The 144,179-nt window shown below is 30.4% G+C and overlaps 2 protein-coding genes across 5 annotated transcripts; both read right to left on the minus strand.

The window, feature by feature from the left end:
• Nucleotides 1–17,056: 17,056 nt before the first annotated feature.
• Nucleotides 17,057–27,392, minus strand: LOC136974148 (acyl-coenzyme A diphosphatase NUDT19-like). 2 transcript variants are annotated; one of them, XM_067268951.1, is made up of 4 exons: nucleotides 27,298–27,392; nucleotides 21,356–22,083; nucleotides 18,850–19,057; nucleotides 17,057–17,577 (listed from the first exon to the last, which is right to left on the minus strand). In XM_067268951.1, exons 2-4 carry the CDS (start codon nucleotides 22,076–22,078, stop codon nucleotides 17,357–17,359), a joined length of 1,152 nt encoding a protein of 383 aa, XP_067125052.1. In that variant the 5' UTR covers nucleotides 22,079–22,083; nucleotides 27,298–27,392; the 3' UTR covers nucleotides 17,057–17,356. The 2 variants fall into 2 exon arrangements, with proteins under 2 accessions (XP_067125052.1, XP_067125051.1); XM_067268950.1 differs by lacking the exon at nucleotides 27,298–27,392 and adding an exon at nucleotides 22,325–22,529.
• An 8,841-nt stretch (nucleotides 27,393–36,233) lies between these two features.
• LOC136974144 (cytochrome b5-like) lies at nucleotides 36,234–58,807 on the minus strand. Of its 3 annotated transcripts, none has more exons than XM_067268944.1 (7): nucleotides 58,605–58,807; nucleotides 53,552–53,588; nucleotides 45,084–45,175; nucleotides 41,651–41,674; nucleotides 39,861–39,895; nucleotides 38,871–38,990; nucleotides 36,234–36,689 (listed from the first exon to the last, which is right to left on the minus strand). In XM_067268944.1, the coding sequence occupies exons 1-6, from the start codon at nucleotides 58,725–58,727 to the stop codon at nucleotides 38,906–38,908; spliced, it is 396 nt and encodes a 131-aa protein (XP_067125045.1). In that variant the 5' UTR covers nucleotides 58,728–58,807; the 3' UTR covers nucleotides 36,234–36,689; nucleotides 38,871–38,905. The 3 variants fall into 3 exon arrangements, with proteins under 3 accessions (XP_067125045.1, XP_067125046.1, XP_067125047.1); XM_067268945.1 differs by lacking the exon at nucleotides 36,234–36,689 and adding an exon at nucleotides 52,284–52,523 and having other exon boundaries at nucleotides 38,415–38,990; nucleotides 58,605–58,653; XM_067268946.1 differs by lacking the exon at nucleotides 36,234–36,689 and having other exon boundaries at nucleotides 38,447–39,027.
• Nucleotides 58,808–144,179: the final 85,372 nt, after the last annotated feature.

The following is a 144,179-nucleotide window of genomic DNA, read 5'->3' on the forward strand; positions in this document are numbered from 1 at the left end:
AATTATATGCAGGAAAATAAATAAATTTTTTATGTGCAATTTCAGTTGTATGAAATAATAATAAGTAGACATTTTTTCAATTGTTATTAGTTAAATTGCAGTAGTTCTTAATGTTTTGAGCTAGGGACAATCACAATTTTCAATGCTCTTGTATGCGTAAATAAAAAGTGGTATTACAGATCTGAACTTTTCTTATATTCAAAAGAATATATAAATTATATTAAAAGTAAAGAAACAATTAGAATTTTTGGTTTATGTTACCTATGGTTCCAAGATGGTGGCTCGTCTCTTGATTCCAGCAAGGAAACAGTGGGGACGCACATTCTAACCTAACCTAATCTATTCTAATAAATTACCATAATTATTACCAACAAAATTATTAGAATAGGTTAGGTTAGGTTAGGTTAGAATATGCATTCCCACTGTTTCCTTGCTGGAATCAAGAGACGAGTTGCCATCTTGGAACCATAGGTAACATTAACCGAATTTTTAGATTATTTTTTGAAATTTTGCAGTATCTCCAATGAGAAGTTGGCTGCATACTCAGCATTGATCAGGGGAGGTTGAGATGAAAATACAAAAAAAATTTAGAGATTTTTGTGAGATCCTGGGGGTGGTAGTTACTTAGTTAAATTAATACGTAGTTAATTTTGAAGTGGAAAAAACCCATTTTCTTTTCTCGCCACCTGGCATTTCCGTTGACCTCTGATCCAATAGCTAAAAGACGATCAAATATCCTTACAACATCAACAATTTTTAACAATGTTTTGAATAAGTTTCAAGAATAAATCCAAACAAATGGTTATTAATGAGGAAAACGTCAAAATCGGTTAAATTATGAGGTAAGAATAGTCACAATACCTCATTGATGACATCTAAGAACTTCGAATTTGTTTGCCTTATATGGTAAAAAGAGTTAGAACACCTAGCAAAAGTATCAACAACCCTCCCGAATCGCAAAATTGTTACGGCCCGAATCAGCCGGACCAGTGAAACGTCTCGATCTTAGACCAAATTAAATCAAAATCATCTGATTCTATTCCCACACTCAGGGAGAATAAAAAGGGCTCACACCTGAACATCGGGGCGATCGTCCAAAGAATCGACCCCTTGTCCATTGCCATCCAGAATCTCAAAGGAAGAAGACACCTCTCACTCTACCAGCACTACGTTAAAAGAGGTATTATGTTTGACCATTTTATTGTAAACTCTCTCTTTCTGTCTTTAGTTTGGAAGTAGATAGATAATCACTTGGAAAATTGGGTCTACCAACCTGTTTAACCAAACAACTATTAAGTTTTCAAATTCTGACTGTATTCTTTTGTAATCCTTTGTTTTTATATTAAACTTGTTAAGTTATCTAAATGATTGTTTTATCTCGTGTATCACCGACACCTTACTGACGACCCTTCCCACTCAGACCAATGCCATCCACTGACACCTGAGCAGTCCTCAACAGATTGACGCCAATCAAAGGGGTTGACAGTAACAACCTGTAACCCCCTGGCTTCTCACGTTTTTCTTAGGAAAAAACTCAAAATTTTGGGATTTTAATCTCCAAAGAAGGAAATACAATTCTGCAGAACTTGATTTTTGCTAAATTAATAATGGTAATATGATATGAGACAACTTTACACAATGTGGAACAAATGCAACTATGTTATTAAAACATAAAAAACTTTTTGTGGACATGCACCTTTATTCTTTCCAACAAGGAAAACAACAATTGACAATGATACTGTTAGTTCAAATGTTGAAAGAGCAGTTTGCTGGATCATTTTTACAGTCCATTAACTATTTTTAACCATTAACAAAGGCAGAGTGTCTGCCTTTGTTAATACATTTTAAATTACATAATTTTCTAGATAAGAGCTTGATAATAATTTGCACATTGATTTTTCTTTATCGGTTTCTGAATTTGTAATGAGAGGGATGTTTTTAAGCATATAAAGAATTTTTACATACATGAAAGGGATTTTTGTTTCCTACAACCCGACAACATTGCACACCGGTTGGAAGCCATTGATACTTTGGATATTTTTAAACAATGATTTTAAAATTACACTCAATATCATTATAAAAATATTTTAAATTCTAAGTCTAGCTGTCATGCAGCTAAGATATTTGTGTAATTAATAAAAAATAATCACGAACAATTAAGCTGAGAATGTTGCGCAGTTTATAATGACGAATACAAAATGTTAGCCTATTGACGAAGAGGGAAACATTGCTGGAAGGTAGCATTTCTTTACAATGCAATCACCGAGGAGAAAGCTACTTCAAGAATAAAGACTAGATTTTTCAATTCAGAAATTGTAATTTCTACACTTAACGGACTAAACATTTCTAGGCATGCTTTTTCATGCTTGAAGGCTGGGACAATAAGTCAATGAGTGTAAATTACTCAATGCATATCATTTTGTTGATACAGAATTACATTTTAACACATTTTGCACGTTTTATTAATATACGTTTTAAAAACACGTCCGATTTAACGCATTTTCGGCTCCCAATTAATTCGTTAAATCGAGGTTCACTGTAACTTTTCGATTAAATTAAAGTATTTTATTCAAATTACGAATTTCTTTCAAATCCGAATTACTTTAAATCATTATAACACGATGAGAAACACGTGTGGAAACGAAAATAGTTTACTCGGGGTTCGTTCCGATTTATAAATAAAATATCGCTCGCTAACTGCATGTTTTACTATGTATAGTTGCTCAGATGTAGTTCGTCGAAGTCAAACACTTCGGAAACACATAAAAGAAAACAAAAGAACAACAGCTGAATATTTAGGTGCAATAATTTCTCTTTGTTTTAAAGTAAAATGGTCGAATAGATAAAACTACCGGTCGTGGGTTCGCACTTGCCAACGAGCTGGACCACGTGGAGTTTTCCAACTTTTCAACACGTGTATAACACCTAAAATAAGGACGTAGAAAGTCCTCCCGGGAGGCATTCCGTCTTGGCAGATCGCCCAAGTGTTGCGTTGCCTTATCCCATCAATCTAATCCAATACTTATTAAAAATAATATTGTGATGATATGTACGATGCAAAATCACCATATTTTAAAATTTAAGTGCCTAAAATCGGAAATGATATTCTAATTTAAAAATTTATCCGAATACAAATTATAATTTAGAAAGGAAGTCCGACCTTATTTTAAGATTGGCCGAATAAGAATCAACACACAGTTAAAGCAAAGAATGATCTCTTGTCTTCTTTATCCTGGTATGATAACACTGCAAAGATCGTATTTTTAACATTAAGTGAATACTTTATTGTTGAAAGTAGAGACGAGTTATGATTTCTATCTGATGATATCTATTTATCGCGAATACTCAATTCAATATTGATTTATTTGTGAATATATTGCGTATAATGTTAATAAAAAAAAGTTATTCATTTGAAATTTAAAATTAATATATTTATAATGATCCAATTACAGTAACGTATTATTTTATATCAGTGATATTTATAATAAAAATATTTTACTTTCCAATATGAAGCAGCCATATTAATCATATAACATTCAACAGTTTTACAAAATTATAGGTAAAATGCAATGTTAATTTATTACAGATTTTGTATTTTTTTAGTACAGTACAGTGTTTTTTTGTTAACTGAGCCGTATCGGGACTAGAACACTTCGGTCCAATTATGCGGCTGCTGCTCAATTATGCGAAGTTTATGAGTAAATGTATATAAATAAAACAAGACCTATCGTTTATTAAGTAACAAAAATACTTAAATGACACATTAGAAAAAAAAACAAAAAAATACGCTAAAAACACTTTGAAGTTAATGTATTAATTAAATACGCATAATTAACAATTTCTAATAATTAATGATGGTGAGAGAATTTACGGCGTATATCCTTCCGTGTCTTCTTGATTGATTATAAATGAACAAAATCAGCACAGATATCAAATGCAGATAAAGGACTGGCTTCATTTCTTGGTGCATGTATTCCAACAGTAAATTTCTTGGAATCCTGATTGGTCAATAGCTCAGGTTCAAATATGTCAGCGTGTCTACCAGTGGCCGAGTGAATTAAACTACTGAACACTGGTAAAGCGGTAGCAAGTTTGCTCCTCCAACAGGCTGCTCGCGTGGAATTTTCTTCACGTGTCTAACATCTAAATAGGGACCTGTATTCCATTGAAAGCACCTTGGCAAACTGCCCATGTGTTGTGTTGCCTAATCCCATCAATCCAATCCAAATGTATCAGCCTCATAACATTTCCAAAATATCTTCATTTACACTATCGGCTGTATTTGGTATCCCCCGGGATCTCGGGAAGCATTTCCTCCTCCGCAGATCGTCCATTTGTTGCGTTGTCGTATCACATCCAATCAACTAAGCTAAAAACTACAATAAACAAAGCAGTTACGAATGGTCATAATGGTTTTTTTTTCTACAACTACTTGTACTACTTGTAAGAGATTAATCTTTCACAGACTTCCTTGACTGTTGAAGATGATATCAGATTTTCTTCAATACACCAAGATTATAGTTTATCAATTGTCCGCAGTATAATGTATTCAAATATTTTATTATTCCCATATCCGTTAGCTGCTGGTTGAAGGTTGGTGTTGGAGGTTGAAATTCCAGATGAATATTTTTCAGTCTAAATAAGTGTGTTACACAGTTACGAAGAAGCAACAGAATTTTCCTCGACTATAGTTGTAGTTCCACGTCCCAACTCATTAACCATTCCCCAAAAAATTCAGAAATCATCCATTTTTGTTAGCATAGTACAGAGCTGGAAAACTGCATATTTTAATTTCTTAAAGTAACGAAGATCATCGCTTTTCCCACTAACTAAAAGTTACAACACTTCCTGGAATATTTGAATAGCTTGGCACAGTAATAGGATCCATTGCTTACTTTAAACTTAATAGTATTGTATGTTTGCAGTTAAAGAAATCGTCCAGTGTGGTATGATCAAACAGGCCTGTTTCATCAGCATTGTAATAATAGACAGTATTTACAGAGGTTTTTTGTAATTTTGTGAATTTTTATTGTTTAGCACTTAAAACATCAGAAGTTTAATTAAAGATAGCACTTGTCCTTGTAGACAAGTACTTTCTTTAATTAAATGTATGCTTAGATTTCTGTCGAGATAATCAACCATCTGTTGCTAGGAAATTCGTTGTCATCCAGCATTTTAGCTACACATTTACTACACATCACGACCTGAGGAAAACGCGTCGTCGGAGAATGGCACCGGCGCTTAAGTTGAATTTTAAGGTATAATCCGTATTTCCATTTAATAACGTACGGCACGTATCAAATAATTTTCGTCTTTGCGTTAGAAATGTAGAAATTATAGCGATTTTTAAATGTCTAGTTACTTTCCACCCACTCTGTAGTTATCTCCGCTAACAGACGATGACGATGCTCGTGTTCGTTAGTACGTCACAAAGCGCGCCACAATCAAGCAGACATTGTCCCGATTAAAATGGTGTCCTAAATAGGTGAAACAAGTTCTGGTTATTTTCTTAGTCTCGTTTTTGTCCCTTTAAGATTTGCCCCAAATAAACGAATGCACCGATTAACCGATGGTCTCATTAAACGTAATCTACTGTACTTCAATTGAAACAGTTTGAAAAAATAATGAGTATTTTCCTGAATGATTCGCAAGAGTTACAAAACATTTCTCTTTAACATATGTTTGAGATAACATTTCGTAATAGACTTTTATTGCTCGAGTAGTAAAACACGAACATTATTTACAATCAAGTAGACATTGCCAACATACGTTTTCATCTGGTAAACAATTCTAAAGAAGTTTTTATCGCTATAAATGAACACAATTCATTGTACTGTACAAGACGATAAAGTAGTTGAAATACAGTAAATCGTCATATACTCGTTCGCGTTATCAAAACTTCAAGTCCACAGATTAAAAAGAAAAAAAAATCACAATTTACTTACATAATTAGATAACAGTTTCATATTTTATCTTTAAACTTATATTATAAATATCGATATTAGAGGCCATCTATAAATTACGTAACTCAGTTACGGATGGGTGGATATGCAGGTAACCGTTACGATGCGTTATAAAGGGGTGAGAGTGCTTACAAAGACGTTATGTAATGATAGGATCTTCGAATCCACTGGTGTTGTTTGTTATATGTGTAAGGATTAAGATTCCGGTAGTTTTTTGCCAACAGATTTAGCTATAATTTGCCAAAAAACGAACACGAAAGAAAGTGTGGCATAGCAAACAGTAGTGTTTATATCACTGCTTTGTACGTTATAAATGTAATTAATATAATAATAACTTAGCGTCCGGTATCCCGTGTTGTGTATTATTCCTTAGTACAATTGAGAATATGAGTTACGTAATTTTGGAAGTATGTGCGCTAGCGTTACGGAGCATTGCAAGGGGTGGGATGGAAAATGAAGAGTATAACGTAGCGTTACTTAATGTATGGACGATCCTTTACCTAAATAAAATTCAATTATAAAATTTTGTATATTAAAATCATCAAAAGACAAAAACTCCAAAGTAGTACTGCTTACAAATTTACGTTATGCATTCAAATTTCATTCTTTTCTAACTTATTTTTTAAACGTGACATAGCAGAAATATATAAAACAGTTTCGTCATTAATAATTCATGATTATTAACAGATATCAGCATTTTTTAATAACTATAAATTAACGCTAGTTATATAAATTATCATTATTATTTTTTTGCAGAAAATTTAACTATTTAACATAAATTTTAAAAGAAAAATTTATTTCAATCTGATATAAAAAATAAAGTTAATTTTCAACTTTTCTATATACCAGTATATAAATTTATTAGTGCAATGACTATTTGGATGAACTCAAGTGTTTAAAATTTTAATTTATAATTTTGTTTATATAAAGTGTATATTACTTTCTAATGTATAACACCATTTTTATAAATTTTTACCATTCAAAAATGACTCAATATGAAATTCTAACAATACATTTGCTTTTATTATTTTTTAAATTGGAGCATTTCAAATGAATAAACTAATTAAAACAATGAATGGAATTAGTCCACCCGAGAAACACTTTTGTGATTTTTATTTATCCTCACATAATTTCTGGATAATTTATACTTCAATATTTAATTTCAAGACACTGTATTTGTATCTAAGTATATTAAATATTCATTAAAAAAATTAAGGGTTTAAATAATATATATTCTCCACAATCAAATTCTTGTATAGACTAATTTAAAAACTTTTTAAATTAATTTATATCGCTTTCTAATTTATATAATAGGTATATATTTCATCCATATTTATATATAAATAATTCTTTTCAAATTGTAAGAATGGAAAGCAATTACTGAGAAAAATAAAACGTGACATCCTCGCTTCAAACAAGTTTTCTTTCAATTAACTTTTATGTAAGAAAGTCAAACAAAACAGGAAAAAAAAAACATTTCTAGGAAAAAAATTATGCGAAAATAGGATAAAACTATTTCGAAATTAAACTGTAAACAGTGTAAGTAACTTTATTATTGTTATTATGTACAGGTAAAAATTTTAATGTAAATAAAAACAGGTAGAAGTTACTTTTAGGTAATTTATTATATACGATTACATAGACCATTTAACTAAAATTAACTCCGACTTGAAAACCTTCAATTATTGATAAAATCATTAGGAAATTTCGAAAATAAATTAAAAAACTTAATTTATTTTCGTAAATTATGATCGAAAACATGCTTTAATTATAAATATATTAAAAATTCTTCGATCTTTGCTTATAGTAACCATATGTCACTTTGACCTTAAGATCGATCAAAGTCCGAAATTGATCAATTACTTACTTTTTCTAATTCTTTTTCAATGGCCGTTGCTCTTATGACTAGGGGTCCTCTCACTGCATATTGCATCTTCTTAATGTTAGGATTGATCGTATCTAGAGTTAAAGTTTTCAGAGACATTTTGAAGCAGACGAACTCTGATATGCCCAATGCACTTTTCGTTAGAGGTATTGCGCGTGACCAAAACAACATGGCGGACAGATGTTGCTAGGTAACAATACAACACACTAATACAGTTTAAATGCACAAATAGTTAATTATACGTAAAATGATAAGGGGGAGGAATTGAACTATCGAAGATCTATATTAGTTGCTATATTTAGAAACAAAAGAATCATTCTATTACGGCGTGACATCTTATATTATGCCATCTGACGGATTTTAACATCTAAAAAATAATAATAATTTTAGCAAAAAATAAATTAAATGTTTATTGTTTAAAAATTCGATTAAAAATTAATTTAGTAAAAAATTAAATAATAATAAAGATTACGAGTTAAATATAATGCCGATATTTTTTAAAAAAATATTTATTTGTATTAATTGTTTATGGATACTAATGTTTTATAAATAATATATTTTATACTCCTCGGAGTATAAATAAAATTAAAATGGAACTATGACACATGCATCTGTGTTTTCAACAACGAAAATGTTATACAAGTCACGCTAGGCTGGGTCGAGTCGATTCAACTCGATTGAATTGTTGCCAGAAGTTATATAAATTTTGATAGATCGGAGCTGGCTTCATTCATTCCCCGATTGAGCAATGTTTTATTACATTTTGAATGAAGACTTAAAATAATAATTTAAAATATTATAACTTTTATAACATAAAATTATAAAAAGTCGAAATAAAACTAAAAATTTTTAGACGCTCTTTTATAGCCATTTATAATATTTTATTCGGGTTAAATTATTCGGCATGTGACATTGTGACAAAAACTATGCGAATTAAAATTATACAAGAATAATTTTCAAAGTTTCTTTTATTTTTTTAATATTATAATAAATATTTAGTTTAAATTAAATTGAAATTATTAATGAATTTTATAAAAAGTGCGAGAATCAAAAGTTAAAACTTTCGGCTTTTCTGCACTGCGGACATTAAGAAGGCCCTTTTTAAATCTCAAGCCCATCGTCAAGTTCTGCCAGGCCCATAATAGAATAGCCGGATAGTGAGAGACGAGGCCCCATATTTGGAATGGTCTGAGGCCCTGACAAATTCTCGTGGTTATCCGCCCGTAATCGATCACGGGCCCTCTACTGCGGTAGGCTGAGGCCTCGTAATAGGCATAAGATTTTCAGAAATTATTGCTTATATAAACGAAATCTTTCTTATTTAGTAAAGTAATTGAAAATATACGTCTTATACGGCACATGAAAATTTCGGGTATCCTCGGAATCGTCAATATAATTACAATCTTATTGTTAAGTTTAAGTGTTTATAAATCAATAGGATCCATATTATCATACAAGGAAAAAAAATTAGAAATTTTATATCTTTAAGAATATAAAATAATTTACGTTTGCTAAATAACAAGAGAAAGTGTCACGGTATATTAACATCAAACCTGATTATTATCCTTTCAAAGAATTTAAAATGGCATTTAATGGAGAATTACGCTATACTAAACTAAGAACAGACACTAGAATTTTACAGAAATCAATACTTGACATTATTTAATATTTCTCTATAAAATCTTAAAAAATTGTAACGTTTTCTTATCAATAATTGAACACTTTATTAATAACGTTTAAAAATATATAATAATAATAATTAATATAAATAAAAAGTAATTAATTATTTTATGCACGTAATTTTTTAAAGTTTCGGTTATTTGTTATTTTTTAATTTTATTTTTAATTTTTTATGACTGTGGTAATTAAGAAGGCCTTTTACAATACCCATTGTGGGTTCGCCAGTTCCACAATCAAGGAAAGACTATCAGGGCCGCCGAGGCCTAGGGATAGAGTGGGCCCTATTGTCCTTTTTTTTGAGGAAATAAGTAAAATCTCTCTTTATTAATAAAAAAAACAGTCTTAAAGATTTTATTTTCTGTTAGTAAAAATAACGTTAATTTTATAGGGGTAGGAACCACTTTTCGCTCCAAAATTTTCTGCGATCCCGGGAAAATATCCTCATTTTTACCCTTTTGACGACCTAATAACCTTATTTTTAATATAATTATTCACCACGCTAAAAATTTTACGTGGAAAAAGAAGACGTGTCCGGATAAAAGAGGACATACAGTAACCATTTTTTTCCCCGAAAATTCCTCGAAATTTCGACTGCCGGGATTCGTTTCCGGATTTTCTTTAGTAGTAGGAAATTACTTAAATTGCTTGTCCATGCTACAATTAATTTAAAAGTTTGTATTTTTACTTATAAATATTTCGTAAATTATATTATATAATAAATATTGATATCCTTAAATTCATCTTCAACATATAGAACTAGACTTTAAAAAAAATGGTTACTGTATGTCCTCTTTTATCCGGACACGTCTTCTTTTTCCACGTAAAATTTTTAGCGTGGTGAATAATTATATTAAAAATAAGGTTATTAGGTCGTTATATATATATTACTTTTTATCGACAGGTATTTTATTTCTTTCTTTAAACAGAATAAATATTATAAATGAACGTTTAAAGTAATATTTTATTGATTTTAATTTTCTCAAAAAAATTCTAATTTATTATAACCTTAATTCGAAAAGTTTTAAATTATTTATTTGTATATTTATAATCCTCAAGAATCTTCTAGCTCTGAAACTAAAAATACTATCACGTGCGCTCTCAAAAAATTTTTAAAAATAATTTAGTGACATTATAGCCGTTGCCAAAGCACTCCTCTAGGAAATTGGCAAGTACAATAATATTGAAGCTGATTTGTAAACACTAACACATTAAAAAGCTGAAAGAATAGCGTTTATCAGTATATTAACTTATTCAGTAATAAAATATAATAAAAATTATTAATTTAATATTAACTATAAAATAATTAAAATTATAATTTTACTAAACTTTGAATAAAAGAAAACAAAATCAATGAATTTTCCTCACCTGTGGTTAAAACGATTATTGATCAAAGGGGTTGTTTTCACACGGTTGTGATAAGCATTGTAGCCTTGTATACTAATTAATTAATTAATGGAGATTTATTTTCTTTAATTAAATATAGTGTAGTGGTAACATCCGGGATGCTTTAATACCGACCACGAATTTCGAGTTAGGAAATTACAAATATCTAAGTGATTTATTACATTTTATGTAAGATATTTTTAAAAACGTGCCTCGAATTCCACGTGTTTTTATAGTACCAGAAATTATTATAAGGGAAAATTAGTAAATTAAAATACAAAATATATACTAATATAATAGAAATATTTGATACCGAGTCTAAACAAATCAAGCAATTATTATTAATAACCGCCATTTGTAGTCAGTTGCAATATGTAGATTATATCGGACACAGGTTGACCAAATCAGTAAAACCAAACACTGGTAGTTGGTCGCGGGTTTGCGCCCGGCCAGTGGAGTTTTCCGAGGGGTGTACTATAGATTACTATCTACGGAATTTCAGGACTTTGATTATATATTGGAACTCAGGGGACCGAGACGAGTTCAACGGTACCCTATTTTTGGACCGGAGACGAAAAATAGAAAAGTTATCAAACTTTTTCACTTACCATACTTTTTTAATGCTCTCATGAAGACGGCACCATAGTTGCTAGTACTGCCATCTTGCGGTAAAGTCTGCAAACCATGACGTCGGACTACGGTCATCTCCCGGAGGGTTAAAGACGCGATACGAGAGCGGAGAGAGCGACGCGACTTCCGATCATCGCGCGATCGCCATTTCGGTTTTTTTTTAAACTCTTTCCGCCCTGTGGGCACTAAGAAGGCCTCTTTTAGTAGGCCCATTATGGGTTCGGCCAAGCCCACAATGGGGCGACCGGGTGGTGAGGGACGGGGCCCGACATATCCGAACGGACCATCCCCCGAAAAATTCCTGGGGATTATTTGACCCCTTCGGATTCGATCCCGGGTCCCCCAGAGCGGTAGGTTGCCACCTTGACCGCTCGGCCATCCGGCCACTCGCCATTTCGGTTAATGTTACTTATGGCAGCGAACATGGCGCCCGACTAACCTCTCGTATGGGCGCCACCACACGCCGCCATGTGCTAAACTAGTGATCGATTCACGGTAGTTCTTGAACAAAGTAAAAAAAGGGGAGAAACGTCTACTAAAGGCAATTTTAACGGCAAGCGACGGGACTCCCGATTGCGATAGCGAGGCCGACTTAGCGGAGAGCGACGCGACTCCCTATCATCGCGCGATCGCCGAAAAAAGTATGATAACTTTTTTATTTTTCGTCTCCGGTCCAAAAGTAGGGTATCGTTGAACTCGTCTCGGTCCCCTCAGTTCAGATATATACTCAAAGTCCCAAGATTCCATAGATTGTAATCTATAGTATCCCCTTTCCGAGTTTTCTTCGCCTTTGTAACACATAAACAGGGGCCAGTTTCCTTTGGAAAGTCTTCCTCCTTCGGCAGATCCCAAGTGTCGAGTTTGCCGTATACAAACAAAGCAGTAAAAGGTGTCAGTGTCACTCTGAAGAACTCGGACTTAAAATATTAATAGATGTTCTAGTTTGACCGTTCTTTTAAAACTTGGCCATCAATATTGTGAGCCAAGCCCAATCTATAATGGACACGAGAAAAATCCTCTTAATTAATAGCCGTAGAAAGAATAGAGTTTTTAAGAAAGTGCTACCGCAAAGGACATTAAGAATTCATTTTGGTCTCGAATCTCAGAATGAAATGGGGATTCTTCATTTTTTGAATTTTATAATAGAATTGTAAGTGAACAGAATTCTTCCGATCTCTGAAAATAAATGGCGATGGAATTTCAGTTCTAATAATATATGTCTGTGGGCAGTGGAGTCGCTGAGTCGTTAGTTTTGGAGCGATGTACGACAAAAATAGCCGACTTAGTAAACAAAATTCTCAATTAATATTTACACGTTCATCTGTATTTGAAATAAGATATTTATAAAAAGTAAAGCAGAATTCCTCGAAACGTAACCCAAATTATTTTTAAACTGGCCCACTTGTAGTAGCCTAGTGCCCTATAAATATCGCTATCTGCTTCTCGTAGCCCAATCTTGCAATTCCGAAACCCATGAGAGAGAAAAAAAAGTGTAGTCCATGGGTTATGTAGTACCCGAAAATGAGGAACTGTAAAAGCAAAGCCATTATTAACCAGATTACAGTTGTTCGTGGTCTATTGTTCTCTTATAGCATGGAGGATCGAAATTCCTCCATGCTATAATAGAAGTACTTGAAGAGAACTACAATTCAATATAAAAGTCTGCAAGGAAAATGTATCCATCACATTATCTCAGAATTACAACTCTAGTTCATTTCGTTTCAGAGAAATTTAGATTGATTTAAGACAACACAACACTTGAGAGCCATCTGGAATGTCTTTCTATGGACAAACCGCTTCCTCTAAGTCTCACACTTGTGAAGAAAACTCGGAAAACTCCACGTTTCCAGATCGTTGACGAGGTGCGAACCCGCGACCAACTAGCAAATTTATGAAAAGGCCCATTAACGGCCGAGTATGCATTCGTCCATTAATTAATGAACCTTTTGATAAATTAATAGAGATATTTAGGAAATGAGAGTTTAAGTGATTAAATAGTAGGAATTTTTCTTTAATAAGTGCTCTGAATTTTCATTAACACACAGAAAACTTTACCAAAACGGCAATTAAAAATTAAAGCCCTATTCATTTAAAAAAAAATATATGTAATGGATTTGAAATATACACACATTTTTTTCTTATTATATAATTTTAACAATTTTAAATATGAAAGGAATCTAATAAAATTCTTTAGTAAATACAGTATAATTTAGTACAATATACAATAGTACAATATATTAAAGGAATCTTTTGCTCTTCTGGTTGTTTTACGGCCATTTCTTTATTATTCTGACGAGAACAAAAACAATGTAAATTGTGTTAGGATTTCTTATGTATATGTATATTTGTTCATGTTATATATATATATATATATTATATAAATATGTAATGATAAAAACAAAATTTCATAGATTTCATTACAATAAATAATTAAAAGGTAAGTATTATGTGAATTTTTGATAAATGAAAATTATCATCTCCCTACAAATTTTCCAGATTTTGATGATTAATTCTGTAGAATTATCCATTGAATTTTTGTAAATGCTTATGTTATAAACATTCAGAGACACTAGATTTTGTAGGAAACACTGAAGTGACTTTAAAAAATAGTTTTATTTTCACGAATAAAAACTTTCTAAAATAAAAAGAAAAGAAATATTTTACAATATTTATATGTATTGTAGTATATACATTATTATAGTGCATATAAAACACATTATTTAACATAATTTTTATAAAAATATAACAAATACAATATTCAAATTTTGGATTTATAAAATTTCTATTTTTAATAAATTAATCAATAGCATAACTACTACAAAATACTATCAAATATTTACTGAAAAGACTTGAATGTTCATAAAACTGAAAACGGTACTTATAAAAAAACAAATTGTTTTATTTCTTATTCTGTGTTAAGAGAAAAAGTTAGTTTTTTTTTTTGTAAGTAGGCCTAAGATTGTAGTTATGCTATTAATTACATTATTTTTTAGGTAATTATTATGATTATATTTTTCGTTACTTTTAATTCAAAATAATAAATTAAAAGAAAACCAATTCAAGTAGTAATAGTGCTAAAATATATACAATAAGATAAAATAAGCAATTAACAGATGCATAAATAACGAAATAACTGAACTATACAATAACTATAAATTAGAATTTCTAATGTTCCGTAACGATCGACACTTGACGCGAGCCGCCAAAGGAGGCCAAAAATGTTTCGTTTGTATTTAATTCAAATACACATTACTTGCTGGAAGTATGTGTGTATGGTATGTAGTTTTAATAACTGAACTACTTAAAGAGAAGTTATAAATGCAAAAAAGTAATAATAGATGTTTGTTTACTATATAGATAAATGCATTATCTAAAGAAATTACTTGAAATCAATATGTAACTTTTCAGAAAATATTTTCAGATCACAAGCTGAACAGGTACCAAATGTAAAGTGACAACACAGAACAGAAAAATTTTATTTAGACTACAGGTATCTCTTGATTAACAAGGTTAATTAATCCCTCAATGCTACCACGTATACGAAAACCATATTAATCAATTACGGTATCTATGTTTAGTAAAGACAAAACTTGACAAAACTGCATTAAATAAAACTTTTCCACGTATATTAAGAGATTGCTGCAATTAATTTCACGCATTAATCAAATCCCGCATCGAGCAAGGGATACCTGTATACGTTTGTGAACATTGATTTTTGTGTAGTTATTACGTTTTATTCTTGAAAATAATGAATTTTGAATTTAAATTTCATTTTTCCTCAAGAAATTAATTTATGATAAAATTTTATATGTTAAGAAAAATCCTAAGATATAGATTTACAACATAAAGCAAGAAGAAATATGCAAAATGTTAAAGACTTAAAAGAAAATTCTTAAAGGCAAACAATAAACCGACATGTTTCAGTAATGTTATATGTTTTTGATGATGTGAAAATTGAAAGGCACATACGTGAAAGAGAAATTAATTTAATACACAAAATAAATAGAATATATACGAATATCAGAACTGATACAACAACAGTATCACAAGACTGCAAAAATAACAATTTAGATTGACTAAAACTAAAATAATAGCTAAGTAAATAAATGCCATTAATTTAAAACATATTTATCATCAAGAATATTTTTTGCACATAATAAAATTTAAAATAGGTACTGAAGTTAAATCAATAATAGCAATTAACAAAGTGAAGATAATGGTAATGATGATATCAAATGAAAATTATCCGAAACAAAATGTTTAAACGTTATATCACAATGTTAATGAGTTTAACTATACACAAGTGAATCAGAATCAAATTTCAACAAAAAATTCTTTAAACTAAAATATTAGAAAGTTCTCTAATGCAGCGTTCCGCAACCAGTGCGCCGATGTGGTGTTCTGCAACTCAATGTCAAAGGTGTGACGTGAACTTTTACAGTTGTCAAGTTTTATTTATATATTTTTATCACAGCTGTTGTGTTTCTTATGCTTGTATTTCATTCTCTGTTGCAGCACTGATGAAATAAGACGATGTTTGTTTATTCTTTATTATAAATAAGAAGAATGATGATGATAATAATAATAATAATAGGTTAGTGGCATTATGTAATTCTATTACTAGTATCATATCACATGTTTTTGAGGGGAATAACATTTTGGTGTGCAGTGTTGGGTCGTGGGTGTGCCGCAAGTAGAAAAAGGTTGCGGAACACTGCTCTAATGTACAGAATAAACACAAATATTTGAGTTTCCTTATTGCTGATAGCCAGCAAACTATAATATATGACATCCAAATACAGAAAATGATATATTTTACGTTGCCACTGTCAAATACTATATATTCACAATCTGACAACACAAAAATGTTTAATATTAATTTTCAACAAAATTAATTTGTATTTTAGTAATAATCATATATTTATATTAACACACTGATATAAAAATAAAATATGTTAATTAACAGCAATATTTAGAGAATAAGAAAATATATCTTAGTGCAATTATTTACTGTAAAACAAATCACTGATTTATTTATAAACAAAAGAAATGTGATATGGAATAATTTAGTAAACGTGTATGTAGAATTCTTCAATTAATTAAATTTTCAAATATTGATACAGTGGAGAGTCGGAAATCGGAATCAATTGGGGACTGGGGTTGTTCGGATTAGTGATTTGTTCTGATAACCAATTATGTACGAAAAAATACATTAACCTGTCCGATGTTCAAATTTTTCTCCGTTGCGTATCGCTTCCTGTTGAATTTTTCTCCGTTGCGTGTCGCTTCGTGTTGAATTTTCGTCGATTTTAAGCCTAACGAAAATTTTTATAATAATCATCGAGGCTATCGTATCGTTAAAAATTATTTCTGCATTTTGTACAAACAAAATAAATATATTAAAGAATATAAAAAACATGAAAATTATACTTTAGAAGTAAATCTAGTATCAAAAACGTTCGATTCAGCACGACACAGTCCGACTGAAAATCGTTCCGATTACCGGCGATTCCGATTACCGGGGTTCCGATTAACGACTCTCTACTGTATACTGTTGCATAAGATATTTATACAGCTTTTTTCATTATTAGGACAGAATAATACATTGAAATTAAACTGCATAAAAATGGAAAGAAGTTCTGATTAATGTACAGTACATGAGGTTAACTAAATTATAATAAAAATATGTAATGAAATTGTTTAAATAAAATTTTATATTTTAAAATAAGATATTCATTTTTGGGGATACTTTTGTTATCAAACAAATAATTATTACTTATTATGTTTTGAAAAAACATCATTAAAATTTAAGATATTAAAGAAACGACTGAATAACAGGTTGCTTATATGGATATTTTGAAGATGGAACATGACCACAAGTGGGAGTCGTATTACTTTGGACGTAACATGTTATTCCATTAATTTCTAAACGATTTAAATTACGAGATTTACTTCTTAATTCGTCGATAGTAAATGGATATTCTGGATTTGCAAAATCACCTTCGAGAGGCGGATTCTCGGGATAAAGATCATCTCCTGAAATTAAAAGTAAAAATAATATAAATATTTTTTAGTATATGATAAGTTTTTAAGTATAACAGATTGCAAGTAGTGATTTAATCATAATTTTTAATTGTACAGTAATTATAAATTACAGTTTTTATACACCAATTTGGATTTAATTGTTGAAGATCAATATGTGAAGTTTTCTATCAGATATAGTGTATATTAATAATAAAATTATTAAGAAACAGTTGTATTATAAGTTATTATTTTAAAAATATAAGTTTATACAATGCTTAAATAATAACTTTGTAATAAATTGAATTTTACTCTAAAGAGTAATATAGAGTTATTCTCGTAACTTTATAAGTCCAAACATTTCTTTCTTTATACCATTAATTCTAATGTACCAAAAACTAGAACAAAACTAGAAAAACTAGAAACAAATCCTTTAAAACTAGAAACTATAAAAACTATAAACAAATCCTTTTGTTCTATTTACAATTTTATAATTTCTAATTGGATTTGAGAAAATTAAAGAAAATTTTATTAATAGAATGAAAATTTTATGAAAATACAGTAGACCCCCTCCTATAACACGGGTTCATATAACACGGATTCATACAACACGATGGAAAAATTGCAATCGTGTTCGTATAACATGCTAAAAGAGGCTTGTATAACATGGTAAAAGAATGAGACAAATTGTCGTGGCTGACAGGATTGGTCAAATCTTGACCAATAGTCGGCATTGCACAAACCGTTGAGTTTAAACAAACAGCACACCTACTAAAAAACAATTATTATTTAACGGCCATAAAAATTATATTTCTGTTAATGATGTCTCCAAAGTTCAGCGAATTTTTCCCAGAAAGAATAACTTATCAGGAAACATGCGTCCGCCGTTTGACGAGCTGCTCCACGACGAAAACAAGCTTGGAGCAATGGAGTCTTTGAACGGTGCACACTCGGTAAGTAATCCTACAATTTTTTGTTTATAGCATAGTTTATACAGATTATTCCCAAAAAATTAGACATGTTTTGGAAATGTTCGAGTCAAATTAGTCTACAATTGATTAATTTTATGGAAGAAATCCTTTCAAACGGCTGTACTCCCTGAACTGCACAAATGCCAGGCTGTGAATGGCACATGTATTTGTAAAATCTGAGTGACTCGTACAACATGGAACATATCTACCATGTTATAGGGGGGTCTACTGTAATTCCAAAATAAAAATTTGACAATAAGATTTATTTATTATATACTACTACTACTACTACTACTACTACACAAAATTTATTTACCAGGAAGAAATGAAATTGCACCATCCGTAGAAGAAGCAACAACTGGCAACCAACGTTCTATTCCTCTGCATTCTCTTTTTTTTGAAAACTGATCTAATTCCTGTATTTTTTTAAAATTCAAAAACCTCGATAATTCATAAACTTGAGGTGGTGCTAAGAAAACTGATCCATTTCTATTTTCTTCTAAAATTTCTTCAGGTGTACTCCACTAAATATAGAAGAAAATTTTCTAAGACTTAAAATTAATAGTAAAAAAAAAATTATTCTGTAAGTACATGATAATTGATTTTACAAGAAAAATGCTTTTGTAATTTATTAAAAAACAGTATACAGTTAGGTGTTTCTTATTGTAATTGCAAATATTATTGTCAGTTGTTTGATATCAGAACAAACATGCCCTAAAATCATATAAATTAAATAATAATACAAAACTTTATTGTAATCAGAAATTACCTTATAGAGAATTTGCATTAAAAAAGCTTCTTACTAACAGAAGTCTAATATTCAATTGTCAAACTTCAAACTTTTCACTACAGTTAATAATTAAATATGAACTATTCTGTTATTATGTCTGACATTAACTGAGCTATAATCGTTCTTTATTCACTGAAAATTATTCATATACTGAAAACTCTTAGTTTCTGTAGGATGATTGCCATTAATTTTAATATACTTTTCCTAAAATCCTCAGCAATTTGTCCTTTTTGTTCTTCAAAGACATGCTAATTCAGCTTTGCCGTTTTAGCAGTCTTCTCTCAAGTATTTGATAATTCAAATTTATCTCAAAAACTATCAATGTGAATAAAATCTATGCTCCAGGCAGCTAGATTTGTTTTGGATGTTTTTCATAATATAGAAAATTCATTGTATTCTACTCTTCCAAATAAATAATTATTATTATTATAGCTTTAAAGGTTTTATACATAATGCTTACAAAAAAAGCAATTTAAGTAGGTCTATTGTGATTGTATATCAATAACTTTATAAAAAATTAAACTTATTCAGGAGAAAAATACTTTTCTATTTCTAACTCTTGGAAGTAGTACAATATGAACAGTATGACATTATTCTATTAATAAAAGTACCATTAAAACATTCCCAGAATGCTATCACAATACCACTATCTAGAATATCTGGATAGACTACAAGTATTAATGTCTATTAGTGGATTCTTCTTATAATTTTTTACCTTGGACAATAAGCTGCTTAAGGCACACCTTGATATTCATAATGCATCACAGTCCTGACATGATCAGAATGTCAATCAAACTTGAAAACTGATATTGTTATTGTATAATTCAAAACCGTGTCTTCTTTTCTTTGATTAATTTGTTATCACTACTAGGTGCATATACAGTGCATATACAGACACTTGGCAATTTATCATCAACTTTTATTCGGGAATTTGTTATTTGCCGAGATGCGTTTCGGGCCTTAGCCCCTCTTCGATCGGCTACATAATAAAAACAGAAATACAAGTTCTTTATATCATATGTAATTGCCATAATATAAAACTATGTGATACAAAGAACTTATATTTCTGTTTTTATTATGTAGCCGACCGAAGAGGGGCTAAGGCCCGAAACCTAAAAGTAAATAAAATGGCTGGGAGTGTTGGTTTGTTCCTGTAATCCAGTTACTTAGAGGTTGGGACTAGTGGATGGCTTGAGGTGGGGAGTACACCTGAATGTTGTACTATGTCGATCAGATGTCTGCACTAAGGACAATGTCAATATGATGACCAAATGGGGACGTAGGGCCACCAGGTTGCCTAAAGGAGGAGTGAACTGGCCCAGGGGAGAAATGCAGCAGACAAAAGCTCCTATATTGTATAGTAATGGAACAAAAAACTATCAAAAACAAGTAAAAACAAGCTTGTTTATGAAAATTTGATCACTATTGATTTTATAGCATGTCAAATGAAAATCTGACCAGATTTTGACAGAATTTTGAACATATAGAGATTTCGACTTGCTGGGAGTTTGCTTAAGGATTTTCACTTGTCGAAGTATTGATCAGATCCCAGATATGTCGTCATCTAATTTATATAAAATAGATTATATATATTGTACAAAAATGCAAATAATTTAAATACATTGTTTATAATACTTTTTCAATATTAAAAATTTTGATTATTGTAAGAATATATGTGTTGAATTATCACTCCAAAATATTTACTATTTCATATTTGCATTTATCACTGTTGATAATCTTTACACAGTTTGCAAAATAAAAACAAAGTACTAGAAATAATTTCGATTTCATTTTGACACTAATCTAGTGTAACTTTTCAGTTTTCTATTAATGTTATGAAATGAATTTTTGCTAATGCTATTACAAATGTAGAATTATCATAGTCAGATAATTATAGAAGTATATAATTATTATTCATTTAATTTTACATAAGCAATACATTGTTTCTTATACATGAAATAATATAATCCAATAAATAAATGAATATTGGATATTATACTGTTAAAATATATTTTCATCTTAAAATATTTACCTTTATTTCTGTAACTTCAGACTGATCTGCCCAAGCTGCTGGTATTTTGGAAAGGCAGCAAACATAGAATATAGTATCATATCGACGATGTCCAACATTTGGAGTTAACCAATTCCACCATTCCTGTAAACACCAAATATTTGGACAAACTTTATTTTCCAAGCAAAGATCTATAAAGAAACTTGCATTATTATGGACTTTATCTCTCCACATTTTTAAGTCTAAGTCTTTTGCGGTATACACAGCCGGTTCCTTATTTTCGTCTCCGGACGACGTTAAAAGCAAAATTCCAGTTTCTTCGAATGTCTCTCGAATAGCTGCTATACGCATTGTTAAATCAATAGGAAAATGGTCATTTTTCGAAATATTAGCTTTACTAAGCGTAACCGAATTCTCAAACATAGGCGGTCTCGGTCCCGTTATGGAAGAGGAAACTTGCATAAGTTTTTCGTTACTAATACCGGCGTTATTAAACACGGTCCACCATTTTGTCGAAAAATCGGATAACTCTACCATTCCACCCGGAAACACGTACGCATTTGCCATAAAAGAACTGAGCCCACTTCTCTTTAGCATCAGTAAACGATAATCAAATTTCGAGGGATTAAAGTTCCTGGTATGTGCCATCAGCATATTATTCAAATCTTTGCCCATCGTTTCCTGCAGTGATGGTTTGGCGGCAAAAATAACACTCGAAGCCTCTCTCCAAGAATACGAAGTCATCGTTGCTAGGAAAAACAAAATTATTATTAGGGCAGTAGTAAAACTAATATAGGAATTAATTAAACATTTCATATGCTGTGTTTATAAATAAACTAAACAATTGATTAATTTTATAAAAATATCATAGATAATCTAACCATAAACAAGTGACTGAGTAACTGAATTTGATATTGTTTCACTGTATGTTTGCAAATAAATGTGTACTTTTCAATATCAATTACAATTCATAGAATATAAAATACCTACACATGAACACATTTTCCATTTTGAACGTGCTAATTCGTTTGTTAAATAACATAGATATATTTTCATGGGCCGATCGAATGTATTTTGTAAACAACATACTACTAATTAATGAAATTTTATCAATTATAATAAACGAAAATCATCATTACAAAGTGATAACAGAGAAATTATATTTGCAACGTGTGTCCAATTCTAAACAACACAGCTGATGTCAGTGTTGCCACTTTTATTACATTCTTATATATATATATATATACAAGAATATATTTTCATACTTCATTCTTCTTTAGTTATTTTTAAAAATAATAATTATTTACACAAATAATAATTACATAAATATATATTTTTTCATTAAATTTAATTATGGAAATAATGATATATTTTTTCCTTTCCCTCCCGTGGGCACCGAAAGACCTTCTTATCAAGCCCATTTATAAGTTGGGCCGGGTCTATAATAAAGAGGTAAGATGATGAGAGATGGGGAGTATAATATCCGGGATCGACCAACTCTCAAAAAAATTCATGGAGTTTATCGACCAGGGATCCGGATTCCTTCTCGGGTCCCTCAGAAGCGTAGGCTGACACCTTAACCGCTCGGCCACCTTGCCCAGATATCATTTTGAAAAATGAATAGAAATTTAAATTATTATCTGATTGAATTAAAAAATTTAGAGGAATTTATCATGGGCGGTCGGTTTCGTCCCCATTCTTCACCATCTGGTGGGGAAATGTTTAGGTTAACAATTGAATGCACGGAGATAATTATGACTACAGTATTTTTAATTGTATAATTTCGTCGAATGGTAATTTTTTGTAAATCAATTAAAGACGCAGTCTGCCCAAAAAATCTTTGGTAACCACCATTTATTAACTTCACGTGTTCCAGAATATAAACCTTTGACGACCGGACCTTACTTTTTTTTACCAGCGCATTTTTCCAGTCGATATAAAGGCCCGAAAATCCCCGAATGGAAAGGATGAAAGAACATGAAGATGTCTATAAGATCCGCCGGTTCCAATTTTAACTTTATAATTTTAATTGAATATTTTTCTGTTTTTTTTTTAAAGGAATGCTTTTCAACTTAACAGCCAAGCAGCCTAAAAAGGAAGGTCCGGTCGTCAAAGGCATAATTATTACTGTATTAATTTTATATCAATTCCTCAATATATCTTCTTCAAACATTATTGTATAATTTTTCTATAGTGCCAACAACTTACTTTTATACAAGGAGAATTAATGGAAGGAAAAAATTAGTTAGCAAAAAATACAAAAGTGAATAGATCTCAATAAATGTTAAATATAGAAAAACTTAAACACTCGGTTAGATAGGTCACTCGGTGTTATAAACCCTTACGTAAGATAACCCTTGTAGATATATAAATCAAATACTATAATTTAACAGACATTAAAACGAAAACCATATAGTTTGGTTACTTATCCTACCATTGTCACGTTTATCACAATATTAGATGATATGAAATGGCATAATTTCATTGTTAAAGTAGACACCAATTGAAAATATATCTTTAAAAAAATTTAAGATTATATTTTTTCCTAATGTAAACTCTAAAAAAAAACTGTACCATTTACAGTCGGACGGAAATCTGCCAACGAATCAAATTTCACGAAAAACAGAATAAACATTTAAACTCGGCACCTTCGAAAACCGTTAGCCATGCCCGAATCCACGACTAATGAACTGCAAGAGTTCCATTCGGCTACTGGAGGACACTCATTACACTTAAGAAAGTACCGTTCAGAAATATAAAAAAAATCGATTTGTTAGATGTGGAAAATGAAATACTTATGGACTGTTTACAGGCTAAAACACTGGATTCCACGAAGGCAAGTGCTATGTATTGTACTACCTGTCGCATTAAAGATATAGCTCATCTATTTTGTGCTGTATTATTGTCACAGCAATGAAGTGAATATAATATATATATAGTTTTAAATTATATCCTTTTTTGCATGAATTATATTTAGTTTATTATTTTGTTAAACTTTTACCAATAGATGGCGCTATGTATAAATTAAAAAATGGAATGTAGATAAAAATTAATTGATTTATAAAAATCCAATCGATATTTTGGAGTGGGATGTACGACATTATATAAGATAAAAATACGTCAACGTAAATGCCGAGTTTCCTAACAATTGAGCAAACGGCCTAAAATTGTATAGCGAACAAACAAACAAACAAACATACTCATTTATATATGTATATATATAAAGGTGTAAAAGAAGCACTGGTTCATCTGTTGATCTATTAAACAAAAACATAAAATTTTAGGTTTAATGTAGTATTAAAAATAAATATGAAGTGCTATGGAAGGTCAAAATTTGACCGATTACAGTAATTTCATTACGTTATATTCTATATAGCTGGGAAAGTAATTATGAAATAAAAATTCATATATAACGGTTTAAATTTCCCAATAGAAAAATTCAACGCTGATGTTAGCACACAAAATATTCGGTATACCACAGGCTGTAAGGCGCCAGCTTACCGCTCAGGGGACCCGGACAAACTAATTTCCAATAACTTTTTAGGGAGATCTGTCCCTACAAGAAACGCCCAGTTCCTTACCGCCAGATCACTCCTACTGCGGACCTGACAGATCCACAATGGATATGATAAAAAAGTAGTCTCTTAGTGCCCACAGGGAGGAAAAAAAAGAGAATAAAATGCCAAAATTTTTTTATAAATACAATTTTAAGATTTGATTATAGAAAAAATCCAACAACGAGTTGCTTAACTTTCCCGGCAAAATTTGGTGGCACCATCTGTTATGATATTTTATTAAGTGTTTATATTTTTAACTATTATAAAATGGCAAAAAGCTTAATTTTGAGAGTAGAAATGGGTTTTATAAAAAATTATAAATGATAATAACGAGTAAAATCGCCATTAAGTCTGACCTTACTGCAGACACACACGACCCCCTTTATCTCCCGGACCCGGACAGCCGGGATGGTCGAGCGGTCAAGGTGGCAGCCTACCGCTCTGGAGGACCCGGCATCGAATTCGGACGGGTCGGAAATCCCCAGGAATTTTTCGGGGGGTGGTCCGTTCGGATATGTCGGGCCCCGTCCCTCACCACTCGGCCGCACCCATAATGGGCAGTATATTAGTTTGATGCAAGTATCTTTTATGAACACGATAAAGTGGAGTGTTTTTGCAATTATAAAACACACTTGAATCACAACATGCAATTTATCTTAATTACACGTCAAAGAAACAAGTTTTTCCTCTTTTACATTGTTTCAAACTACTGATTAAATAAGTTTTGTAATGTAAAGCTTATCAATACCCGTCATCCATTGTAAAAGTTATTTTTAGCATACACTTTTCCGTTTATATTATATTAAAATAAGCTATATATAAGTATATTATTACTCGTTTTATTTTCCCTCATTCTGATATTAGCTTCATATACAGTATATAAAATAATCATTGACTTCATTGTTTATTATTAATTAAATATTGTTCCATCGTTGCATTTCCTTCATTAAATCCTTTAAGGGGTAAGGGGTGCATCATCATCATTATCTTTCCCAGCTCGACACTTAATTTCGTTTATTATGCCTTTAAAGTTTTGTATGACACTGAAGTAGTCCATAATTTTTTCTATACTTAAGCTAAATTAACATATCAAGTCTAAAGGCCACAAGTAAGGACAATACACGAGACCCTCATCCTCTGTTTATATACTATAGTTATCACTTGTTCTTTAGTAAATATCATTGTTACTTTATGTCTAAGTAAACAATCATTAAACTCCTTTGACTTTATGGATGTATCCTAAGTTTTCAGCTCTTTCTCTATTTTATTATTATTATTATTATTTTATTATTTTTAAAATAAACTTTTAATGGGTCGATTTTATAGATTCGAGAGTGATTTACTTTTCATTGACCCAAATGTCTAATCAAGTTTAGTGTTTTTGTCTTGTTTGAAACTAGTTACTCGGCATCAACCAAAGAAAAAATTTTAATTTATCTTCGATTTTCGTTTCCGGGTATTTCAATTGTTTTTTATTATAATTTTAAAGAAAAATACTCAGATTTATTCACTCGTGAAACGTTTAATTCTATAAAAAATAGATCAAATTTTGATGGTATTCACAACTAATCTAGTGATTTGGTTAACATTTTTAATTATTTTTTTTAAAATATTAATTATAGAACAATGAAGTGAGAGGACTATTTTATATAGAAACCTAATTTTTAACAAATTTACCAACGTATAACAATGGAATAAATGTAGGACTTTCTCGTTATTTATTATTACTTTTTATTAAAAAAATAATAATGTAGTTATTAAACTAATTTCAGACATAACTTTCTTGAAGCTTTATATAATAAATAACGTCATTCGTTAAAAAAAGAACAAAACTTTATTTATTTTATAGGTAGGCCCGTCTATATTGTTTAAGGTGTCATCCAACCTCTTTGAGGGAGCCGGGTTCGAATCTGAGCGTGCAACTTCCCAGGAAGTTTTCACGAATGATCTGTTCCGGATATGTTACCACGTGACTGCCTCTATTGTGGTCCCTAATGGGTAGTGTCCAACAGTGATCGAATGTATAAAACACTAGACACTGGTAGTCGCGAGTTGGCACAATAGACACAATATTCTAATCGATAATCAATATTTTACTACAGTGTACCAGATATTTTCTAAATTAACTTTTGGTATAGAAAATGGGTCATATTTATAATTTTAAATTATATAAAAACTATAATTAAAATAAAATAAAAAAAATATATATATATAAATTTTACTGTTTAAATAAAATTTGCTGTATTCATTTAAATATACAGTAATTATGTCATTAATTAATTAATTAAGAATATTGCGCATGAAATTAAGAAACTTTTAATTAGAGTTAATTATATAATATTTTTCTAGTTTTTATGTATGTTTATATATATATATATGTCTATAAAGATTAAGATTTATATATACCTTATTTATTTCCTTTAAAAATATATAAACACCAGCTTCCTCTCTGCACGTTGTCTTCGAAACAAAACGAGTTTATTACAGCCGCAGCCTATTTATTAAGTTGGTAACATTGCACAATATCTCTGAAGTCATGCAAAAAACGAGGTTGACATCATTGAGGCTACACTTAAACAGATTCTTTTAACGTTAGGAATAAAATGTTTACAAATATTTATCATCTCATAAGCCTACTACTTTATTCACACTTCTTGACCTTCACAAAACTGAATTTACTTTGGTTTTACATAAGTTTACGTATCAATTGAATAAGTTTATATTGCTATCAGAATAACTTTATTGTAAATAAACCCATTCTTTAATGAAAAATATGGTTTCTGTTAGATTTACTCGGGCTTTATTATAATTATGGTGTAGAACCTAATCAAGGGCGTAGACCGAAGAAAGAAAGAGGATAAGAAAGGGTAGATGTTGATGGAATAAAGCAACACAACACATGGAAGATCTGCCAAGATTTGGGGAGGAATTTTATGGAAAACTACTCTCTACTTACGTGAAGAAAATACAAAAAACTCCACGTGACCAGGCACCAACTACAAGTGTTCAATTGTTTTATCCACAGACGTTATTAAAAAAAAAAAAAATTAATTTAAGGAAATCTAAATTCGTTTTTCCAAGATGAGTACTGTAATTACAATTTAATACATCCTGTACGTGTAATGTACATTAATTTAAAACAATATTTAATTTAATCACTTATACTGTATATATGACACTAAATTAGTCTCTTGCTTATACACGGTATATCCTTTTAATTACATTGCGAATGTAATTTAATTAATATACATTAAAGTGTAGTTAAGTACTGTAATTACAGGAATGAGTGTACGTATTAACGTATTTGACAGCTCATGCGGTTGCGGTACCTAGAGCCAACTTAATCCTAAGCGCCTACATAATTGATCATACGGAAAATAGTTTCAAAAATTAATTCCTTAATTCCTCTAAACCTTAATAAAAAATAAACAAATAAATAAAACTGTTATAATTTACTTGTATAATCCATTTTATGAGAGGTTCTAACTTTTTTCTAAGTTAAATTTCACTTGGAAATATCAAAATCTCGACGTTTATTGAAGATAATCCTGATATACACCTTTCAATATTACCTGAACTGAGATAATATTGACAGGTCTACCTTCTTGTCTACCAATAGTGGTACTGTACATAGAAAGAATGGGTGACTCTCTAGCAAAAGAAGTGCCTGTTTGAATTGAATTGTTGCCAAAATTCCGTAAAGAATACAGTAGTTTGTGCTTGTATTAATAATTCCAAGTTGGCACAAAACATACGCCGAATGAGACATTCCTTTCTGTATCTAAAGCGAAAAGAAAACACATATCACAGGAATCTTAAGTCATACTCATAAAATATGACTTAAGATTGCAAAAATGCCCATAGAGAAAAATGGGTACATAAAAATTCTCGTATTCACAATATACAGGTATAATACAGTAATAAAATCTAAATTATGTGCAAGTTAGAAGTAAAGTTGAAAAACGTTGACATGAATTAGGCGTTTTTAAAAGAAATGATAACAATCTGTGTGTGTCTCTGTGTGTGGATGGCGATTGTAGCCACTCGTTATCAGTTGTTCCTTGGTATATTTCATTTGTCTCTGCTCTTTGCGGTCTCCTGAATAAAATTTGTTTATTAGGGCCAAGTAGTCCTTTGTAGTGGTCACTTGGTGTACCAAAATAGTTTTGTTAAAATTCAAATAATAATAATAATAATCCTTGTAGTTAAGATGTAAAGGACCTGGTTGAATGTTTTGCTACTATGATTCCATATAGGGATTCTCATTTCCCGGTGTTTTTCTTGTCTCGGGATCTCGTTTGATAAACCCTAATTCCATACAATCGCGGCATCCCGGAACTAATAGGAATGGGGGATTCAATGGAGTTACGACATTTAATAGTAATAATAATAACTTTTTTGAGAATATTTATTTTGTTTATATTATTATTATTTTTGTTTCTGAATAAATTTTGTTGATAAAAAAAGATTCACTTTTATTTCCTATATTTTTCCTTACAAACATTTACACTCAAGAACGTTAAAACCCTCTTCATCTTTGGATTTGTTTGTTTATGACAACGTGACACGTGGGCCATCTGTCGAGGGGAGATGCCTCCTGGAGGACTTCTTATGGGAAACTCAGTGCCTTTCAGCTTCGTGGGGCCCCGGCAAACTTGAATTAAGAACCCCCGTGTACAGTGTTGACTTCAGACACTTTTCTTGGAGGGAATTTTCTGAAGAAATATTTTCTTACGAAAGATTACTTCGGGGTCTTCCTATCATGGAGTCCCAGGAAATTGCTCTTTTAGGATAATGTGTCACAGGGGAAAATGCCACCTATTTAGGTGTTACAACGTTGAAGAAAACCCTGAAAACTTTATTTATTTGTAACGTTATTGAATTTATTATCGTTCCAATTTGTCTCGAAAACCGATCTAACCATTTAAAAATCCAGTAACTTTCCCGCAAACAAGTTAAAATTGTTTGTGATGCCATTTATAATGAGATTTTAATTTAAAATCTTTTTATATTATTAATTATGATATAATCGCAAACAGCTTAATTTTGAGAGTAAAGGCGAGTTCTATAAACAAAACTGTAAATACTAATAACGAGTAAAATCTTCATCCACTGGAGATACCCGATCCTCTACATCTCCCCACCCCCTTGACCTTTAGTCACCAAAATTTAATAGCATACCTAATACATCAGAAATTTTCGACAAAAGGCACAGGAGTTATTAAGCTAAAATACAGATAAAATTTGCTATCTCCTCGCATCCTTTCCATGGTTATTTAATTGTGTTCCTGTGGTTGGAAAGGATGCGAGAACACAGCAAATTTAGTGTTCGACTTGTGTTATTTTTAAATGTCTTTCATCAATAGATTAAAATTTACAAAATTAATTATTTTCATAAATTTCGATTTCTTAAAATATAAGAAAATAAACTTTATTTAATTCAAATTTCATGCTTCAACCTTCGAAATATAAATTAAATAAATGAAAGGTAAAATAGGACAAATTTGTCATTATATTCTCTTTTCCTGCAAATTAACTTGTAAATAATACGTTGATGTGTGTTCAATGTCACACACTGAACACAACACCGGTCGTGGGTTCGGGCCTTCACGAACAGATAGACCACGTGGTTTTCTTCGCGTGTCTAAATAGGGACCAGTATCCCACGAAAGTCCTCCAGAGAGGCACGCTTCCCTTGAAAGATCGCCCATGTGTTGCGTATATTCCACCGAAACAAATCCAAACCCTCACCCCCTCGATAGCCCTGTCCCAAATTAATAACTAAAATTTTCTTATTTTATGAGAAATTACGAAATCAATAACGCCTTAAGTACATTATTTGCTGAGGTAAGAGATAGGAGGAAAAATTGAATAAAATCATTTTCTTTTTCCTCTTTGCATTAATTAAGATTACAACATCCCAATTTCGAATTTATAACGAAAACTTTGTAAGTCTGATCACTTATGTCTTAGATAAATTCATTTGTTTTTGTATAGGTGAGATCCGAAGGGCAGTCTTCATCATTTACTACACATTTACATATTGGTGAATATAACTTTTTGGGGCCTTGGGCTTCAGATTTTTCTGGGCCCCTTTTTAAAATAGTATTTTTATCCATTGTAGCTTGTCTCCGAGTACTTACTGTAAGCAGTTTTAACCAAAGGAGGTCATACCGACTGATTTCCCTTTGACCTTGTTTAATAAATTCCTTCTGAAGTCCACCATAAAATAGAATAGAAACAGGAATCTTATTTGTCTTTCAAATAACTATATTATTAATACTCCTTTATTAATAAATAGCAGCCTCAAAGATTTTATGTTTTGTTAGTAAAAACATACCATTACAATTCCCTAAATTTTCCCGAATCCGGGGAAAAATTCCCAGCTCCCCCCTCTCGATCGCCTCGTAAATGAGACATAATACTGTATATTCGAGGGCTGTATGTTGTAACACAGCACTGTAATTAATCATAACAACTACCAGTAACTGTTCAATAATAAGCTTGTAAAAGTACTGTACATTAAAAAATTAATACAATTAATGTTAATAGTTTAATAATTTCATTATTTATCATTCACTTATATAAATTAGTCGAAAAATCTTTAGTTTTATTAAATTTAATATACTTATATATATATATATATATATATATATAAATTTCACTTTAAAACTGATTATTAATTATAATTAAAAGAAGAAAAGGGAAATTTTTAAAACGACAATTATGTTGAAATACATGCTTAATGAGTAAAGATTTGCTATCTTAAGATCTTACCTTTGTGTTTGCTATCAAAATATGTTCCTTTCTTGAATATTTTATTATAATGAAACTTGTTCAGGTGTCCTTGCCATAGAGGAAAATATAATATTTAACTGTCACTTGTAAAAGCGAATTGCTAAATATAGTGAAGTAAAAAATAAATATATAAATAAAATATACTGTTTCCTAGATAAAAGATATGTATTGTATAAGTATCGTATGTTTATATATATATATATATATATATATAAAATTTTTGTAAATTATACAGTATTCGGAAGATTAGGAACCGTGTAAAGATAAAACACATGGTTTCCTTTTATTCTATTACAAAAATCCATTAGAGAATGCTTGATTAATGAGGCATTTATAATGTTTCCTTTCTTACGAGTTTCTTCTATATAAAGATTTAACGAGATGCAATATTTATATTCTGTATTATTATTTTTATTTTTGACCCTTTCCGCCCTGTGCGCTCTAAGAGGACCCTTTTTCCAAGCCCAATTATGGGTTCGGCCAGGCCACAGAATGGTGAGAAACGGGACTTGACGTATCAAGACCATTCCCAAAATATCCCCTGGGGAATTTCGAACGTAGGAATTTGATTCCGGATCCTAAGTGTGGTAGGATAACGCCTTAATGGCGCATAAATTTTTACTCGGCGACATTTTTTTTACGTCTCAGATGTTTTTGTTTGAATTAAAAATTATTCCGAAAAATCTTTCGTATAAAGTACAAGAGATGGCTACTTAGTTCTTCAAGCCGTAGTAAGAGGGCGCTATAGCAAAGGGACAGTCATAGTTGCCAACCTTACGGGAAAAAACAATCGTATCTACAACTTTGAATTATCGTAATTCGCTTAAAATCACGATGTAAGAAACCGCGATAGATGATACCACTCTACATTCAAGGACGTCGAAGGATTGGTTGAGATTACTCGAATATCCACCAGACGTCGTGACGGTCTAAAAGTCCATTGTTTACCATTGATAAAGCGAGGTTGAGGCCGAAGTTTTCAACGCGAAAACGTGTACGTCGGACGTTCAGCGCAGCCTTTATGCGAGTCTAGAAGTTTGACAATGGCATTTGGAAAATCAGTGGAATCGTGCTCGACATTCCAAAGGCCATTATCAAACTTCTAGGCTTACAGGAAAGCGGCGCCGAAAGTCCGACGTACACGTTTTCGCCTTGAAAACTTCGGCCTCAAACCTCGATATTACCACTAAAAGCAATCTCTAATTGAACTTTGTGTTAAATTTCATTAATTTTATTGAAATTATATAAAATAATGTAAAAGTAATAGAATACGCGTATAAATTTTTAAAAAAATCTTTCATTAAACGGACATTTTTATACTCTAAAAAAGGTTAAAAAAAATTTGTTACTTTAGTATTAAATGCAATTTAAACTCAAACACGATTGGTTTTTAATTTCGTGCCCGTTCAAGTTGTGACGTAGTACAACCTCTTAATGACGGACATCGACCGGGAGTGACGAGTTTCTCCGTGTTTCGAGGTGTTTAATGTTTCTTAACGTTGTAAACTAGACAATGAGAATAAATGTCTTTCATTCGCGTCGAAAATGTTAAAATGCTCGTTAATTAAAGGTGTCCGTTATTTAGAAGTGTCCTTTACGAACGGTTTTATCCTGTATGCACTCGACAGCAGTTTTAGGTTTGGTATGTAGTTATTTCTGCGACAAATTTTAGTACTGCATAATTCTTAATAGCGAATCATTCGAACATCAACAACTCGACAATAGAGAGGTTGCGGTCGAAGTTCAAAGATTAAACTTGTACGGCAAGCAGAAGTACACGTTTGACGTTTGAACTCCAAGTAAAACACTTTGCGCCACACGTTTACGTCGCGTACTGACTCATGGGATAAGACGGCCGGATGGCCGAGTGGTAAAGGTGGCAGCCTGCCGCTCTGGGGGACCCGGGATCGAATCCGAACGGGTCGAATAATCCCCAGGAATTTTTCGGGGGGTGATCCGTTCGGATATGTCGGTCCCCGTCCCTCATCACCCGGTCGCCCCATTGTGGGCCTGGCCGAACCCATAATGGGCCTACTAAAAGAGGCCCTCTTAGTGCCCACAGGGCGGAAAGAGTTTAAAAAAAAAAAAAAAAAAAAAAAAAAAAAAGACTCATGGGATATTGTTGGAAAATGGCAGAACACGTTTAACATATTTTAGTATGTTATAATTTTAACCCCAAACACAAAAATGAAGTAGTTTAGTTCGAAGTTTTACTCGCCATGCTAGACGTAGCGAACGCCATTCTAGAATTTCCAGACGACGGCGCTCGACGTCCGACGTTCACGTTTTGGGCTAAAAACGTCGGCCGCAACCTCATTATATATATATATATATATATTATATGATGAACTTGGAGAATAGTTCTGCTTAGGGTCCAATAGGCAAAATATTTTAGAGTCCATTTCTAATGTGTTTATATTACGTGTTCTTTGTACGGCACTCATGAAGAAACATTATCTTCATTTTTTTCAATCTTATAATTGCAAATTAATACGGAGATATAAACTACTATCTTCAGTGACTAGGACCAAATTGAAATTCCCATAATTTATATAGTATGGCCGACGATACCGGATCTCCATAGTAGTAGGCTGCCACCTCGACCCTCGGCCATTAGGTCTTCACGACCTTTTTGAGCCAGGCTCCCCCGAAACGGTTCGGTTTGTTTGTTTACGGCAACGCGATACGTGGACGATCTGCCAAAGGAGTCCTCTTGGGGACTTTCTAAGGGAAAACGGACCCTTAGAAATTTAATAATGCGAATAAACCCGGAAAAAGGTCAAAGCCTACACAATCTGAAACATACTACATACTTTATATTTAGTTCTAATCAATAGGTCAATGTAATATTAATATCTAATACCATCACATACCTGGTTCTTAAAATACCAGTTTCTTACTTATAAATTCGGTTTTTTAAGTACATCAAATGTTTGTCTCGTTCAAAATTAACTAGAACTGTCACATCATGCAAAGTAAATAATAATGTGATATGTAATTCAGGACAGATTCATTGAAGATAATAAATAATTTAAAAAAAATCATTATGTAACCTATTTTACTTCATATCATAGATATTAAATATCAGTATTGGAATCATATAATTTTAGAGTTTATTCACCAGTATATTCTTAATACGTACACAGTATTTTTGTTCCTACACGACTCCTATTTTTTGTTATATATATCGAATTCGGGCCAGAACTCTCCAGAAATTTTTCACGTCCGGATATATAGGGGCCCATCACAGGCCCTCCCCATTATAGGCGCCTCTCAGGAGGGTTTTTTTTTACTTTCCACAGCTTGTGGACACTAAGAGAGTAGTTTTTTTTAGGTTCATCGTGGGTACATCAAGAGGGCGAATTGAACTTATGAAAAGCAAAGGTATCAAAATTTCATTTACGAAACACGAGTTGTCCGAAAGTCAAGGATAGACCCCTTTACTCATATCGAATTTTTGGAAACGGCTACATATAACAATATCTATGAGTAATTACGCAAACTAGATGATATCGAATGATTCGCTTGTACAGTACTTCTACATTATCAACAGGGGCAAGAAGAAAAAAAAAAAAAAAAAAAAAAAAAAAGCGGGTCCAGAACTTCCTGCGATTCAACAAGTAAACAGAAAAACGACATACGAACCTGCGAGTTCGGTGGTTTTATCCAACAGGATATTGGAAGTATTAAAAAAATGTATTTCCTTTGATAATTCGGTAAATCTTTGTTATAAAATACACGTGATTAAAGACTCGACGATAAATGCAAATTGATAACTCGAAGAAAATTGTTAAACAGCAAGCAACATGACTAAAATAACAACTAACTATAAAACCGTACGGATATTCAATTTTTACATAACTAAAATATTCCTAGAGTAGATTTTTTGCTGGTTTAATAGCATTAGATAAAATACAAAGCTTTGCAACCAATCGATTAATTAATATCTGATATAGTTTATTGGATCACTGATTTTGAAATAGATAATCAGGAAGAGATAATGTTCAATGACACACAGAAATATTCGCTTACAAAAACGAGTTCCAAGTGTAGAGAATAACTGAGTATCTTACTCACTATCACGTGCGGACGTATACACCTACTTAGAATACAGGCCTACACCAATAAAGCAGAGAACTGTCAAGGTAAATCCACTAACTGTTGGTTAATTTTAATATTTCGATTATACAATTTTAATAATTTTTAAATATATTCGAATATCGATTATTCCAGATGGGTGCTGGTACAGGTGGAAATTTTCTATGGGCCATATTCTGGTTTCTAATTTTGATATTCATTTCGTTTTTTGTGGCATTTTTTTGTGTTTGGTGGTATATATTATTTAGTGTGTTTACGCCGTGTATCTCTGGCTTAAATACTGTTACGGAGTTTCTTATGAAAGGAGTGAATTTCCCACACACCTGTTCGGATAATATGGTGAGAAGAAGATCTTACAGTAGCATCTAAGGATAAAGGAACAAATTTCCCGATTTTAGGAAGATAAGTCGTGTGTTATATGAATTATTTCATCAAATAATAATAAATTTTTGATTAACATCAAATTAATCTTTATTGGCTTTCATATGTTGTTAACACAGTATTTATTATTATTATTATTATTATTTGACAATTTTATAAAATATAATCGGTTTGAAGTACATTGGCCAGATTACAAGAATTGAAAAATAAAAATACATTATATTCAAGTGATAAAATAACAAAAATTATCATTTTTATACAATAATATAGAATTTTTAAGCACTTAAGAAAATTACTGTATAACAGTTAAATTTGAGGTAATAAATTGATAGGAAACAACATTAAATTACATTATTTCTTCTTAATTTTAAATATCAACCATTTATTTCTATGAAATAACAAAAGTTTACAAATTTAAAATTTAACATACTTTTATACTGAATAAATCATTTCAATTCCTGCTTAATTAAGCATTCACATTTCGATTTATATATTTTATATTTTTTTCATTTGTGTTGTAGCTACAAAAAGTGAAGACAAAATTTAAATATAAAACTTTCATTCAAAATTAAATTTGTAATAATTTTCTTTAATTTCCTATCAGCAGATAAATTGCAATTTAAAAAATAAATATCTGATAAAAATTATTACAAAATATATATTTTTAAATCTCTTATAAAATGAATAAATTTTTTAAAATTACATGAATTGTCTTTTTTTTTTTTCTTTTCCTTTCATTTATATAAACAGTTATAAATACTTAAATATAAAGAAATATAGATAAAATGCTTTATCATAAAAATCACACAGTATAGTTTTTTTTAAATTTACATTGTATTACATGTTATATAAATTGCAGTAAAGGAACAATGTTATTTTTATTTATAATTTAATGTACTATTAATGCTTTTATACATAGTAATTAACTTATATATGTATAAGGTTATTAAGAAACTTGGAACAAATTGCTTGGAATGATAGAAATGATTGCCTTTTTTTTTTTTAAATAAGTATATTATGTGAGTATTCAAAGTTGTTTTAATATTCAAATATAAAAGAAAAACATTAAGAAAAGAAACTTACTACACACACACACACATATATATATATATATTTAACAATTTTAAATTTAAATTTCACTATAAATATAGATTCTGCAAAGTTACGTACAAAAAAGTCTGAGTCTAGTAAATAAACTATTTTCTTATTATTATTTAATGACAGTTCAAAAAATAATTATATTTAAATCAAGTAGAGATAATCGCATCTGCAGTATGCAATTTCGACCAACTAGGGATAAAATTTTGTCTCTAAAGTGAATTACGAGTTCAAATATACTGGTGTAATTGTATATCAATACAATCACAAAAATAATGTGATTGTATTTAAACATTTCTTAAAATAATAAAATTTTACATTATGCAAAATAATTTGGTTTTGAGGTGTTTCTTGAAACAGCTGAGATATCAATAAAATACAAATGTTCATAAAATTTTCAAAAACATTTCACAATAAAAGTAAATTTTGACTATAATACTAGATGATAAAGTTGAAATATCCTCAGATAGTGTGATCTAAGCAGATACAAGACTAAGCATCAATTGATGCAGAGTAATACAATTGACAAAGCAAGCATTGAAGAATGGACATTAGCTTCAATACATTTTTACAGATATGTTATTTAATTTATTTATAATTAAATAATGTATCTCTAAAAATATAATATAGAAAAGTTTGTTTGTTCGTTTATACTGTACTTACAAAGATTTGCATTTCTGATATGTTGATTTGGTATATACTTAATGTTTCCTGCCAAGCTATTTATTTTAACTGCACTAAATCAGACTGGAAAAAATAATGCCTATATATATATATATATATATATGTCTGTGTGTATGTGTGTGTGTGTGTGTGTGTATGTATACAAGAATGTCAAAAGAAGGATAAAAATTACACAAAACACACAGTTATCAATTAAAAACAGTATATACATGCCTATGTAAAGAAATAACAGAACTGATATTTTTAATTTTTTTAAAAATTTACCTATATAAATATATAATTAGATAATTTAAATGTAAGATGCATTATAAAACAAATTAAATATGTTTATATCTGATATTTTTATATTATTTAAAGAATTTTCAAATTCTCAAATTTTTATTGTACTGATTTTGAGTGCAGTTTAGAAAAAGCATATTTAATAACAATTAGATATAAATTTGCTTTCTTTCTTCATAGCCTTTTATTAATAGCATAGAATTAATATTTATTATCAAGTTTTATAAAATATAAATTTCATTATAAGAAAAAATATTTAGCATATGCTTAATAAGAATGAAGTTTTTGTTCACACTTATTATCTTTATCAGTTATATAAGTTATATATTCAAAAGTGTTTTTGAAGAAAAATTTTAGCATTTTTAGTTTTAACTATAATTGAATAAAAATAATTAACGAATAAATTATTTATTGTACAAAAAATCATTTCCATCTTCCAAATCAATTGTTTCAAATTGTTCGTAATCGTATTACATTAAAATCAAATATTACAATACATGTTAAAATATTAAATATGAAGGTACAAATTTTCAAAATTATATTTTAAAAACCTGACCATTTTACAGAAAAGATTCCTTAGAAAAACTGAACTGTAAATGTATGTTACAAAACATATTTATTTTATTTGATGGAATACTTACATGTTTCATTCAAGCAGAGTAAAGAGCAATGGCATTTATACACCTGTTCTTTTAATGCGATATACCACAGCTATACCCACAATAACTGCTATTGCTGCCATTGTCCATATCGCCCAGGAACTGAGGAATGGAGTCATTAAGTTACAGCAGTACACACCTAATAGATAATATTCAATTTCATTTATCATTAAAAGAAATTTAAATTTAATTTCTACCAGAATCTTTTTTTTTCATGAATATATTAATATTTTATGCCAGATTATGTAGATAAATGAGAAATAAAACCAAAAAAGCTACTATTATTGAAAAATTTTTATATAGTTGATATAAGATTAAATGAATATAAAATTAGTAATAGAGTCCCACAAACTCAACTTAATGTGGACTGAGAAGGTGACAAGTTACTGAAAATGATGAGTTTTATATAGTGTAGCAATGGTGCTAGTCTAATAGTCTAATTAGCAGAATTTTTTAAAGTTATTATATGTGCAAATTCATATACATATTAACTACAAACCAATAGTGACTATTTCTATTTGTAGTTAAATTTTAATTAAATAAAATATCAAAATAGCCAATATTTTTGAGTTAGTGTCATTCCTGTAAAATCATCTGTTATTTTCTGGTAGGCTAATAGGTAATACACCTATTAGCCTACCAGAAATAAGTCATGCCAAGGAAGATGACTAGAAATGCAATTAATTTGTCTTTGTAGTGACATAAGAAAAGGAAAAGAAACTAAGAACATTAAATGCATTTTACTGTATGTCTTTTTATGATGATTTCTTTCATTGTCAATTAAGTAGTATCTGTCATTATCTTAACAAAATTTTGGATTTAAAAAAAAAATCCATATAATGAATTTCATTTACTTTTCACATTCCCCATGATCAAGTTACATTTGCTCACAATTGTTAGTGCCTTATAATTATTCAGTACAAAATAAATAATATGAATAATTTGACACACACATAAAATTATAAAACTTACTTATAACTTCCTCCTTCTTTTTCATTAGATGATTCCTGGAAAGTACAAATTTACCATCAATAGGAAATTTAATTATATTTCAACTCCTATTATAATTATTATTATTAAAACTTTGTCATCATTGTAATAAAAACATTTTTGTTTCTTTTAAAATATAATAAATGTTAAAAATTAAAAAAAAATTTTCAGAGTATAAAAAATATGTTTTGAAAAATAGTTTTAATAGTTAAAAATTTTAGTTATTAGAAATAAACATCTTATATTTTAATAAAATTTCTTTTTAAAATTTTAGCAATTTTAAAAAGAAGGCATTTTATTATATACAAGTAATTTTTTCTATTATTAATCCACAACTATAAGACTATATGACTTCATAAAGGGATAAAGAGCAGTTAAAATGTTTTCAAAGTTGTTTCCTTTCTGATTTTTTCCAAAATTAATGAGTATAAATTGAAGTTGAGTAATTCATAAAGTTGAACTAATTACAAATATTCTTTTTCAATATTTTAAAATATATTTCATCCTGGACTCTAGTAATTAGTATAAAACTTTCTAAAAGTTAATTTAATCAAGTAACCAATACATATTTAATAATGAGTAAGATTAGTGAAATGCCAATGTTTTTGACCTGTAACCACCATTAAGGATACATTAGTTACTTTGTTGCATAATTCAGCTTTAGTTTTCTGCTTCAAATTGGTTAGTTCACATAATGTGGAGGGCAGACTTTAAACTTTTATCTTAACTTGACTCTTTATAAATCAAACTCAGTAATGTTACTTTAAAAAGAAAAAAAAAACTGTTCCCTAGCAACATCCCTCAGAATATTATGTATAAAATTTAAGAATATCTAAAAAATTATTTAATTCAATTTTTAAAATAATGTTTTGCTTTTTATAGTTATTTAGGGCTCATATCCATTGATATAACTGATTCACAAGAGCATTTAATATCCAAAAGCCAATGAATATAATGTATTAAAGATAAAAACATGTGTACACTAAAGCCCTTTAAAATGAATGATACACAGTTTCTGATTCTTTACTTCTATTTATTTCATTGTTTTTTCACATGAAAAACAATAAAATATAATTTTATTTTTAAAGTAATAAGTTTTTTTTGAACATTAAAAAAATTTACTCTGACTTGAAAATTTTAAGATGCAACTTAATTTTACGAAAAAAAATTACTTAACTTCTGTAAAAAGGCAAAGGAATAAGTTAAAATAACAGTAATCTTTACTAATATTCTTAACAGTAAGTAGTAATTCTTCTATTTTTATAAAAAAATAATATTTTTTGAAATTTGTAGATAGAATTTTGATTCTGATACAGTATATATTTTCTACTTTCACAATAACAATAAAATGCTATTAGAACATTTCTGGGCATTTGAGTAAAACAAAAAAGTATGAAAAAGAAAATAGTAATCTAGTAAGTATAAGTTTGTATTAAATAGAGGTGTTTTCTAATAGGGTCAATGTTACTCCTAAATGCATTTTAATTTCTTATTGAAGAAATCTAAATACAGTATTTAGAAAAAAAAATTTACGTTTGGAAATTATTTAGAATGATCTTCCAGAAAATACACCTAAATAACATTGAACAACCAGCAATGTTTTATTTTGCATAATTTGTTTATATTTTGGTAAATTTATATAGCATATTTTAAAGTTAAATGAAAATTGTCTTCTATTAAAGTTAAATAATAAGGAACTTTATATGTTTCATGAAACATATAATGTAGTTTTAAACATAAATTTATTTAAATAATATAAATGCAATTATTACCTTGGTAGTTTTAACTTGATCTTCCTGCAATTAAAAAAAAAAAAAAATTAAAATTCAATAATAATAAAACTTCATTTCTTCAATATTTAAAAACAATTTTTTAATATAATTATTTAAACCTATTTTAATTTCTTTTATTAAATACAACATTCAAAAATAATCATTAGTTAATAATCATAATATATTACTTAATGGTTATCAATGCATCACTGAATAATATATTTTTCCACATATTAAGTAGAGAGAAGAGAGAATTTTGTTTAGCTTATGCAGTAGCAAAGAAAAATAAAATATTTATAAAGATAACCTAAGATTAGCAGAGAATTTGAGAGACATGCAACTTATTTCATTAAAAGCAAAAATTTAATCTGCAGTAGATAAAATTGGGGTTTTTATAGAAATTCTCCTACATCGGGAGACTTACTAGTTGATGTCCATGTTCATTTGATATTACATTCCATAATTTTTGCATCATTTCTTGAATTATAGAACCCTTATAACAATAACCAGAAATAAAAGAAAATAATAAAAGCAAGGATACAAAATATAACTCAATAGCTACTGAATTTTTTTAGGCTATAATTCTATAAATTCATGTATTGATTATTATTATAAATTGTTTGCATCTTTATTTTATATCAAGGGTTAGGACTATAATGTTAGTTAACTAGAGTGTATTGTGCTTCTGATCTCTCACTGAGATCAAAATAATTCATATTAAATAAATTTTTAGTGCATGCATATATTATTTTTAAAATCAATACATTTTATATACATTCTTAATAAAATACTAATAATTCTTTAAATTTAAAGGTCACAAATCTTATGATCTACTTAGATAGTTAAAATTCAAAAAATGATAAAATGAAACTTATTAACAATAAAAAATGTAATGTTTACAAAACTAGTATTTATAATTAACAAATTTCCATTAATGTTTAATTAACATTAACATTTAAGTGATACAACAATACATGTAAAAAATTTCTTAGTTCTAACAATTATTATTTTAAACAGCACCAGTAAGAGAATTTAACTTATATCCCATAAAAATGCTCCTTACAATCACGACTTTTCTCAACCCAATCTCACCTTATCACACACTGTTGATTGGGTATTACTCTTTAGCTCTGTTTTTGCTGTCTTAAGCACCAAATGTGATGTCACATTTGTAATGTCATTATGAGCTCATCTACATACTTATTTTTTAACAATTGTTTTACTAAGAATGTTTTCTTTATAATATCTAACAACCTATTGCCAATACTATGTAGATTAAATTACCTAAGACAACAATTTAATGACCATTTTCTTTTAATTTGCCCATTTAGACAGATGAATTATTATTCATTAATAATAATTCTTGTATAACTGTAACAGATGAATTATTATTCATTAATAATAATTCATCTGTATAAATGAAACAGAGAATAAAAAATTAAAGTAAAAATGCAAGCAATTTTAAGCTATTGTACTACAAACAAATAATATAACAATTAGTGTTTAACATTTTACAGCACTGGTTAAGACTTAATAACTGCACATTATCAGCCACAAGTTGAGATTGATAAGTATAATGATATTTTAATCTGCATTTGATTACAGTTAAGTAATTACTTATATTTTAATTTTGGAACATGCTAATTCTGATAACATTACATGAATGATAACAATATTAATCTAAAATAACATCCAGCAGAGAGAAATAAATATTAATCAATCACTAATCACCTTATGACTACTGTGGAACATTTATTTAGTGATACACATATGTTTTCAGCCTAATTAATAGGCCAACTTCAGATAATATTGTTTGGAACACTGAATTATCAAGTGATCTGACTAGATCATCATCAAGATGGAACGAAACATTCTATTCATCATCATCAAGATGGAGCATTTAAATATATTTAAATATAACAGTGAAATATAACACAGTATATAAAATAAATAAGCATACCATAAAATAAATAATAAATTTACTAAATAGAAATTCATAGTTTCCTTCCATCCCACAATATATTTTGCTTATTATATTTTATTTATTCTTATTTTATGGTGTGCTTATTTATTTTGAAGTAAATAGATATATTTAAATACAGCCATGAAATGTAATATTTAAGTGTTAGAACATTCCATATTGATGATATTCAATAATTCAGCATTCCAAACAATCTCATCTGAAGATGACCTATAAATTAGGCTGAAAATTTTTGAGTATCTTTAAATGTTTCTCAGCAGTTATAAGATGATTAATGATTAATTACTATGATAACAATATCTGCAATTAATAAGAGGATTCTACTATACATAAAAAACACAGGAAAAATTACTATTTATTTTAAATCAGTAATTCAGTTTTTCATTATGGACTTCATTCTACCTATGTTACATTTCAAATATTAACATCTGTAAGCCTGATAGTTATCTTAATTAACTTAAAGCCAAATAATTGCCAGATTAGATTAGCCTATATTACTGCTACCTATTAATAATTAAATGCTAGGTAATTTGGCATAGAGGTAAGGATTAGGTGCCATGTTTCATATCTTTAATAAGAAATGGCACCTAATATCTACCTCTGAGACATATTACCTACCATTTAATTAATAATAGGTAGCAGTAATATAACCTGATCTAATGTCTAGCAATCATTTAGCTTTAATCTTACATTTCAGTTTTCATATTACTATTTTAATCATAACAAAAGGAAAAAATTTCAGGACAAACAATAATTGTCAGTTAGTTACATGTTATTAAAATTTTCAAAATTCAGACTAGCATTCCTAATCATGTCAAGAAAGAAGTAAAATAAAAAGACATAAAATGACAAATCAACAAAAATCAAAATGTGAGAATTTCTACAAGTATTAAGTACATATTAGACAAATTTCATTTAGTATGAATATAAAAATTTTATTACTAAATTTCTCTAAATGAAGAATTTCCAAAAAGTTAAAATTGGGAATTAAAAAAAATCTGTTATAAATGTTTTCTTTTCTTTGTATTTCTAATACTGTGTAAGTAAATAATGTAAAATACAAATTTCAAAATATTAATTTTATATTTGTTATCCTGTATCTAGGAACATTTATCAAGCTAAATTTTTATTTAATTGAATAATGTGATTATCTACATGTTATCACTCAAGTATGTTCTAAAATAATTAACTTTTATATTCAAAGTGTGTTCATTTATTTTTTATTTCTCTTTATGTCCTAATAAGTTTAAATTTTATTTTGATCCATTCTTGGAATATATTTCGGAAAAAATATTAATACATATTATTATTTTTAAAATGCTAATTAACTTTACAAACCATTTTTTCTAAAATATTTCAATAAATTCTTATTTTAAACATACTACAAATTAGAATTTCTCTAAAATAATATTTAATATAACATTCAGTACTAACAAAATTTTTTAAACTTACCTCACATAAAACACCTATTTTGTATTGCTTCATAAGTTCTCTGGCATCAGTAGAATGACCAACATCTTCAAAATTTTCAGTGGCATCTTTACCTAAAAAGATAAATATAACAAATGTTGAATAATTTTAGTAGAGACTCAATTATTTGCAGTGAAATAGATAATATGTTAAATAACTTTTTGTAATTTCTATTTCAAATTTTAGTTGCTTATAATTATTAATTATATAATTAATTATATTTATAATTTCTAAAATTCCGTTATGCATAAAAAGTGGAAAAAAATTGTAAAATTTTCTGAAGACATACTGAATCAACTACATTTCACAATTTAGATCTAAAGCCTACAGATGGATTAGGGTAGTATGGATTAGGGATATATAGTATGGATAGTATACATAGTATGGATAGTATGGATAGATATATATAGTATACATAGTATGGATTAGGGATCCCAGGATCCTGTTTGAGAAACCCTAGTATGGATATATCTATATTAGTAAGACGAATTGTGGGAATGTGCAAAAAAGAAGCTGTGAAAACATTCATGAAAGATAAAAGAATTTTTCCTATTTTCAATAAAAACACATATATTTACTTATTTTAAGTACCAAATATCTGACAAAAATATGCTGATGTGTAGTTTCATATTATCATCCGCAGTACAAAATATTAATACATGTATATACGGTGTAAGAGTATGAATGTAATGTATTCTTAATGAATTATCCCAGCTTGAGAAATTAAATGAAATAGATGGCGACACAAACACATTCATGGAAATTCTCTCTCATTTTATTTTTTTGGGTTCAGATTTCAAAACATTGAGATTTGCAAAAAACTGGAGTGTCAAATTTGACAAAATTACAATACTTTCCCATATTATGTTATAACAGCAGGGAAAGTAAAAGTTAATTAGATCTACATGTAAATTTTTTCTATTATAATATAGTAATTTCATTTTTTTATCTCCAGAGGAATTAGCTGTATTTTTACCTGCCAATTTTATTTTAAACCGTATTGTCGTCATATATTTTCACAGCTGACATTTCAAGGCTTATTTGTAAAAAATTTTGTTTGATTTCTGTGCAATTATTTTTTTTTGGTGTCCCATGAAATATGGAAAATCAAAAGCAGATTTTCAGCATATTTTGCTTTTTTATTACCAAAAATGGTAAAAATGCTGTTCAACCAAGAAAAAAATTATGTGATGTATATGGAGATGATGTGTTGACAGAATGACAGTGCCAAAACTGGTTCACAAAATTTTATTCTGGCAATTTTGATATTGAAGATTCACCACATTCTGGAAGGCTAATTGAAGCTAATGAAGACAAAATAAAGATACTGATTGAAACAAACTGCCAAACAACCACACGAGAAATCGCTAAGAGATTAAATTTGTTGAATTGAACTGTTTATGATCACTTGAAACAACTTGGTTTTGTTTCAAAGCTTGACATATGGGTTCCACATGTTCGTAAAGAAAGAGATGCTTTCTGTTTGGTGGGATTTTAAGGAAATTTTGTTTTTGAGCTTTTACCAGACAATTCCACAATTGATTTGAAAGTGTACTGCCATCAATTGGACAAACTGAGTAATACCATCAAACAGAAAAGGCCAGAATCAATCAACAGAAATTGTGTACTGTTTCACCTGATAATGCCAGATCTCACGTAAGTTTGGTAACTTGTCAGAAACTGCTACAGCTTGGATGGGATATGCTATCACACCCACCATATTTGCCAGATTGGCACCCTTGGATTATCACTTGTTCTGGTCTTTACAAAATTTTTAAAATGGTAAAACATTTACTTCAAATGAGGTTGTCAAAAATCACTTGGATCAGTTTTTTGTAAGCTCAAAACTTTTATGAACATGGAATCAAGCTACTACCAGAAAGATGGCAACAGGTATTTGACCAAATTTGTCAATATATAATTCAATAAAATATTTATATATTATAAGAAAATTGAATCCCCCACGAAAAGAAAGAACGAAATTACTTTCCGAACAACACAATAAATATTTTGTCTTGTTATTGTTATTCATAATGTAATATAGTGTCAAATATATTGTCTTTTATCTGTATTATGCAATTACATAAATTGTAATTTTTAGAAAAATGGTCATAGTTTGGTCTAGTGACCATTATCATATTTTAGGCATCCCATATCCTGAGGCTATGAAATGTGGATGGATCTATGAACCAATGGGGGAGAGAGGATTCAGGTGATGAAAGAGAAGAGGGCTTTTCATCATTGTGGACTGGACTGTGTTATGTATGTAAACCTCCAAGGGATAACCCACACCGAATTGCCCCTTGACCTAGTTAGGCAACCCGCACCTCTGACCTTTGTCATGTTCCTTTGTCTTCGGTTAGTCGTGCATTAACTCTAGTGGCACTTAGACCTGGAGGCACAACATTATGTTGTATTATCACACAGTTACGTTTCTATTATAATAAAATTGATTATATACATTAACAAGTAACCGTTTATTTTACGAACACAACAATTGGTGACGAGGATAAAATTGGCAGAGAGGACAAAAAGGATATAAAAATGAGTGAACTTACAGAATTAATTTCAACTCTGTTTATCAAGAAACTACAGAGTCAGTCAATGGAGATAAAACCAGAACTATCAGTTCAACGAATTCTCCAAACACACGCCTTAACCTTTGAAACTTACGACAAAATGTCCGAGACCTTTGAAAACTTTTCCCAATGACTGGATAACTTTCTCAAAATCAAAGGACTAACCAGAACAGATGACATTACTGAAGAAGCTAAGGTAATGATATTAATCAATTGTCTTGGACCGAAACATTATCAGCTACTGACCAACCTAACAGCACCAGAAATACCCTCTAGGCAAACCTTTGCTGAATTAATGAAGTTGCTACAAAATCATCTAACACCCAAACAAAATATCCTAACAGAACAGCATAAATTTTTGTCCAGAGTACAACATAATGGTGAGTCCATTTCAAATTATGTGTATTCGTTAAAACAACTCTTGAAAAGCACAGATTTCAAGTCTAGTTGTAACAATGTGGACTGTATAAAATCCGTCATAGATCTAATGTTAAGAGTACAATTCATACGTGGTTTACGAGACGCCGAAATCCATGAGAAAATTCTACAACAAACTGACCTAACCTTCAAACAGATGCTAGAAATTGCATTAGCCATAGACGCTTCCAAAATTAAAAACGACAAAGTATATAAAAGTAACCACCTTGTTCACAAAATTACCAAAAATACTCAAATAAAATGACACTCACACTTCAAACACAACTGTCAAATTGGAACAGAAGCAGAATAGAAGTCGCAGTGGAAACCCGCTTAACCTCCACAAACTCCATTTAGAAGGAGTATGCTTATACTGCAGAAAAAACAACCATAAATCAGTAAACCATAGGGTCAAAGACCAGCTGAAATGTGAACGATGCCATAAAAAGGGCCACATGGGAGAAATTTGCATATCAACCTTAAGGAAACAAATGTCAACAATCAATAGGAATCATAATGTCCACAATATTAATCACCAACGTGTAATTGACTTTGATATAAACAGCATTCTAGATGTATTTGTTAATATAACGGAAACTGATTACAGACTCCTCACAGAAATCTATGTTAACGGTACAAAAGTCCATTTTGAATGTGACACTGGCAGTCACATCACCCTCATCAGTATTGACGAATTCAATTGCTTACAATTGAACGCACTCAGCAAAAATGGGAATAACTTTTTGAAGTTACACAGGAGATATTTTCAAACCACTAGGAGTAGCAAAAGTAAAAACTAAGTATGGTGGTAACTACAGTTTAGAGGTCTTGTATGTCATTCCCTTCCAAAAAAAATGCAATAGTAGGAAGAAACTGGATTTGGAGCTTAAAGATTGACATCAATGAACTCAGCCACACAACTAAGGTCAACAAAGCAGAAACACCCATTTCAAAAATCATAGAGCAGTATTCAAATGTATTCACTCCCACAGTTGGCCAAATACCTAATTATATTTGCTCATTAAAACTGAGAGATGATGCCAAACCAATGTTCTTTAAACAATGCCCAGTCCCATATGCCTTGAAGGAAGAAGTGAATATGGAACTAGATAAATTAGAAAGTGAGTATATCATCGAAAAAGTGAATAATTCAGAGTGGGGAATACCCATAGTCATTATTCCAAAACCCAATGGGACAGTACAAATTTGTGCCGACTATAATGTCACAGTCAACAAGCAGTTGCACGACTCATGCCACCCAATTCCATGCATTGAAGATATTTTCAATAAATTACAAAATGGATCTTATTTTTGCATATTAGATATCCACAAAGCTTACCTTCATATATCAGTTGATGATGACAGTGCAAAAATACAAACAAACAATCTCAACACACTGTGTAACCTATCTAGCAAAACGATTATTTATTGGAATTAAATCTGCACCAAACAAGTTCCATAAATTTATCAACCAATTCACCCAAAATCTTGAAGGAGTGGTAGCTTATTTTGATGACATAATAATTCAAGGAAAAACTTATAAAGAATGCATGAACTGTTTACTAAATGTCTTAGACAGGTTGAGAGCTAATGACTTACACGTAAACATCAGTAAGTGCAAATTCTTTGAAAGAAAAGTACAATATTTAGGACATATAATTAGCGAAGAAGGACTCCAAAAGTCTCCAGACAAAATAAAAGCCATCCAGGATGCACCTTGCCCGAGAAATGTTCTTATAAAACATATGGTTATTCCAGGAATAAAGAATCATGGTAATTGTAAGTGTCACTGGTTTACTCTTGTTGAAAAATTTTGTACTAAAACATTATCATGTGTACTGTAAAAATTACAGCTGAAAAATAAACCACATAGGGGAACACTGAATGGCTTGACTGTACAACACATGCATATCAATGCATTTTCTGTACAGTCAAGCATATCAGTTAATATCACGTGATTTATTTTTATCCTATTTTTCTCACAGAAACTGAAGTTTGTGTTATTTGGCTCAGCCGTCCATCATATGCCGTCAGACAATCAAAATTCTTATGTATAGTAAATTATAACAAATATATAAACCAGTGATTCTCAAACTTTTTTGATCCACCGCCTCCTTTGTTCCATCAAGTTATACCCAACGCCCCCTGTGTGAGAAAGGATTGGAAAAATTCTTAGGAAAACTTTTCTACGAATCTCACACTTTGTGCCCTTACTGTACATTGTTCTCGACATCTGGAAACCATTAAATGCAATGTTTCCTCTTATCCGTTTGACAGAGGAAAGGGAACTTTTACCTTTGACCACCGTTCAGTACCCTGCCTCCAGTGCCCTCCTAGATTTACTCACCGCCCACAAGGGGGCGTTATCGCCCACTTTGAGAAATGCTGATATAAACCAATAAAATAAAAACACAAATTTTTTACATATATCCACATTTTTATTTTATTTATTGTTTGATGTAATATTGCTTTATGGTTTATATATTTATAAGTATAGTACCATTAAAAAGTGGAATATAATTCAAATATTTGGATATTTTAAAATTGGGAAATCTGGCAGATTTAATTTCAAGGTATCTGTTTTCTGTTTGGAAGAAATCACATTATCTTTATTTTCTAGTATTGTTCCATAATAATTATGCAATATTTTCTTTTTGAAATTGGTAGAATTTACAACATGCATTGCTTTTAATTTGTATTTCTGCCATTTTCTATACATTGTTTGCTTGTAATCAATCAAGATGCCATTTATGACAGAGACTTACAGTATTTAATCCTGGGATGCAGAATTTTTTAAAACAGTAACTCGAGAGTTGCAAAACCACAGAATTATATTTTTATCTGAATACAAAAGACAGGAAACTTGTAATCTGACTTTAAGTTAGAACTAAACTGGAGCTCATAAACTCTTTAATTTAACCTACAAAATACAGCATTAAAGTGTAACAGTGTATAATCATAAAAATATCATAACAATTGAGAGCTAGAATAAGTTGTAAAGTAATTGAATTAATGCGATGCCATGTTTTCAATGCAACTGTATGGGAAATACAAAAGTTTTATTTTAGTTCTAAAAAGTTTTTTAAATTTTCATATTATCTGCACAAACACAGAGCACAAAACCAACACCAGATCTATGAAAAGAAAACATTTACTAATATTTTTGTTTATATGAAAATAGATGACATCAGGTAAAAACGATAGAACAAAAGAGCTAAAACAAAAATTAAACATTTTTTTACATGTTCCAATTGATTACGTAATTAGAATACATTATGTTTAAAATTTATGTTATTTTTATTTTTTTTTGGTCACATTTGTAGCACATATGTTTTATTAGAACATTTTCAATAGCATTTTTACATATTATTAATATTTAATAATAATGTATTGTAATAAAAAGTATGAAATAATTGTAAAAATATAATTTTGTACTTTTTATTTATACATTAAAATGTTTTACCTGATGATGTCTATTTTATATAGACGAGAACATTAGTAAATTTTTTCTTTTCATAGTGCTGGTGTTGGTTTTGTGCTCTGTGTTTATATAATCCCAGTTTTGGAGAGATATCTGCACAAACATACAGTAATTGAAAATACGCCTAATAATTGAAAATATCATTCTAAATATAAGCTAATTCTCAAGTATTAAATTTCTTTATCATTCCTTATCAGGAAACCAACATTACATATGAAAAGAAGTGAAAAAATTCTCTCTTTTTTCATATGAAATGTTGGTATCCTGAATAAGCAATAATAAAGAATAATTTTTGCTTAGCTAATATGGAGCCATCTGTATGGAACTTTAAAAATATTTAGTTTCTCCAAATAAATTTTAATAAGTTGATAAAATTTTAAAAATATTGTTCTGGTTTAATTTTTTAGAAAAGATTAAATTCATATATAAAATTTTATAATTTATTATTCAAAATAATTTCTTTTCTAAAGTTTTTCTTTTAAAGTGTTTTTAGAAAGCAGAAGTAAAAACCGGAAAAGAGACTATAGTAAAATTTTACCAGAATGGAAATTTCTAAGAACAGTTTAGACATTTTATTGAAACCAAGAAGCCTCAAAAGAAATGTAAAGAATGCCTACATGTTTTTATTGTTAGTTCAACTAACAGCAGTTGTGGGTGTATTTGCTTGTTATTCGGTTTCATTGATGTATATTTGTATATCTTTACCTTGCTGGGGTTGCGATGGTCGACTGAGATGCCTTGTGTGGATGTTGTGGGCCGTGGGCGCGGATGCGTCCCCAGTCGGCACCGTAATAGCCATTGATGGTTATGTCTTAGGCTTATATATACTGGAAGAGGAGATCGGAATGAAGGTCTGGATAGCGTAACTGGCAGCGCGTCTGTATGGTAAGTGGGAATTGCGGGTTTGAATCCCGCTTCGGGCCAATTCTTTTCTTCCAGTTTATTCTAAAGTAATTAAAATATTATTACTACTAGTTTTAACAAGAGATGGCACCTAATGCCTAGCTCTAGTACCAAATTTATTTCTGTAATCAGTTATCCAAAATTTAACAATACATTTATAGAATTGCCTTTTTTCATTTTTATTTAAATACTATTAATTTATTAATAAATTAGCAACTTTAGTTTCATAAAAATATTTATCTTTACACAGGAAATCCTCATTAGATCAAACTCAGATAGTTTGAAATCCCATTAGTTCATAACTGTACTGTTGTCCCAGGCAGGGGCATAGAGATTTACATGTTAAAGAATTCGGTTAGTTTGAAATATGGCTACTTCAAAATTTGAAGTGAAAATTCTGTCCAAACTGCAGTGTGTGTACATTAGCTCATTCATTTAGATCGACATGCCTCCACGTTGTAAGAGAACAATAGACCAAGAACAACTCTATTCTGGTCAATATGGCTTGACTTTTACAGTAATACATTTCCAGATGTCGCCTTACACATGGACTATCCTTTTTTCTCTTATCTCATAAAATACAGCGGTTTTTCAGAATTGCAAGACTGGGTTATGAATAGCAGATTGAGATATTTGTATGCTCTAGGCTAGTACATTTGGGAGACTTACTATTTTTTGGGTCACTTTAAAAAATAATTTGGGCTATATTTTGAGGAATTCTGCTTTACTTTTTATAAAACCTATCTGGCAACCTGTGAGGTTCTCAGTGGACACATGCTGTTTACTGTTTATCTGCAGTTTATTTATGTTATTATTATGAATTATTAATTAAGAAAAATATTAATAGCATTCTATATGTAGTTTTACTCAGTTTCCTTAATAAATCACATCAATTACATGACATTTGCCATATTGTACAGAAACATTAATCTTGAATAATTTGAAACTGAATAATTCAATATTGTGATTATTTTGTCCCTTTAACAAGAATTTCATGTATTGTGAATTTTTGAGATAAATGCAAGCTATGTTAGTTTAACAAAATTTGATTTAAATGTTATATTTATTACCTGCTAATTCTAGAAGAACTTCCTCTCCTCCAGGATGCTAAATTAAAAAAAATAATAATAATTATTAAACAAAATAAAGAAATTTAAAGATAATTTCAATACTAAACTTAAGGTATTTTTAAACTGACATTTTTGATAAAAAATTAAACAACATATATATGTTAGAAAAACATTTAAATTTATTTCCTGCAAATTACATTTTCAATCATCAATTTACTCAAAATAGATATATTACATATTATTCATTTTAATTGTCATATCTCAAAAACTGGGTAATTGTAAATATACCATTCACCAAACCATCACCAGTTCATGTCATGAAAACAGAAAAATTCTTACAAATGTTTTCATCTATGTGAAATAGACATTTTCAGGTCTCAGCGATATTGAACAAACAGCTAGTAAAATAGAATGTTTTTTCAAAAAATTTAAATTATCCTTAATGCGAGTTTCTGTTGGTGAAATCTATCATAATAATTTATGTGAAATTAATTGATTATTTGGATATGGTTTAAATATTTTACATATTTTAAAATTATATCCCAAACATCACATAAATTTTGATGCAACATATCTGAATTATGTAATCAATCTGAACGTTTGAAAAAACATTCTATTTTACTAGCTGTTTGTTCAATATCATTGAGACCTGAAGATGTCTATTTCACATAGATGAAAACGTTCGTAAGAATTTTTTACAAAGCTTATATTCTATAATTGTGATTCTCAGTCTATTTTAACACAAAAACCTAAAAAATAAAATCCATCAATGAGTTGTATAACTTCCTGGCAAAAACATTAAAATTGTGTTTTGTTGCAATGTTGTGAGGAGAAGTTTCGTCCACTTGAAGCCTGCCACAATTTTTAGATTCGCTGTATAGGTAGAAAGAGCTGTTGATGTTCTGGCATGTTCACACATTGCACGCAAACACCTCAGATGGTTTAGGCCATAGAAATTTTTAAAGCTAACTTTGTGTCATCTCATATAAATTTTGAGTAGGAAATGGTGTTGCTGATGAGCCAGGCAGGCTCTGCTTGACACGACGGTATAGTCATTAGTGGATTGACCGTTATGCGCAAGACAACATGCGCTCAGCTTTAAGTTTATATTTATAGTTTGAATGGTCATTTGAATTACATTCTTTTAAAAACATTTATAAATTTATGTTTGTTCCAAAGGACGTTCCATTGGGTAACCATTCTGTCACACATGAAGGACTCAGGAGGAGTTATAAAACATTTGTGCAGAGATTGTTTCTTTGTTTATACACACTGAAAATTGGTTCTGTGTTTGTTATAACAAATTTATTATTAAAACTACAGAATAAAGGTGCTAATCTAACATTTGTTAAAATATTTAGAATGTTACTCAGTAATTATGAAGTCCTACTTTCTTTCAAAAACTTCCTAATGTGGATACACCATTTTTCTGCCATGGTCCTCAATTGTGGTCAGAAATAAAACTTTTAGATATAAGAAACTAATTTAAAAAAAAAGGATAAATTAGAATAATGAAAAATTAGAATATTAAAAAATTACAAAGAAAAATTACAACAAAGTAAAATTACAATATTGTAATTTTTCCGTGTAATTTTTTAATATTCTAATCTTGGAAAAATTTCAACATTGAATAATTTAAATTGGAAAAATTACATATTGTCTTTGTAGTGCAATATTTCAGGTTATACTTTGTGTCATGACTAATAGATTTCAGCTTTACTCAATTTTAATAAAAAATAATAAACTTTTAAAGATAAGACTCTCAGAATGGTTTGATAACAGATAATACAATACCTATGTAAAATAGTACCTCGCCATACAAGTAATCGCATACTTAAAAAGTTATTGGCTAGAATCAGCTTGGAGATGGAGTCGAACCTGCAACCTTCACTTACCTTGTGATGCACTGACCAGTTACGCTACCAGAACCTTCGTGTAACTCTTTACTTCGAGACATATTTAAACCTTAGATTTAACCATAGTTATTGGCTAATTTTGGAATTTCAATGACTAATTCTAACAAAGATAGGAAGTTTGGATATATTCTTTTGAAGGAGACTGTTCTGAATTTGTGTATCTAGAAAGATCAGGATTTGCTGAATAATTCCATGTTTCACCCATGGTACGAAGATCTTTTAAATAGTTCTTTCTGAAAAGCCAAATACAAAGAAACTATGTCTGACAAAAGATTTTTTACCTAACTGAGATGGAACAAGAAGTTTTTCTTTACTGATTCACTTTAGTTTAGTTTTCAGAATTCTTCTTGTAACTGGTATAAATGTAATTATTTTGATTTAGACTATATAATAAAAGTTTGTGAAGAGTAATTAGTGACTTAGAAAAGAAATAGTATGTTGATGTTAGCAAACACACACATAGGTAAATTTCAGAGACTGTTTTATGTTTGGTAACTTTTTGTTTATGATTTGTATAATTTTTTATTGTTGTTACTAAACTTTACAAACATTCAAAGATTAAATTACACTAAACCAACTCCTGTGCAGAAATATGCAATCCCTATAATTCTTGCTAAATGTGATTTGATGGTTTGTGCACAAATTGGATCTGGAAAAACAGCTGCATTTCTTTTACCTATCATCCAAACTATGTTTGAATCTAATGACCTTCCAAATCCTAATAATTAAACTTTACAAAGTTCCCTTGTAACAGGATTTAATTGCTTAATACTTTTTCAATAAAGACTTGATTTGATTATTTATTTTAAATAAAGTACACTCTAATGGCTCCAAGTTTGAATAATCCCCTTCTAAGAAAGATGCTGCACAAAGTTTGTGTAATATTTTAAAACAAATTCTGAAAGGCAAATTCTAATTAAACTGTAGGTTTGTAATATTTTTATTGAAAGACATGAAAGTTTATCCATTGAAGCTATTGCATATATACTTTATCATTCTTACTTTTAGTCTGTTGTGTATTTAGTGCCTCTTTAGTTTACTGCAAATTATTTCAAATACATGTACCATAATTATTACAATATTTTTAAAACATTGTTAATATTTCAATGTTTTTTCCTAAATATTTAAAACTAATTTGTGTTAAATACTTTGATAAATATTCACTAATACATTTCAATCTCACAAATAAAATTGTTTACAAATTTCTGAACAAAAACAAGATTTGTTTTTTTAGACATATTAGAAATTGATTTACAGAGCAAGGTAGCTTACTCATCTATTTTAATAAATAGTAATGAATACATCTTTGAAATGCTAGCAATTTAAATTTATCCAGAACAAACATTTTCGCCACATTTAACAACCTTGGGTTGTCTCTAATTGAGTAATCAAAGGCGGCCCAAGAAACTTTAAATACGGTGAAAACATTTGTTCCAAATAAATTTGAATTGCTGGAATTTCAAAGATGTATTCATTACTGTGTATTACTTATGTGTCTGGTTAACTACATATCACTGTAATTAATCGGATTAATTAAGTGTTATATTAAGAATTAACTGTTAAGTAATTTGATATTTTGGCCCAATTAATTACGGCGACCGTTTGGTTTATTATTAATACATCAGGCATTTGGATGTTTACAAATATATTAACTATGTATTTTTAATAAATACAAACATTCACGTTTAAAGAAACTAGAGAATTAAATTTCTGTTGATAATGTTCAAAATTTAATGAATTAAAATTATTATTGTTTAAATGGAAAGTTATTTAATGTAATTATAATATTTTAATAGTAATAATAATTTTAATTTTTCAAAACAATACATCTATATAAAAAAATATAAACACACTGATACAAGACACAGATATTATATCAAATGAAAACATGTTTACATTATACAGTACCATGCCAAATTAATAAACCCATTGACTAAAATCATACATCTTGTACTATTTTCTTCATTATTTTTTGCAATATTGTTCAAGGAATGAGTATTTTTCCATGTTATTCTTATTCTCTATTACATCTCAAACACTTCTAATACATTTTTTATACGGCAACACTGTAAATGTGAAAAGAAAATCAACTTTACAAAAAGGGAACCGAAAGAGATTCTTATGATATAGCATCGTAGACTGTTGACGAGAACACAAATAAAACAAATGTATAGAGAGTATTCCTTGTCATATAGAAGCAATACTGGCTGTTATTTTTAATTTTTATTTCATAAGATGTAACATACATAAATATTTTAAAGAATTAAAAGCTATTGGCTTTTTTCAGTAACATATCATACAAGGAGCAGTTTTTGATATAGGTTTTATTGGAGGAAATGCATTTCCTCCAATAAGGACTGAAGAGGAATAATGAAGAACTGAATTAAGACCCAAAATGCATTTCCTCCAATAAAATCTACATCAACAACTGCTCCTTGTATGATATGTTACTGAATAAAAGCTAATAGCTTTTAATTCTTTATTTAAAATCCACAACAAAACTAGTAATGGAACATTTAATTAAATAAATATTTTAAACAAATTTTATCAAACAATTTGTATTGAAATATTCCATCGAATGCTAACAAATCGACATTTCGGGTAACATTGCAGACGCGAACAACACCGTCAGGACCTTAACAGGGCCATAGAGAATGCCCACGAGTGCAAAAAAAGTCAAAGGAACCACTGCACGCGATCGGCCAGACGGCCCCGAAATTGGCCTACGTGCGGTACGAATCCCGACAGATTCAGAACGGCTATATCTTGCCAATAGTCACGTTTATGGGTACGGTTCCTTTGACTTTTTTTCTCCTACGGGCACGCTCCACGGCTCCGTCGAGGTCCCAGCGGCATCGTTCAAATCTGCAATTGTATCACTTTTTGCACGGGTCTAATAATTCGGCAAAATACTGTATAAACTGGCAGCAGATGATATTTAATTTAAATTTCTGTAGTTCCAACACAGAATCAATTATTTAATGTCAATTATGTTAATTCAACAGATATATTTTCATGTATGATTTATGAATTAACACAGCAATTACGAAAGGACATTAAATGTAAAAAACATTTTAATCATTTTTTTCCCCTTTAATCAACATGTAAAATGTAAGTAGTTATACAATAATTCTTACCTCGCATAGAAACTTAGTCACGTCATACACATTATTGTGTATAACTAACCAAATTGATTGGCGATTATTCTTTTCCGAGACTTCTTTCAGCGTATAAATAGTGTCTTTACTTTCATCGGACATTTTCCCGCAGACGAAGTAAAACCCAACGACGTCACACTTCTAATAGCAGACCGCTCGCGCTCGAGATAAATCTCCTCCGTACGCATGCGTAACAGACGATTATATTCCATCAAATTTATAAAAATATTTATATTATATATAATAACAATCAGATTATTAACGGTATATATTTTTCCGATATTAAATAAACAAAGATATACAATTAAAACTTCGTATTAGTTACAAAACTATATATTTGGTTTAATTAATAATTTAAACTCGTTAAGGATATACTGTAAATATGTATAATATTATTATATATTAAACATACACGAATATTAATAAATAATATATATGTAGATTTTAATGCCTTAGCGCCAGAGGTTTGGCTATCAAAGGAGGCCTTAAAAAACACGTGTTATAAATTATTTATTTAAATATTAAGAAAAACAATACAGTTTTTAAAGCTTTTCCCCCTTTTTTTTCATGTATTGGACCGCTCAGGAAAGATTTATTTATAATAATACGTAAATATATTTAATGAAAGGAAAACTTGAAAGCGCAAGATGTATTGTGTTACTTATTTCTTTCCCTCAGAGAACAATGGAAGAAATTTGTTTTACTTTAAGGGAAGTATCTACGAGGAAAAAAAAATCATTTTTAAATTTGTAGAAAAGAAGGGAAAAGCTGCTGAAAGAACAGGGAAGGAAATAATAAGAACAATTACTTTCCTACATATGAAACACACAAAAAAACCATTCCACCCTTTCTGCGCTACTACATAAAACACTTTAATTATTATTTTAATCTAAATATATAAATATTAAATATAAATTACGTGTTTATTAATAATTAAATAACATTATCGAGACAGAATTTAATTTGTAGTCTATCGAAATACGTTATTTGTTAGAGAAATTATTACGTTTAGAAATCAAATTACGATACTAAACCCGTTACAAGGAGGAAAAAAATGCGTAACCTAACTGAATAAAATTGTGTCAATATACGAAAATACGATTGCAACGTTTAATAATTATTTAGTGTTGCATATAAACAACTTTTTGTCTCGAAATCTAGAACAGTAGCCAACGACTGTACTATAAAATTTTCTAGATAAAAAGATATGTACTAAAGTCCTACAACTTTATTACAATATTTTGTATATAAATCATAAAATATTAAAAATTTATTTACAGTAAAATACAGCATAGAATAGATGTTAAGTGAACTGTAACTTAATTAAAATAATTATTCCAGGCATTTTACTTTCAGAAATTAGGCCAACTGAAATCTATAGGTCATGGTTTTATTGCATTAATATTTATAACAAGATCTTTTAATTTTTACACCTAAAATGAGTAGATCTATTATTTTTTTTTTAAAGAGTGTTGACATACTTTTATATATAATGACATTTTCTTTCCATGATTTTATTGATTTTATTAAAAATTATAGTTTTATAAATGTCCTCTCATAGCGTTACAAAACATATTTTTAACTTATTTTCCTCCCCGCTGCTGAAATGAAGCAAGAAGACTGAAAAAAAACCAACAAAATACCATAGGAAAATTTATGATCTCCTGCCTAGCTTTGTGAAATATTAAATTATTTTCCTAGAATTTAGGAATATTAAAATAGTCTTCAGCGAAATATGTCAACGTATGGCCGTTTATATTGTATGTTTAGGCCTATATTTTGCAGACTATAATCAAGGTCAGATATGCGGGGGATGAATACCCTTTATTACTTTCCCGGCTGTTATATACACGTATAACAGAGAGAAAGAAAGTATGGTGATTAATCAAAAAATGACCCCCCTCAGATTTTTATATTTTTGGACTCAGGACACCTTGAAAAGTCGAGAAATGCTAAAAAAAAAGAAAGTTCGGGTTTTTGTATGGATGTTAGCGTGTGTGGGTATGTGTGTGGGGGCACGATTTTGTTCGTATACGTCCTTTGAAGCTTAATAACTCTTGTGATTTTTGTCGAAACTTTCTGAAATTTTGCAGGGAGGTCTTTTTTTTTTTTTTTCTTTAACTCTTTCCGCCCTGTGAGCACTAAGAGGGCCTCTTTTAGTAGGCCCATTATGGGTTCGGCCAGGCCCACAATGGGGTGACCGGGTGGTGAGGGACGGGGCCCGACATATCCGAACGGACCACCCCCCGAAAAATTCCTGGGGATTATTCGACCCGTTCGGATTCGATTCCGGGTCCCCCAGAGCGGTAGGATGCCACCTTGACCGCTCGGTTATTCGGCCTGCAGGGAGGTCTGTTTGTTAGGGGGATTGATGCTGTTAAATTTTGGTGATCAAAGGTCGAGGGGGTGGAAAAATAAAGAGGGTCGTGTTTCATATCTCCTGTAAAAGTCAGACTTAATGACGATTTTACTCGTTATTAGCATTTACAAAAATTTTTTAAAATAAAATCCATCCATACTCTAAAAATTAAGCTTTTTGCCATTTTATAATAATTAAAAATATCATAACAGATGGCGTCACCAAATGTTGCCTGGAAAGTTAAGCAACTCGTTGCTGAATTTTTTCCGACAGAGCAATTTTTTAAGGCTATCGTGGGTTCGGCTAGGACCACAATGGAGCGCGGAGTGGTGAGGAACGGGGTGGAATATCCGGCAGAAATAGACCACTCCCCCGAAATAAACCCGGGATTATCACTCGAATTTCTAAAAGGCTGATCCTGGGTTTAATTAAATTTCTTATAATTTTAATCTGTGTAAAATTTGCAAAAGTTAGTAAACCTCATTCTGTTTCCTTTAAGTGTAAGGTTATTGCTGAAGACTATTAATTTTCCTGAAATATAAAAATAATTAAGTTATTTTTATATTTCTCTGGAACATGCAAGAAGATATCGTATATTCCCCGGTGAGTTTCTTTATGTGACCGTCTTGCCCATCTGTTAACGGACTGGAAACCAAGTTAAAAATAATGTAACACGAATTATGTTCTATAAAAAAATTCTTATAAATATAATTTTGCTCTGTTATTATTATTATTACTATTATTATCATTAAAAATCAGTTAAAATTAAATTAAATTAAATTTTATTTGCTCTGATAATCAAACGATTCGTGACGTCTAGCCTATTCTGTAAATATAAAAGAAATTAATGAACGATATTTGTCCATTAGCCCATGCAACTTCCTGGTATGTTGACCAAAACTTGGCTTTGTTTTGTGAGAGCGCTGATCCGAAGTTGAATCACAGTTTGAAGCTTCTCTCATAATATGCGATGCTTTTTTTTAATAGCTTGTGTGGAGTCGCTGGTTAGAGAATTACAGGAAATTTGTCGAGGTTGTTTCATAGTGTTTTTTTCCTATTCTCTAATTATATTTTTAACGTTAAATTATCAGAAAAACTCATTCACACGCAATGCAAATTCTAAGAAAATACGTTAATAAATGACAATAAATCGTTATTATAAGCAATTTTTGCCATCTTTAAACATTTATAAACGATCAGAAACTTTATACTTTGTTAGAAAGAATTATTATTAATAATAAACGTAATATATTTTAAACATTTTATCGACGAGGCTATTTTTGTAAAGTAATTTTTCCTCTGAAAATCCCATAGAAGGAAACATTACTTAGATCTGTATCTGAATTTATAAATTATTAATAATTAAAAACTGAATTAAATTTAGAAAAGTTTTCGTATTTCTGATTGTGATATTTATCAGAATTTCTTAAAAATAGTGAGATAAATTGTCGAATATGGAAACTGTAGTTTTACATTAGCGAATTTAGAAATATGGCACCCCTAAGCCCACTATACTCCAAGGTCTACATAAGAAGGTCAGGACACGCGTACTGGAGCCGCCATTTTGGGACTTTTTGAGTCGCATGTTTAAAACAAACTTGTACGAGTAGTCAGCATAATTTAGTTTAATTAAACTAATTTATGCAATTTTAGTTAAATTAATGCCGTATAAAACTGACTGCTCGTACAAGTTTGTTTTAAACATGCGACTCAAAAAGTCCCAAAATGGCGGCTTCAGTAGTCGTGTCCTGACCTTCTTATATAGACCTTGTACTCAGGAGTTCTCCAAATTAATTGTGTCCAAGTTAACGGGATGTCCAGGTTAAAGATATAACACGCATACTATTGCTAAAGAATTCTCCTACGTATGATAAAAATGTATCAGTCTGGACTTTCTCAATTCATCTCTAATCTCAACACTTTCACAACACTAGTTGACAATGTAAGAATGCGTAACGTTCAAGTTCTGTAATATGTACGAGTGCCGACTGATGGTTTGGTGCTTTCTGTTTCGCTACAACTGGTTCCACATCATCTGATGCATCACTTTATACAATATTTTTGAGAATACTCTTTTAATCATCATCGAAGCACCCATGAACTTTTAACACATCATCGATATATTGTAATTGTATTAGATTTCCGGATTTTAAAGATTAAGTGATCTTGTAATGTAATCTTCTGTGATGCGACTTTCTGTGTGGAAATAACTACACAAACGCCATGATCTTATTCTTGAATTCGTTTTCCTCCAAAATCCCCTTCCTTTACAATAACCACCACGTAGTGTCATATATCGGCCAAGTAAGCATGATTTAATCTATCGTTACGTGTTATTTAGTGTCCAATTTGAAGTCGCCAGCAGCAAGCGCAAGGACATAACAGGGCATAAGAGGTGTCTAAGATAGGAGATAGCGAGGTGTCCAGGTAATAATACATTATAACGCCTATACTTTCGTCCGGTACAAGGGAAAAGTGGAACACCTAAATAAGACCAATTTCCCATAAAAGTCCTCCCATGAGGCATCCCCCTCCACAGATCGTCCAATTGTCACGTTGCCATATACGAATAAAACCAAACCAAAGCACATTTCTATAAGATTTTGACTATGTTTTGGGTCTGAAATTCCTCATCATCATGGGTCATGAAATTCCTCACAGAAAATAAAGATTTTCTATTTCTTTCTTTAAAATAGAAAATATTTTAAAGAAAGAAATAGAAAATCTTTATTTTCTGTTCGTTTTTCTGATGTACAGTGTAGATCTATTGACTTTTTAACTATCTTTACCGTCCTTTGTACTTATCATTTAGATTTTTACAATTTTCATAAGAGTTTCTAATCAGCCAATCGCTCCCTTTTATCTTATTTTTATCTTCAGATAATTATAATTCTTTGTTAAATCAATGAAAGACTACAGTTAAAAAATTGAAGACAAAATGGCGGAATTTAATATTTATCTACAGAATACAATATGTGTAAGATGAATTTATGGGGCTGTCCATAAATTCCATTGGGATGGTAGTTCAAAAATATAAAACTAACCTTACGTAATTTATATGGGGATCAAAGAAAATACTGTAGATATAGTAGACTGATTAGAAACTATCTTCAAAGTTGTATCAATAAAAATCTGAATGATATCTATGAAGGACGGTATAGTTCAAAAGTCGATGTACATCATTAAAAACAACTCAATTGAAGTTTAATAACTCCTGTGCTTTTGGTCGAAAACTTCTGAAATCTTGCAGGGAAACTTGTTTATTAGGGGAATTAATGATATTAAATATTTTTGTTTTTGGTGATTAACCCATTAATTCAATAAAATTATGCTTCTTATATATGTTTATTACTTATGTTTATATTATTTTTATAGCAGTGAATAATAAACTACGAGAAAAATACGAGAAAGTTCTGCCGTAAATCACTGAATCTTCCAACTCTGCATGAGGGCTTTTAGGGGAACTAAAGCTGAAGTATCATTCACTCGTGGATTGTATACCTACTCCAGTGTAAACACTATTAAAATTAATTTATTCTTACAAAATACTTTTATAAAATTATTATTCAAAAAAGTAAAAAAGGGTAAAACAAATCTCAGAAGGAGCAAATGATCCGCTTGACAACTCCACGTGGACACCATTTTGTTATATAGCCAAGTAAATAAACTTACACGTGTAACATTTAAATAGTAAAGAACTTTAAGGTAATTATGTAAACACGATTTTGTTAATTTAAATCAGGCGATACCTAGTTTATATTTACAATTTATAAATGAAAATTAGATTTTTAGGTTAACGTTACCTATGGTTTCAAAATGGCGGCTCGTCTTTGATTCCAGCAAATAGAAGAAAGGAAACAGTGGGGACGCACGTTCTAACCTAACTTAACCTATTCTAATAAATTACCATAATTATTACCAACAAAATTATCAGAATAGGTTAGGTTAGGTTAGGTTAGAACGTGCGCCCCCACTGTTTCCTTTCTTCTATTTGCTGGAATCACTGACGAGCCGCCATTTTGGAACATTAACCGAATTTTATTATTATTTAACGATAGAAAATTAATTAATTACTTCATTTTTATGTAGATAAATGAAAAATCAACGTAGAACAATAGATCTAAGATGGCAGAAGTGGAAATATTAGCAGTCAGGGAGATTCTCAGATTAGACAAGAAGAAATAAGTGAGGAGTTTGGAGTTAAAACTTTTGTTGACAAAAATGAAGATAAAGAGAAAAGCTGGATAGAATAAATGGGAAAAAAGACTGTTTACGATTAGTCTGGATTACATAACGATAACTTATAGGCTTATTTAGAAATATATATATATATGAAAAAGAAAATGGAGAGAGAAATTTACGGTCTTACAGATGATTCATTGTTTAATCCATAAAAAGAACAAGAAGAATTTCTTATAGAAAACACTTATGCAATTTCTGTATTAACGTAGCGAACACAAGCAAATTAAATATACATTTTAAATAACATATACAGTAATTAATATATTATATATCCATAATTATTTATTGTAAATGTAAATACAATATATCGATTTCAAGTTAAAAAATTTTATGTTGGCTACCGTATAAAGCACACTGTTACAATCTTTATTTCTATTTAAGCGAAGGATTACAGAAAATAAGAACAAGAGATAGAGTCAACTTTTTTTAAATTCAAGTTTAGTAAAATGAGAGAAAATTAAGAGATGCAAATATTAAGAGAAAGAATTGCAAAAAGAAAAGACATTCGCTATTCACTCAAAGCTTTTCTATTAACGTAGCTAGTGATTTAGAGATTAAGAGTCATTATGGAACAAATTGGAATCAACTTTTTAATATTTCACGAAGTTTACAAATCTGACAAATTACATCAGATTAATTACTTTCCCGGCTGTTATATACAACAGGGGGAAAGTGTGGCGATCGGTGACAGAATGACCCCCAAGATTTTTACATTTTTACACTCAGGACAGCTTCAAACGTCGAAAAATGCAAAAAGATTCGGGGATATTTTCTGTATGTATTGATATTAGTGAGTGTTTGTGGGGGGCACATTAATGTTCATCTACTTTGAAGCTTAATAACTCCCGCGCTTTTGATCGAAATTTTCTGAAATTTTGCAGGGGGGGTTTGTGTATTAGGTGAATTATTGCTATTAAATTTTGGTGGTTAAATGTCGAGAGGGTGGCGAAATACAGAAGATGCACGTGTCGTATCTCTCACGGAGGATTATAAACAAATTAATAAACAAAGCTAATTATAAACAAAATAAAAATATTTACATAGAAAATATCTGTATTAGTTATTTAATTATAAAAGAATAAAGAATAATTTATTATTAACTATTAACAGATGGCGACACTTGTCTATATATGGCGACAATTCTAATCACTAAAATTTACTAACAACATATTTAGTATATTTACTATAAACATATTTAGTTAATGTAGTAGTTGCAATGGTTATGATCATATTTTTTTACTTGATAATATGGAATTTACTTTAGTTGTTTTTCACTTAACATATGCATTATATACTTAACGTGTATTGTGCAAAAGAAGGGTATTGCGAAAGATAAAAGGAAAGTTTATAAGACGGTAGTCAAGCCTGTGATGATTTACGGTACTCAGGAAAAAAGAAGGGATATGTCAGAAAATAGGTTGAAATGATAGGGTTACATTACGAAGAGGGACAACAATTATGAGTTAGAGTTGAGGAGAAAAGGAATAGCGATAGAAAAAGGAAAAGATTTGCTGAAGAGGAAATAAAGGAAAGAAAGGAATGAAGCTCAGAACCTAGGAGAATCGCTAAGGAATCATCCTTAAATTACGTAAGGCATTTATATATTTTTCAACTATATTCCCATCTCCTGTAATTCCCCATACCGTTGTCACACGTATTCACTCCCCAAATTGCTTAAAGCATTTCTCAATCAATTTCATTAATTTTACTAAGAAATAATACACAATATTAATAACGTACTGTACAAAGAAGTTACGTAAACAGAACGGTTCGCTATTCAACACGTCAGAAATAAAAAATGAATCGTCCTATTATCCAAGAGTTTAAACTTAGCATTATTGTAAAACACACCTATGTAACGCATCGTAAAGATTACCCGCATATTACGAAATTTACGGACAATCCCTAAGAACAGAAGTTTTTATTTCCAGAAGCTGTCTTAAATAAACTGAATACATTTTTTAAAACATTAAATTTTTCAATAAATATAAAGAAAATCCAGCAACGAGTTGCGTGACTTTTCCGGCAAAAAAACACTATAATTCTGTAACGCCATCTATTATCAGATTTTGTTACAAAAAACTTATTATATTATTAATTATTATAAAACGGCAGAAAGCTTAATTTTGAAGGTGTAGATGAATGCATGGTCTAATTTTCATTTATCCAACTCCACTCTCGAGATTAACAAAGGACAAACAACGGTGGGAACGTATAGGATTGCAAAAGTTCAGCCTAATAAATTTTACTTTACAGATGTTTTAATATACTAAAAACTAATTTAAATTGGTTAAATTATTTTAAAATATTATTGAATTTTTATTTCATTAACTTCAATTTTTTTTTGTCCATTTTTAGAAATAATGGTAGACTGAAAGTCGTGGATCTTGACGTGTCTCTGCTTAAATCAAAAGTTAATTAAATTAACGGATAAATTTATTTCTAGAGTTAATAAAATGATTAATTTAGTAAATTTAAAGTCGATACGATGAGAAGAATGTCACTAATTTCTTGACTAATCTTATTAACTGGTCTTGTTATGGAGTGAGAGTTTTGAGTTGAATATCAATTATCTGGCAGCAATCAGATTTGTGAGGCATGAAGTAAGCTATTAATTAACCATCTGTGAATTTTTACGGCTTATTTGAGTGCAGAGTTGTGATCTTTATCTTATCTTGTATACAAACTAATACTCTTTCATAATAATCGGTCGAATGCCCGAGCGGTTATGGTGGCAATCTACTACTCTAAGGAACTACGTAAACAGGGATAAATATCACTTCCGGACATTCCTATCTTGGCAAACTTTTACTTAAGTTACCAAGATTGTTTTACTGAAGTGAAGTGGCCAGTTGCCACCAAGATGGAGTTTGAATGTCTCTGAAAGTATTATGAAAAATATTCAAATATTTGTCCACGTTATATAGTTATTGTGCAGTTGATGCATATATTATTTAGTAAGTAAACAGCATGTACATAAAGCCTACATTTAGGTATTATTAATCGAACATTGCACATTTCATTAGTTAAAAAGAAATTGTTGGAAGACTTCAGGGACTTATGACTTAAGAGAGCAATGCTGGGAAGTTTAATATGCGAGCAGTGGCTGGGTTTTGGGGCGTATGACGAACAAGATGGCCATTCGTCTGCCCCCTCGACGCCCGATTCATTGGCTCAAGAATAAATTATTTAGCCTGTTTCAGACGTCTCAAGGTAATGTGGTGGTGCTCCATCTTGTTGAAAGACAACAATGTCTTCGTGAACCGACCAAACTTGTCCGTCATTCTTGTTCAATAATAGTATTTATTCCGAGGATTATCATTTCATTTATCAAGTTCAGGTACGATACATGGCACTGGTTAAATTGCTATGAAAACTGGTCCGATGAAGTGATTTGCTAAGATTCCTACCCACAGATTGATGTTTGGGGCACTGCATGTGTGGTTCCTTACGTACACCTGGAAGTTCGTCGGACCAAATTCTAGAATTGTGTCTATTCCAATATAAATTTTACATAATTTGCTTAAAATAACACGCAATTAATTTTTATTTATTTGTACTTTTTAAAAATAAAGAATCCGCAAACATTTTACAGCAATTGTCTATGAAAAAATCGACTTTTGAACCGAGATATAAACTTAGTTTATTAGAAATTTAATTGGTAATTTAAACATTGATTTTGACTGTTTACATTAGATCCTTTCATTGTCATTATACTTGATAGAAAAATAAAGAAGTGCCTTTACTAATAAACTTAATTATTTTGATTGGAAATGGTTAATTGAATAATGTAAATGATTTAAATATCTTCAAATTAAAATGAGAAATAAATAATCTTATCAAATTACCATTTTTCTAAGTTAAAAAATTTCAATTACTTATTGTGACATCGTCACAATGCCGGGCTGCAAGTTTTAAGTTTTAAAATATACGCTCTCCACCTCAAATTTGTAGTGTCTTGCCCCTGTACATCATACTTTTCCCGCTAACGATAAGTCTTGTCTATATTTTAAATTGAATAAATTAAAAATATGATTAAAAATTGCAGCCAGGCATTGTGGCGATGTCACAATAAAATAATTGCTCGTTAATATTGGATAAACTATTAATCTGTAAATGAATTATATATACTTTTAAAATGTATCTCTTAAAAAGTATTTTACAATTTAATTTCAATGTATTGTTTTTGGGAATGCCTCGCGGGAGGACTTTCTATGGCTTCTATTTAAATTGTAGGTACGTGAAGAAAACCCGGAAAATTTCACGTGGACAGGCCATTGGTGAGGCGCGAATTCCCAGCAAATCCTAGTGTTTAATGGTTTTATTCACTTAATAAACATACTCAGTTAACGTGTACTCAACTATTTGACGTACAGTATTAACGTGTAAACTGCAGCACTAATCATTTTTATGTAGCATTAACTGGAATATAAACACTACAATGTTGTTGCCCCTGTGATCGTATCTAATGAGTTGTTCAACTTTCCTGGCAATATTTCCTGGCGCCATTTGTTATTATATTATATTTTAAAAACTTTTTATATTTTTAATTATTATAAAATGGCAAAAAGCTTAATTTCGAAGGTAGAGATGAGTTTTATAAAAAGAGATTGTAAATGCTAATAACGAGTAAAATCGTCATTAAATCCTATCCTACTGAATATATGATAAACTACCTCCTTTATATCCCCATTTCCTCGACTTTTAATCACCAGACACGAAAAATACTGATTATTAAAAATTATTTTTTTATATATAATAAAGCAGATTAAAATTATTGGACCACTAAGTTAAGGATTTCATCTTTTCTTTATGTATTTTTTAATAAAAAGAATATAAAGAAGCATCGTGTTATTACTTTGCATACATGTTGATTTTATTGGGCTGCAATTTGAAAATTTCAGCCAAATAAAGTCAACATTTCCATTATCATCTGTCTGTCTGTTCGTCCTAATGTTCAGTGGTTTTTTCCCACTCGGCACAATTTTGTCATTGTAACATAATTTAAATTTGTTTTCATATTGAAAAGTCTTGCTTTGTTTTATTCCCATTCTTAATAAAGAACATATCTGGGTATTGTTCTGTTTAAAAACTCAAGGAAAAGTTATAAATCATTTTCTTAATTTCGAAATTATTAATATTTTCATGCATTTTAAATTGTTTTCGTTTAGTTTCAATTCAACAATTTTTACAAGAAGGGGGGAAAAATTGAAATTAGATATGTTAGAATAATATCAGGATTCACGTATTAGATATTTTAAAAGGAAGTTTCAATTTAAAACTTTTGTGCTTTTTATAACTCTTTAATCCCTTCCTGTCGAAATGGGATAGAATTTATTTTGAATTCCAAACAATTTTTAAATCCAATTTATAAATTCCATACGGATGTGAACCGTGTAACACAACAAAAATACTGAAGAATAAACGACGTTACGATGAGTTTATATTGTCTTCCGTAACGTATACCTAGAAAACAAAAATACAAAACGTTACTGTCGCAGATTATTTTAAAAAATAATTATAACAACGAAAAATAAAATTTAAACATCGCGAAAATTGTTAAAATTCCATTCAATTCTCGACAGCATTTTCATATACAGTATTTGGAATGTTACTCCAGACTTATTCCGCAATATTTTTTCAAATATTGTGTTGACGTAATATAAATTTTTCCTATATAAACGTTAAAATAGTCAAACCCGAAGCGTACCAAAAATAAATGTGTTCTATAGGGAAGATAATTCTCCAGATACGCTGTATTGTTTTATTAAATATAAATTAAGATTTAAGATTGTTTTACTTTAATTAATATATTTATTTATTTATATTATTCGACCAAATAAACTCTAGTAAATTATCGATCTCCTTGATATCGATTGACTTCTATGGGTGGTTAGCGAATTGACTAAACATCCCTGCTTTAAGCTGTTTATAGGTCACTACATCACTACCTCCATGTAAAAATGAAAAAGTTTTAAAACAATTTAAAACTAAACGAGCAATTATTTATCGTGATATTGTCATTATACCGGGCTACAAGTTTTAATCATATTTTTCCTTTATTTAATTTAAAATATATGCTCTCCACCTCAAATTAGTAGTGTCTTGCTCCTGTACATCATACTTTTCCTTTAACAATATAGTCGTGCCAGTCATCTATCTACACCTTTCGAGCGAAACTTTTTTAATTGAAATAATACGACTTCCTGTTTGCATAGGGACTTCTTATATAGTTAATTAATTAATTAATTAATCGGGGCCCCTACTCCTATATGGTCTCGTCTTTCATTTATCTAACTACATTCTCGAGACTAAAGAAAGACGGACGGATGAACAACGGTGAGAATTTATAGGTCTTTTTCAAATTTCAGCCCAATGAAGACGGTAACAACTGACTACAATACCACGACAGACAAATAATTTCGTGTGGAACAGCGGTACAATTTAGGCAATCTTGCCTGGATACATGCGGCGATACTTGGAAAAAGACTTGAATAGAGTTAAAGCTGATAAGAATACAGCTACTCTATAATTAAGAGGAAAAGAGTTCCATAGTTTTCTAAATTAACCTATTTAATAAATGCCAATTTAATTGTAATTATGAAATTTAGTAAGAGATGGCACCTAACGTAATGCGTCTAGTGTCAAATTACTCGGTATTTAGTAATTATTAGTTGCATTAATGTAGAACAATTTAATCTGGTAATCGTTTGGCCTTAATAAAGATATTACTCGTTATTTAAATTTACAGGATTTTTTTTCTTTTTTAAAGTAAAACTCATCCGTACCCTCAAAATTAAACGTTTTGCCATTTTATAATAATTAATAATATAAAATATTTTTTATAACAAAATCTCGTAACAGATGGCGCCACACACAATTTCATTTATTATGATTAATAGTATAAATGTTATTTTTAAAATAAAATCTCATAACTACCGGGTAAGTTAAGCAGCTCTTGCTACATTTTTTTTTTGTTTAATTACAATTCCCAAATTTTGTGAATAGTCTTATATTGGGTACTTAACCCTTCCTCTCTCGCTTCGCTCACTTATTCTCTATATAGACTATTCACAGCAAAAATGTCGTGACGATTGATCTATTCTGCCGTCGTTCCTGTTTTTTTTCCGTGAAGATTTCAGTCTATCTTTAATACACATTGATTAGATACAATACAAGTAACTTTGATAGAAATGAGAGAAAGTAACACTAATTAATAATATGTCTGTTTGTTTGTTTGTTTGTTTAGTTAGTTAACACTTGAGCGATCTGCCTAGGGGATGCCTTCCGGGAGGTCTTTTAAAGGGAAACTGGCCCCTACTTAGGCGTTACAGACGTGAAGAAAACCCAGGAAACTCCACCTGGCCTGCTCGTTTGCGAGACAAAAACCCACGAAAATTAAACGTAACCAAACGAAAGTGGATGTGCGGTACGTATACATTAATCTGTGGTAAATTATTCCGTTAAAAATTAATTAATTGTTGATCCAATTTTCTTCAATTAAAAATAATTTAAAATCTTTTTTAAATTTGTAATTGAGATAAAATAATCTTATAATAGAATTACGCGTTAAAATTCATTAATTTCTCTATTAAAAGAGTTGATAAGAATCGAGTTGACGAGACTCTACTGTGTCTCGTAGCTAGTCACTCTCCAGTCCAACACGTCCAGTAATCCGATACTTCGGGCGTTACCACTTGTCGATATATGCGACAGAGAGATTGACGTACTGTACAGTACATGTATACTGTCAGTAGCTAATTGTTTTTTTGCACGTGTAATCGACAAAACAATCACAATAGTGACTAATACGATAAACTAATCGGTGGAGTTTATCGTATTAATCCAAGTTCAACTGAAGAGTGGCTTACGCCTGAAATGCATATCGGAGAAAGAAATAAAAGTTAATAATTTAACAGAAAATTGGAAGAATTCTGTTCTTGATACAATAAGTCTGGAATAAAATCGCCATTGAATTAATTGTAGTGAGTTAATAAATGAAAAACTTAACTAGATAGAAAGCCATATTAGGAACACATGAATATATCATGTTTCTGAATCCACTAAAAGATTCCTTTAATAAATTTCGATTCTTGATTGATATTTTCTATTTTCTATTCAGAACTTTTCAAGAATTAATTATTTTGCGGCATTTTCAGTTTGTCACTGCCCATCATTGGCCGAATGGATAAAACAATCGAACACTGGTAGTCGGTCGTGGGTTTGTGTCTCACATACGAGCAGGCCAGGTGGGGTTTCCTGGATTTTTTTTTACGTTTGTAACACCTAATAAGGAGTATTATCCCTTAGGGAGGCATCCCTTCCCACGTCGTATGCAAATAAGTTTGTTACTCTGATATTGTTTATTAACATTGTTATATTTATAATCTCACAATTGAAAATGAATGTACTTATTATGTTCTTTATATCATTAGTTCAGTAATCATTATATAATTATTAATAAAATATATTCTTTTATAGAAGAATGTCTTGCTAATGTAATATTTATTATGATGTTCTTCTTTGTTACTATAATCTGTTTTATTAAAGATTATATGCCATGACTCATAAGAAGTGATTTTTAATCTAATTTACAAATAAAGAATAAACAGTTTATTTATTGATATTTTTCTCTCTTCACTTCGTTTATGCTGTTTTCTAACGAAATGTATGTTTTATTGCTAAAAAATTCCAGCAACGAGTTGCTTAACTTTCTCGGCGACATTTGAAACTGCGTGTGTGGCGCCATCTGTTATGATATTTTATTATTAAAAAGTTTTTATATTTTTAATTATTCTAAAATGACAAAAAGCTTAATTTGAGGGTGAGGATGGATTTTATAGAAAATTGTAAATATTAATAACGAGCAAAATCGTCATTAAGTAGTCAGGTCCTACTCGAGATATGACGCACGACCCCCTTTTCTCTTCACCCGTCGACCTTTAATCGCCAAAATGTAATAGCATCAATCTCCCTAATACACAAATCTCTTTGCAAAATTTCAGAAATTTTCGACAAAAGGCACAGGAGTTGAGCTTCAAAGTGGGCGAATAAAATTGTGCCATACAGACAAACACATACTAATATCCCGAATACTTACTGATGTAGACAGACCCGGAATTGGAAGATGGTCTCGTCACTGAAAAGTACGTAGATAAGTGAGGGTTTTCTTTCGGCCAAGCCAACCATCGTTTATTTTGACCTTTTGACAGCAAGAATTTCTTTTTCATTTCACACCTATGCAATTCGAATTTGAGTAATATGCAGCGTTTTGTAGGCGGTGGAGTATCTCACATTGTAAGATTCGCTTCACACATGGAACAGTTCATGTCAGCTTCCGTTTTTGACAAAACAGCCTCTTCAAAACTGCCATCCCTTGTTAACGAGCATTTGGGGAAACCAGACCACAGTTTATGAGCGATGGTCTTCTGTAATTCCACGGTTGTTCTTTTAACTGTATAATGACTTCACCTGCTCTGTTCGATATCTGTCTGGACGATAATCTTTCAAAGTGGAGAACAACGATGAAATACCTTTGCTCAATCAAAAGGATTTTTTCTTTCAGTTTGTTCAGAAGAATCGCATACCGTATTGCAAACTTGCTCGGCGTTTATGGCTAATTCTGGCCCAGACTTCTTTCTTATACACTCCATTAAGATCTCACCAAAGACACATTCGTAGCTGTGTTTTTATTGGCCATTGTAAGCTAGATACGAGCCGGATGGCGAGTGATTAAACTGTTAGCTTGCCGCTCTGGAAACCTGGAAACAAATCCGGAAAGGTAAAAAAATCTCGGGAATTTTACAGGAGTGGTCCGTCCAGGATAGTTTGGGTTCCGTCTCTCACCATCCTGTCACCCTATTGTGGGCTTTGCCAAACCCACGATGGCTTGAAAAGAGGCCCGCTTAGTGCCCGCAGGGGAAAAGAGTTTAACACAGTTAGCGTATGATTGGTTATTTTCTTTCGTCTCAACTATACAAACTAATTGTGTTTGTTTATGCAAACTTCTTATTGATTCTATTTATTTCTTGTAATTCTTATTAAATTAGAAGAATACAGTAAATATGAATTAATAAACATTCACTACATATATTTCATAACCGTGTTCAATTTTTATGATGTTGATGTGGGTGGTTGAGTATGCGGGTAATCGTTACGATGATGAGTGTGCTTACAAAAACATGTAACGCTATAGTCTCAATCCTTGGGTAACAGAATGATTTTCTTTTGTTTCCGAGTGTTTCGTAGCAAACCGCATGTCACTGCTTTCTACGTTATATATGTAATTGATAAAATAACGTAACGTTCAGTACCGATGCTGTGTAATATTTTTTACTACAATTAAGGGGTTGAGAGAAGCTACGTTCAGTTAGATATTACATTTAAAAAATATATACTATATATGTATACTGTATAGTGTCACGTAATGGTTTCGATTTCTTTAATCACCTTGAAACATTAATTAAAGTTAATTATTTCAATATTTAAAGTAAAGCTAATATACTTAATTACTAGGGGATCAAGCTTCCCTAAATACTGTAGATGGCCCAACTTCTCTCTCGCTTCTCACGCTCGCCCCACGGGTTTCGCCCACTTGTTCTCAACATAGACCATTCATAATTAAAATTTCAATAATATAACTTAATCTGTCCATTATGTATTCTTCCCGTGGGATGGACATCATAACCTTTCCACTTCTGCTCGTTTAACTTCCCTCTCGGCCCAGCTTTTACCTTCATTTGCTTCGAATTAACTTTAAATAAATAATTTTATAAAATTTAAAAAAAAGTAGGCTAGGTCCAGTGTGCATTGTAACGAATACACTCGCCAAATAACTATTTAGTTAGTGGCTTTGATATTAAACTGGTATCTAATTTTGTCAGGAAAGTCATGCTAAAATTCCTTTATTTCTGTTCAATTGTAAAATTGAAACACTATATAATGGGAAAACAATGGGGGGTAGCAGGAATAATAATCTCTCCCTGAGTTTTTTAAATGCTAACTGGAGTTTCATTATTTATTAAAATAATATAAACATAAATAATATAGTTAAGTTTTAATATTTTTATGCTCTTCGTAGTTTATTTTAATTAATTATTAAAGAAATTAAACTTTTATATGTTGCCAATTTTTTATTATACGAATTAAAAACCTTCACCCTCAGAGATTTTCTCTTTGAACCGTTTTATTTATTAATATATTTTTATTAAAATGCGTAATATTTATAAATTAATAACAAAATATTAAGTCTATATTCTGAATATTTTTTCTAATTTTTTTTTATTTTTTAAATGGCGACTTAAATTATATATTATTAAATATTAAATAAATTTTAAAACTGTTCTTTAATATTTTAAAATTATATTAATTAAAAGAAAAAGAAAACAAGGCGCAAATTTAAATTGTTTTCTACACAATACGGTTTTTACTAAAATTGATTTCCAGTATCTGCACTATTTTATCTTTACAATAGACGAGTGATCAATGACGAGATACTTAGACGATTGAAGAAGTTTGTGTTTTTGTTCTGCATTGAATTGAGATGCGACATTGATAAATTATATGTTTCTATTATAGACAGTCGAATTATCTACCTGATTTTTTTCCTTAAAATTATCAAATTCGTATTGTTCTATGAATGTATTTAAGTGATTTTCCTTGAAATTTAAATATTACAAAAAAAAAAAAAAAATTAAACTTAATAGTTTATTTTTAATTTTACAAAATTTAAATTTAAACTCGTATTTCTACTTTGTATTTGCTATTATTAGAATCCTATTTATTTATTTTTTTAATTCTATTCTATTTGAAATATAGTATTTTCATTCAATATGTCTTATTTTTTAAATTGATTTTCTCTACTTCGTAATTGGAATCTCTATTTCCTTTATTAAATTTTATTAAAAGATGTGTATTTTTCATTTAAAATTGACACGTTTTTATTTAAGCCCATTAGTGCCGGAGTGAATGAAACGTCCCAGTCACGTGGAGTTTCTCCACGTGTCTAACACCTAAATATGGGCCACTTTCACAAAGAAGTGCTCCCTCTTCGCAGATCGTTATATCAGTGTATGACATTTTATAAATGAAATTGTTCAATATTTCTCATTCCATAGTAAATCGTATTAATTTCATTCGAGTTATTTCAGATTTAGACCAAAAATTACACAAAGAACAGACTATATAACAAGTTTTTCACCTCTTTACCAAGAATAATTTTAATATATTTTAAACAATTTAAAGAAAACCCTTTTATTGATCATGTTTTTCGACATTAGAGGTGGGGGATGGTAGGGATGATGGCACCATTTTATGGCATTCGCACCAATAGACGTCATAACTAAATTTTTGGTGTTAGGGGATGGTAGAGTTGGCCACCTGCTAAAACATCATTAATATACATTGTTATTAGGTACAGATACGTCCTCGAAGTTTCAGACTTCTATCTTAATTAGTAGTTAATGAAATTTGAGTTGCAAGATTTAGTTGTATTTAAGTATATATTTAGTAAGGACATAACAGAAAACAAGTTAAATATAGATGTTTAATGATTAATAACAATAAAAATATAATCGTATAAGAAATTTGATAATTATAATTAAAGTAATTTGAGAACATTGAATAAGTAAAAGACGAAAGCTTGGTTGTAGTGTATTTCTGCATCAATATACATTCTATAGGCATATATTAATCCAGTTTAAAAACTTTTCGTTCAAATAGAAGATTAATTGTTTCGAGTATTTCATTTTCTTGATCTTCCCTGTGCGTTATAGACTGTGTTTTAGGATCTTTCTCTTGTTTTTAATTGTTGAAATTCTTTTATTCTGTGTAGTGTAACGCATAACGTAGGAGTTGTAAACGATTGTATTTTATTGATATAAAGAAAACGTAGGTTATTGACTTTTTTAAAAAAGATTATTGTCTTTTCTTCTTGTTCTCAATTATTGAAATTATTCAAAAGTACTACAAACCCTTTAAAGTTAATGCTGAAGCATACTTTCTTCATAATATATTTTATCTTGTTAAATTTTTATGAAATTATCTTTACAGAAATTTCCTAAACATCGATACTTGAAATTAACTTCACGAAAGAAAATTTTTATACTTTATATTAATTTTTTATCGGATCTTTCGAGATTTTCTCCCTTGAGTAAATTTTTAAATTACATTAAAAAAAAACATTTATAAAAAATCTGAATTTATAATATCTAAATATTAATTTTAGAAATTTAATTAAAGCCTTCTCAAGAGGACATTATAAAGTATTCCACTCGAATTCCTTATTTCAATAGTTAATAAGTTTTATAAATAAATTTTTAATTTTGCAATAGTTTTCCATCGGTGTTTTGCGGTGATTATTCAGCTTTCGGCACTTGCAGATTCTCGTATTGTTAATTATTTGTTTCGCAGCTTTACAACTGTATCCTAACTAATCTTCATGGGATGAAGCATTGCAACCACTCTAATAAAATGTTTAGTTCTTCATTGATTGCATGCGTTGTATCTCTGCTAACGTGTATCCTGGAGTTTTATCCTATTGCAGAACAGAGGAACTTAACAACGTATCAAATATGTAAAAGACAGTGCTGTATTTATATGTATTAAAGGAAAGGTAAGGAAACCCAAACCATAATACTTATATAAATATATACAAGTTTCTACATTTATTAATTATTCGAATTAATTAAAACATATTAATGTATCAATAAATGATGATATTAATTTATAAATCTTTAGCAATTGTAAATTTATATCATTGATTTCGCCTTAAGTTACATTATCGTAATTGTAAGCATTAAAATTCCGTAAAAGAAAATTATACAAACGGTATGATTTTATACTGAATAAATATGGAAATTAATTAATAAAAACAATTTATATTCAAGAATATTTTTCAGAAACTTGAAAAATAATACATATAAATAGCTATGTTTACATGGCATTTTTAGATCCCATATTCCTCTAGAACTGAGAGAATGGCCACCTTTGAAATGTCCAGCTATATTACCAAGAAATGCTTAATTATACCAGTCTTGACTCTTATAATTATTTTTAAAGTGGTAAAGTAAGTAAAATTTTAATTAATAAATTGTCACAAAACATTTGTGTCCTTAAGACAAATGTAGAGCCATCACAAACCCTATCTGCAAGTAATCGTTCTGTATGGACTAATTATAACAAAGTTATTTATCTAGATGTGTGTACAGTACTGTACATGCTAGTTATCCATTCTTTTAAATTTTCATCGCATAGAAATGAACGTAACTAGAACAGTTGAATACATAAACAATCTCGATGTATCATATTTTCGTGTATGTCGCAACCACTTATAAAGAACTCTCTAGCTATTATGACAGCCAACCACTGCACAATATCTACCTAAACTGGTTTTACATGTCACCAATAAAAAACTAAAAATTGCCGATCTACACTAATAACTAGCAGTATCTCAATGGCTGCCAGACTACACCCTCCTATGGCAGAATTCAAAAACACGTTCTGGAAACTCGTGGATACACTACATTAGATCCTCCTATAACACGGTAGATAAGTTCCGTGTTATATGAATCCGTGTTGTACGAGTCACTTAAATACATGAGCCAATCATAGCCCGGCACACGGGCTGTGATTGGCTCATGTATTTAAGTGACTCGTACAACCTCTACCGTGTTATAGGAGGGTCTACTGTATTACATCCTAATTATAGTTTTAAAGCGGGTTCGTGCCTCACCAATGGGCTATCAGTTTGAATTTTCTTTACGTTTATAACACCTAAATAGGTAAATTTTCCCATAAAAGTTCTCCAGGGAGGCATATCATCCAACCTTGTCCAACTAAATCAAATCAATCTCTAGTTAAAGACTTTTTTTATATCAATATTAATTATTATTTACACATTAAAGTAATTAAAGTTCACTTTAATAATAAATTTAAACAATAAATTAAGTTCAAATAATTTTGTTTTGGAGACTAAATGAATGCTTAATAGATTATTATTAAAATTTTCGAATGCAAGGTATTTAGATTGTAAAGTAAACATTAATCTGATTATTTCTCGAGAAAGTTTTCATAAAGTTTTGATTTATTAATGAAGCAATTTCTTATTTTGACATTTGAATCCCGTTTTGGTCAGCTCGGTTGTCTTCGTCAAATTTTTCCTGCCGTATGAAAGTAATCAAACTTTAGATATATTGTGTTTAACTTGACCTGTTTAGAGATAGAAGAGAAGAGAGAATGATCGATTGTTAGAAGAATCTTTTCAAACTTAGAAGCAAAAATCAAACTGATTGATGAAGAAAGGAAGATCGAAAACGGTTTTATATTCTACATTCTCATGTAGAAAGTTTTTGTGTTCGATAAATGAACATTTGTATAATGAATCTTTATTTATCCGAACATAGCAGAAACTAGATGTATTATTATCACTATTAAATATGGCATTACAATGGTGTATTTAGGGCAGTGTTTATGGTGCTGCAGGAGCCCTTGATACCAGAGCGATCAGTTTTGTTACTGATAAAATAAAAATGAATATAATAACGCACATTGCATATCTTCAATTAGGTAAGATTAGGAAACTAAAATAATTCTCGGGTAATGAGTAACATTCTTCAAAAAGACGACAGGGATACGTGTCTTTGTCCCTCCCGAATCTGTCTTGAGCAACACTCATATTCTAGAAATCCAGGATAGGCCATTGTACCATTAAACTCTAAGATTAATCTTTCTCTTTAGAACAAAAATGTCGTTTTTTGACCGATCGCCATACTTTCCCTCTCGGAAAGGTATAAATTGTCGTCTCCTTCCGTAAACATCACAGAAATAATTCATAATTTTCGGAATATTCCCCTCTTTACGCCGTGTAAATATTATCAAATAGGCAAGACCCTTCAGCAAACTGAACAATGAATAGACATTGAATTGATTACGCCACGCTCCATGAGAAATGTCGATTTACAACTAAAACTTTATAAATGAATTTTATTAAACGAATAAAATTTAATATAACATTTCATTTATTAAATTATTTCTATGGTCTATGTAAATGTTATATAATGCGAGAGAAAGAGATTATACAGTAACAAAATAAAATGATTTGAATAACGTATTCCTACCTGGAACAATTGCACTTAATAATTAATGCTTGGCTGGAGCAGAAGTAGGTGATCCCCGCTTCAAAGTTTTGCTCCGGGAGACACCCTTTTGGCAGTTGTTAACCCCTTGACCCATCAGTGGTTAAGTGGTTTAAACTGCAAAACACTGGTGCCACGAGCAACAGGTCTGGTCGTTTTTTGCCAGTTGTCATCATGTGTCTAAGAGGGTCTCGTTTTTTAATGAAATTTGTCTTCCACACGTCCTGAAATATCACCGTACCAAATTTCGTCGCTAAATATCTCGCCAGACAGCGTTAAACAGTTGCGTGTTGCCTTGTGTGAAAGCTAATACAAAAAACATCAATTCGAAATAGAAAGAATGATGTGATAAAATCACGTTAACATCGAAAGTATATCAAATAGAGACTAAAAAAGCTTGGTATAATTCCTAATTGTATAGAATTAAAGTAATTAGAGATGAAAGCGTACTCTGTAATGGAATTTTTTCATCTAAAAATACCACTCTATACAACGATCTCGACACTGCTGTATTCACAATACAGCAGTGTCGAGATCGTTGTATAGAGTGAAAAATTATGGTGACTATTAAGTCCCGGTTTTCCGGGACAGTCTCCTCGATCAAATTTAATTGGCAAAAATCTTATTTTGTGTTTTTTTCGCGCTAATTGTAAATGCAAATACGAGGTTAAATTTCTATTAAGTCTGACCTCACTCGAGTAAAACCCCTACCCCTTTGCCAAGGAATGCTTCCGAAAGGACATTCAATGGAAAATGAAATTCTACTTAGGTGTAAGGCACGAGAAGAAATACACGGAAAATTCCACGTGGCTTGTCCTTTCGTCAAGCGTGAATCCACTACTCAAGGCGTGTGCTTTTTGAGTAATCCGGCACCGCTTAAAATACGCTATCATATCGCATGTGAGAAGCATCACAGATCAATTATAATCGGCCATTGAACACGTAAAAGCAAAATTTTAGTTGTTCGCAGCGCCAAAAGTACCGTAGTGGTAAGTTTTGGTGCTTTTCTACAGACGTCTTCCGCACATCCCGAAATGTCGTTATACTAGATTGAGTTGCATTTGGACTGCTGAGTATCTCTATTCAGCGTTAAACAGGGTTACTTTAATTTCGATTAATCTGTATAAATAATTTTATTTTACTTTTAGTAAAATGTAATTAAAATGAAATTATTTCAATATAATTAATTTTTTTCCCTCAATTCTATTTTACAAAATCTCTCTTATTACTCACTGAAAAAAGACTCTCCAGAGAAGATTATTTTATTTTCACAGTGAATTTTATGTAAACAAGAGATTTAAAACTGATTAAATACAAAAAAAAGTCAATTTAACATTGAAAATTGCGTTTATTTTCTTTCGTTAAAAAAAAATCAATAAAATGAAATTATTAAAAATTTTGATTAAAATAAATAAATTACTTTACTCGTTAAAATAAATATTTGTCGATTTTCTAAAAAGACAAACAGTAATTACGTTTAAAAGGTGTTTACAATCAACTCTTTTATTTTAATCAGTAACGAGTTGCATAACTTTCCCGGCAAGAGTTAAAATTGTGTGTGGCGCCATCTGTTAAGAGTTTTTATTTAAAAACTTTTAAAATAAAATCTCAGATGGCATCTTAATTATTATAAAACGACAAAAAGCTCAATTTTGAGGACAGAGACGAGTTATATATATATATAATACTAATTAATAATACAGTAGAGCGTCGATAAGTGGAACCAATTGGGGACTGGGGTCCTTCCAGTTAATGATTTGTTCCAGTTTTCGACTTTGTACGAAAAAATACATTAACCTGTCCGATGTTCAAATTTTTCTCCGTTGCGTATCGCTTCCTGTTGAATTTTCGTCGATTTTAAGCCTAACGAAAATTTTTATAATAATCATCGAGGCTATCGTATCGTTAAAAATTATTTCTGCATTTTGTACAAACAAAATAAATATATTAAAGAATATAAAAAACATGAAAATTATACTTTAGAAGTAAATTTAGTATCAAAAACATTCGATTCAGCACGACACAGTCCGACTGAAAATCGTTCCACTTTCCGGCCATTCCACTTACCGACGTTCCACTTATCGACGCTCTACTGTAATAAAAAAAGGCGAGAAAAATAGTTTCTATTTTAAAAATTCTTTTACATTTATTAAAACTTTTAAAAATCAATAAAACGTATCATACATCTACTTACGTTTTAGAAACATCAAATGTGATTAGTGAGCTTAAGAGAGTAACAAAGGATCATCTAATGTGGCTTTGTGTCAAATATTTTCTGACACCCCTCACAATACACTTTATCAGAAGCAATTTGGATGACAGTTTGACAAGTACTTATAAACTTTAATGCCCATAAATGCTGCTAAAATAAAAATTATACGTATTTAAGTTTTAAGAAATTTAACTACATTTTCAATACCTATATTGATATTGAAAGGCCAGTTTTAAATACATTATATTTAATACAAATAAGATAAAATATATTAATAAAGAAAATATTTATTGGGCTGCAGTTTAAAAAAAATTGTAGATCTATAAATTCCCACTGCTGTCTGTCTGAATCTCGAGAACAGAGTTACATAGATGAAAGTCAGGACAACACATGGATAGCTCAGGCACAGGAGGCTTCGATTAAGTATATACTAACTTCCGGTATAAACCGGAAGTTACGTGATTTTAATTCAAAACGTTTCCCCTGAAAGCAGTTAATAGATGTCGGCACGACTCTATTGTTAAAGGAAAAGTATGATGTACAGGGGCAAGCCACTACTAATTTGAGATGGAGAGCATATATTTTGAATTAAATAAATTAAAAATATGATTAAAAATTGCAGTCTGCATTGTGCATAATGAATACAGAGTCGTGCATTTAATTACGTGTTTACTTTTAGAGCCACTTTTGACCTCTTTTTTAATTACGTGTACGATAGTTCATAGACATTCCTTATATTGAAGAATTAAAGGAATTTTAAAGGTTCTGATAATATTTTCTAACTGATAGTTTATTCACATGACTAGTAAGTAGGCTTATAAGAACGAATTAGTATACCACTAAGACCATTAAAAGATTTCACATAAAAAATGCTTCGACCCCCTCCTTCTCCATCGTATACAATGACATACTTTTCGCGACTATCCTCCCCATAAACTGTACGGTACATGTTATTAACGTAGGGCTCGTATACAGTATTTATTTGATGTCAAAAATATACTGTATTTGATTAATAGCAACAATATAAATATAATATAAACATGAATATTACAAAAACTTTCAATTAAGCAGTTTATTACTTTTCCGGCTATTTATAACAGAGGGAAAGTATGGCGATCGGTCAAAAAATGGCCCCCACTCAGATTTAAAAATTTTTGGACAAAGGACACCTTGAAACGTCGAGAAATGCTAAGGTACGACGTGCTTTGGCTGGTGTACGCGATAGATGTCGCTACACCAGCCAAAGACGTCTCAGCTTTTCAAGCTTGTAAGTTGGTCCTTTACATTTCTCCACTACTGGTCTAATCTCTTTCATATCCTTATACGTTTTGGCGAAACCGAATAATCAAGGTACTCCTAGGCCAGCGACATGGGAGTTCTTGAGGAAGGGTAAGATGGAGGTAAGGGATGTTTTTTCAAACTTTTTTTGTCCAATTTTTTGACAATATTATAATCTATTCCGTTTTTTCAATATACTCTTCCAATGCCTTATTGTAACGTTGCTTTTTCATTATAACTAAATGTTTATTTTTGTCCGCCCTAGTTAATACCAACTCATTTTTGGTTAACCATTGTTTTGTGCGTCTCACTCTTGTCATTTCATGTTGTCGTTTGTATTGTCTGCTGTTCCTAAGAGCAACCTTCCATCCAAAATAGTTTTCCTTTACCTCATCAAGACCCGTTACACTCCTTTCTATTTCTGATATCGTGTCCCGCCAGCATTGGATGTTTCCAGGTGTATAGTTAGGGCCTTTTTCAAGGAGTTTCCTAATATCCTACGGAAGATTAATGGGATCCCACAATATATAAGGCGTAGACAACCTCTTTCCTTCTATCTCAAATCTTTGCTTAGTACAGATTCATTTCACCATCTTGTTGTATTTCTTCATTAAATTACATTGTACCGGGTCAGTTAATTTAACCACACTTTAGTTAATTGATAAGAGGTTATCCAGATTAATTTGTTTTGATTTATTACAAAAGATAAAGAAGATTATATTCAGTTTTCACGTTGTGAATTGATTAAATTCATACAGAATGTATTTTATATAAAAATTGATACTTTTTTTAAAGATGCCAGAAATTGATTGATGTTTTATGTACTTGTTTTAATAATACAATAAGTATAAAAGACATTAGGATTTTATTACGAAATCCTTGAACCAAATCCCTTAAATTACATTTGGACATCTCAAGACAAGTAAGACGTTAAATATATTTTGTTAGGTATTTTGAAATCCCCAAGAGGGTCTTTTACTCTCTTTCATTCAATAATTCACGTTATTTTTTGTAAAAAATTGAAAAAAATTCTTATATTTGTACAATAAATAATGTAATATTTATCGAATTTAATTACTCGGTTGGTTGAATGTGTTTTCTAACACATTTACAATAAAACTATTGATTTCTATAGAGTTCTTTATAGAATATCTAGTTTAGAATTTTGATATTTTTTAGTAATAAATTTTAAAATATTAAGAATTATTCAATTATTTACGAATAATAACGCGAGTAAAGGAACTGTGGGCATGCTTATCCATTTATAAATTAGTTTGTAGGTGAAGAGGCTGGATAAAGCTATTTCTAAACTTCCAACTCATTGAAAATAAAGTAGGTTAAAAAGGTGGCCACCGACGGTCGAGTAAATGAAACCACTGAGCCCTGGTAGGTCACGGGTTCGTGTCTCATCGCGTGTAGTCTTTTAAATTTTCTACACGTGTCTAACACCTAAATAGGGGTAAGTTTCCCATAAAAGACCTCTTGGAAAGAGTCTTTTACGGGAAACTTAAAATAACCCTTCTCAGGAGGTCTTTTATGGGAAGGGTCGTCCTCGCCCACGTGTTGATTTGCCTTATACCAGGGGTGTCCAAACTTTTTGCCTCAAGAGCCAGATTGAATTTAAATACATTTGCGGAGAGCCACGTGAATATGTGAATTGAAAAATCTCATTATGACTAAGGCAACATTGAATTTTACTTTTTACAGTTAATTACAGATACACCAATACTAAACAAACATGGCTAAATTATAGATAATTAGAAAATTATTTCATGCAACTTTTAATGGAAATGATGGAACTATGCTTTTTGCTGAAGAATTTCTTTAAAGTTGGGATTAAAATCTGAAACACCAATTATAAGCAATGATTGCAAATGATCATCCGATAAATTTGCCCTGTACTTTGATTTCGGATACTTCATCCTGGTAAAAGTTTGTTCACACATATAGGTAGTACAAAAACTAAACAAGCACCTGATCACTCGCTGAGAGATATTTATTCTTAACACAAACGTTTTCAATCCAATCAATGGATCATCATCAGGTAAAAATAGAACATTACAAAATAGAACAACAAGTTCAAAATACAAAAAATATAACGGCTAACCAATATGTAACTAACAGCACAATAACGTTTCTAAATATCAACAAATTAATAAAAATGCTGCTAAAATTAACAATAAAACATTAATATATAACAACGGAATATAATATATTAATATATTATATTCCGGCTGGCTCTAACGATCCCTATAAATATAAATTAGCAGCGTTTAGAGCGTTAGTTAGGAGGGCTTTTTTATACTGCGAAAGTGTTATAGACAGGGATGCAGAAATAGAAAGAATCACGCAGGTAGCAGAAGCATTGGGCTATAAGAGGAATGTTTTAAAGGGGATTATCAATAAATTAGAAGTTAGTACCGATGCAGTACCTGGTCGTGGGCGTGGTCCATCCACATACACGAAATTTACGTACAACAAGCGCTTAGGAAGCATTATGAAAGAAATCGCACATATAAAGGATACAAAGATAATCTTAAAAAGAGCTCCGAATCTGTACAGAATTCTCAGAAATGATAAAGGGTTAATTAAGAAAGAAGATAGGTCCGGCGTTTATAGGATTCCATACGAGAATCAGATGTTAGGAATAAGTAAAGATTATGTTGGGGTTACTACTAGAAATCTAGGGGTAAGGATAAAAGAGCACAGATATGATGTTAGAAAAGGTTCTAATGCCACAGTATTGTCACAAATGGCACAAGCAGAAGGCTCAATAGTAAGATGGGATGAAGCAGATATACTGAAGCAAATACACTCCCCGACCTTGGCAAGAACGGCCGAAAAATTAGAAATCTATAAAAGCAAGCTTAAAGGGAATTGCATTAACGCAAGAGATGCCGAGGGGCTTCCTTCCGCATGGAAGTTTGCAGTTATAAACTTCAAATAAGAACGGTAGCTTTATTAATATGTATAGTTAAATGAAAAACTCTGTACAGCTTATTAAGCAGTGTTAATATTTAGTGTTATTAATTTGTTTATTAAGACGGAGGTATTAATATTTTGTATACACTATTTGTTTGTTATATATTAATATTTTATTGTTAATTTTAGCAGCATTTTTATTAATTTGTTGATATTTAGAAACGTTATTGTGCTGTTAGTTACATATTGGTTAGCCGTTATATTTTTTGTATTTTGAACTTGTTGTTCTATTTTGTAATGTTCTATTTTTACCTGATGATGATCCATTGATTGGATTGAAAACGTTTGTGTTAAGAATAAATATCTCTCAGCGAGTGATCAGGTGCTTGTTTAGTTTTTGTATTATCTTCTGCTGAGCACGCTGTAAGTTGTTCATATAGGTAGTCCCAAACATAGAAATAAATTTACAAGCAAATTGTTTTAAATTTGGAAACTCTTTTGCATTCAAAAATTTGTAAAAATTGACCAAGTTTCTTTGTATTTATCCTCGATTTGATCGTTAGCTTGAATATCAATCATTTCCATTTGAAACTGACTTAAAACGTCAGCAACGTTGCAGTCAAATGGATTTTGAAATAGCCGAATTTCCTTTCAATTCGTGTCAAGATTAGAAAATCGCTTTTGAAATTCTTGTTTTAAATCCGCAATGACTTTTACTGCAAATCTGGTTGGAAGTTGTTCATCAATTTCTGTATTCAATTCTTCACAGCACGGGAAATCGGTAAAATTACATTCATTCATCTAACTTTCGAGCAATATCAGCTTTGCCCTGAATGCTTTGATTTGCGCGAATAAATCACAAATTAAGTTGTTTTTACCTTGGAGCTTTAAGTTCACGTTATTCACGTGTGTCACATCTGCAAAAAAAGCCAACTTCCAAAGCCACTCGGCATCCGATAAAAGTGGTTCAGGGCGATTTTTCTCCGCAAGAAATAAATTAATTTCATTTCTAAGCTTAAAGAACTGCAATAGCACCTTTCCATAGCTAAGTCATCGAACTGCAGTATAATACGACAAGTCAACGGTCCCGGATTCAATTTGTTCGAGAAAGATCGAAATTTCCGATGATTGAGTGTGTGTGATCGAATAAAATTTACGACAGAAACAACTGGTTTTAAAACGCAGCTCATATTTACATGTTTTACACATAGTGCTTGTTGATGGATAATACAGTGCAGGAAAATTAGTGCCGATGCTCCTGCACCTTCACAAGCTTTTCTAATTTGTCCAACCACAGCGTTATTTGCACCGGACATGTTTCTTCCTCCATCAATTGTCACACCTTGGAGTCGATTCCAGTCCGAGTTATACTTTGCCAATGTTTTTTGTACTTCTTTGAAGATATCTTCTCCAGTTGTAGTGCTTTGCATGCTGTTAACGGAGGCTAATTCTTGTGTGACATTAAGTTCGTCGTCAACTCCTCCTCATCAACTTTTCTTTTTGTTCTTTCCATGTTTAAACCTTAAAAAAAATAATATTAAACTTCAAAATAATTAATTTGTGATACACTAAATATGAATTTACATATACCAATTTACAAGTGAGTCACGCACAATAGAACAGAAGACGACAGAAGGCAATCCCGATATTGTACTTATGTCGAAAGAAATCTTATTCGAGAAGTCATTAACATAGGATTGGCAGAGAAGATGGAGTTGGATTGAATTTTTTTTTTTATAAAACCTACCCTGTAATGTTGTCTGCTCTTTAAATTTCTCTAATAAATATTCAATTCCCATTTTTATGTTGCAGAATATTGTAAATATTTATAAATTTAAAATTATGAAGTTTTTAATCTGAGAATCTGAAATTTAAATAAGTATATATTAGAAAAAAATAGATAGGATTGATGGAATAAGACAAATGCGACGATTTGCCAAGGATGATGCCTCTCGAGAGGACTTTCAAGGACGAACTGAGATCCATTTACCCGAAAAATACGCGTGGTTATACCTTTTGTCAGGTGAGAACCCATGATCAATCTCAGATACACAGATATTAATTAAACAAAGTTGTGCTACATTTAGACCTCGATTTGACGTCACGATCTATTAACCGATAAAACTGACACTAAATCTAACACGATGCTAAAACGAAGTACCCCCGAAATATAAAAATTAGCCTAAAGAGGTCTTTACACAAGTTTGGGTGGTTGAAAGTCATGTAATTTGATGTTAATAATGTCGTTTATAATACAAATTCATCCATTAAGTCACGAATACTTAAGGGTTTTCCACTTAATACAAGGTAATAGAGATCCATTATTCGTTTACGCTTTATGAGTGCGGCACTAATTAGAGAGGCGCTATATCGAGGTTTGACTGTACTTAAGCAATAGTGCTTTAAACGATATAAAAAATACTAAAGAAATAATAATTTTTCCTCTATATCAAACTTTTTTTTTTTGCATTTCTCGACGTTTTAAGGTCTTCTGAATCCAAAAATGTAAAAGACTTGGGGGGGTTTATTTTTTGATCGATCCTCATACTTTTCCTTTGTTATATAACAGTTGGCAAAGTAAACTCCAGCGATGTGAGGTACTGTACGTGGGGAGGCATTCATCTAAAAATATGCTATTATTATTTTAATTATATAATAAATAATTCTGTTCGTAGTTATAATAATGCATCACTCAATAAGTTATATAACTTTATATATATATATATCTATAATAAACAGAATATAACACCCACAGAATATAACACAATAATAATTGGAACACTGTCAGTGCCGTAACTTCGTTCAGGGCTCTGCACAAGATTCAGAGCCCTGAATGAAGAGGATCTTGAAGTGAAACTGATCGTACTGAACTGTTATTGGGCTGCAATCTGAACAAATTGTAGATCTATAAATTTCCACTGTCGTCTGTCTGTCTGTCCGTTCTTAATCTCTAGAGCGGTGTTAGATAGATGATATTCGAGACCAGATGCGGCAAGCGTAGAGGTAGGAGGCTCCATTAACTATACAGACCCTGGTCATCCAGATCAATACGCCGATATAATTTATAGTTTTTAATTAATTAAAATGTAACTAGATGAATTGTCTTAGATGATAAATTAAATGTATATAATTATTAATCATTTCGACTTACATAAAATTTTGAAATAACTGCAATTAAAACAAAGTAAAAATTAGTCATTCAGAAAAACAATTAACTGCATGCAATAGTAAACATTAAAATGAACGGAAATGAAATTCAAGCGGTTAAATGAATTTTTTTATCAACTTCCTACCAAAGTTTATACAATTATACGAAATTATAAGTGCCGTATCGTGGAAAAATAACGCTTTATAAATTATAAATAATTGTTTTCAGCTTGTTTTATTACAGTACTTAAGGAAGACTAACAAATTTCCTTCTCTTCTCATTTTAGTAATTAAATTATCGTTACTTATTTTTAGTAATAACGTATTTATGATTTCCTGTATTTAATCGAAACAAAAAGATTTCATTTCCCTTTCATACAATAATTTCATTGTGTAGAAGTCATAAACGAGAAGCATTTAATATCTCTTATGCGAAAAATACAAATTCTATTTCTAAATTCGTTACTATGAATTTACTGTTTTTAAGTAAGAAAACAAAATTATTGCTAAGTTTTCGGTTCTGAGGTCAAAGTTCGTATATTTTAGCAGCATTAAATAGAAATCGTCAAAGAATTACTAGTAAAGATGTAGGGAAACGAAGCGTAGTTTATACAGATAAGTTGTTACTTGAATCTTATATTTACGAATCAGTAAAGATAAAACCACCGAATATTGGTAGTCGTTGTGGGTTCACGCCTGGCCAACGAAGTATTCAATTTAAAATATGCTCTCCATCTCAAATTAGTAGTGTCATGCACCTGTACATCATACTTTTCCTGTTAACAACAGTGTCATGCCAGTCATCTATAACTCCATTTTATCTACCTAATACCGTTCTCGAGAGTAAGGAAAGACAGACAGACGGACGACGAACGACACTGAGAATTTATAGGTCTACAATTTTTTTCAAATTGCATTAAATTATTAAAATTAAATATAATTTTAAATGATATAAATTCACTACCGGATGTGACAGGCAGCTCCGAAAAATTCGGAATTTTTAACAACAAATTTTGCTTAATTAGTTCGAATTAAAAATGTAATTAATTTTAATTTCTTTTTATCTCTCATTAATATAGAATTTACAAACTTCTTTAAACAATTATCTCTCTGATTCCTGCTCGTATGCAAATTATTGCTATTAGAAGTTAAACTTTACGAGTTTAATTACTAATTAGCAATAATTTACATATTGATTTAATTGCTTTCATCAACTCCCTTGATACTTATTATACTCAATTACAGAATTTATAAAATAATTTTTATTAATAATTGACGGCAAGATGGCCGAATGGCTAAAGTGTAGCCTAACGCTGTGGGATGCTTGAGATCGGATCCCAGGACTTTTTCGGCGGATGACCTTGTCTTTCATCCTTATATTCAGGCCCTATATTAATTTTCAAATTGCCTATACATTCCCACTGTCGTCTCTCTGTCCGTCATTCGTTAATCTCGATAATGGAGTTAGATGAAAGTCGAGAGAAGATATGTAAGGAATAAAGGCAGAAGTCCCCGATTAACTGTATAAAACTTCTGATTTAGACCGGAAATCACACGATTTCAATTCAAAAATATTCTCGAGAGCGGAGTTAGACGATGACCGGCATGACTCGATTGTAAAACAATACGTATTATGCATATATAGTATGAGCTGTGGAGCCAAATTTTGAAGTGAAAATTTTAAATTACAGCATATTTATTAAATAGTACTTTCTACAAAGAGCTCAAAACAACTACTTTTATTTTACCGGAGAATATGGAAATCGGTAAAAAATGACCCGCCCTCAGAGTTTTACATTTTTGGACTCAGGACACCTTGAAACGTCGAGAAATGCAAAAAAATCCGGGGGGTAATTTCTGTATGTATGGATGTTAGTGTGTGTAGCTGTGTGTGAAGGGGGCAACTCCTTCACACACACCTATACACACTAACATTTGTTTACTCTTACACACATCTACACATACCTACACACCTACACACACCTACACACCTACACACACCTACACACACTACCTACACACACCTACACACACTAACTTTTGTTTACTCTTTTGGAGCTTAAAACTCCTGTGGTTTTTGTCGCAAATTCCTGAAGATTTGTGTATAAGGAGATTGATACTATTAAATTTTGGCGGTTAAAGGGCAGAGATAAAAAATATTATAACCGCAGTTTCAAATGTTGCCGGAAAAGTTAAGCAACTTATAAAAAAAATTGTCTGTAAACAGGAATTTCAGTTCGATAATGAAATATATAATAAAATATTATTATAATTAATCAGTTTTTAGACCAAAATTGTATGAAAACAACTGTTTTCATCGTTTACTGGAAAGCATCCCTTCTTGACACATCGTCCATTTGTTGTGTTGTCTTATCTCTATTAATCTTATAATCCTACATATTAATGATACATATTCCGGTCAATAATCATGCAATATTTTATTATAGATTAAGATATAAAGATTCTTTAATATTATTCTCATAATATGAATTTACAGCACTGGAGTCAGGTATAGAATATATATCAAACTACAATAACGAACTAATACGCTATTATCTTCATTATAACACGATGAAAAGAGCACATAGACTATTAAAAATTGCGAGTTATCGTGTTTGTTCACCAATTTCTATCGCGTGTAGAGATCTTGACAACTTACTACAGGTTAAGTAGCGTGCAGTATGTTAAAATTATAAATATCTCTTAATCTGGAAGACAAACAAAGTAAGGAGCTTAATTGGAAATACAGTTTCCTGTTATTATCAAACGACACAGCAACTGCAGCTAGTCTGTATTTATAGAAAGTATCTCACACTTTTCCATAAAGTGGTATTATGTTTCTAGACATTTCGGAAAATTTATTATTATGGTAATTAAAAGACAAACTGACTTACTAAATCTATTTAATTTTAGTCTTTAATCTTCGATAATTCAATAAATATATAGACTTTAAAAGTGCTTACAGATATAGATTTTCACAGCTTTGTTATTCCATTACCGGTGCATAATATAAACAACTGTAAATTAGTAATAACAATAGAGCAATGGAGAGAATTATATTTTATTTTGATTTAGAATTAATTCTTAATTTTTTTAAGTCATTCTGCCAGTTAAATTTTTGAGCTTCAAGTGGAAAAAATTGTACACCTACAAATTCACATGTCTGTCTGTCCTTCCTAGTTTAAGGTAGGATCCTGCCACCAGATGTGTATTATTGAACACACCTTCGATTTAGACTAAAGCAAAATGCAGATATGTAAGGCGCGAGGGTAAGAGTCACTCCGAAGTCCAGGAATAAGCCTCTCAGGAGGGTGAATGCAAAATCAATTAAACCAACTTAAGAATAAAAAAGAAAATTTATTACACACACACACACACACACACACAAAACTAAACATAACATTAGAATTAAGTTTTAAATTAATATTGAATACAAAGTCTGTCCTCAGAAGTTAGCCTATTTCTATATTAGTAAAACTGAGTACCTAGCGGGGGTATCCGAACTTCGCTACTCACAGCATACCAGGAAAAGTATTGTCCTCTCTTCAAAGACCTTCTGTCTTTTTTTTCGGTTCCTTTTTATCCTTTTCCTTCCTTATCTTTCTCTTTTTGCTGACTCTATTTCTTCCAGATTTAACACTCTTTTCTGGTGCGTTTCTCTACTGTTGTGTTGACCCTCTTTTCTCGGAGTTGACCCTCTTTACTCTCCTCTTTTCTCTATCTTTTCCTCTCTCTTTCTCTGTATTTTTCGTCATTCCTTTTTGTTTTATTCTTTTTTCTAACCAATCATGATTTTATTTCGGAGGAAGTTGAGGTAATAAAGGATAAGCATGATTGGTCATCCTTTAGTCCTCTTCTTTCTTTTCTATTCTGAATTATGTGTCCACGTGATATGCAGCTAGTCTGTATTTATAGAAAGTCTCTAGGGGGGTCTCTAGAATCGGAATAATAGACAAAATTCAAATTGCAGACTTACATACACATTCTCGCTGTTTGTCTGTCCTTCGTTACTCTCTAGAGCGGATGTTCATAGATGAAAATCGAGACCAGATATGGAAAACTTAGGGACCAGAGGCCCGAGTAACTATATACGAAATTCCAACGTACATCGGAAATTAAGTGATTTTTTTTTTAAATTAAAAGACGATTATAAATTGCATACCGGTTGAACAGAGGAACCGTAAGATGTATTCAATTTTAGACAGTGAAAAGATGTGGGTACGTTCTATTTGTTTAATAATTTTTTCCTAATTAAAAATAACAGTTTATTTTGTTATCGGTTTTACTATTAAATTTAAGTTTAACTTTTGTTTTTGTAGTCAAAAATTCATATTAAATTACTAAATTATGTAATTAACTTCTTTCCTTTTATCTACTGTTACTAACTGTTCCTTTCTAAACTTCAGTATATGTTAGCAGTTTTGTACATTATTAAAATGAATAATTAACGTTAGTAAACTGTTTGGATTAATGAAGTTCAATCCTTTAAATATTGAAATTATCCTCTCTGGAGGATTTTCGATTTACGTATGACATACGCGTGTTTACTTATAACTAACCATTAGAGATTTAAACTGAAGTATTAAAAGATCAATATAGAATTTACTAAATTCTAATAAAAATAGTAAATATCGTCATTATAAATTTTCAAATGTAGAATTACTGTTTATATTTTTTAAATTTATTAAAAATTATAACAAGGAAAGAGCTTGTTGGAGTGTTTAATGATTTTGAAAATTGGAAACTCTTTCTATATAATTGAAGATTAAAAGGAATTTTATATAATGTAATAATACAAATTTTAATAATACAATAATTAAACTAAAAAGTAAGGCGATCACAAGAACAGAAGACTTCCACGTCCGTTACACACATGTCCAGTCTAAAAAGGTGGTGACCTTTCTCTCCTCTCTCCCCTGTCCAAGCTTTTCCTTCCCCTTCGTGACCCCTCACAGTTCTCTGAATTCTTGACCATCGCAGATGTGGAGTTAATGGGGAGGGGTGCTAATGAATAGCAGATTTTAAACTCTGCTTACATATAATGATGAAATTGATATTATATTTAGATCAATATTTATTAACCCTTCGCTACTAATGATTTATTCCTGGTTACAGGACTGATCAGAATATGTACAGGGCCACACATATAATAGCTGATCAGGTAATACGTTCAAGGTGATTGGAGAGATTCAGCAGGGTGTTCCAATCATACCATATCCGTTGCAAAATGTCAGGGGTCACGAGGTTGTTCTTCAAATGGGTAAGTGAGATAAAGTACTGTAAATGACCCATTTGAAAAATTTACAGATACACAATTCCAAATAAACATGTTTTGAGAAAACTTTAATCGAAAATATTTTGGAGATTTGGAAGTGTTAAAGAGAATCATGCACTGTATTAAATTAAAAAAAGACTCTTTGTATAAACCCTGTTATCTGGAAGTGAAATCTTCATTAGTGTCTATGCTTCGAAACAAAGATATATTCTACCTCAATGGTTCTATTTTGTCTCAAAACAATATTGTCAGATTCACCGTGGGAATTGTTTATCTCATTTCTATTTACGACTATTTTAATTGTAAATGGAATTAAGATAAACAAGAGTAAATAATTTAAATCTAATATATAAATGAACCAGCGTGATTACATATAAGTTGATTACAATTAATATTAAAGGTAGATCTTTTATTAATATTCGTCTAAAATTAACACATTTATCTCTAAACATGTGAAATGTTTTTCTAATTTTTAATGTTATTTTTTTTATATAAATAAATTCCAATCTTAACCACTCGGTCGCTGAGTTCTGTATAACTTAATTATATATTATATTGTATTTTTTGTAAATTACATTGTATTTTATTTTATTGTAAACATTTTTAAAATATTATTAATTATTATAAAATGGTAAAAATTATAATTTTAAAGGAATTGTAAATGTTAATAACGGATAAAATCTTCATTAAGTCCGACCACACTCGAGATACGACACATGACTTCCCCTCTATCTCCCCATCCTCTCATCCATTAACCACCAAAATGTAATAACTTCAATCCCACTAATACATCAACCTCCCTGCAAAATTTTAGAAATATTCGACTGAAGACATAGGAGTTATTAAGCTTTAAAGTGGATGAAGAGAAAACGTGCCCCACACACATACTAACATCCGTACGTATAGAAAAACCCCCAGTTTTGTTTGTATATCGCGACATTTCGAGTCGTAAAATGTAAAAATCTTCGGAAGGGTGATTTTTTCACCGATCATCATACTTTCCTTCGTTACATAATTTTATAACAGCCAGAAAAGTAATAATTAGAACTTCTTTATATAAGGAATTAAATATTTCTATGTAAATTACAGTAAACATTTCTCTACTTATATCTTTAAAACGAATGTAATATTATTTAAAAATATATTTTATTTATTTTGAATAAACTAATTTCGAATTTATAAATTCAGTTTTGAAGTTTTCTTAAGAAAAGATCTTTGAAAAAGAAATATGAAACTTGGAAAATTATTGAAAATCTTTAAGAAAGGTTAGCCTTTGTCGAACATTTTATCAAATAAAAGAATCTTAAGTATATGAAATATCTTTTGTGCTCATTGTTAAAAACTTGGTTCATAACAGCAACTTTAGAGAAGTCGCATTAAATTTTTAATCAAATGGGAACCACCAGTAACCCAATGGATTAAACTACTGTACACTGGCAGCGGTTTTGTGTCTGATCAACGAGCTGGCTGCGTGGAGTTTTCGGGTTTATTTTGTCACGTGTCTAACACCTAAATCTAACTATTTCCATGTTCCCATAGAAAATTTCCTCTTTACAAATTGCCCACGCGTTGCGTTGTCTCATTCCATCAATCTACAATACAATAAATTTGGCGTAGACAGCTAATTGTACAGTACACCATAAATGTAAATACCGTATTCTTCATTGTCCTAGATTATTTTAAAATCTGGCAGGCTCTCGCTATAGATTTTATAGTGGATAATAAATATTAAAATGATTTTATTTACATTTTTTTTATTTGTATTTAAGACGATAAACTTGGTTTCGAATGATGTTATAATCCCTCTTCTTCATCTAAACTTTATGGATATTCTTTCTTAGGCCAGATCTTCAACCTCCCCTGTTGTGTCTTGGAATCTTTCTATCGATTTATATACATATTCAGATGAATTCAAATTAATATAAAATAATTCGATCTCAATAATTCAGTAATTCAGATATTCAATACTTGCCTACAATATTAATGTTATAAATATATCATAAATCATACATTCGTCATTCTATCCGCATTTATTTTCTAAAGCATATTTTATTTACACAGACTTTCAGACAATTCGTTCCTAAAAATATTTACGAAAATGGAATATCCGAAAGTAGAACGTGTGGTTTTACTTCTTAACTATAAAATATTAAGGTAGGGTAGTTGTAGTATTTTACAGTGAATGCGTTATAGTGAATAAAACATTATTTAAAACTTATTCTACTGTAAAAGTGTCTTTTCTCCCTGTCCCTTCGTACCGTACGAAGGAAAAAGAGAGGACACTTTTACAGTTCGTCCATTGTAAATTTTCTAATTTTATACTTATTGTCCCGGAAAAAAGTTTTTAAATGTATTATTTAAAACATTGAAATATAGATTAACACCTTGTTAATCTTTACATTGAAACATAGATTACGAGGTGTTTCCCATTAGAATCCTCCCAGGAAGCTTACTTGGTGATGGCCCAACTGTTGCCTTCTATTCAATCCATCAATCTCATTCATTAACTTTTGAAATTCGAATTAATTTTTAATAACTAATGATTATTGACTGCCGGATTGCCGAGAGTTGGAGGTGACAATTTACCAATCTGGATGGGTCGAAGTACACCAGGCATTTTTTTCGAGTAATTAAAAATATAATAATAATCAAGCTTTTAAGCTTAATAATTTCTATCTTACAAAGAAAAATTTATTTAAATATTAAAGAAAATGTTCATTTAAAAGTTTTATTAAATAAATACAGAAATTAATGAATTGAAATTAACTTGGTTATTTTTTAATAGTGATTACACTGTAACGTTAATGATGATACATACCTAAATTCAAGCATCATTATTAAAATTATTTGTACATAATATGAAAATAACGAGTGTGTTATATTATATTACACCATTAAATATTAAAAAATAAAATAAAAATTATATTAATATTCAAATAGTAATATAATGGCCATCTCTCGGCAACCATTACCTCTTAACAAAGACATTATTTTGAGTTCTATTATTAATTATTTTACTGCAAATGTATTTCTAAATTAATAAATTATTCCGTCTAATTAACTTTCAAAATAAAATAAAATAATACTAAAAATATACAAGTAATTAATGTGATATTTAATTTTATAAATATTTTTGTATTAATCGAGTTCTGGAAAAATTAATTTAATATATTCAATAGAATATTAAATTAAAATATACTTTAAAATATTATGCCAATGATTATAATTAAAGTGTTCCTATTTAACATTATCTGGAGGATGTGAATTAGTCCAAAATTAACCAAATTTATTACATTGACGTTTTCGGACATGGCGAAAAAATTTTCATGGGAAAAATTTAGTTCCGAAACTCACCATTGTGGCAATTTTGGCGCTGTAAGCAAAGAAAATTGCGCGCAGTTTCTTTAGATAGAGTAACTTTTATTTGTCTTTCTTATACACTTTCGTCCAGCTGTCCTAAAAGGGCCTTTAATTGGGCCAACAACGGAGACGGCCGGGTGGTAGGTACAGGGCTTCACATATTCGGGACAGACCACACCCGAAAAATTCCTGAATTTTTTCGACCGCCATGATCCGATTTCGGATCCCCAGAGAAGTAGGTTGTTAATTAATTATGCTTTAACAATAAACTCAATACATTGTACTAAATGTATGAATCTAAAATTTATTCTTTAATGTAAAAAACATACGAAAATAATATAAATTAAAATCACTTTTGAGAAGTGATAAAAAATTTGTTTTTATTTATTTATTTATATATTTACTTTTACTGTTTGTTTTTACACATGTTAGTGCTTCTTCATATATATATTATACAGGTTATATCTTTATTCTCCCAGGCTCAGGATAGGATATTAAAAAATATAAATTATCCTTATTATAAAGGATAATATTTTAAAAATATTATATTAAAAAATTATAAATGCTAATGCTGTAACGAGTAAAATCTTTCTTAAGTCCGACCCCGTTTGCATATGACACACTACTCCCTGTATCTCCCCAGTCCCTTGACCTTTAACCACCAAAATTTAATGGCACCAATTCACCCAATACACCAAATTGTCCGCAAAATTTCGGAAATTTTGGACAAAAGACACAGGAGTTATTAAGCTTTCAAAATGGGTCAACAAAATCTTGCTAATTAGTGTTAATTTGCTACATACATTAATTAAATATTTATAAAATATTTTCCTCTCAAATGTAATAAATACAATAAATATTATCTAAAAATCTAAATTTGTATTTTGGTTTCTTAAATGATTGTCTTTCACAGAATAAAAATGGAGCCGATATTCATTAGTCAAAATACATAGTAGTGTTCATTACTATGTATTTTGATCCTACGTTTCTATATCCGCTCTTGTCTTTCATCTATTTAATCTTGAGATCGAGGAAAGACGGACGGACAGACGGAGAACAGGCAGTGGGAATTTATAAATCTACAATTTTTTCAAATTGCAGCCCAATACATAAACCAATTGAACTGATACTGATGTGTAAGAAATGTAAACAAATTAAATATAAATTCATAAATTTCGCAGGGATATTTCTATGTATGGGGCATTAATGCTGTTAAATTTTAGTGGTTAAAGGTCTTAAGGATAGAGTGATTATGGATCACGTGTCATATCGCAAATGAGATCTGCCTTAATTGGAAATTTTACTCGTCATTAACATTTACAACTTTTGTTTTTCTTTAGAAACTCATATTTACTCTTAAAATTAAGGCTGTTGTATTTTTATAGTAATTAATTAATAATATAAAAATGATTTTTAAATAAAATCTTATAACATGACGTTAAACACAATTATAACTTTGTTCTATTGTGTCTTAGTGTTTTTAAAGTTAGATATTCTTTTAAATAGAGAAATTTCTTATGATTTAATAAAATTACCCCTCTTAGTCTATATTATTTAAAATTAATATAGTAGAATAATTGTAAATTATCGAACTATCTCCCTGGTTCTTGTCAGCTTAATAATCCTTAACAAGCTTATACAATGACTATTAAATTAATGTAATCATTAAGAGATGCACTTATTTTATAATTGTTTTTATAAAATGAAGTTATTCTTTCGAGTAATTTGACACAATTAATGAAAATAATATATACAATAGTTTAGAGATATTACGATTTTTTTCCCAGTACCTCATTGTTAATAACTTAGAGGTGAATATCGATCGAGTCAAAGTATTCATCTTATGTCGAATCATTCTGATTGAGTGCACTCTTCTTATCTCTCTATTGTATTTGTTTAATAATTACCTCCTTGTTTGCTATTTAAAGCTTCCTTTTTCACGGAACTGTTTATTAATCAATATAATTTGACATTGCAGTAATCTTCACCTCTATTCTGCTTAAAAGTATTAGATTTTTTTATTTAGAAAATGTTAATATATGATATTGATGTTACAGAAATACAGAAGCCTACTCATAGGTTCAGGCTAGAAGGGAAGAAAGGAGGGAAAAGACAGATTACAGAATGCTGGTCAGATATAGAACACGCGTACCCACTATTATATTGTATTAGAGAGGAATATACACAAGCAAGGAAAGGGCAAGAATTTACGTCAGAAGAAGGAACATTCTGTTCTATATCAAAACAGACAAGTTAAATGTTACAATATGAGTAAATTTTATTTAAAATTTGTTTAATATATATAATTGGGTTGCAATTTTAAAAAATCGTAGACCTATAAATTCGGTCGTTCTCCCGACTGTTTTTCTTTAATCTTGAGAACACAGTTGGATAGATGTAAGTCACGACCGGATATGAAAACCTTGGGGACGGGAGGCCCTGATTAACTAAATACGAACTTCCGCTTTGGATCGAAAGTCACGTTATTTTATTTCAAAATTTCCCCTGAAAGCAGTTGATAGATGACCGGCACGACTCTACTGTTTAAGGAAAAGTATGATGTACAGGGGCAAGCCACTAGTAATTTGAGGTGGAGAGCATATATTTTAAATTAAATAAATTAAAAATATGATTAAAAAATTGCAATCTGGCATTGTCACGATGTTATAATTGAATTCACGTCGTTCTGTGTTTTATCCCTCCGTTTGTTCTAGTATTACGTGAGAACGACCGAATCCTTCTCAGGTTATAGAATGTATTTAGAATAAATTTCGATGTAAAATAGTTTATGATTGGATCTATTATATTATAATTTTAATAAAATTACATATTATTTTTCTATATAAGCATTTTAATAAGAGTATATTACCATTACTTAATATATTCTTCTCGATAGAAGTTGGGTACTTCAGAGTAGTATTTATGTAAATTTGTTTTTTCTTTTATATTTTATACAAACTTTAAAGAAAAATTATTCAAAAGTTAAAATTCGAATTTAGTTTATTAAAGATATAAATATAAATGACTCTGTTAATGCCTTTTAGATTTAGAGAGCAAAGAAATGGCGAATTAATGAAATTTAAATTTGTAGTAGCTTGATCGGAGTTTTAAAAGATTTGTCTACACAAAAACTTTCTTCTTTTTAGTGTGATTTCTTAAATATTTTGAGTAAATAATGGAGTTTTATACAATGTACTCAATAATCTTTTTATTCCTAACTGTTATTTATGGATTAAGAACTATTACTGATGTAGCTACAAGAATAAAGAAATTCTAACATTTCACAAATTTGGCTCCAATAAAAAAAATTGGCCGTTTTTTGGCAGGTGAGTATTTGCATTGTATAACGAAATGTAGCATTTTATACATTAAAATTAGTTTTAAATTTAAATGAATTTTTCAATTCTAAAATATTGTAAAAGTATTTTTTAAACCCTTTTCCACTTTTTCAACATTACAGCGATGCCCTAAGATGCAATTTCTATAATAAAAGTAATGAAATTTAAATTCTTTACATAAAAAACAAATATATATATATATAAATTAATGTTTTAATGATATTTGGTTTTAATTATTATTGTTATTCTTGGAGAGTTTTTGATGGAAAGCTCTTAACAGATCAAAGTGTATCAGGTTAATTATGTGCAAAACAAACAGCCATCCTCTAGTGTCAAGTAACTTGACATAGTTCATAACAATGTCTATTTACGTGCGGATGGCTGAACACAATGTTCTCTGGTATAATATTATACAACAATTCTGTAGAGGGAAACGTAGATAGATTGCCGCCAGACATAGGTTTAAAGATTTCACGTTATTTACAAATTTATGAATTATTAATGGTCGACTACTCTATTATAAAATCATCTAAATAATTATTTTTCCATATTTTCTGTACATATATAATGTTTCTGTTACATATTAATATTCTACGTCGTTAGTAATTCAGAAAGAGATTTTGGTTAAGTTAGAGGGATTTTCTTATTCTGCTTGTTTTATTATTTATGGAAAGTTCAAATTTCATATTATTTTACAGACAGTCGGATGATATTTCTAAGTTATATCGAAAGACTTTAAATATTTAGAGATTGAAAAAAACATATTTTGAATATTATTTCAGTTTTATTTATTATTTAATTAATTTAACATTTATTTTATAAACACATTTTTGTCAGTAGTTCTTTGTTCTCTTGAATTATTATAAAAAAATTAAAAAATGATTGTCAACATCGCTACAATGCCATACTGAAAGTTTTAATCATCTTTTTCTTGTCGATAGAAGAATTGAATTTCAAATATTATTACATTTATTATTACTATATAAGTTATGTGTTATGCTATATACATGATACACAATTCACACATGTGTATGAAAGTACACAGGCTTAGTTTATCAACCGATACCACTTCATAGAAGCGTGTGTTCGGTGCGAAATCCGTCTTCATGTTATATTGCTTCGTCACTATTTAATTCATATTCCTTTCCAGATAAATCATTTAAATGATGGAGCACATCATTCAAATAGTTTATCAGCTTTGTGATACTATTCACGTGTTGATACAATATAAAAGACTACTCTACTGTCTTTTAAGTAAACACAGGACCGACGAGAAGGGGTTAAAAATTATTTAAATAAATTTGAATTTTATTGTAATTTTTAATTTGATTTCTTGGTAAAAAACATTGTTAACTTTGGTTAAATGCTTTCGTTTTATTTAACGCCTGAAATGTGAAGAATGAAATTCATTCCAATTTATGGCGAAGGCAACGTCATAACAAACTTTTGTGAGATAGACAGAGATAGGAGCAGAGTTATCTGTTATCGCTCAATGAAATCTTTTCTTCAAAAAAGAAATGTGAAAACATCCTGTATAAAATTTATCTCGCATCCGGAATTTCTCTGCCGGGAATGTCACTCAGCAATTCTGATAAAATATGACAATTTTTAAGTTTGGATCTACAAGATTTTGGTAGTGGTCAGATAAGATAAGGGCCCATACGTTTTGATAGTTTCACCTAATTACAACGGTCGTTACACTTTTTATAGAATCAATTCCAGTCAGTTTCAAAACTCTTCTTTTGGTTAGTTCAGCCTTTATTATTTTTGTTTTTTACAATATCTAAGTTGCAGGGAAGATAAGGACCCTTTCTATCATGAAAATACTAAAGTATTACATATTAAAACAATGGTTTAATTTCGGATAATAAATTAGTATCCTAGTCTCTACAATTTTCGAGAATTAGGATTTTATTTTTAACTATTATTTATATGTAAAATTCTAATTTTGGGTTTTATTCTAAAAACCCAGGATGTCAGAATGAGCGGAAGGTGATTATTTCCTTTACCAATTAAGCTTATAAGTTAGTTTAAATCCAAAAATGAAAGCAAAATGCGAAAATTAATTGTTTTTTCACTTAGAAAATCCTGTTCTTGTTATGATTTCATAAAACGAGAATTGCAAATCGAGCAATAATACAAGGAAATGTCAAGAATACCGCAGTCATATATGGTGAGGTGTTGATAGATTACAAAATTCGTCATTCAATAAGATGCTGAAATTCTCTAGTGATGGTCCAATAAGTGTTAAATCAGTATCATTTAAACTAATTTAAAGCAAATATAGTGAATTTGACACCATTATAACCCGAGAAACGTGAAAACAATCTTTGGTTGCCGTTAAAAGCTGACTATTGGCAACTCTCAGTTATTGACAATGTGTTTGGCTCAAGCAGTGAACTGGCAACAAGTGTCTCTGTGGTTTATGCATAAATTTATAATAACGTGCTTGTATATTGTTATCTTTTCATAGTCTTTCTGGTGACTTGATATCTACCTGTTTGTAGAAGTTTTGCGTCTTAAAAGTAGGGAATGTTTTCTGAATTTGTGACCACGATTGATAATGTAATTGTGCCGTTTGTTGAACGTCCAAGTACAACATAATGGCCTCCGTTATACCGTGTGGGGAGATTACAGGAGCAATATGGATTAAAGAACCAATATACTTGCTAACACAGTTTTTGTGATCTTATTTCTCGACAACTGAGCATAACTAAGTTGTCGAGAAATGCTTGTAGGTTTATATAATTTTCTGTCTAAAGAATTATTTTAAAAATCCTATTAATATTTAAAAAATGTGATATGGAGCGAAAAATTTACAATTATTAAATGGTAAATTTAACATAAACTTTTCATTTTGGAAATACATACTTGTTTTATCCATGTAGAAGTCAACTCGATTTACATTATTTCATTCTACATGACACTTTCTTGAGACCAATTTATTGAGTGTTGGGACGTAGCTTTTATCCTTATAATACACAATATACAGAAAAACCTGTGTAAGCTGAAACATTTTTCCAGTTTGGTAGGTTTCTGTTTTGAACAAGTGTTTTTAACATAAAATAATTGCTCCGTTTCGAAGAGTTTTTCCCGTTTATGCATATTTCCGCTCTATCCAGGTTTCGTTTTAAACAGGTTTTACTGTTTTACTGTATATATATCGAACGTTTATGGTTGTCTTGGCAGCCATATTCAGGTTCAAACATTAACCGATTGAAATATGGAATATAGAGCACAGTTTTTAAGATTTAAATTTAAAAAATTACAGTTTTAGAATAGATAAATAAAAAAAATAAATGAAACGTAAAAAATATAACAAGTAAAAATAAAGCAAAGATATACTGTACCATAAATGATTATTGTATATTTTTGCGAAATAATTATAGACATATGTTATATAATAAATATAATTAAATAGTTTATGGTTTATATTAAATATAATTATATACTAAAATTATAGATATCGTGTCTAATAATCATTATGCGAGCGCAATCTCACCATAGCCTACTGGATAAATGATCCTGTAAAACGGAACTACTTCAGATGATATACAAGATCCTGTCATCTCTAGTTATGAGGAGATTGACTCTATACATGGAGGGAATAGTGGGTGAATATCGAACTGGTTTTCGAAAATCAAGCACAACCGGTCAAATCTTAGCATTAAAACAGGTCATCGAGAATAACTGGGAATACAATGTCGACACACACCTAATGTTCGTTGATTTTCAAAAGGCGTACGACAGCATTTACGGGAAATCAGCGTGGAAGCCCATTGAAGGAGTTTGAAACACCAAACAAACTCTCCAGAATTACGGAAATTTGCACCAATGAGGTGTGGTATACAGTAAAAACCAGAGCCACAGGTCGGACAGTCTTCAGAGTAAAACCGAACTGAAACAGGGAGACGCCCTGTCCCCTCCTCTCTTTAACATCGCTCTAGAAAAAGTTGTTAGAATGGCCCAGGAGAAAGACAATAAAAAGGGAAATGACTCAAGAGACAAACTGTCACTACTAGCATATGCGGATGACGTTGTTATAATTGGACTCCTCCCCTCAAGGGGAGGTGACGAGATTAACGTCAAAATTAGCAACAGTTGCCAAGAGAATGGGTCTGATCATCGAAGAGAAGGCTAAGTAAATTGTTATTTCTAAAAAAGGAGAATCTAACAAAGAACATCTAACCGTAGACAATATGACATTCAGAACTACGAAATCCTTCAGATACTTAGGGACTGACACAAACAGAAACAACGACATCAAGAAGGAGATAGGGACGCGCTTGCTAAAGGGAAACAAATTCTACGACGAGCTCACAATCATACTAAAAAGCAAACTCCTTAATAAAAGAACTGTATGTCAGTCGCTGATTAGACCTGCAATTCTGTATGGATGAGAAACATGGCCAATGACAATGCAGGAGGAACTACAACTACAGAGATTTGAAAACAAAATACTAAGGACAATCTTCCGACCTGTGAAAGACTTTGATGATAATAGTATCATAATCAATGGAAAACCAATATGAAGGAGAAGAACAAACCAGGAACTGCAGACAACCTACGAAAAGCCCACGATCACACGAGTGATTAAGGCCGGAAGATTACAATGCTAGGCCATGTCGTAAGGCTTCCTATAAGAGCCATATCGTAAGGCTTCCTTCATAGGCAACAGCTTCACGAGGGTTCCACTATGAAGGGAAAGGAAAGAGGCCAAGAGGCCGTCCCAGAAAAAGGTGGATAGATGGAGTTACTGAAGATCTTCAAGACCTCGGAATCGAAGATTGGCAGAGGCAGGCTATAGACCGAAGGAGATGGAGAAGGATTGTGACTGCGGCTAAAGGCCTCCAAGGCCCATAATGCCAGACGAAAAAGAAGAAGAAAGGAGGAACCGACACAAAGTCTAACTTTAGTTTATTATTTCACTACTTTATAGTATACGTTTGCTTTATTATGTTATATGTTTCTTACGTTTTTATTTTATTTTTATTTTTATTGGATGTATTTGTTTTATTTATCAATTCTAAAACTTTTTAATCTTTTAAATTGTAATTTTGAAAATTATGTTCTATATTCCAAATTCCAATCAGTTTATGTTCGATTTTGAAGACAACCAAAAATGTTCGATGATTAAAATATTTTCTGCTGTAAACGGCTTGATATGTCATAATTCATCTTATTATAACCATAAAATTTATGATAATTTAATTTGTAAACTTTTAAGAAACTGACAAATGAGTCCCGTTTCTCCTTTATCATCTTCTTGTCAATAAATAAAGATATGAAGAAAACAGCGTATATTACGTACTATTCTAAACAATACGATTAAACTACCCTCCATCGAGAAAAAATGGCTCTGAAAAGAGCCGTTTGGCTGCTAACCTCGAAGAAATTAACAAATTCGGGCCCGTCGCGTTGCAACGAAACATTCGTGTCGATTGCCGATTCTAACAAATCTTTCTCCTTTTAGATTTTGACCTTTTCCTTTTCTTAGCGGGTCTGCGACTCGATCGTTTTTGTTTCTTCACGCGTGTCCGTGTCCTGGACCTTTTCCTTCTTCGACTTTTCTTCTTCCCGCCCTCGTCTGCTTTGACACAGACACAAATAACCTTTCCACTCTGGTTGGATTCCATTTTCTTGGTCTTTCTCTCAGGGGGGCAATCTTCGTTTTCGGGCTTCTCGGCAGCGTTATCCATGATTTATTCGTATTCGTTGCAGAATCTCAACTGAATTAACGTGTTCGAATTCGAAGGCAATTTAATTTGGTCGCGTGCTTGCTGTTGTCGTGGTTTTATTTGTCGCCGAAAGAGGCGCTGAGAAGAAAACAAAAACTTTTTAAAACTTTCTGTTTTGAGGTGCGTGTATTATTCTGAACATCTTCTGTGAATGACTAGAAAAAAGTTGTGACCAACGAAAATTACTTAAAATGATTTCATCAGTTTGAATGCGTGGATTCGAGAAAATAGGAATCCGATTAATGTATAAATGCATTATTAATATACTTGCATCGAGTACTTATAATGGAAATGTTGGAAAATGAAGAGAACGAAGACATAAATAATTGAAATATCAAATGCCGCAATCCATTGCTGTAGATAATTCGCCGTCGTTATTCGGTTTTTTTTTCTTTCTTGTCCTTGTCAAATGCACTATCGTTAATTACCGTTAGCATTCTTGTATTTAAATTATGTGTTGTATTTTTAGCCGACATGTTTTATATTATTGTTGGTTGTTTCTTTGTACATTGACAATATGCTTCTCTATGGTGCTACAATATTTTTCTTTCGAAACGGGTATTTATTCTGTTGAAAAATGTATCAAAAATTGTTTTTTTTTCCAAACGTGACGTTTTTCGTTTTGTATTTATTTCCAAACTGTCGCATTTCCATAAAAGCCAATTACAAAGTGTATGTTGGTCACGGGACTATTCCACAGTAATTAGTGCTTTCTGATGCGCAAGTGTTATTGTGTTTGATTGTTTTCTTAATTTTTCTTTAATAATGGCCACATTTTCTGAAGAAGTTCAAAGGGTATTTAGTCGGCATGCTAGAAAGAGCTTCAGATACGTATAGTGTACTTTTTGAGATTACATATCCGATGCTGGGTCTCAGTTATTTACCCATAGATAGGGCCTGTGGAAGGGTGGAAAAAATGTTAAGAAAAAGTAAACTGCTTCTTTTGCCAGAAGACTACTGTGAAAATTCGAACCCGCCGGAATTAAACCGTTAATAATAAAATATTTTATTGCTTGGTTCCCACGGAGAAAATATGAATCAGAAGGAACAACAGTCGAAATATGCTGGTTGATGAAACTGAAAAACGTGACCGAGACGATAAAAGGGCGACGAAAGAGGAAAGAGGGGCCGGTTACGTAGTGTCATTTAGACTGTGTGTGTGTGCGCCGAAATCCGGAGGAAACCCGACCGAAATCCAAGGAATACTTTGACCCAGCGGACCGACCCGGATCACGAGGTATGACCCAAAGTCGTGTAAACTCTCCCTCCGCGTATCCGAACTTAGGCGACGGTCGCTCGCCTCTTTTGTAATTGTAACGTTAGCCTAAATAAATTGTTGTTTGTTGTTTTATCCGTTGGCTATGTCTTTTTATTCGGGTATCGTCACCGCCGCTCTACCGTCGAACCCATCCATTTCCTCCACTCGCGTAACGCGTAACGCGTAACTCATCCGAACCGCCATTTTGACGTGGGCAGGTCTAACGGACCTGTTAGCCGAGAAAAAGAGGAACGAGACTCCGTCCACCTCCCGGCACCCACACTACGATAAAATTTTTGAGCGTATAGGACAAATACACTATTCTAATAGGTCGGGGATGTGCAAACATACAATGTTAAAAAGAGGTAAACAAATGGTCAAGCCTATTAGTTGATTTGTTACCATTGAGGAACAAACTTAAGCAAGAAAAGATAGACGATATGAAGAAACTTTTAAATAAACTAGGAATAAGTGATGGACATACTATAATGACATTTTTCAAAAAGTGTTTCTTGTTTAGAAAGTGATTGATTCTAAATAGGTACTGTGACAGAACAATTACAATATGATTTTCATTAATAATTTTATGTAATCATTAGGTTTTTATTTTTTTTCTTTTGGAATTTGTATAGTTTTTTAAACACCGTTTTTTTATTATCTTCAGTCATATGAACAAGGTTCGTGTGATTTTCATTTTTTTGTTTTGTATCTTATTTTGTATATTCTCTTTTGTTTTTATATATTAAAAAGTTTTTGACAATCTATTTGTTGTTTTTATTACATTATCCATTTAAATGCTGCAGTTTTGTTCCAAAGTGGTTTAACTCCGCGATTTGAAGTACCAAAACTATCATTTCCTTTCCCTCAGGATTTTTTTTTCACTGTTAAACCTATATTCAGAATATAAAAATAAAACTCTGTACTAATAATTAAGTTTTTACCTTAACATTTAAAGCAATTATTTAAAATATGTGGTTTTCAGAAATTTGTATTTTCTGGAGATACGTCAATTTGGAAATAAGCTCTTCAATTGTCCTAGCCAACTTACAAACATGAATGACCAAGGCATAATAAAAACATTCAAAAAACACTACCGAGTCCAGCTTCTACGGCGGGTCATTGCTAAAATGAAAACCTATGGTCCATCTGCACAAGCGAATTCATCCGCTGCATCAGTTACTGCTCTGGAATAGTTCCTCTTTGAAGAAAACAAACGCCTGAAACAATTCAAAAGTGCGTCAAGAAAGATGGATTTCTTACAACTCAAGAGCAATACGTTTTTGCTCTTGGGTTGAGCCCCACTAGACAGCCCACCTCCACGGCTGAATTCGAGGGAGTAGATTTTTGTTGCAATGGATGATGACGTTGCAATCTATAATAAACCTGAACCAGATGCAATTTTCCAATCAGTATTGACCGAAGTACAACCCATCAGAAAAGTGCCAGAAGCTACTGACGAAGCAGAAGAAGTGAGGAGAAGAGAAATTTTCGATATTCCAAAAAAAAGAGGATGTCAATCATTTGATAAAGCAGTTAAAGTCATTTATTTATAACATTTACAGGATATTTTAAAGTATTTATATTAAAATATTTTAAATATTCTTTATATGAATAAATTGAATTTTTATTCCTAACGTTCTGATGTGCAATTATACAATATAGAAAACAATAATTATCTTTACATTTAATATTAAATAAACATTGTTTATTAATTAAATGTTTTGGAAGAATAATATTATCATATCTACCAGTTTTATTTTTATATATTCCTAAATGAACAGATATAAACTCTTTAATTATTCATCCAGATAAATTGAGAGATAAAGTCTAAAATTGTATCGGATGCATTCGTTAATTTTTTTATCAACGTATAAGGAGACAAAATACGCTCAACGTAACTAAAAATAAATATCTTGATATTCAATAATTTCATTGAGCTGCAATTTGAAAAAAACTGTATACCAATAAATTACCACTGTCGTCCATCATTGTCTGCCCTTCCTTAATCTGGAGAATGGTATTAGATGGATGAAACCCGAGACAACACGTGGAAACCGCAGAAGCAGGAGGCATTTAACTTTATAGGAACTTCCAACGCAAAAGGGAAGTCACATTATTTCAATTCAAACATTTTCTCCTAAAAGGAGTTAGATAGATAACCGGTAAAACTTCATTGTTAAAAGGAAAAGTATGATGTACAGGGGCAAGATACTACAGTATTAATTTGAGGTGGAGAGCATATATTTTAAATTAAATAAATTAAAAAATATATAATTAAAAATTGCAGCTCAGCATAAATAATTGCTCAATAAAAGATATAAATTCTTACATAAGTTTTAAAAGCTTTATTTCCAAGTAAAAAAGTCACTGACTGACTACATATACAGGAATCAGAGTTGTCGATTTCGGGGGTCGATTTCTCCGCCCTCCAAACACCTAAAGTTATTCCGAATAACTCGTTCGAAAGAAAATTGTTTTCTTAGGTTGTGTTCAAACTTTCGAGATTTTTTATAAAGCGGTTGCCGAAATGTAAGCAATTGTAAAATGCAAAAATCGCCAAAAAAGCTGTATTATTCTTCTTCATCATCCGACACTGCAGACGCTCGTAGAGAAAACACTACTGGGTCTAGAAAGCTCAAATTTTAAACTTAAGCCATTCTCGTTATCAGTGAAGTCTGGTCAAACTTCCCAGTCGCTAGGTGAAAGTTCATGGGGGATTTCCATGGAGCTAATTTAGTTTTACGGCTTAATTTTATGCTTATAAAGATAAAATTGAATGGAAACAAATGAATTTTCCTTTGATAAAGATAAGCGTGTCGCTTAGAAGCAGTACCCACAAGATTTTTACCTGTATTATTCTTTTCTACAATTTTTTTTCCAAGCACCAAGCTTATCTTTACCAAAGGAAAACACCTAAAAAATACTTTGACTGTCGTCTAAATTGTCATATGTTTTTACTTGGTGAAATTTTTTTTCATCTCAGATGTTTATGTGTGGATATATACAATTACAATGACCTTGACTTAAAAATAAATAATATAACTTTGATTATAATTAGATATAGCACGAAAAATAACTTAAATAAGATCATTTATATAAGGAAGTCGGGGGTGGAACAAAGAAAAAAAATCCTTTGAATTTTAGTATAAATAAGGGTGTTAATTCTAAGCAATTAAGATCGGACAAAAGGATAGAAGAAAAGAACATGACGAACAGTAAGTATATAGTTACATATAATTTATATTTTCTTTTTCTTTTAAATTTAATTCTGATCTTATGAATAAGATGTATTAATATGAAAAAAATTAAATGCTATATAATAGAACATCTTGAATGACAATTAACTCTGATTTTATGAATAAGTTGTCTTTTACATTGAGAAAGAAAGATTTTAAAAGTTATATTAGAACTTACAGCTTTTATTTCAAAATATAATGATTCAAAGAACTCAAATAAAATGAGATTTTAAAGTTTCTTTTTGTTCTATTCAGAACACTAATTACCGTTCTATCGTCAATGCTTTGTTTGGTTCCATAGGCTAAAGCGACGCAACACGTGGGCAGTTTTGTAAGAGGGTGCCTCCCGAATGACTTTCTATATCTGGTTTCTATTTTATAAGTTTCTCGCCCCTGTTAATCATACTTCTCCCGATAACAATAGAATCATGTCGGTCATCTATGTAACTCCGTTGTCGAGAAAATTTTCAGTTAGAATGACGTGACTTCCGGCCCACTACGGACGTTCGTATATAGTTAATTGGGGTCTCTGTTTCCTAAGCTTTCCATATATCATCTCAGTTTCTAACTCCCGTTCTCGAGATTAAAAAACAGACAGTAGGAGTGCATAGGTCTGCATTATGAGAATTGCAGCTTAATCATATCTCTTCTCTAGCCGACTTTCTTTAATTCCTCATGCGTAATTCCATAATTAACTTTAAAATTTTTCTAATTTCATTTCCTACTTTGCTAGAGATATTACGGACACACACAACTTTTCTTTAATAACGAAAATATCAAAAATTACCGAAATAAAAGTATTAATAACGGGTAATTAGTGGGAAAATATGAGATAAAAGGATGAGAAAAGTATAGAGAAAGAGATAAGAACAATGCAAGAGAATAAAATAACGAGGAAAAAAACTAATGGATGGAAATAATGTGTTTGTAACCGTAATATTAGCCACTAACTTCTTATCTGATCCTTCTTCATCATAGCAATAACTATGATTAATGTTACATTTGAAGCCACGTGTTTCAATTATAAAGGAAAATAATATTCATTTATGTATTAATTTTTATAAATTATTTTTTTAAAATTTAAGTCAAAACGAAAGCGTTTAATTTTTAATTATGCTACTCAATTTTTGCTAATGAAATTTCTGTAAAATGATTACAAAAAATATTATTTAGACTTATTTATTTGATTAATAAGGTTTAAACCTTGTCACGTGAAACAAAGTAATTAGTACACACTACAAATAGTTTTACAATAATTACCATAAGACAATATATTTAAATCGCTTTACACTTCACGGCTTGCCCATAAATTAACTCAAATATTGATGAATGAGTATGTAAGTAACTCCTTACTGTGCGCTACAGAGTGGTGAGGTGTACACAAAAATCCAGCAACGAGTTGCTTAACTTTCCCGGCAACATTCGGTTGATCCATCTGTTACGATTAAGAAGAACTTTTTATGTTTTGTAAATGCTAATAACGAGTAAAATCGTTATTAAGTCAAGACTCTACTCGAGATATGACACACAACCCCTCTATCTCCCTATTCCCTCAATCTTTAACCATCAAAATTAAATAGCATCAATCTCCCTAGTACATAAACCTTTTTGGCCAATCGCCATACTTTTCCTCTGCTATAACGTTACGTTATGCAAGGATCTCGACTCTTCACCTTTAGTGGCACCATTTTTCATCCATGTAGACACATAGAATCCCATAATCTGTTCGACACACACACACCAACTTTTTGATATGTATTGTTCCTTTGCTCTTTGTTTAGCATAATTAGTCCAATCCATCTATTTTCAATTATTCTGGAGTTAAGGGACTGCTTCACTTTAACATGCTATACATATATACACAACCGAAAGCACACAGAGAGCATACTTGAAAATACAATTGATATTGTAAAATCATACAAAGTTTAAAGTATTTTTGGCATTTTATCATTTTAAACACATTATCTTTTCTACAACGTAAGTATTTTTATGAATATACATTAACATTATATTTAAAATATAAATCATTCAAATAAAATTGAATTATTTATATATTAATTAATTCAGAAGAATTAGGAGTATTATCAGTTAATTGCAAATTCTTAGAGACAATTATCTTAGACAGTATATTAATATACAGTAATTATCCAATCTATTCGTCTCAATTAATTAAAAACTTCAATTACATAAACTAAAATTAACGATTCAGAAACAATTGTAATTATAAAACCGAAATAAAGATCAGAATAAATCTAAATTTATTATCTTATTACCAGGCTACGTGGAAACATAATCTCATATTTAAGATACAGGATTTTTATTATGCCTATAAATTATATTTAAACCCATTAAAATTATATCTTCGGAATTATAATAAATTTAAATTGAATTATTATAAAAATTTAACAATATCTTACGTTAAATTACTGGTTTTTCTTAATTAAAAATATGTATAATTGTTTGTTTGTTCGCTATACATTCCTAGGCCGTTCGATCAATTGTTACGAAACTTGGTAGTTAAGTTTATATAGCCTTAACTTAGATAACGCCGTAATTCCACCCCAAAATATCTATTGGGTTTTTATAAATCAATTAATTTCTATCTTCATTAGATTTGCTGATTTACACGTAGCGCCATCTATTGGAAGGAAATATAACAAAATAATAATACTTAATATAGTTCTTATAGAAAGGATACAATTTTAAAATATATTTAATTTACTTAATCACTACGATAATGATATAGCGCGAAATAGATGCGCTATATATTAATAATTACTGCGACAGGTAGCATATAGCACTTCCCTGCGTGCAATCGAAATAATAAATATAATAGAAGGGTTCGAAATACGAAAGAATCTAATAATCTTTTCCTTTATACCTTTTTTCCTCCTGTGAGCACTGTCTTTTCTTTTTATCTGCACATCGTGATTTCGGGCAATGGAAAGCTCTGGTGATGAATGAGATCCCACATATCCAGAACAGACAATTCTTGGAGTTTTTCGACTTCCCAGATTCGATATGGAATCCCCAGAGCGGAAATCTGACAGCATAATCACTAGACCATCAGGCAGTCTCACTAACGGGTTGGAAAAGTGGATCTTCCGGGTTTTCTTCACGTTTGTAACGTGTAAACAAGGGCCATTTTTATATAAAAGTCTTTCCGAGAGGCGTGTGTGGCACTATCTATTATGATATTTTATTTTAAAAACTTTCTATGTTTTTAATTATTATAAAATGGCAAAAATTTTAATATTGGGGTTTAGGGATGGGTTTTATAAAAAAAAAATTGTAAATGCTAACGAGTAATATCGTCATTAAGACCGAACTTACTCAGAAACGAAACGTGCCCCCCTCTATCTCCTCAATCTCCTCACCTCGTCGACCTTTAACGATCAAAATTTAATAACATCAATTCTCCTAATACACAAACCTCCCTGCAAAATTTCAGAAATTTTCGACAGAAAGCACAGGTGTTATTAAACTTGAAAGAGGGTGAACGAAACCATGACACAGACTCATTCATCCATACAAACACAAACATCCATATATATATAGAGAGGTAAAAAAATACCGGATATTTTTACATTTTTCGATGTTTCAAGGTGTCCTAGGTCGAAAAAATGTAAAAATCTTGGAAGGGATCATTTTTTTGAGCGATCACCATACTTTCCTTCTGTTATAGGCCTATATAACAGTACCAGGAAAGTGAAATTGCCGTTTTTAAATACAAATTATTGGAACTTTTAATATAGTAGAATCAACTTATACTTTTTTTATTATATTCTCTGAAGGATATAAAATTATTTGAGTAAGAAAAATATAAGTTTATTACATTATATAAATTCCATGTCGACATTATTAATCATATCTGTTTATTATCATTATTATTTTGTTTGTTTTTTTGCTCTATACAATTTAATATAAGATAAATTACATTCACTCATATACTGTAGTGAAGCTGGTATTCACTCCAATGTACTCTATGGCTAAATATCGTATATATTTTTCGTATTTTTCAGTCATGGTATCTGCTCAGTACCCTCCTGAGACTTTCTCATTTCACTCTTCCTTTCTTTATCCTAAACTCTTGAATAGAAATACTTTAGTAATAATAAATATAAATTGATCATTGTAATTTTCAAATTATTTACCTTACTGTAATAAATCTTTATTGCCAAAAATATTACAACCTTCTTTTTTCTATCATTTCTAATAGGAGAAATTTATATAAATTGCATGCTATCGCGCCATTTTTTTCATTTGAGCAGACACTTTATATGTGTGTAAATTCACTGTCACATTAAAAAGCTATTTTAAAAATATATTTACATTTTATTATTAAAAATTGTGTGTTTCTTAACACGCACAAAGCAAAGATCGATTTAAATGTTTATAAAGATTAATTTTTTCCTTTAACAAATAAAAATTGTTTTAAGAGACGTTCGAGACAGATTTACGGATAGAATATTTATTAAAATCTAAATAAAACGTAAATTTTAAGACAAATATTCTAAAATTTATTATATGTATTTATTTAAAGAGAGATCTTTTTAACTTAATGCAGTGATAAAATATTTAGTAGAATAGATATATAAAATATTTAAAACGAAAATGGAAAACAATAAAATATTGTAAAATAACATTTAGAAATTATATATTTATTTACTTTCACGAAATATTTCAAAGATATATTTAACAGACAAACGATTAGACGGAAGGAAGACAGAAACGGTTAAGGCTTTAGCCTACTTCCTACGGAGTTGTTCTCCCTATTTCGCTCCGGATCCTGGCTCCACAGATAATTTTCGTGGGTATTCTGTCCCGAACAAGAAGGCATCATCCTTCTCACTTCGTTGCCCCATTGTGGGTCTAGACGAACTTGATGGGGTTAAGGTTTGGGATACTACAATGCGATATTTGGGCGATTTGCCGAGGGGCATACTTTCCCGGGAGAATTTTCTATGAGAAAATGACCCTATTTAGGAATAAGGCAGGCCAAAAATTGAATTAATCGTCCATTTAACCATCCCGACCATCTATTGTCTAGTGGTTTTATCCTTTCGGCCACTGATAGACCTCGACTTCCTTTCACAATAGAGACTTTACATTTTAAGTGAATTTCATTTTTATAAATAAAAATTACGATTAAAATGTTTAAATATAGTGTTTTCATCTCTTATAATTGATTACGAGTTATGATAATGGCTATGGCAACAGAAAAATTTACATAACGAGGCGTTTAAGCGGCTTGTGATTATTTACGTGGAGTTTCCGTATTTACTTGTCCTAACACCTAAATGGGAGCCAGTTTCCCATAGAAAATCCTTTAGTGAGGCATCCCTCCTGTTGGTTGATCTCACGTGGGCATTGCCTCATCCTTGGTCTTTATAGACAATGACTGTAGGGCGACAAAATGATATTGTTTTAATAGTTTAAAATATATTCTACAGAACGTTACTTGTTTTAATTTTCATTAAAGAATCTATTTAATTTTAAGGAATCGAAGAAATCTAGAAATATTTTTTTACTGGAATATTCGAAAGCGTGTTCGGTTCATAAAAATAGCCTTTTATGTGCCAAACAAGCTTTTGAATTTTCAAAAACTTCAAAGAAGTACAACGAAATGAAGTACAATTGGGAATATCTACTTTAAAATTCATATCTACAAAATGGTTTTTTGCAAGAATACATATTTTTAGGCTGCAATTTGAAAAAAGTTGTAGACCTATAAATTTCCATTGTCGTCTGTCTCTCTGTCCTCCTTTAATCTCGAGAACTGTGTTAGATAAATGAAAGTTCAAGATCCCAATTAATTATACATAATATTATTCAATTATATTATTTCAATTCAAACATTTTCACCTGAAAGGAGTTAAATAGACGACTGGCACGACTCTACTGCTAGCAGGAAAAGTATGATGTACAGGGGCAAGACACAATTTAATGTGACGAGCATATATTTTAATTGCATTCCGGTATTGTGACTATGTCACAATAAAAAAATTGTTCGTTTATAGTAAATGTATTACAATTAAATTAACTGTTTACGAATTTTATGCATACAATTTTAGCAAAACTTGAAAATAAAGAATTTTCTTTTTATCTAATGGAAGTATTCGTGTTTTATCTTGTAGCAAACAAAGGACTCGCAGACTCTCTTAGGAATAAGTGCGATTCTATGAATACAATAAGAACTGTTACTTTATAAAAAATTCATATGTACTTTCTATAATATAACCTCATTTCCTTCTCTTCTGATATATAGAAAATGTACAAATAAAATATTAATAAATGAGCGATTGAAATCCAATCGGCAATCCAATAACGTATATTTATAGAAGTTGTACTTAATTAAATAATGTTCAGAGCTGTAAGCTTTATACTTGATACTAAATTTCATGTAAATGTTTACTTTTTATACATTTTTTATATATTTTTTTTTATTTATTATTACTAGGAGATAAAGTCCAGTTTAGGCTGAAGAAAGAGGGCGTGAGGATGAGAAAAAAAGATAAGAAAGAGGAAAGAGATTCCAGCAAGATGCTGAGCAGATAATGTGAATGAGAAAGTATTAGAAAGTGTGATATTTGTGGAGAAATGTTTACGTAGTAGTTGTAATTACATAAAGTAACGGCTTTACTATTAGGATATAATGGTTTTAATACATATATACTTGAAATTGATACTTGTAAGCCATTTCTATATTTTCTATGTAAGAAGCTGGAAAAAGAAATCAAATTATTTTTATCAGGAAAAGAAATATAAATTTTTTATTAGATAAGAAATGGATACAAAAGTATTGTTTCCATACATCCAATATTATTCTTAAGATAAATTACAGCAGTTTCTCTTATTTATATATGAATGCCATTACCACAGAATTTTTATTAAACACAAGTTTTATTGTTTACAAGGATAAAAGTAAAATTATAAAAGGGGGGAAAGGACATAAAACGAATTATATACTGTAAACATACAAGAAATGGAATAACTGAAAAATCAACACAAATCTGACATTAAATATACAATAAACTAAGCCCGAATTTTATACATTAAACAAATGATAACGGCAGATTTATTGTACTTACCAATGGATAAAACCACCGCAGGTTCGAGCCCGAAGGCCAGCTGATCACGTGGGTATTCTTTGAGATTTCTTTACGTGTCTAACATCTAAATATGGGTCAATTCTTCCGAGATGCACCCCTTCCCTTGGCAGTCGTCGTTCCGTTGCCCTATCTCATCGATCCGATCCTCATTACTGGGACCATAACTTGGGTAATTAAATAAATAAATATAAAGTAATTCAGACTAAAGGTAGGCGATAAATTGCAACCTAACCTTTGACTTAATCGCTTACCATTAGCCCAAATTACTTTATATCTATTTATTTAATTAGCCAAATTTTGGCACCGTGAATGCACGTTATATTTTGGAAACAGACAGTTTTTTTGTCTCAAAACAAAGCAACTTTAATAATTGATATTGTTTTTATAGACTGCACAGTACGTGCTAATGGGTTAGGAAATTACCTCGCTACAATAACCATATTGTTTTGACTTGCGACACCGCCTGTATTCTGTTTGACTGTCGGGTACATAGGTGTACATTAAAGAGGCTGAGAATAAGGATAAACAGTACATGAGTTTAAGAGTGTACGTACGTTGAAGGGAGCGAGAATAAGGGCGTACAATGTTTGTTTTAAACAATTACTTTCCGTAAATTGAAAAAAAAATTCATTAATAAGACACACAGCATTTTGTACTTATATCCTTTAAAAGTTATTATAATTAAATAACATTATAAAAATCTAAATTTATAATTAAAGTTTAGTTTATAACAAGCTATAAACTATGTTATCAATATAAAATAATGCTGAATTTAATTGTGGATTTAGGAATATAAGAAGAAAATTTCAAATAAAATTTGCAAGTGTTTGGTATAAAATAAGAACTTTTAACGTCATAAAAGGTCAAAACTGTCATCTATAAACTGTAACTCTAGCATCTATTTATATGACAAAGTTTCTCTTTAATTTAAGATATTAAAGCATGAACCCGAATATTTTAAGTCTGTTTACATGTGGTCCACTTAAATAAATGGTCCGTGAAGCTCTCTACAATCCAAGAATCATTATTCATGGATTAAACTACATCTAGATTTAATTATTTCTAAATATATCTATCAAGAAATTTCCATTTTAAATTACACAGTACTTTCTCTTATGCGAAATATCCAAAAGTACAAACTTAATTATAAAATGTGTCATTTATTTTTCTTAATATTTAAGTTTTGTTAATTGTTAGGGTAAATTTCAGTTATTTTTATTGTTTATTTCCACAGTTTCTTAACTCAAAATAGATTTTCTTGTGTGTTTACATTCAAATACACCATTCTAAATATATTCTTTATATTATAAGCTGATTTAACAAAAATGTATTAACTTATGTGTCACATCTTATGTGATTACGAGTACTTAACAAGTGGTAAAATAATGGAAACTAAAAGTTTTGTAATTTGCATCAACAACAGGAAGCTGAAGGGAGGTCTGTGATAGACATTAACTTTTAGACACTGACACAATCATAAATCATATTTATCCAAGATAAGTCACATGAAAGATAAATTAAATACGAGTTATGGCATAGATAGATAAATAATATATATAATTTATCAGAAGATGAATGAATATTAATTACATTTTCTCTCTTTTAAAGTTCTTTTATATATTGAAATCCATACATACAGTAAAGTAAGATAGGGCCCAATTAAGAACCAATAACGTATAGATTATTATTTTGACCAATTCCACTCATCTAGGGAGCTAAAAACTTGGTTTTCTCGACTGGGGATGTCTATTCAGGCATTATAGACGTGGAGAAAACCCGGAAAACTTTCAGCCGTCCTGGCGAGGCGACGAACCCACGACCACCCCTTGGCGGAACCCCTTGGCCACTGGTGGGCCCTTACACTATTTGAAACAACAAAAAATGTCTTCGCAATATAGTAGATACTCGTTTAATTAATCGGGGTGGCTTGTTATACGGTGTTTCAGTGTTGCAAAATATTATACAGAGTAACACATACAGGGTTGTTCAAAAATATCGCACCGAAGAATTATTCCCCGCGTAGCAAGTATTGAATATCATGTATTATTGTATAAATACAGTAGATTTTCAACTGAAATTCAGATCATTACTCTTTTGTTTATAAAAAATACAAGTAAATAGATAGCCAATGTAAGTTTTTATTGTTAGAGGAATTTATAACAAACACTGCCGAATGCCTCGCTCTGTATAATTAAAATCTGTAACTCAATATAAACACTATAAATGAACAATTATTAAAATAAATATAAAGTTTTCTTTATATATATCTAAACAAAAGGCTTTACCTTCGCTTATTTTCTTCACTTTGAGCCCAGAAATGTAAAAGTCTTGGGGGGGGGTCATTCTTTGACCGATCGCCATACTTTCTCTGTGTTATGTATAACAGCCAGGAAAGTAAGAATAGTAACTGTAATTTTTCACTTTTTGACTCTCTGCCCTGTGGACACTATGAAGGTGTTTTCATTATTCTCATTATACACTCGGTCCTTATGCACTTGATCAGATGAGCTGCTGCATGCAGCGATTCATTTTACCTGTTACCATTTTACCTGTTACCATTGCTACCTCTATTTTACCGTTCTGGGATCCAGGATCGATCCTACTAGTCGAAAGATCCCAGTTGGCATGCAGCGATTCTACTGTAAAATCATGTATTACCTTTACCATAGATTCTGAGTATATTGAATGACTATACAAAATGATGTATTTAAGTGTAGGTAATTTTTGTACATTATTTCTATTTAATGTTAAAATTGTACTTTCTGGAACTTAAATATCAATTTATAATCCTTAGTTTATGGGAAAAGGTTCACTTAACGACAATTAGGACATTAAAGCCGAGACTTACTCAGATGTCCCATGGAAAAGCATGTGTTTTTCATGGAGCAGTAACATTTTTGTAAAAAGAAAATAGTAAATGGTTTTAGAATTGTGCAATATTTATAAATTTCAAATTATTCTTTGTTATATTCCTGCCCAGCAATACCAAAATGGATAAAACAATAGAAGTTATTATCTGACGGGCTGATTACGTGGAATTTCGCAGGTTTTCTCACGTGTCTAACACCTAAATAGGGTAAGATTGCCATAGAAGATCTACTTAAGAATGAGGGGATTAAGACCTACCTTCTACCTCTATTTTACCGTTGTGGGATCCAGGATCGATCCTACTAGTCGAAAGATCCCAGTTGGCCTCCTTTATTGTGGCTTGGCCAAACCCACAACGAGTATAGAAAAAAGGCCTTCAATGCCCACAGTGTAGGCACCGAAAGGCAACCTATTTAGTTAGATATTATAGAAAATATCCAAATTAAATATTCATATCATCAAACTATGTTTGAATTCGTTACACGTACGATGCCCCTAACTGGCCCCTATTTATGTGTTACTAACTTGAAGAAAACCCGGAAAACTTGACGTGACTACCCCTAACACTATACCGAATCTTATCTTTCCATCCTGCAGCGTGTACATTTTTAATTTATTTATTAAGATTGCATTGAATTCGTAGAAGGGCACAATGCATCAACCACCGCTAGCTTCATAACAAGGGATTACTGTGTGTAGCAGCGATCCCTGCTTTTTATGTTTTATATATCAGATTTACGTTCAATTTGATCAGCTCAATTAATTATTCTACTCGATTAAATATTCGTTTAGAAGTATTTAAAATGGGAAATTATTATTAATTATTTTATTACGTAAATAAAATTTCCTATTTAATTTCCCGTTATTCATCAAGGAAAAATATATCTTAATTTCTTTTAATTAAATTACTTACGCAGAATCCCAACAATCCGAATTAACATATAAATGAAAATTCTATTTTTATTTCATTGTCGAGCTTATATTTTCTTTTTAGGAAATTTTTCTCCAGAATGGAGTAAGATAAATGTTATCAGGAAAAGAATGATTTACAGGGGCAATAAAATCGAAAGCATATATTTGAAATTAAATACATTTACTTCATAACTTTATACGGCTTAAATACGTTTTAACTTATGTATACAATACAATTAAATATGATAAAAAAATGGATAAGTCGTGTCAAATTACCCTGCAAATTGCGGGTGATATTGTGAAGGATGTCAGAAAATAGTAGACACAAAGACACTTTGGATGAGCCTTTCTTACTCTCTTAAGGTCAATAATCACATTTTATGTTTTAAAATGTATGTACACTTTGTACAGTTCATATATTACACGTTTAAAGACTAAGTGTTCTATCTAAAACAACACAATATATATTATTTTCGTGACATTTAAAGCAAACTTTTCTTTATTTAAATTATACTCTATTAAATAATACAGTATATTTTTAGGTGCCTACAACTGGGCCTACTACTATTCAGGTGTTTAGATACGTGAAGAAAACCAGGAAGTTGCGGTTGATCTTGAAGATTTGTTTAAATCTTATACGTGAGGGTTTGGGGAAAACATCTTGTTTTCTAACGTTAATCAAATGTAACATTTCTAAGTGGAAACTTTATATTAGTTCTGTATAATTTACAAAATAATACTTAAAAATAATCACAATATAACTAATATTAATAGATGTATCGGAATTGTTTTTGAATCTATTAAGATCGTATTTTTCGTAAACACATTACGATTATAATTGTGTTGGAATCGGATTTCACTTAATTTTTCAAATGCAAGATTACCGTTTAAAGGTTATATGAAATCTAATATAACAAATACTTTAAAGTAAAGTCATTTCAACCTTTTTTTAACTTTAAAATTAACAAGAGTATAAAAAATAAACCACCGTATCAGTAAAGGCGTACGTAAGGGACAGGGTTCGAATTCTCTCCCTCTACATCACCCTCGTCAGCCTGGCCGAACTCGAAAATAGCAGGAAAAGAGGACCACTTTATGCTACAGACTGTATTTACTTAAGTTTATTTATCGTTAAATACTGTATAAATTGAACGTTTTAAATAAATCCCATTTAAAAAAAAAATAATAATAATTAAATTAAATTAATAAATTAAACATATTTAAAACAGATTAGAGAATTATCTTTTAATTAAATTTAATTAATTAATTAATTAATTAATAAGTATTTAAAATTATGTTTTCTGTAATTATTCTATGAATAGAAATTTTATGGGATTAATAATTAACAGTTAATAAAAACACTCTAAAAAAATTTATTTAAAAGCCGAAATTTATTAAAATATCATAAAGATTATTATTATTATTTTAAATTATTTTCTAATTATAATTAATAAATATAAAATTAAAAATAAAATTATTTTCGTATTATTCAAGTTAAAAATGTTATTAAAATATTTTTATGCTCTCGTAAACAATCTCTTTTAATGGTTATAAATCCAAGTTATTATCATTTAAAGAAATTTAGAATTGTATTTTAAAACTGTTTTTTAAACAAAAATAATGATTATTGTTGATGTATATCAATATTTCTTTCTCTTCTTTTCCTCTTAATTTGCATGGAATTAAAAATAATGCAAAAAGTTGTATACTGAACAAAATAAAATTCAAACAATGATTTTAAGTTTTAATGAGCTTAAACGTAAGAAATAAATGTTTTATAGATTATTATTTAGTTTTATTGCAGAATACAAATTCATTCTTGTCTGTTTGATGAAATTATCAAGAGAATTGATAACAGGCAAGAAGATGCTCATTCATTTTCTTGGAAAATTCACCAGTAAATTCCCAAATTTGTTCTGTATTTTAAGACAGATATTAGAGGCTGATAGGCCAGTTTATGAGAAATTATGGATAACGTTTGGAAGATATGCCGAGGAGGAGGTTTTTTATGGAAGACTGGCACCAATTTAGGTGATAGACACGTAAAGAAAACGTGAAAAACTTCACGGGGCAAACCTGTTGGCGGGGTTCGAACCCGTGATCATTGTTCAGCCAGTGATCACGGCTTAAATTCTTCAATTGTCTCCAGTAAAATCTAATTTGCATACATCAGAACTTTATTCGTATTGTTTACAATTCTGTGAATAATTTATTTTGTATAAACTAAATACAAAATGTTTTTTCGGTTTTAAGAATTTAACGCGAGAATATAACACAAGTTAGATGGCCCACCAGTGATCAAGTTAATAAAACCACCCAACACTGATAGTCGGTCACGGGTTCGTGCCTCATCAATGGTGTAGTCACGTAGAGTTTTCTTCACGTTTGTAACACCCAAATATGGGCCAATTTTTTTCCATAGAAAGCCCTCCGGAAAGCATCCTTCCTCAGTAGATAGGAAACAGAGTAAGGCGTTAGAGGGAGTTTTAAACCACACCGAAGGGCTTAGTTGGGCTGCAATTTTTAAATTACAGACCTACACATCTTCTCTGTTGTCTGTCCGTTCTACATTAATCTCGAGAACGGAGTTATATAGATGAAAATCTAGACTAGATAAGCTTAGAGGTTGGAGAAGCTTATTAACTATACACGAAATTCCGGTCTGAACCGAAAGTTACGTGATTTTTAAATTAAAATATAATTATTATATTTTAATTTTATCTTTTATACTCTTACACATACATTAAAATCTGAAATATCATTAAAAATCATTCATTTTAAACAATTTAAAATGCAAAAACATTTCGATCATTAAAGATAATTTGTATCGTAAATTGTTATTTGGATTATTAATTGGGGCTTTCTGCCCCTAATCTGATCTCGATAATTCTTAGATAATTCTTGACATTATCTAGGATATAATTTGAAATATTAGTAGTAGTCAAAGCAGTACAGATAACACCATCTTTGTTATGTTAAAACGAATTCTTGGATAGATATACGGGTTAAAGTTTTATTCTTATACTTTATATATCTATATTCTATGTATTTATTTTAAATTTATTGTAAATGAATGTGCATATTGATGTATCCCGCATAGCTACAAAACTCCATTTGTTATAGTTGTAATCTTTCTCTTCTTCTATCTGAAAAGATTTACTCCTACAAAAAAGACTTTCTATGTTTAGAAACGATGACTTTGTAAGATTTATAAAGTATTATTACTTGCCCCTGTACATCACACTTCTCCTTTAATAGAGTAGTATCTGTCATCTATATCAGGGGTGGCCAACAAGTCGATCGCGATCGACCAATCGATCGCGATGCCAATTTTGGTCGATCGCTCGCGATGTCTTTGACTTAATGTGTTACACTTATAACTGAACGCAACGCGTGAACGTGACGCGCAAAAGCAACAATATGCATGCAGTTATGACTGGACTCGTAGAAAACACAGCCATTTAGCTTGAACATTTGATACTGTCATGCGGTAGCTTCTTTTCTTTAGTATTAACAATATTATTATTATTAATCAATATTATTTATCCACGGTGACAACGTTGAGTTTCAATTTTTCATTTGTTTAAAATGTCAGTACCTGTTCTTTATGTTTTAAATTAAATTATGGCTTTTCTTACCTATCTATTTACATGATAAGTGAGCGTTTTCGGCAACAGACCTCTATGAAATACGTCAATTGAGAAAAATATCCCAGTATCACCAAATGTAGCAAATATATTTATTCCTGTTTCGGAACTACATACCTGTGTGAATTGGCATTTTCATACTTAAAGTTAACGAAGACTAAACATTCTGTCCTGACTGATTCCCATACTGAAGAATCATTATCATCATCTTTGTCAGGATATACACCTAATTATGATTCCTTGGTAAGAGACATGCAAACTCAGTCCTCCCGTTAATGTAACGTAATAAAATAAATTCTAAATCTGTCTTCATCAGTAGCTAATTTGAGTTAATAAATATTGTTAATAATTACTCATGTTGTTTTAATTCCCCTGGACGTGAGTTTTTTGGCCCGTTAAATAATTACGTTGTTTTTTACGTAGGTAGATACGAGATGTACAGGGTGTTTCAGTACAAAGAGCACTCCCGCGAGCTATTGATAGATTAGCAAAAAATAAGTCTAAAAATCTTATATCAGTCTGGAAATTTATTTTCTCTATGAGCCTATATCTTGAAAACTTAATAAGTGATTTAAAAAATAGAAAATAGTTTTGAACATATATTTTCCTTATCTACCCATAGCTCGCGGGAGTGCACCTCGTACTGAAGCACGGTGTATAAACATAGTACGTATTTCACACCCCCCCTCGCCACTTAGACTATGCCTACGACAACAAGTCGATCGCGACACATTTTTAAGATAAAAAGTAGATCTTATGTACACAAAAGTTGGCCACCCCTGATCTATATAACACTTTTTAGGGGAAAATGTATTAAAACAACGTCACATTCTTCTATGCAATATAATAATAAGCTAGCATTTTAAGTAGGTTATGCCCTTACATTAATTTTTGCCGAGAGGATACTACTACTAAACACTAGTCGTGGGTTCGCGCCTCACCAAAAGACTGAGTCACGTGGAGTTTTCGGATTTTCTGTACCTATCTAACATCTAAATAGGAGCCAGTTTTCCATAGAAAACCCTTACTTTGCATGTCGTCTTTGTGTTTCGTTGCCTTATTCCATCGATTTAATCCTTGTACTTCCGGTTACGTAAATAATAATTAATTTTAAAATTTAATTAATATGAAATAATGCTTCTAGAATAAATATTTCCTTTTGTGAACATTATTAATAAATAAACGTTTAATTAAAATAGCTTTAAAATCTTCTGCGCCAAGAAAGGAAACATAAAATACTTGGTATTATTAAAGATAAAGTATTATTATTATAATTTAAAAATTGTTATGTTAATCAGCGAAAGTAATTAAAATTGTCATGAAAAATACATTGTTTATAATTTAATAAGTAATTACACAGGGTGGCCATAATTAAATTATACAGGCTTTCCTCTATTGACAGGTTGTGGGTTCGTGCTTGATCAATGGGCTGGCCACGTGAAGTTTTGTAGGCTTTTTTTACTTATCTATGACCTGAACTAGGGGTCAATTTTGCATAAAAAGTCCTCTCGAGGGCATCTCCCTTGGCATATAATACATATGTTGTGTTTCCGCACACCATTAAACCACACCAAACCACACCGCTTTTATTATATTATAAAATGTATATTTTTTCTCCAATTAATTTATAAAATATTTAAATATTTTTTCAACTATGTAAATTAGATACATTTAAAAGTTTTAATGATCACTTGGCAGGAGGATGTGATGGTTGGGTTTTGATAAATATTCAAGAGTAACAGTATTAAATACAATAATTTGTGCGGGGAATTGAGAAGAAGAATAATATAACGAAATAAATATTCAAATAAAAGTTAGAATTTAAAAGATTTAATAATCTACTCGAATAATTGTATCATTTATTTAGGAATGTGACAGACAAAGTTGCCATTTATAAATTTCATTCTTTACATTATTATCTACCAAGAGTGTTAAGGTTCAAATCATGTCGTCGCCAGGTATCTCAGTACAACCCCTTTGTTTACACACCTATATATATGAGAACTACTTTGTTTTAGACACTCTCTTTTTCCCTTGGGTCACGCTAATGACAGAAGTGGATCGAACTGTGTGGTGTTATGTATGTCTCCTGCCTTTGTTTATATACGTTGTATTAATAAACAACAAAAGGGAATGCCACCAGGAAAGACTGTAAGAAACTGACTTCTATTAAGGTGTAAGACACCTGAAGAATATCTGGAATAAAGTTTTTAGCTATAAATTAATATGAAAAGTTCTTGTGTAGTCGATCGGTAGGTGTGTCATAAATTCTACGTCTAGACAAATAAATTGTAAAAAATACACCTTTCTATAGGATTTTTATAGTTATTATTTACACAATATAAAAGTAATTTTAAGTATTTTAAGTTCTATAATTGCTTAATTTAAAAAAAAATGTATTACGTTATTCTTGTATAACACATTGTAATAATACTGTACTGTACATTTAGATATACTTTTAGATATACATTTAGATATACTAGAGACAAAATTACTTTTATTGTATAAATAAATTTATATTTTTAATTAAGATTTGTTTATAAATTAATAATAAATAACATTATAACAAATTTAAAACTAACTATATTTATAATTACGAAAAATAATTACAGAGTGATAGTAATTAAACTATCCTCTATTCAACGCTATTTAGGGATATTTTGCAGACCAAATGCAACCAAATTTGGCACGGTGACAGTTCAGGACACGTGGAAAACACTTCCTCTTAAAAAAAATCCCAAAATAGTTACAAAACTCGCCACTGTGGCACTTTTGACGCTGCGAGCAGCGAAAAAGCAGTTCCATTTGTTGCATAAGATTAACTTTGTTGCCACAATGAGTTATCGATTTCTTCATTTCACATGGGTTATCGTCTTTGCTCAAAGTAAATATCACTTATTTTACTTTCATACATACCGTACTACAGATAAAGTATTATAATTAATTACAACAATAAGCTCTGTTTACGATATTAATAAAAAGGTAAGTAACAAAACGAGTAATTATTTATTGTGACATTATCACAATGCACTTAAATTTAGTAGTGTCTTGTCTTCGTACACCATTCTCTTTTCTTGTTAGCAATTGAGTCATGCCGATCATCTATGTAACTCCATTCAGGGAAAAACATTTGAATTGAATTCACATCAATAAACAAGTGCACTTGATTTTTTCCCTGTATGTTTTTTTCCCTGTTAGTGTGGGTGTGTGTGGGGAGGCATGATTTTGTTCACCCCGTTTGAAGCTTAATAACTCCTGTACTTTTTGTCGAAAATTTCTGAAATTTTGCAGGGAAGTTTGTTTATTAGGGAGATTGATCCTATTAAATTTTGGTGGTTAAAGGTCAAAGGGGAGGAGAGGCAGAGGAGATCACATATCTCGAGTGGGGTCAGATTTAATGTTAATTTTACTCATTAGCATTTAGAATTTTTTTTTTTTTATAAAACTCATATCTACCCGAAAAATTAAGAATTTTTTGCCAGTTTATAATAATTAATAATATATTTTTAAAATAAAATATAACAGGTGATGCCATAAACAATTTTATTTTATTTTATTTTTTTGCGGGGAAAATTATTCAATTCGTTTCTGGATTATTTTTCCGTGAAATTTTTCTTGTTTAAATCATTAATAAAGTTATTGAAAAACTGAAATAAAATAAAAATTTAAACTTTTAATTAGAAGAAAAATCAGGAAATATTAGAATAAACATCTTTTATTCTTAAATCCATTTAAAATTTGAAAAAAAATCATAATAATGACCATGAACGTCTTGCACATTTAAAAAAAAAACAATAATTCTTTAACCCTTGACTTTAAGTAATGAAAATGTAATTTGAAACATTACAAATTAAAAAAAAAAATAGATTACAAAAACTAAATTTTGTTAATTAATTTTAATTAATTGTTTTTTTCTTTTACGCAATAATTAAAGCTTTGTGAATTAAATTCGAATTTCAGTATCGAGAGGGACAGGGTTAAGGCTTAACACTTCCATCAACAATGAAAGTGTTAAGTAACAATTGAAGTGTTACGTAATAATGGAAGTGTTACATAACAATGGAAGTGTTAAGAGAAAGCGACGTCAAGACGCACAAGACAAAGGACATAATTATTTTCCGTAAAAACAAATATACAATTTCGTATATTTAGCCTGGGCTGTAAGAATGTTTACATTCTTTCAGCCCTATGGGCAATAATAGGGTCTTTTTTAGGCCCACAGTAAGTTCGGCCAGGCCTTAACAGGTGATGCAGGGTGGTGAGGAACCGGGCTTAATACAGTATCTCCGAAAAGTATTTATTGTTAGCCAAACTTATTAACTTCGTCAATTACAAAAGTTCTTGTGTACATTATTATGTGTAACATAATAATGTACACAAGAACTTTTGTATCTGTTAGTCACGAATTTACAAGTAATTGTAAGAATTAACAATAACATTCGTAAATAATTGAGTGTGTGTAGAATAAACACTTTCTTTCGTGTTAAACTGCTTATAATACCGAGTAAACGTGAAGGCAACCTTCCTAATCTTAGACCTTGCAGTGATAGCAAACTTTTGGATGTAGCTTGAATAATTTGGTTGTAATTTAAGTATTGATTTCTCATTTCATTTTAAAGAAGATTACAATATAAAACAAGAACAGTTATATAAGTATTATTTTACGTACTTCATTAATACATGCCTATATCCTCTGTACTTGTAACTGAAGTACAGCTGAGGTAACTTTTAGTTCATTATTGGACGTAAAAATAGCATGTAATGATGTAAGTTATTTACGTTTTCTTTACGAGTCTTGATACACTGGGAATTCTTTTTAAGATTTTATTTAAAGAAATGAAAGAAAATACAAACTGAATACCTAACAATTATTTTGAATAGATGATCTACATCTATTGATTTCAAGGATCTTTTATTTTAATTTTCATGAATTCTAATTTAAATAAGTTCATTAAGCAGCGGTTTCTAAATGCTTTTTACTGAGATTTTGTTCTTTAATCGCTATATAAAGTGAAAATACTTATTAGTTTTCAAAGTCAATTTATAGATAAATAACTTTTTTATTACTGTAGTGTTTTATATACATTTTATACCAATAATTCGATTTTATTATAAATATTATAAGCTACTTGACATTTTTATCAATTATTAAACTAATCTTTTTAAATTCGACTTCTATGGTTATCGTTCAGGCCCCTGTCGCCCACTTGCTTCTTCTTCCCCCACTTACCGCCACAAGAGGAAGGTAATGCCCACTATGGAAACCACTGTTTTAGGGGGACCTAAAACAGTGGTTCGTTACTGTATATTAATAAATTTATTAATTTAGATGAACAAAGAGAGCAGCGATTGATTCCTCTGTTTACTAAAAACAATACTAATATCAGTCGTTATGATAAAATGAAAGTTTGGCTCTTTCAACTGCTTAATTTATACAAATTGCTGGACAATGTTTCGAGATAATGAGTTCTCATGCTTAGATATAATACCAAGATTAAGTATATCATCAAAAATCATATAATGAAGCAATATTTTTACTTAGAATTTACAAATTTATTTCAAAATTTATAAATTGCAACATCTAAAATGGAAGCAGAAGCATTGTTATGCGTAATGTAATTATAAGAATGAAATAATTCTCAGTGGCTTAATAAATTCTGTTGTTTTAAAATTCAATTTAAACTGTTTAATGTGTATTATTTTTCTTATCAATAAAAATATTTATAGCTAATTTTAAATTTAAAATTAATCATTTTATTAATTTAGTAGACTCTCGATTAATCGGCACACACGATAGATGCAATTTCTTGTGGCTTGAGAGTTATTATTAAAAAATATTTCTAACTTATACTACATCCCATACCTATGCGTAAGAAAGGGGGCGAGGGTGGGCACGCCGACATTGGGAGCTCGAAAACAAATCCATAGAATTTTTAGTAATTAACATTGAATCAGAGGCAAATTCTAACTTATACACTATCTTTTTTTTATTGTGATTCTACGTAGAGTTCCCCCTGTAACAGAATTAACACAGATTATTTGGGTAATAACCTAACATAAACTTTGATCCACTTGTCACAAATGTATATGTATATATATAGCCTATATATGTGTGTATATTTTCTCATTACTTTTATTCTTCTTTTCTTGTTCAAGAAACCTTTATTACATTCAACAATTTCAATAAAATGCACTTATATCGTCTCTGTTTTCATATGGAATTCGAGTGTATACACAACAAATAACACTTTAAACGACTGCCATTTCCTTCTAAAATTGCAAAAAGAACTGGAAGTAGTGTCTTGGAATGTTTCAAATGTGAAAACAAAATGCTTTCAAACAAATGTTTGTACCATGAGGAATATCCGGGAGTGATGTTCAACTGAGATTGTTATCGTTATAGAGAGATTTTCAATAATCTTATTTTCTTACGTTTTAAATAATGAACAAATGGAAGAAAATTAATTATTAGAAACTTAAAAAACATGGTATTTTATAAATTAAAATGTTTCTTGTACGCTGAAAAGTAATAGTATCACATTTCAGCATATAAGGAATTATTAAGTACACTACGTATTGATTTAATTGTACATTCCAGCACAGAAAGAAATGCCGAAGACTTATTTATTTATTGTATCAATACAATTGAAACAGCATCTCAAAAACGAAATCATTAAAATCATTTTATGTTATTTTTTCTTTTATATTTTAGATTTAAATTAAAACAGAATTCTTTTTATAAAGTCGATTTAAAATCACATTTATTACTTTACATGAAAGAAAACGTTGCAGATAAAAGCATTTCGACTCGATAATCTAATCTTTTCGGTAACAGAAAACATTACGAATAATAAATATTTAGTATTAAATCATTACGAATCGCATTATTTGCTTTTAAATCTTTATTATAAATGTATTAAAGAATAAATACAACAAAAAATCAAACATTTAAAAATAATATAAATTAGTATTTCAAGAAAACATTTTAAAATTTATATGAATTTAATTTATAAACTCTTAAAAATTTCAATTAACTTAAAAACATAACTCAATGTAAACGTTAACAAAATACGGTTAATGTTACCTTAGGTGCCAAGATGGCGGCTCGTCTCTGATTCCAGCAAGGAAACAGTGGGTCGCACGTTCTAACCTAACCTAACCTATTCTAATAATTTGGTTGCTAATAATTTATTAGAATAGGTTAGGTTAGAACGTGCGACCCACTGTTTCCATGCTGGAATCTGAGACGAGCCGCCATCTTGGCACCTAAGGTAATATTAACCCAAAATATTTTTTAAACGATACAGTTTAATAACTATTTACCAAGAAAAACAAGATGGCCCCGAAAAGAGCCGATTCGGGCTTTTCTCGTCCAAACAATTCCTATTTAATTGCATAAAATAGCAGATTTAACAAACCCTATCACTCTGATTTCTTCTATTCGAAACCCTTCCCCTCTTTCGGACCTATAATTTCGGCTGTCGATTATTAATTAAATAGCGAATTCAATTGTTCGAATTATGGACTCAGTTATAGACTAAGCTGCAGTTTCGTTTAGCATATGTGGATATCCGGTCCTGTTAAAACTTGATTTAACAGATTAACTTTGAATTTGTTTTCATTACTAAACATTAAGTAATGTTTACTTATGTAATGATGCAGTAAATTTAAATTATTCACAAAGCGTGGAGATGAAAAACTGGATGTGGTGTCTGGGCATTACAATAGGCTACAATCTCCGCAGTGTTTTAGAGAATAACTACGAAAAATTTATTGTAGATCCGTTTAGAAGTGTGTAGAGAACAAACAGTAGGCATTCGATTTATTTTATATAAATGTATATATACGTAATCTATGTAAAAAGTATGAAAACTACAACAATCATCCCATTCAAATTGAAACCAGAAACGTCGGTGCCTGAAACTCGAGACACGAATCAATCGCCTTTAAATTATGTCCGATAACTTAAAATACTTTATACAGTTAAAACTTTTACGAATTATTACTTTATCCTAAAAGTCATCATCCGTTTTTAATCAAAATTCCTCGCCGAATCTATACAGGATTAACGTAAACAACTCTCTCAAATAGCGCAAAATAATCAGAAAAAACAAATTTATTTTTTTATCTACTCCAAAAAAATATTACTATACACAATATTTGAAATATAAGCCAGTATATAATTAGAAAAATAATAAAATTAAAATTATAATTTTCAGTTATAGACGTGTTTCTGAAAAAGTAATCGTTATTGGAGGTCCTACTGTATTATCAAATTGTATTTGTAACGAATATTTATAGGCAAACAAGAGATAATAGATGAAACGATGTTATGTATTTTGTTAAAATCACTCGAGATATAAATAAGATAGTCAATATCGAATTTATTATGGGAGAACCAAGTACATAATGGAATCTCAGTAAGAAGTATTTGAAGAAATCTTAAAGAATTCGAGTCCATGTTATTTTTTCATTTATATTTCCTTACTTTCTATACCTGTTTCAATAGGTTCAAACTCTCAGACCGAATTACTAATCTTTTAACAATCACTTGACTATTATAAGATGAGAAACAATGATAAAAAATATTCTATATTACAGTAAAACCTGTTCAACACGGAAACCTGCCAAACCGAGAAAATATTCGGTGACGTGCGAGCCCGGTTTACACAAGTTATACTGTATATATATAATAAGTTTTTTATATATAAAAACTTATATAGTTTTCTGTAGTATATTTTTAAAAGATAATTTTAATGTATTTTCTTTGTAAAGTGAGCCAAGACAAACCTTTTTTACTATATAAAATTTTAAAATTGCAATAATAACAATCAAATTGCTAATTAGCTGTTTAAATTTAAGTTAAAATGGAAAGTCTTTTTTCTTGTAAACGATGATGTAATAAATAATTAATGAAGAGAATTCTATTTTAACGTCATGAATTTTCCTAAAGAGTTTACGTTAAGTAAATAGGTTTTCTATAATGTAAATTAGGCATTAAAATTCCGTAACAATACTTCTGACGTCACTTAAATTTTCCTCGGGTTTTCTACTCCTGTTTACCATTATAGATTTTACAGAGAAGAATAATATGCTGCGATTCTAAAAGGGGGATATAAAACAATTTATTTATTTAATTTTTATTTTCTCGTTTTATTTTACGAGATAATTTAAGTTTAATTGTATTTTCGAAGTGAAGTAGAAAGGAAAAACATATCGCTTTATATACTTAATATATAAACAATTTATTGGTCGAAGAAGCAATTAGGAGATAAATCCAATCGAACACGAGTGCACTTTTCAAGGGGTGACCAAGTGCATTGTCCTGTCCCATTTCCTGAGAAAGTAGAATGTCGAATAAGTAGTGCTACAGTTGCACTTGAATAGACTACGATTAATGGGTAATTTCCTTTCGCAATTCTCCGAGAATGCATCTATACCTACTTGTACATTGTCATTGACAATGCTGACGTCATTACCCTTATTTATAACACGTCTTCTTTCATCACGAGTCATGTATTTTATCGATTATTGTAATTAGGTCTTCTATTTGTCTGTTACACGTTAGGTTCTTCATTAGGCCGCAATTTGAAAAAAAAATTGTAGACATATAAATTCCCACTGTCGTCCGTCTGTCGGTCCGTCTTTCATTTGTTAATCTCGAGAATGGTGTTTGATACATGAAAGATAATAGACCTAGACCAGATATGGACTGTATACGAACCTCCGGTCTAGACAGGAAGTTACGTGATTTTAATTCCAAATTTTCTCCAAAACGCAGTTATATGGATGACTGGCATGACTCTATTGTTATCAGGAAAAGCATGATGTACAGGGGCAAGGCACTACTAATTTGAGATGGAGAGCATATATTTTAAAGTGTGACGATGTCAGTTATAAAAGAAGTTATTTTTGTCTCGAATATTAAAGTGCTTAAATATGTAAAATTAAATAACGATAATTTTTAAAATCGAAATTACCAAAACTTTCATTCGATTCTGGATTAAATTTAGTACATATTCGTGTGGTAAATATGAAATGCTGTTTTTAGTCGATCTGCCAATGGAAGATGTCTCCCAGGAGGAGTTTCTATGAGAAACTAGCCCTTATTTAGGTGTTAGATACGTGAAGAAAATCGAAAATCTCCACGTGGCCAGCCCATTGATCAGGCTTGAAATCGCGACAAACTGTTCAGTGGTTCACTGATGTGTACTGTTAGAAGCGATTAATTAATTTATTGTCATAAGAGGCCGATTTGCATATTTATAGTTATATTTTTTTTCATAAAATTGAGAACAGTTTCGAGTATCCGCTCTGTCTTCTGAATATCATAGAAATTGTCAATACATTTCATACGCATTCTGTTTTTATTTTCCAAATTATAAAGATCGTAAAAGTTAATTTATGAGTAGAGAATTTACACTTTAAGCTCTTACTTAATTCCACTTAGTTTTACTCTTCTGCCTGATGTAAAGTAACGTAATTCTTCTAAATGAATGGATTTCTTCTTGTAAACTGTTCCATTTGAGAGAATTGCGAGTATAAATGACAAGTTTAAACAGAAATTATGAGTATAAATAATTTCCGATTAAATATTTAATACTTATATATTATAGCTTTTAAACAATTTAGAATTTTCAAGTGTTAAATTCTATTATATAATCCAATATTATAGCGATAAAATAATGTTTTATAACTCATCTGTCTCATTTTACATCCGAAAATTAGAATGAAATGATGTCAGCATCTAGTAATATATATATATATAAAGCTTTTATTGGCCATGTTTTTCGAGATCGGGGTAAGGGACAGTGGTATATGTACAGAACGTTATATTTAGATACTGTATAATTGAAGTGGAAGAAGCTGAAGACTAAATTCTACGCTGTATTCTATAATTTATACTCGTAACTTTTGTTTAAATGTATTATTTTACTGTTGAAAATCGACTCTATTTAGAATAATGTTATTTTAAGTAAAAGAAGAAAGCAGAACTAAATAACAGCTTAAGGTAAAAAGAATAAAAATGAAATTTGCTAAACTCTTACAACACTGGCATTACACAATTGACATTTTCTTTCAGGCTTTTTCTTCCTTACGATTTCGTAAATTGATTAAAAATCTTTACGCAACAGGTTTCTTGTAACGTATTTTTTTACAAGAATAGGTTCCAAGGGCACTTTTAATTAATTTACATAATCGTAATCAAAAAAGAACCTCAAAGGAAATGTCGATTCTGCCATTGTTAATTGTGTTCCTAGAGTTAAAAATGAATTAAATAATTAGTAAATTTTATTTTGTATTCATTTTTAAATATATATCACCATAAAAATTTAACTTCTAAATTAAATATCATTATTATAAAATAAATTATACAATTAATAGATCAAATATGATACATTAATATTTTATTATTTATTATATGAATAATGAGAATTTCTTTACCTAAATTGTAATTATTCGTAAATTGTATTTTATATCATCAACTGATTTATTACGTCTATCGATTTATTCTTTTCTACAGTTTCACATAAATTACAGGCTATTTATTTCTTCTAATGACTTACCTAATTTAAGTTACAAAACTTGGGAATTCTTTTTCTTTAATATCAGGCAATCATTCTTCTTTCTAGCTTTTGATATTAGATTTAATTCTTTCCATTTATGTCTTCTTGAATTTTGCACTGTCAAGGTACATTTATAAAATTCTGCATTTGATTTCTCCATTGATTCCATTCTGGTCTATATAATGCTAAATTACAGATATATTCTTCGAACAATACGAAGAATTTCTCTTACAATTTCTTTTTTTTAAATTCTTATTTGAAATTGGCTTGTGAAGGTTACATCGATGAAGAAAGAAACATGAAGCAATATTTTAGTTTTGTAACTTTTCTGTAAATAGAGGGGTTGACGAGGTAAGGCAACACGACAGATCGCCCATCTGTCGTGTTGCCTTCTGTCGATGTTCTAAGGAAACTGGCCCCTGTTCAGGTGTTACAAACGTGAAGAAACCCCGGAAAACTTTACGTTGGCCAGGTGTGAACTCACTACTCACTACCAGTGCTTAGTGGTTTTATCCATTAGGCCACTGATGGGCAGTTCCTATGTAGATGTTAGACAAGTGAAGAAAACCTCAAAATTGCTAATTTAAATTATTCTTGAAGTATTTACAGCTCATCAGTAGAGAATAAAATAATTTTTACTGTAAAATAAAATTGATAAGTTATGTTATTCTCCATTAGATACTTGCAAAGAGTATCTAACTGCAAGTATTTAACTGGAAATGAATAAACATTAATTTCGTACCGTTACTATTAAGATTCAAATAAAATTACTTTGATTATTTTCTTAAAACATTAACTTTACTTCGTATCAGTTGATTGATTGAAATGATCATTTTCGAAGAAATAACTCATTAGTGATATTAATGGGCAAGTTTAAAGCTTCTCTACTCGATATTCCCTCTTGAATGAAGTTTCATGTAACCTTACAGCCTGCTGTATTATTCATCTAATGTAAACTATAAAATTCAGGGTAGCTTTTAATGTATATGGTCTGACAAGCCGGATGGACAACACAGTTATGGCGCCATTTTACAACTCTGGGAGACTTGGGGTCGAATTCGGCAAGGACCCTAAATTTTTTTTTTTTTTTTTTTTTTTTGCGAATGGTATCGGATATATGTCGGGCTTCTTCCCTCTCCACCCGGACTAGTTAACCTGACTGAACCCATGATTGGTATGATTATAAAGACCCACTTGTTGTCTACAAGGCTAAGACAATCAGAAATGAAAAAACAAGCGTATGATCTTGATATATATCATTAAAATATAAACTTATATAAAGATATTACCCATAGATATACTTGTACTTCATCACTATCTCTGTGTTACATTTACATATATATATTCCTTACACTTGATCATGTATAAAACAGATACTTGACTATAGAAACTTCATGACTATTGGATCTTTCTGTACAATACAATACGGGCTTGAGCTGTACATTTACATTTTTCTAATACAACATGGTCGTATTATACGTCCGGTGTCTGTTTTATACATGACTAAGTGTACCAAGTATTTAAGACGTTAAATGTTTTATAAATAATTCTTTTGAATAAGGTACTTAAAACTTGTATTTGTTTTAGTTTATCGAATATTTTAATCTTTTCAATAATTATAATATTTATAGAATAAACAATGCTTATAATAAAATTGTCTGAAGATTAATTTATTTGTCAAAAGAGTTTCCAAGAGGATTCAACGTTCAAAAAATTGAACTACAACGAGTAGTTTTAGTTATCCAAAAGTCGACTTTTTATTTGTTTATGCCCTTTTGGTTCCTTACCGTCCAATTATCTAATGTATTTAATTTCAAAACGTCAGTCTTGGAAAAAATTTAGTTCAAAAACATACTTCGATAAAATTTGTTCTGTTTAAAGTTAAGCTGTTGTAATAGACAAGATAATATTGGAGAAGACTATAAAAACACTACAAAAATTCCTAATATAGAAATCTCTGTGTTACGTGGTCTAGAAGAATTTCTGTAATTAAATTGCTACTTAAAGAACAAAATAACTATAAACGTTATGTGTAATTTCATTTGTAATTTTATTACTGTAACATCCACGATTTTTCTTTATTAAATTAATTTACTACTATTCAACAGATAAATAGCAATTTTATTTCATTAAATTTATGTGTTCTCCTTTTTAAATTACCAACTTTAATAACAATTCTTAACTTCTTTCATCAATCGAAACGTTTTAATTTAATGTGATTTAATGAAATCAAATTCGACATATTTCTAACATTCTATAACAAGTTAACTTTATATAGAAGTTCATTTTACAAAGCAACCATTTATGATTATTCTTTTGGTTTTCAAGCAAAAAGATAAACAATGTCATTAAAAACAGAAGACAGTGGAGTAATTAGTGTCTACAGAATACAGAATCCTTCAATGTTTGAGTTTCGAACATCTAATGGCCCTCACTACTTGATGTTTTTAAAAATTATTCAAAATTATAATTAAAATTGTTTTAGTAGCATATTTACAGTAAAAATATACAGTACAGTATATTTATTTTTTTTTATTTAGCACTGTATATTTTAAATTGTCCGGGCACTTCTTTCTGACGTGTCTCTTTTTGCCAGCTAGATGGCAACTATTCTCAGGACATTGTATTACAAAATATCTTTCCTCACTTCAAAGGTGTCCATACTACTCCCTCATAATCAGCATATACTTGTGTTTCCTTCGTTTGTGAATAGTTTATCTCTCCATCACAATGAACGCCGTCCTCCTACCAGTTTTGACCGGTACATCCCAACAACTGGAGATATCGTACCTATCCATACAAGTAGTCTGTTTTTCATTGTCTTAATAACAGAGGAAGAGCTGGAGGGCAAGCGTTAGGAGCATATATAATGTAGCGTATAGTTCCTAGTAAACCATTGACGAAACTTCCTTGCACCCATAAATTGACTCAGCATGATTCTGGCATTAACTGAGAAATTCAAATACTTGGAGAGACCAAGAGCTGAGTCATCTTTGGACGAAGGCGGGACAATATCTGGAGTGTTTTCAGATGCTATATAAGCAAGAGGGCATCCAGTTGACTGCAAGTAGTCTTCGTTGCTTTGTTTAACTTGCTCGTTTGTTGTATATAGCCGTTTGGAACTGATCAAGTTCATCTCTGGATAAATAGGCTCCATTTCTTGTCGTCAGAGTGTTCAGATCTGTACAGAGAAATCACCCGAAGCTAGATGTTGTAAGACATCTGTGAAGGACCTATCTGCGCTATTTTGTCTATGAGAATTACTAAGTACAATAAACTTCACAAAAGAATCAAATGCGAATGTAATGTAATGTCCCAACAAGGTAGAGGCATTACATTGTAAAAAAAACACTCGAGGAAAGAGGAGTATCTTTAACAGGAGGAAGCTGACGAAAATCACCAAACAAATAGACAAAGAATCCGCCAAACGGCTATCTTTCTCGGGGTTTATCTCCCTCAATCTTCTCTCGATCATGTAAAGCATTCTTGCACCAATCATTGACATTTCATGATGATGATGAATTTGAGCGACTTCATCTCAATCTGGAATTTCTGTGCAGCTTCTTCATTTAGAGATCGAAATTTCGTACTAACGATAGGAAGACGAAGGAGAGAATGGATCGTAAAGCCATCAATATTGATCACTGCTACTCCATATTATAGAATAATAAGTGAAAAAAGAAAACTTTTTTAACTTATTATTCTATAAAGATTCTTTATATTTGTTGTGTATCTAGTTAGCGATAACATTTACCTTTCACAATTACTGTTTTAATGCTTGTCATATTTTCGGACCACTAGATGACGCTTCTACACGTGCTTGCGAGAAGCGACTAACACTTGACTTCATGCATTCCTTGTCAACATTATAACTCTAGAATGAGTTGTCCGATCTTGATGAAATTTTCTACGACGACTCACCATCACTCAAGGATGAACTGATTAAAATTTCAACTCTCAAAAATGATCCATACTGAAGAAAAATCCCTATCTCCAGTTCTACAAAAACGGATCATTTTTGAAAATTGAAATTTTAATCAGTTCATCCTTGAGTGATGATGAGTCGTCCAAGAAAATTTCATCGAGATCGGACAACTCATTCCAGAGTTATTTTGTTGACAAGGAATGCACGAAGTCAAGTATTAGTCGTCACTACGTTCCGACAATAAATCGGTTAATGTTACTTAATGTTACCTTAGGTAGCCAAGATGGCGGCTCGTCTGTAATTCCAGGAAGGAAACAGTGGGACTCACCTTTTAACCTAACCTAACCTATTCTAATAATTTGGTTGCTAATAATTATGGTAATTTATTAGAATAGGTTAGATTAGGTTAGAACGTGCGACCCACTGTTTCCTTGCTGGAATTAGAGACGAGCCGCCATCTTGGCTACCTAAGGTAACATTAACCAATAAATCTGAATACTGAAATGAATGTAGATGCATGGCTGGGAAGAGATTACCAGGAATAAAAAGAACAGCAATCGCTGATGAGGCCTGATTGCAAAGGCGAAATGCATTTGGATGTTTTAAAACTGTTGAAAACGGAATTGTTAAAAATAAAGGTTTAGTATCTCTTTGTTATTTCGTTTGTCTGCCTGATTAAGTCTCTCGAAGTCGGATGTAAAGAGTATATTTACTTGTTTTAATCTGGAAATAATTTTATTTTTAGAATCTACAATCTTGTTATCTAAACCTTTCTATATCTTTTATACATCACTTTCATCGTTCACGCTCAGAGATTACTATTTCAGACCTCAAATATATGTGTTTAAAGCCGAAATGATAGACAATATTTATGTATTTTTATTATTCTATAACACTTTATTATCAGGGTTTAGTATTTCATCCAGCAATTTCAACATTCAAAAGTTAACGATGATCTTTTAGATGCTGGAATTGCTGAATGAAATACTAAACTCTAATAGTATAGGATTATAGAATATGAACAA

The sequence above is a fragment of the Centruroides vittatus genome, unplaced genomic scaffold (genome assembly GCF_030686945.1).
Source record: "Centruroides vittatus isolate TY-2023 unplaced genomic scaffold, ASM3068694v2 contig_344, whole genome shotgun sequence".
In the NCBI taxonomy this organism is placed as follows: Eukaryota; Metazoa; Arthropoda; class Arachnida; order Scorpiones; family Buthidae; genus Centruroides; species Centruroides vittatus.

Coding starts and splice junctions, on each gene's coding strand:
- LOC136974148 (XM_067268950.1), bottom strand. CDS start 22,421: ATGTTGTTTACAAAATACATTCGATCGGCCCATGAAAATATATCTATG. Junction 19,058..21,355: donor CTGAAGTTACAGAAATAAAG/GTAAATATTTTA, acceptor TTCTATATTTAG/TGGAGTACACCTGAAGAAAT. Junction 17,578..18,849: donor TGCAATTTCATTTCTTCCTG/GTAAATAAATTT, acceptor TTTTAATTTCAG/GAGATGATCTTTATCCCGAG.
- LOC136974144 (XM_067268944.1), bottom strand. CDS start 58,727: ATGTCCGATGAAAGTAAAGACACTATTTATACGCTGAAAGAAGTCTCG. Junction 41,675..45,083: donor AAATAGGTGTTTTATGTGAG/GTAAGTTTAAAA, acceptor TTTTAATTGCAG/GAAGATCAAGTTAAAACTAC. Junction 38,991..39,860: donor AAAGAAGGAGGAAGTTATAA/GTAAGTTTTATA, acceptor TCCATTCCTCAG/TTCCTGGGCGATATGGACAA.